Source organism: Anabas testudineus, chromosome 5, assembly GCF_900324465.2.
Source record: "Anabas testudineus chromosome 5, fAnaTes1.2, whole genome shotgun sequence".
Classification (NCBI taxonomy): Eukaryota; Metazoa; Chordata; class Actinopteri; order Anabantiformes; family Anabantidae; genus Anabas; species Anabas testudineus.
In genome coordinates, this window is record NC_046614.1 from 2497118 (window position 1) to 2641296 (window position 144179).

Sequence of the window (144179 nt, forward strand, 5' to 3'; positions counted from 1 at the left end):
AGCTAAAGAACAACTGGATTATGCAGCAAAATAGTAAGAGGAATTTGACCTGTGGATTGCTTTGGAGTTTTGGAGTAGCCAGGCAAAGTCCAGGCCTGAATTACTGTAGCTGTCAAGCTATATGGAATGATTATTTTTTCACACTGATGATTTAGATATTCTGTTTGCTCGGGTTACCTTAGATACTGTCTGAAGAGCTGAAACAGTTGAGGCACAAAACAAAAAGAAATCAGAAGGAGATTGAAATTTTTTCCAGTACTGTAAATGGTCAGAGCTGTTATCCATCTTATTGGCAGAGTTTATAGTAATTATCCTGGTCTGATCTGATTTTATTTTGTTTATGACTAATATGTCTTAAGTTCACACGCTGGTAGGCAATATGTCGAAACACTAGCATTACACTGATTGAGAAAACTCATATATATTGTAACTTGGATGACATGTACTTCTACTACTAACTGGGTTTTGGTAGTGGGATGATACGATAAATCAAAGTTCAGTGTATTAGACTACATGGCATAAAGAGCTCAAGGTTCATTTAATTTATTCATGAAAGCTGATCAAGGTTCATTTTTTCATCAATAAAAGAATGGCTATTGTTGTGTAGAGCCAAATGAGGAACATTGGTGTTTGACTGGATTAGATAATTATTTGTCTAAATATATTTTGATATACAGTATGTAGTGTTTTGTCCCTCAGGTGAGCGCCTCCAAGGTGGTTGGCAGTCATCCACTCGACCTACAATTCATAAAAGAGATTATTTACCTCAATCAGATTCCCTAATTAAACAAAGCTTAACTAAGTTGATCATTTGGCAAGGATAAATTACTAATACTTAAAATCAAAATGTGGAAAATTCATCCCAGCAAGAATCAATTTGTAGTTTGTTTTTTTTTTTTTATCAAATCAAGTCTTGGAAGAATAATCATATTCTACTCAATGCTCCCACCACCTGAACAGAGTTTGTAATGACATGTGAACCTATGGCAGCAAACAAATAACAAAACAATGTAACATCAACAAATTAACTAAAAGTAACTTTGAGAGATGTTTTACCCTGAGTGAAAAATTATATCCTATTAAATTTATATCTGACTACATAAAGATTTAATATGAACAATAATCACAACAGTACTTAAAGTGTAAGTGTACCAGTCAAAGCAAAGTGAACAAGAAAGAGGAAATCCCACATCAATCTTGATAAACAGAATTTCTTCATGCAATGATCAAGAAGACCCTAACTAACAAAATGAAGGAGGTGGAGTGGTGTCAGAGCAATTTGTAGAATGGTGGTAAAGGGCAGTGTTTTAGAGTGGCTTGATGAATCCAAATCAAGCCACAAAAACATCCAATCTTAAGAATATCTACATCAGCAGAGTAGCAAAATCTTCCAGACACATTTAAAAATATATATTAACTACTGTACATTGATTCAATATACCTATCAGCCTACTTATCAGAATGTAGTAACCCACAGATTGTACTTCCCCAATACATTTGTTAAGGAAATGCAGATGCACCAATCAAAACAGTAGACAGTGATAACACATCCGGTTTAATCACATCTGGATAAAAAAGAAATATAATAAGGGGCGAATAATGAAAATCAGGTTATAATGTCTATGCTGCACATTGCATGAATATGATTCCTTAGTACTAGTCAGGCGATTGCTTCACAGCTATAGGAGAATGTGCCAATGACTGTGATGCATAAATGAAGCAGCTGATGCAATAAAGCTATGCTCCTTTCAAAATAGGATTTTAGTAAAGTTTGAAAGTTTCATTTTGGAACGAATGCAAATCACAAAAAAAAATTCAATGAATTTAACTCAATTTTATTTGTATAGTGCCAAAATACAACAGAAGTCACCTCAGGGCACTTTACAGTATAAAGTACAATGTAAGACCTTACAATATATAATTGTATAAAGCATTATATAAAATGCAGGTATGAAATCAATTTTATCATTTGTATAGACCATGTAGAGTAAATGTTCTTCTTCTTCTTCATCTTTTTATAAAACACAAGAAAACTTTGAGGTAATCAGACATATCTGTCATCAAGTCATATAATGATATGATTCTGTTTATTTTATTTAGGAAAGGAAAATACTGCAATGACCTCAACTCTCTCATTGGTTAACTTTTTGTTCGTGGTCTAACCCTCCAACATAAGGTTATTGAGTACATACTGACATTCCAGGAAAATTCAACAGCAACACACTTCAGTTTCCTATACATTAATGAAATTGGTGTACTTCATGTTTATGTCATTCAAGGCCAGTTGCAGCACTTGCAGGAGTCCCAGAAGACAAGACCAGGCTGGCAGTTGTGCAGATAGGTGTTTCCAACGTGGCATTGGAAGAAGGAGGTCTTATCTGCTGGGTTCTCATACAGGCCATCAGGGCGGCCATGGCAGAATCCTGCCAAAGGATCTTTGGTGGTGGTGGGGGCTGGGGTGGTGGTAGGCTTTGGTGGGAAGCCTGCAATATTAGATGTGTAGAAACATATGTTATAAACACAATAAATAGAGGTTAAACAACACATGACTATATACTCACCTCCACCTTTCTACTGTATGTTATCTGAGCTAGAGTACTTACCCATAGACAACCTGAGGTGGTTGATGAGAGGATAGGCTCCAGCAGAGCAGAAAGTTCCACTAAAGTCATCCATGTCTAGAGTCCACACGTGAGCACCTCCAAGGTGGTTGGCAGTCATCCACTGGACCTACAGGATGACCACATTAGAATCAAGAGAACCGAGATGATTAAAACAGATACAGACTTCCAAAACCTACCTAGAAGAACATAGTTTTGCAGCTAATATTGGAACTCTTACATACCTTGGAAGAAAAGCTGCGCTTGTCGTCATAGCCCAACCATGAACTAGCATAAGTGGCATATGGAACTTCCTGTTCAGGGATCCATTCAACAGTAGCACTTGGGAGGAAGTCACAGATCTGGTAACACAATAATAAAGCAACAGCAAAAGTTAAATCAGAATAGATCAGAATATAAATTAAATTAATTAATATATCAGCTTTACTCATATAACCAAACTCATATATCATATCTCATATAAAGTCTTTCCTTGAATTGTTTACATTTAATATTTTTATTTATAAATGTTATATTTTACTGTGTTATTTAACATCTGTAAACACACATGGCCTTCAGACCAGCACCAGCTGAGAATTTAATGAGTGTACTGCACCTCATAGTAAGACCAGAAGCCAGCAGTACGGGTGTAGGGTCCAGCATCTGCGGGGCCATTAGCAGGTGCTCCCAGGCTGGTAGTAGCGCTGGTGAGGCGGAAGGTGCGTCCGAAGGTAGGGAAACCCAGCAACAACTTCTCAGCTGGTGCTCCCAGATCCAGCCAGTGGGATATAGAGGAGTTCTAACAACAGAGCAAATGCAATACAGTGTAAAACTCCATACACTGTACTTGTGTAGTACTAACCACTCTGTAGGATTCTGCTCATTATTTTATTATCTACTAGCTCGATTTCATAGTGACTAAACAAGCGCTAAAATCAAAGTGAATTCTGAATTCTTATAAAAACAAAGTGATGCTGAAAAGCTAAAATATAATGTATGTAAGTAGTCTATTTGCTAAGAAAAAATCTATGTTCAAAATTATAACAGATGTAATTTTAATTTTAATAATTACATTACCAGAATAGGTCAACTTGAGCTGATTCAACCTTAAATGTCTAGATTTTGCTCCCAGCAGTTAAATAAAATATCTTAAACTGCACTTTAAATAAATAGTGAAATAAACATATAGAGTTAGGACAGAAAGTGGGTAGTTTCCAGATGTCTGACTGTTGAGCATCTTACAATATTGTGGTGAATGTGTGAGCCAGAGTCCAAAGAGCTGCGGTGCAGTGGGCTGTTGTGTCCAGTAACTGGCTCCCAGGATCCATGGTAGTCATAGGTCAACACGTTGATGAAGTCAAAGTGACTGTTGAATTTGAAAGGGTTTTTTTAGATCAGCAGTAGGAGTTCTGCCATTGGTGAAGGACAAAGTACACTGAAGTACACAAAACATGCTAGTACTTTAACTGTAAAGGTATAATTCCATCTAAGTCTAAACTACAGGAGACATTTTAGTCTGTTCCATCAATTAACATTTTACGTTTAGTCATTTTGGCAGAAGCTTGAGATACAACGTACAAGGCAAAACACCCTACTGGAGGTAGGCCCACAGGGTAACCCCAGTCTCCCAGTGTCCTTATACTTGAATGTCCTACACAGTTAGTAGTGCTGGTTTATTTAAATTGACCAGTACCTGTACAGGATACTATCTTTGTTTTAAAACTAAATCCAAAAGTATAGTTTTTCAGATACCTTTCTTCACTGAGCATAATCATACACCGAGTCCAGTGAAATCCAACTTACGGTGAAATTTTGTTGACTTCATAGGCTCTGTCAACAGTGGAATACAATGCAGCAACGTTGGTAGACAGCAACAGCTGAGTCCTCCTGTTGTCTCTGGCATCATCCTCAAAGGCTGTGGACAGTTCCTGCAGGCAGGATGAACAAAACACCTCAGATCCCTCTAAAGTTGGATACATCTTAAGTTGTTACATACGTTTGTTTGGTCATTCATTTTCCATATTTCTTTCTTTCTTTCTCTTTATTTGTTTGTCATGAAACATCAAAAAGTGCACATTAGTACATTTAATAATGTTGTTTTTTTTGTATAACACTGGCTGGCTTAATGCTGGACTTAGAAAAAAACAATTCATAAAAAAAAATCATAATGTCATAATGCTAACATGCTAATAGTGTGCAAGCATGCTAACATCATCTGGGGTCGTCTGTACAAAATTTTGTGGTATATAAAGTTATTTCACAAGACAAACAAAAAGGTTCAACAAGATTCATCCAATGGGGACCATGAATGGTTGCTGGAATATTTCAGTCAGATGTTTGTGGTCAGTCTTTACCAAGTCATACTGATAGTGAATCATGTTTAGGTAGAGCTGGACGGTCCAGATAGTCCAGTCCCTTCAAACCCATGTTATATTCAAAAGTGCCTTCAATACCCAATATATTTCATCTTAGCAGCCTGCATAACAGCACTATTATGGGGTTTCAATGTCTTGTCCAAGCAGAACCTTGGCAGGTAGCCAGAAGGAAACAGGAGGCAAACCACTGATCCTGGGTTTTGTAGACAGCTGCCCTACGAATGAGTCACTGCTGGCTAAAGGCAAATTACTAAAATCATCTTTATTACTGTTATACTTTAGTCACTTTTGTCCCTTGATCATTACTATGTCAAATTAACATGACTGGAAGAAGATGAGATGAAGAAGATGATTATACTTCTTATGTGTGTGAAGCCAGTACTATTTTGCAATAACTGATTGACTTCAGCAATGTAGCGTGACAGTTTCATGGCAGAGCTACAGCAAAGTTTAAACTAATATTTAAATCATGTCAAAAACCCCAGAGATTATTTTATGTTCAGCTTCTGAACCTGTGACATTATTCTTAGTGTGAACTCTGTGCTGCTCCGACAGACTGCAGCTCTCCTCTAAAGATTCTAGTAGATACTAAATGCTGTTGCATATGACCCTCTGACTTTGTGGACACAGCTTCATGCAGCAGCTGGTGTGTATATTAATCAAACTCTGTGTGGCAAAACCACCACTGCATGTGTGTTCGTGCCAGTGAAATTGGCATACCAGTAGTTTGCTTGACAATTATTCAAGACACTTGTTAATTCACCTTATAACGTTACATGTTGAGAGAAACACATGACCGATATAGGCTATAAGCCTATATGTATGTTCTTCATTAAAAATGGTGGTGTAGGAAGACAAATTACATGTTTTTACAAGGCAGTTATTAACCTAGTCCCTACAAATTTAAATACAATATTAACTGATGTTACTTGAAATGTTCTGTCTACTGACTGTGCCAAAGGCTTTAGATTTACCACCGATCATCTCAAACTCTACTAACATTAGAGGATTGCAGTCACTCAAGGGTTACCAGACCATATGATTCATCATTCATCATAACAAATGTTCTCCACCTAGCAACTTTTAGCAAGTTGGCATGCGTGATACATATGTTTTTTTTTTTGTGATACACAAGAGAATTCAAACAAATTTTCAAAAACAATTTTTAAAACATGAAAACTTTACTAACGGTGACCAGCAGAGTGAACCGCTCCTTGTCGTCCTGTGGGCTGCCGTTGTGTCCGGGATATTCCCAGGCCAAGTTCAGTCCAGTCAAAGTTATGGGTGCGCAGGTAGCTGATGGCTGATTTGATGAAGGCTGCACGACTCTCAGGCTTGGCAACTACAGCAACGAATCTGCAAGAACAGAGAAAAGAACTGTGGTATTCATTCTGATACTACGGGAGCAGGGTTTATTGTATGATTTTGGAATTGAATATGCACAATGAGAATGTGAGCGGGAGACTGGGGCAACAAACTCACGGACTTATTCCATTGACTGTGCCTCCAACTGTCAGCAGAGTCTTCAGATCAGGATTACTAAAAGATGAGAGAGAGAGAATTAAAAAATTGATAAGTTTAAATGGTAGAATTGGCTGTTTTCTATAGTTGTAAAGCTTAAAAATCTATTTTTTATGTACTGTTTGCATTAGCCGTGCAGTTGAAATGTGTAAGAGCATTATGGCACAAATGTGAAAAATTTCCTTTTGAAGACTTGAAACTATACACCTAGGGGCACAACGCTGGCACTACATCGCTACAGCATCTGAGCGTTGGTGTTGTGACTGAGGCTGACTGTACACACTGTGTGTAAACTCACACATTCTTGAAGCTGTTCAATCTGACAAATTGCTGCTCATCGTTCCATTCAACGGGGCTGATCTGGTTGAAGCTGTTGATAGTGGCCAGAGCGTAGATGACATGGGTGCACAGGAAAGGGTCGATGTTGTCTGGAGTGAATTTACCATTGCTGGGTCTGTACTGGGCCCAGTTGGTCATATGGCACACCAGCTTACTGGATGAAGCTGAAGAAAGACAGAAGCAAAGCAGCAGTGAAACTCTGACTCTATCCATGTTTGTCTGAAACTTTGATGAACAGAAGTCTGTGATACACAGCAAATACTTACCAACGTGCAGAATGAGCAGAACTCCCAGCGCTGAAAAACAACAGAAAAGTTGCAGAAACATTCTGAACAATTTTGGCACACTTTTATTTTTATTTTATATTAAATTGAGTTTTTCTGAATTAGATCTAGATTCTAGGATGTAATAGATCACTGAGAGTACAATAAATTACTGTAAAGGTTATAGTGTATTTTACACTCAACTATATAGTAAGCTGTATATAACATTTTAAAGTTAATATTATCAGTAGTAGAAAATTGTATATATATAATTTATATCTTCTTTAGGATAGCCGAAATTAGGAAAAGAAGCTGAAGATATAAGAAAGACAAAACAGATGAAAAATTAAGTAACTGTATAAAGGTACAAATTATTTAACTTTTCTATAAATTAATTAATAATAATAAAATGTAATTACCTGTGACAAGTCTCGCCATTGTGCTCTCTGGATAATTTTCTGCCGAGTCACTGATGAATAAAATGTGAAGCCATATGAAAATAATTCTTAGCTGAAGGTCCACATGACGTTACTAATGATTACATTACATTGTAAGCATTTCCTTACCTTTCTGCAAGAAGAACAGCAGCAGAGTCCAGAGGTTGATGGAGTTGGGTCAAATTTATATTTTACTCATGAATGACTAATAGCTGGTGGTAAAGTGCAGCAGATAAGAGTTCGGCATGGTGGGGAGTCTGGCTGACGTGCCTAATCACCCCTCTTCCAGCTAAGACTGGGCAAAGCCCTGAAAAACTGCTAGGAAATACTTAGCTACCACCATTAGTTTGTAAGTAAGTAAGGATTAGTGATAAAGGTGGTAATGAGGAGATAGGTGTAAGCAAAGTTAATGTTCTTGAATTGCACATTTCTCCTGTGAATGTGTTTTTGTAAAGTTCAATGCCAAACTTGGGGCCAGAGCCTGAAGATGTGCATGTGTGCTAGTGGGTAAAGGAACCCCACAGTAAACGACTAATGTGCTTGTTTGTGATCTTATGCAAAAGTATCTGGTATTATCCTGGCCTTAGATACCTGGATAAGCCGTCATTCAGCAATATATTGGATGGAGTATTCTAATATTATTATTAAAATACAGAATTCCAGACCAGAATGCACATCTAAGCGCTGTATCCAGGTTTCTGTTAATTATCTGTCCATGTTACAGTCAAGTATTTAACATACGGAAATATATGCAAAATACACTGCCCATGCCAAAAATAAAAAATAAAAATCACCAGATTTAACTAAGCAAATAGGTAAGAGCTTCCCATTGGATAATTACTGCATAGATTATGCTTCAGCTGGCAACAGTTATTTAACCCTAACTGATGCAGTGAGTAGCTTCTCATTTCTTATATACCAAATCTGAAGACACATCTTGTGGTCATGGAAAAGATGTTAATCTGTGTCAGAATGGTCAAATTATTGGTATGAATCAAGCAAAGAAAACATCTAAGAAGATTGTTGAAACTACTAAAATTGATCTGGGATTGCTGCAGTTGGTCAGGTTTGGATTCAGTAACGTTATTTACCCAAAGAAAGAGGCAGACTACCTGAATATATTGAATGAATAGGGTTATTCCATCAATCGATTTTTTCTTCCCTGATGACACGGGCATACTCCAAGATGACAACGCCAGGATTCCTCGGGCTCAAATTGTGAAAGAGTGGTTCAGGAAGTGTGACACTTTATTTTCACACATGGATTGGCCATCACAATGCAGAACTTAACCCTATTGAGAATCTTTGGGATGTGCTGGAGAAGACTTGCGACAATGCCACTGTGGATGCTTGCTGTAATCAAAGCTAAAGCCGAAATATGAGAGTGTTGACAGGCAAGTTAGTTTTGAGAAAATAGTGAATTTGAGGGTGAGAAAGAGATTGTTGGATTTTGAAAAATGGGGAAATTGCATTGTGTTTCTCAGTAATTGGCTAGAGTAGGAGAAAATGGAAAGTTAATGACAGTAGGAAAATCATGATCTCTCTTTCCAATTTCAGTCAACACTCTGGCTGCACCATTTTAGAATTAAAGTAGTTGGATGTTTTTGCAATTTCATCCATACTGAAATATGAAACATGACTCATCTTTCACAATAAAATGTCACCAAAATTTCACACACCATCTACCCAGGTTAGGGTTAGGGTTAGGGTTAGCCTCGGCTATACTGCCTCGGCTCTTTCACACATGGGGTTGGGGCAAATTTTTCCTGCCTCTGATACCACCTCTCGAGACAGCTAACAGGATGGATAGTGGTGAACAAGCAGTAAGAGGTAAAAAAGACAACCTGATCAAAGATAATTCTAAGTCTAAGTCTTTATGTCTTTTAAAAATACTTGAAGTCTGTCTAAATGGTTTGTTATATCTTGTTTTATATATTGCAAATGTACATAAATCTGGATGTTGTCTGCTAATGTATATGTTGAAATGGTAGTGTCTTTTAGATTATTGAATTGCTGTATGATAAAGCTACTCCCAATTTTGATGCAATTTTCTTTACCTTAGAAGTCAGAATGTTTTGCTCTTTATCTATTCTGCTGCTATCCTTGTGGATTATTGCATCAGTAAAGATTAGTGAGCCTGTTCTAGAAGCAGGTATGCATGCCATACCATGACTATACCTTCATCATGCTGCACAGATAAGATTGCATGGTTTGGATCGTTATACTCAATACTGTTGCTACTGTGAAAAAGAAGCCAGTAAATCAAAGGAGGCTAGCTCCATGGTACAGTTAATAAATCTTCAGCTTAAAGTAGGAAAGGAGAAGGCATTCCCCTGATTTAGATAATAATAGATTTAATAATACATTGACCTGCTATAACTTTAAAACTACGTGGTGGTTTTAATGTCATTAACTACTGTATATGTTTCCTCTGTCCAGTAGTTGTACTTCGTCCTCTCTGGGTCCTTGTCTCTGTACTTTTCTGCAGGTATCTCTGGCCTCTGAGCTGTATGTTTCCAGCATGCAGTTACTGGTACTACCAACCTGCCCAGTCATTTTGCTGTTTGTTGTTGTTGTTACTTGTTGCCTGCTGTTCTTTTCTCTCTCCTCTTTCCACTCACCCCAACCAGTTGAGGCAGATGGCCGCCCACCCTGAGCTCGGTTCTGCTGGATTTTTTTCTCAAATAAAATCAAATATCAAATAAAAACAAAATGATTTTGTTCTATATTAATTTTTTAAATGTAAACTCCAGTGTCTTTGGTATACAGCAAAAACTATAATTTTTTAGAGGACTGTGCATGTTCTACAAAGATCAATTTTAAGCACACTGCTTTTTACGAAAATAATGTATTTTTCCTAACTCAGCACTATAATACACATTTAAAACATTAGTTTAAAACTAGCTTATAATTCTCTGAAAATACACAATGTTGCTTAGTGATCAGGATTAGTGTTTGTGTGGGAAGCAAAGAACAATCGACAGCAGTTATCTTCTGATTATCATGTTTTTCCCCTGTAAGCTGGTACAAGGCTTATAAACATGATCTTTGATTTTGTTATTCAACCTTTACTGCTTCTCATATCTCACATAATGAGGGCATTAAGTAAGAAAGTTAAGAATTATGAGGGGAGCTATTAAACGTAAAACATCAGCCAGTAACATATAAAGTAATCAGGGTTGTTTAACCTCTAAACATCATATTCGTACTGCTAAAAGGGCTCAAACAGCTGGACATATCCATACAGTATGTTATATGTTTTTTGTTGGTTTAGGTTTAAGTTTTTTACTCTGGATGGTAGCTTTTAAGACAGTAGAGTCTAATAATTACATTTACATTTAGTTATTTGGCAGATACAAGGTACAAGGGTAGGAACTTGTCTATACCCAACTTTTATTGCTTTGTGCATTACTTCTGCACAGAGACCTGTCTGTTATCAGATTCTGACTTGGTTAGTCTAGAGTCTCTAGGTTAGTCTAGATCATTAAATACCTTTAGTTATATGTGATAAATATCACAGTATGGTTATAAAATAATACAATCAGACATTTTTGTAAATAATTCACTTTACTGTGATCAGGCATAGTACGGAGGTACAACTGTGTGTCATCTGTATTACTATGAAAAGAAATGTCATCTATAGATGACATTACCCAACACATGCCTGGTAAGATATGTGCCAAAGAAAAGCCAGAATTTAGTACTCATAAGTACAATGCACAGGGCTGGGCAAATGTGGACAGTGGCATCAAAGACCAGAGACATAGGTCATAATGCCACAAAATGAGGGGTGGACAAGCTGGTGACTGCCTACAGCTGACAAAGGAGGACCCTACACTGGCTACTGGAAATATTCTGTGACAAAAATTGGCCATCTCAGCTTACAACACCTTTGTCATCTGGATATCACTGAACCCAGAGGGAATCTCCAGAGTAGATGCATCTTTTTCAAGGAACTGGGAAAGGCACTGGTGAGACCTGAAATCTAGAGAAGACAATAATTTTCAAGATCCCAAGGCACTGCAGCCATCATGTGGAGGATTCAGGTGGAGAATGATGGTGCCTTATCTACCCAACCTACAGAACCACCATCTGTAGAGCCTGAAATAAGTGTGTGCTACCGTTGCAGTGTATCTCTAACACTTCTGTCTTGTGATAGAAGCAGGTGTCAAAATCACCATAAAGACCAATTCTATCATACTTACATATGATAGAATATATGTATATATACATACAAATAGCAAAATGTACATTTATCAGGATGATATATATTCAATTTAGTTCAATTAAGTTTTATATGTACAGTATAGAGCCAAATCACAACAGAAGTCCTCTCAAGGGACTTTACAGTGTAAGGTTTAAGACCTTACAAAATATCTATGTAGTGTGTTATATTACTGTGTTACTATTAAAAGTAATAGTGTTACAACAACAATGCTCACGCAGTCATATACTGTAAGAAAAATGTTCACTTTATTTATAAAACACAGTGTGCTCAAGTATATATCTCACCAGGTTGTGTAATGATATGGTTTATTTTGTTTCAGGAAGGAGAGACGTCAATGACAACAGATTTCTCACTCTACTAGTCTACTTTCTGTTCCTCTTGAAACTGTGCACCATAAGGTTATTCAGTGATTTTACAGCAATACAATTCAGTGTATATATTCATTGACTTGTGTTGTACTTCATGTTTGTGTCATTCAGGGCCAGTCGCAGCACTTGCAGGAGTCCCAGAAGATGAGGCCAGACTGGCAGTGATGTAGGTATGTGTTTCCAACGTGGCATTGGAAGTACGTAGTCTTATCAGCTGGGTTCTCATACAGGCCATCAGGACGGCCTCTGCAGATGTCTGCCAAAGGATCTTTGGTGGTGGTGGGGGCTGGGGTGGTGGTAGGCTTTGGTGGGAAGCCTGCAATATTAGATGTGTAGAAACATATGTTATAAACACAATAAATAGAGGTTAAACAAAACATGACTATATACTCACCTCCACCTTTCTACTGTATGTTATCTGAGCTAGAGTACTTACCCATAGACAACCTGAGGTGGTTGATGAGAGGATAGGCTCCAGCAGAGCAGAAAGTTCCACTAAAGTCATCCATGTCTAGAGTCCACACGTGAGCACCTCCAAGGTGGTTGGCAGTCATCCACTGGACCTACAGGATGACCCAAACCAATGAGATGATTAAAACAGATACAGACTTACAAAACCTACCTAGAAGACTTTAATGAAACTCTTACATACCTTGGAAGAAAAGCTGCGCTTGTCGTCATAGCCCAACCATGAACTAGCATAAGTGGCATATGGAACTTCCTGTTCAGGGATCCATTCAACAGTAGCACTTGGGAGGAAGTCACAGATCTGGTAACACAATAATAAAGCAACAGCAAAAGTTAAATCAGAATAGATCAGAATATAAGTTAAATTAAATTTACCAACTTTACTCATATAAGCATGTCTTTCCTTTTTGAAATGATTTAGAATAGTGCATATCATTTTTGCTGTGACTTTAATTTGTAATTTCTGTAAACACAGAAGAGTGTACTGCACCTCATAGTAAGACCAGAAGCCAGCAGTACGGGTGTAGGGTCCAGCATCTGCGGGGCCATTAGCAGGTGCTCCCAGGCTGGTAATACCACTGGTGAGGCGGAAGGTGCGCCCGAAGGTAGGGAAACCCAGCAACAACTTCTCAGCTGGTGCTCCCAGATCCAGCCAGTGCGATATAGAGGAGTTCTAATCACAAAGAAAAAATTAGATAAATAATCAGTAGAAAACTAGAACTATAACTATCATATATATTTTCTATACTTATTATTCCAAAACTGTTGTTAGTATTACCACGCCAACTGCGATGCAGCAATTCATCTAGCAGCTCAGAATTTTTTTTTTATGACTATGTTGTGAGAGCTAAAGTAACAGTCAACAATAAACTTATTCTCAAAAGCATTGTAAGTAAAAAAGGATGATATTTATACTCAACATTATATCAAATCTCATTATCATAAGTTGTTAACATTTAGTTAATGCTTTGAAGGGAATAAGAGTTTCTGAAAAAAATATTTAGTGTATAAATCCTGTTGAATCTTAGCAGTGAGATAAAACATCTTAAACTGAACCCTGGAAAATTGGTCTAACACGTAATGTGAAAAATAAAAAAAAGTAGTTTGCATATTTCTGTTGAGCATCTTACAATATTGTGGTGAATGTGTGAGCCAGAGTCCAAAGAGCTGCGGTGCAGTGGGCTGTTGTGTCCAGTAACTGGCTCCCAGGATCCATGGTAGTCATAGGTCAACACGTTGATGAAGTCAAAGTGACTGTTGATTTTGATAGGATTTTTTTTTTACTAGCAGTAGGAGAAGTTCTACGAGTACACTGAAGTACACAAAACATGCTAGATACCTCATCAGTATCTAGCATGTTATTATACCTTGAGTGATCTGGTTTATCAGTAAAGGTATGATTCCTTCTAAGTGTTAAATTATTTGTATTTTTCATGGCAAGGTGACATTGTTGTTGTTCTCTTATTTCACTGAGTATAAACATACACTGAGTCAAGTGAAGTCAAACTTACGGTGAAATCTTGTCGACTTCATAGGCTCTTTCAATGGTGGGAGCCAATGCAGCAACGTTGGCTGACAGCAGCAGCTGAGTCCTCCTGTTGTCTCTGGCATCATCCTCAAAGGCTGTGGACAGTTCCTGAAGGCAGCATGAGCAAATTGCCTCAGATCCTTCACACGTGTTTACTGTATATCTACTCCCTACTATCACACTGAGTGGGTTTTGAAGACTTTGATGATCCATTCCATTCACTGTATTCACTGACTTAAATTAACATCTGTATAATTTGAGAACATCTTCTCCCATTAGAATATCTAAAAACATACAATCTCATAAAAGTTTTGTACCAGTTGCTAGTATGCATGATATATATTCTAAAATATATCTAATTTTCAAAAACAAAATTTGAAACATGAAAACTTTACTAACGGTGACCAGCAGAGTGAACCGCTCCTTGTCGTCCTGTGGGCTGCCGTTGTGTCCGGGATATTCCCAGGCCAAGTTCAGTCCATCAAAGTTATGGGTGCGCAGGTAGCTGATGGCTGATTTGATGAAGGCTGCACGACTCTCAGGCTTGGCAACTACAGCAACGAATCTGCAAGAACAGAGAAAAGAACTGTGGTATTCATACTACAGGAGCAGGGTTTAGTGTATGACTTTGGAATTGAATATGCACAATGAGAATGTGAGCGGGAGACTGGGGCAACAAACTCACGGACTTATTCCATTGACTGTGCCTCCAACTGTCAGCAGAGTCTTCAGATCAGGATTACTAAAAGATGAGAGAGAGAGAATTACAAATCACAACTGTTTGTAGTGGATAAGAGATGCTAAATCAAAACTTAAAAATGACTGAGTACAGTCACAGTATTACTTGACTGTACATATGAAAGTAAGATAAATGTACAAGTCTAGTCCAGAATGGTTTGACAAATGTTTGAAGGCAAACAATAATGGCAAAAACAACTTGAAGTAGTTTAAAAATATAAAGTCAAAGATCTGTGTTACTATGGAAACTTAATGTGCAACAAAGATAGAAGAGATTCTTTTTGCACTGACAGCTACTCCATCCACTACGATATCAGCAACTATTAGTTGATTACATTGTGTATTAAGAATTTACATATGCAAAGAAGAACTAGTAACTAAAGCTTTCACATAAATGTAGTAAAAAGTACAATATTTCCCTCTGAATTGTAGTGGAGTGAACATAGGTAACAAGTTAATATAAAATGTAAATACTCCAGAAAAGTACCTCAAAAATGTACTTAGGTACAGTAATTGAGTAAATGTAGGCTACATCTTGAACTGAACGCTGTACTTGTTATATTAAATACCCACACTTGTACTTGCTATGCCACCACACAGGTTTCTTCTTGATTTAGTTCATTCATCTCTCTACATTATAAACTATACTGTTGGAACTGTTTAGCTAAGTGCTTTACCTGAAAATACATTATTAAAGTTGCTACAGAATCTTCAACAATTTTCACTTTCAAGTATTCAAGCAACTGAGGCTGCTGGCCTCGGTTGGATCTATCTGATGAAATAACGGACCATAATACTATACAAATACTAATATTGAACACTGGCACTACATCTTGTACATGCAGCATCTGAGCGTTGGTGTTGTGACTGAGGCTGACTGTACACACTGTGTGTAAACTCACACATTCTTGAAGCTGTTCAATCTGACAAATTGCTGCTCATCGTTCCATTCAACGGGGCTGATCTGGTTGAAGCTGTTGATAGTGGCCAGAGCGTAGATGACATGGGTGCACAGGAAAGGGTCGATGTTGTCTGGAGTGAATTTACCATCACTGGGTCTGTACTGGGCCCAGTTGGTCATATGGCACACCAGCTTACTGGATGAAGCTGAAGAAAGACAGAAGCAAAGCAGCAGTGAAACTCTGAGTCTATCCATGTTTGTCTGAAACTTTGATGAACAGAAGTCTATGATACACAGCAAATACTTACCAACGTGCAGAATGAGCAGAACTCCCAGCGCTGAAAAACAACAGAAAAGTTGTAGAAACATTCTGAATGCTGGGTTCTAGGATGTAATAGATCACTGAGAGTACACTAAATTACTGTAAAGGTTAAATTGTATTACACAAAAAGTGAAAAATGCTACATTAGTTTTTTATTATTATCAATAGTTGCATCATTTTAATGATTTTTAATTTAGATTAGAATTCCAGCCATAAATTAACATAACAAGTGTGACATATTTGAAATGAGTAAAAACTTATTCTTAATAATCAAATGTAAATTTGGAAGAGGAATAAATGGAAGTATTTACCGCTTATGAGTCTCATCTTTGTGCTCTCTGGAGATCCAACCAATTCACTGTTGCAACAATAAAGCCTTGAAAGATGATAAAGCATTTTTAATTAATACAGAAAATAAACACATTACATTTTTAACAGTTTTTACTGCATCACATAAGTTACTTTTACATCATATTTACTCACAATTATTCTTATTTTAATGCACCAGTGTGCCAAACTGATTAACAAAATGTGAATCAATCAGAAATTAACTAGTTACTAATCAGTGCATTACATTGTAAGCCTTTCTTTCCTCCTTTAAAAGAACATTAAACTAAATGCTCATATAGTCTATACTGTAGATCCAGGCATGCTGATCATTACCTTTCTGCAAGAAGGACAGCAGCAGAGTCCAGAGGTTGGTGGAGTGGATCAGATTTATATTTTACATATTAATGACTAATACTAAAAATGGTGGCAAAGTGCAGCAGATAAGAGATTAGCATGGTGGGAGTCTGGCTGACGTGCCTAATCACCCCACTTCAAGGAAAGACTAGACAAAGCCCTGTAAAGTTTGTACTGCTGGGAAATGAGCTACCAGTTTAGTTTGTACTATATCATTACAGTTGACTGCTGAGATAACTGTAATCAGTTCACGTCTGCACAAATTAATAAAGGGAAGTAATGATTATTTATGTTGTTGAAAGCTGGCTTACCGCTTCCTGCTGGGAATCTGGTTTTGTGTCCTGCTGAATGCCAAGCCTTGGTCAGGACCTATGGTTGTGTGAGTGCAACTCATACACCTCTAAATGAGTTGACTGATTAAAGTTTATTCATTATGTGAACTAGATTTATGAGATTTTGCGTGAATCAAAAGAGTTAATACACTGACACAAGTATCTTGTGTTTTATGATCATTATGTTGGAGTATTCTGGGTACCCTCCTTTCAGATATTATTCTGGTTTTTAATTCAATGCAATGTGTCACTGTAATTTTTAGGATTTGTGTTAACAACAATAAACTTATATCATGGTTGATTTATAATTTCTTAGATGTTAAAATGAACAGCATCAGGTCATAGATAACTTCTTACAACAAAAAATAATTCACATTAAATGTTTTAGTGACTAAAAATGTTTAGCTGACATACATAATCACATAAAACTTTTGATAAGACCAAATATAGAATTACCACACTGTGGATGCACCTCCAACTTGTGAAGTCATAATTTAGTTGTCCAGACTAATATTCTAATAAGTTTATACATGAGTCCAAGTGTAACTTTTTACCAGATATAATGAAACTCCATCCAGGCATTTCTGAGATAAAGCACTGAAAAAAATGGGACATACATGAGGGCACGTTGACCATGATAACTATGACCTTGACTCTTGACCATCTAAATATATAATTATTTGATCATAATTTTAACAAATTTGGGCCAAATCTGACTCTCTCATGGTATTTCTGTTTTCTCTTCTTTGGAGGTACAGAAATAAGCAGTAGAGATGTGGATGAATCACTGTGATTAGAAATGTGAAAGGATATAAGCTAAGATATAGATATATACGTCCTGGGGGTTGGCTACAGTCCCATGGAACTTACATTTCTGAATTATATGTGCAACTGTAGTCACAGGAACATCAAGCTGCTGGGAGATGGTCTTACAGCCTTTGCCTGTAACATGTTCGTCTATCATTTTCATTTCTAATCTCCTGAGACAACTCTCTCTTTAGTTTTTTGTGGTTCATAGTAAGTGTGGTACACACCGTGAACAGCACTGTGAGCACTTTTCACCCTTTAAATAGACAGACTGACTGATTATAAGTGTGAAGAAACCTGTGATGCTAATTACAGGACACACAGGTTGAACATGTCCCTGTGGTCAAATTTTTTTTCTTGATTGATTTTTCTTTCTTTAAGGGAAGGGTGCCAATAATGTCGTCCACGTCTGTATAAATATGTATATTACAACTATAAATTATATACAAATCCCAACAATCCCAATATAGCACAACTATTCAACAGCAGTGTATCGGTGTTGCACCTTTTGAAGCCTCTGTATTTACATTCATAAAGCATCTTGTGACTGTAACAACATGCATTGACTAGATACATCTTTAGTCATCATCTGTGATCTTTAAGGTCTTTTGCTGTTGTTGAGCTGCCAGTTTTTTACTTCTTTATAAGAACACTGTGATGTTGGCCACTCCCAATATTTTTGCTATCTTTCTGATGGATTCATTTAGTTTTTTCAGCTCCTCCTTTAGGTATCCACAGATACCTCTTTGGACCTCATGTTAAGTTCCAGTGAATACCTATCAAATGCAACAACTCGAACCACCTCCAGGTCTTTTATCTGCTTGATTAGTCATGGAATAATGAGGGAACAGGTCACCCCTGGCCATGTTACTGCATGTCAGTCATGTCAGACTATTGTATAAAAACTACACCCTAAATATAGCACAAGCTAAAAACTTCCACCAAAAGTTACATTTCACATGCATGTCTCTCCATATCTATTTTAATCAGTTGATCACTGAGTGCAGATGGATAAAATGAAGAATGCCTGTGCCATCAGAGAAGAAAAAATCCATTGATTGAATAACCTAGTCATTTAGTATATTCAGGTAGTCAGCTGACCTCATTCTTTCTACACATAACGTTGAACCTCCCCTGACCAACTGCAGCAACACCAGATCACAGCACTGCCCCCACAGGCTGGTATGGTAGGCACTAGGCATAATAGGTGCATTATTCCATTTGCCTCTCTTCTTACCATGATGCACCCATCACTCTGGAGCAGGGTAAATCTGGACTCATCAGACCACATGATCTTCTTCCATTTCTCCAGAGTCCAATCTTCCAATCAGCAAATTGAAGGCTTTTCTTGAAGGTGGTTTTCTTAAGGCTACACAGCTGTTTAGTCCCAATCCCTTGAGTTCCCTTTACATTGTGCATGTGGAAATGCTCTTACTTTCACCATTAAACATAGCTGTGAGTTCTACTATTGCTTTTTTTACATTTCTTTATTGAAGATGATGATTTCCCACTATCCTTCCAGTTTTTAGTAATGTGTCGGACAGTTCTTAACCCAATTTTAGTAGTTTTAGCAATTTCCTTAGATGTTTTCTTTGCTTGATTCATGCCAATAATTTGACCCTGCAGTAATTATCCAATGGGAGGCTCTTACCTGTTTGCTTAGTTAAATCCAGGTGGTGACTTTTTTTTGGACAAGTAGTGTGGTATTCATTGTAACCCAGAGCATGAATCTTCATGATTATGGTGATATAATAAATACAGACATCGCTTAAATACAATTCCAATGTATTTATTTTAAATCATATTTACCAGTATCACTCCTTCCTCACATTTCCATTCAATCACAATTTTGAAAATGCCCAAACGCAACAGTGTCCAACACATTTCGGGCCAGCCAAATTAAACACAGACTCACTGTCACCATCTGAAGAGAGTGATGCAGAACGCTCAGCCTCAACATTCAGTGACTTAGCATTCAGACATGATGAAACAACTTTATGGCTCTTCAGTGAACACTAAAGGCATCAGGAAAACATTTTGTATAAAGCACAAAAACATAAAACCAGGACATTGTTCAACAGTTCTGAAAGCATTCATTGCAGACTAGTGCGAGGAAGCAGCCGTGTGATGCTCAAAATGTCTGAGTGAAAAACAGTGGAAGTGATTCAAATTCAGATTGAGACCAATTTAGCTTTCAAAGACTGGCACTAAAAATACAGCACTACCCAGAGTTTCCACCACTGCAAAACTCTAAACCAAAAGCCACAGTGTTGCACAAATGGACCACAACGCCTGTGTCCAGTACTAAAATCTCCTGACTCCAAATAGCTGTGCACTCACACTCTGGTGGAACCAAAACTTAAAACTGAGTTTTCGTTAATGGAACTATCCTTAAGTTTCCTAATACATCGTTTTTTCTACAACCTAACTATTGTAAGTGAAATCATTACCTAAGAGCAGTGTTTTGGTGTCAGTTGTGAAGCACATGATGAAATGTGACATTTTCTTTTCAAAATAAAGCACAGCATGGTACAATCACTATACAATCATGTGAAAAGATTAATACTGCAAACGCAAACACTGTTTGGTTGTCCAGACTTATAAAATATTTAAATTCAACAAAATACAAAAGAAGACTATAATAACAATAAATAATAATATTGATAACAAAAGAACAAAAGTAAATTTGGATCTACCAAACTTCTAATTTAACTCACGAGCCCACATTGATTTTGGCATCTTTTGAGACATGTATTAAACTTTTGAGTTCAACAACCCATGACACTCTGGCCTCAGACTGATCCATGAAGAAGGTGAACAACAAACATGGCTGTAAGTAAGGAATCACTTCTCAGAAGGCTGGCTGAAAGCTACAACATGAAAAAAGGATGTTTTGTGTGCTTGTGAAATTGTGTGACCAGCTAACTGTCTGGCTAGAAGCCACAGAGCAGGAAGTCACCCACCAGCAGTTTGAGCAAAGCCTGTGGAGACAATACAGGTGGTGGCTCAAGGCAAGTGACAGTTTAGTCTGGAGACTTGACCAATAAGGGACCATGAGGTGGGGCTAATACAACCTGTAGCAATCCATTCAGTAAATTTTAAAAAGTTGAATTAATTATTAATCTTATAATATTTAAAGAGTTAAGATTATATATAGCAAATCTGCAGTGTCAGTGCAGCACAATTCAAATCCTGTCTCAACAAAAAGCTGCAGGTGTTAGCGTCAATCAAAAATTATCCGAAATTATTATTCCTGTAGTGTTGATGGAAATGACAAACATGTCATGTTTTCCATGTATTCCAGTTCTTGGACAAAGACTTTGATCCCTTAAACTGCTGACAGCAAACAGACAGTTCTGAGCAAGTAAAAAAAAAAATTAAGGCAACAGCAGAAACTGCAAGCACATAAACAAGCCAACATTACCTGGATTAAGTAACAGTGAACAAAAGAATACAGCTTCATTTACTGGCTGCCTGACAGAGGTCATGAACATGTTGCACAAGAGCTAATAGATGCTGACAAGATTTATGACACTGTTTGCTGTGATCTCTGATAACTTTGGCGACCAACTCTTTCATCTTTACCACTGATTTATTCCTGCTGCCTCTGGCATTTTCATATCCTTGTAAACGCAGCTGCAATAAAACCCAATAAGCACTAAAAAGAAGCAGGTTTACATTGTTGTTAGAATTATTCAAACAATGCAGGCACAACAAAGGCAGAATCATCCATCCACTCTACAAAATAAAGGTAAATACAGAAAATGTAAACATTCATTTGGACCAGTGACGTAGTTCATTAGTTAGCTATAATTACAGCCGAGGTAAAAACACACACAAGCATACAAACATTTGGGGGAGCTAGGATTAGCGACTCTTACTCTGTATTCACACTGTGAGCAACAAGACCATCAAGCATCACAGCAGGTTTTGTGTCAGTAGTTTGTGGATTAAAAACAATATAACATTTACAGTACCAAATACAGTGGTATTTATGGATTTGAAGGACCAGTACACAGTTTTCAGTTGGAGAAATTCACATTTTAACAATCTGGAGTAAAGAGTGAGAGAACAGTGCTTTTAAAAATGAAGTATCTTTTTCGGTAGAAGTAGTAGTTTCATAGTAAAGACACTAGTGGATTTATTCTAACCCAAGGAGTGAATGTCATGGCTAAATACTGCTCTTCTGGAGAGTTAACAGTGATGTACCCTGACCTGGTGTTTGACATTTCTGGGAACACACTGGTCTATCTTCTTTCCTGGGGCTGTATGGTGAACTTTATAACCCAATTTAGGTTTGTCTGGATGAAACAACACCAAATTGTTCACTCTTGCATCCTATCTCCTTCACCCATTTTTTTCAAACTATTTCACAGATCACTTTCATAGCCATTCAGTGGGGTGTGGAAATTTGGTGCCTTTTATAACAGCAATGTTGTGTCCACATGGAAAGTGTAGCGAGAGCACCACCCGCAGCTTGGGTCCTGTGTGTGCATCAGGAAGCATTTGTGTCCAATAAAAAGGTAGGTCAGCTGCATTTTGCTTTTACACCCATACAGTGTAAGTATGCATATCAAACCCATGGCTGGCACACCATTTTTCACAGTTACCACCTCCGACCAGCTGGGGCATTGTCCCCGAAAGTCTCTTGTTTTTTGTTTCCTAGTTTTGTGGTTTCTTCCTTCCAGGGGCATATCTTAGCTAGTCCAAGTGGTAACAAGTGTGTTGGTTTTAGCAGGTGTTTTGTGTCCAGTCATTTAGTTCTTTGTATTAAGGTTCGTACCGCCTGTTTTTGCTAATTTGTCATCTGTCAGTCTCGTTCGTTCGCCTTGTTCCCATCACTTTCCTTTTCCCTGACCTCTAGCTCTTGTTGCATCATGGTTTTGTAAGTATAGTTATACAGAATAGGAAGTCAGAAGTTAGTTGATAAATTTGCATTCTGTACTTGTGTTCCTGCATCTTGAGTCCACTTTTTAGTACACTTGAAGTAGTGCACTCTTAAGTACACATGGCGTGAGAGCTTTCTTTAACATTCATTAACTACGATTGGATCAAGAATAAACAAGGAATAGTAACAAGGAATTATTTTAATTGTTAAATCCATATTACTAAGCTCAGTATATTTGACCCTTGTGTTGTAATAGCAACAACATTTGACATGTATTGGACAGACTGATGTAACTGATGAGGGGGCCCAACCTGAACTGTGGACGGTATAGTACCATTCTCCTGGTTTCCATCAAAACATACATGTTTTCAGATGTGCTAACATAACTGCAAAAGTTGTCTAATCATCAGCCTTTGCAGTTCATTAACTACAGTAGCATTGGAAAAACACAATGCAACATTGTTTGCAGATGATGGAACTCTGTACGCTTGTGTAGATAAAACAGATTTTTTTCCAGCTGTGAAATTCATTTACAACAATGTCTACATTGGATTTGTGAGGAGTTTGATGTCAAACTAATTTTCTTTCAAAAACATGGAAATTCTTTAGTGACCCCAAACTTCTGAACTGTACTGTACATGCTGCATGGACCTTTGTAACCTGAGCTTTGTGTGAGAGATTAACATAATAAAGTTTTCCTGATATTGTGCTTGCCTTTTTGCCAAAGCACCTGACATACTTTACTACAAAGTTCTGTCCACAACTGTGTGGATTTGAACATTATAGGAACATTGTCATCGTCAAGACTAAGAATGTTTTACTGAGTTTCGTGCAAGAACCAATCTGTTCTTTAGCTCATTATAAAAGTGGTTTAGAACTGCTTGTGGCATTTACCAGTTTTCTGTTGTGCATAGCTGTAATTGAAATTGCCCCAAAACCTGGATGAATCTGAAGAATACATGTAACCCTAAAATAAAAATAAATCGTTCACAAAATGTATGCAATATTAGTATTTTCTAATTGTGGATTCTCCAATAGCACTACTAGCACAAATAAATGCATTATATACAGTTATAGCTGCTGATTTCCAACAGCAGGACTTATAACTGTATGATATTCTACTTTTCACTAACCATTGTCACAAGATTGAGACTTGAAAGTCAAGTTGCACTCAGTGTGAAAAGGCCAACCATCACATGTAAAACTGGACTGTATGTACACAGGTTATACAAACTGTTATTACATAAATAATGTACACCTGAAGTCTGTCTCACCAGCTACAGGTTGGAGGATGCAAGTATGAGCTGTCAGCCACAGATATGCTGGTCCCCATAAGGTGTGTTTTTTTGTCTGTTTCCAGACATTTCTTTAAAAAAAAAAGGCCCTCTTTTCTTTTATTATAAAAAATGAAAACTGAATCCCCACATTCCTACCCCACCCTTTCAATCCCTGTAGTGCTACCACCCCACCCTGACACACAATACAGGCTGAGACACAGAAGAGCTTTACTTTCAAAGTCCAAAGACCACAGGCTGAGATTACAGGCCTGACAAAGACACAAGGGTGAGCAGAACCAAGCTTGTGAGGAGGTACACAGGGTGAATGGACAGTGTGGAGGAGGCCTCATTCTGCACCATCATACCAGTTCCTGTGGGACAGAGAGAGAGCATGGCATTATGTAACAACATCATGTGTTTTACAAGGTGAAAATATAGTCTTGTATCATTCTACGAACCAGTACACTTCCAGATTCAGTGTGCTGAATTTACCAATTCATGTGTACAAACCCCAATGTGGCTCAATAGGTAGAGCAGTTGACTACCAATCACAGGATTGGTGGTTTGATTCCTGGCTCCCATGTCACATGCCAAAGTGTCCTTGGGCAAGATACTGAACCCCTAGTTGCCCCCAGTGAATCAGGTCAGCTGCATAGCAGCTCTGCCATCGGGGTGTGAATGCGTGTGTGCTTGTGCGTGTGAATGGGTGAATGAGACACAGTGTAAAGCGCTTTGAGTACCAGCTAGGTAGAAAAGTGCTATATAAGTGCAGACCATTTACCATTTCCAGAAAAGTCAATTTAGAATGAAATTCTGAAAACCATTAAAAAAAATGGATAGACTCATGTTTACTACTGTTACATCACCTAAACAAAACCACCAAACATATACACTTATCAGTGAAACAAAGTGGAGGTGATGTCATGGCTTGGGCTGAATGGCTTCTTTTGGGACACGCTCAATAATCACACGTGATGCAACACACGATATCTTCTCCTCTTCTTCTTCTTTCGGCTTTTCCCATCAGGGGTCGCCACAGCGAATCATCCTTTTCCACCTAAATCTATCATGAACATCTTCTACCCTAACATTAGCCAACTTCATGTCCTCTGTTAAGACATCCATATATCTCCTCCTTGGTCGTCCTCTTGCCCCCCTGCCTGGCAGCTCCATCTCCAACATCCTTCTACCAATATACTCACTATCCCTCCTCTGAACATGTCCGAACCATCTCAGTCTGGCCTCTCTGACTTTGTCGCTAACACAGGCAACGTGAGCCGTCCCTCTGATGTACTCGTTCCTTATTCTGTCTAACCTGGTCACTCCTAAGGAGAACCTCAACATCTTCATCTCTGCTACCTCCATCTCAGCCTCTTGTCTCTTTCTTACTGCTACCGTCTCTAACCCATAGAGCAGAGCTGGTCTCACCACTGTCTTGTAGACCTTTCCTTTGAGTCTTGCTGACACTCTTCTGTCACAACGCTCCTGACACTTTCCTCCACCCGCTCCAACCTGCCTGCACTCTCCTCTTCACCTCTTTTCCACACTCTCCATCACACTGAACTGTTGACACCAAGTACTTAAACTCCTGCACCTTCTTCACCTCAGCCCCCTGTAACCTAACATTTCTACCTTGATCCCTCTCGTTCAGACACATGTATTCTGTCTTACTACGACTGACCTTCATGCCTCTTCTTTCCAGAGCAAACCTCCACCTCTCCAGCTGTTCCTCCACCTGCTCTCTACTCTCACTGCAAATCACAATATCATCCGCAAACATCATTGTCCAGGGTGATTCCTGTCTGACCTCATCTGTCAGCCTGTCCATCAACATAGCAAACAAGAAGGGACTCAAAGCTGATCCTTGGTGTAGTCCCACCTCCACCTTGAACTCCTCTGTCTGACCTACAGCACATCTCACCACCGTCATACTTCTCTCATACATGTCCTGACCTACTCTGACGTACTTCTCTGCCAATCCCGACGACCTCATACAGTACCACAGCTCCTCCCTCGGCACCCTGTCATACGCCTTCTCTAAATCCACAAAGACACAATGCAGCTCCTTCTGACCATCTCTGTACTTTTCCATCAACATTCTCAAAGCAAAAATGGCATCAGTGGTGCTCTTACGGGGCATGAAACCATACTGCTGCTCACAAATCTCCACCTTCTTCCTAAGCCTGGCTTCCACTACTCTTTCCCACAGCTTCATTGTGTGGCTCATCAACTTTATTCCTCTATAGTTGCTGCAGTTCTGCGTGTCACCCTTGTTCTTAAAGATCGGAACCAGAACGCTTCTCCTCCATTCCTCAGGCATCTTCTCACTCTCTAGAATCCTATTGAACAAACTGGTTAGAAACTCCACTGCTGCCTCCTAAGCACTTCCACACTTCCACAGGTACGTCATCAGGACCAACAGCCTTTCCACTCTTCATCCTTTTCAAAGCCTTCCTAACCTCATCCTTTCCAATCTCTGCTATTTCCTGCTCCACAACATCCACATCTTCCTCCCTTCTTTCCCTGTCATTTTCCTCGTTCATCAGCTCCTCAAAATACTCCTTCCATCTTTTCTGCACACTCTCCTGGGTTGTTAGTACCTCTCCATCTCTGTCCTTAATCACCCTTACCTGTTGCACATCCTTCCCATCTCTATCTCTCTGTCTGGCTAGCCTGTACAAGTCCTTCTCTCCTTCCTTTGTGTCTAACCTGTCATACAGCTCATCGTAAGCTTTCTGTTTGGCCTTTGCCACCTCCCTCTTCACTCTACGCTGCGCTTCCTTGTACTCCTGTCTACTTTCCTCAGTCCTTTCTACATCCCACTTCCTTCTAGCTAACCTCTTCCTCTGGATGCATTCCTGTACTTCCTCATTCCACCACCAAGTGTCTTTACCTTCTTTCCTCTTTCCAGATGACACACCTAGCGCCTTCCTACCTGTTTCCCTGATAATCTCTGCTGTGGTTTCCCAGTCATCTGGAAGCTCATCCTGACCACCAAGAACCTGTCTCAACTTCTGTCTGAATTCCTCACAAGTTTCTTCATTCTTTAACTTCCATCACTTGGTCTTCTTTTCTGTCTTCCCTCTCTTCTTCTTCCTGACCTCCAGAGTCATCTTACACACCACCATGCGGTGCTGTCTGGCTACACTCTCTCCTACCACCACTTTGCAGTCACTAACCTCTCTCAAATGACCTCGTCTACATAGGATGTAGTCCACCTGTGTACTCCTACCTCCACTTCTGTATGTCACTCTATGTTCCTCTCGCTTCTGGAAGTAAGTGTTGACTACAGCCATTTCCATCCTCTTAGCAAAGTCCAGATTCCTTTCTTTCACACCAAACCTGCCCATCACCTCCTCATCACCTCTGTTGCCCTCACCAACATGCCCATTGAAGTCTGCTCCAACAACAACTCTCTCTCCTCTGGGGATACTCTCTATGACCTCATCAAACTCACTCCAGAATCTCTCCTTCTCTTCTAACTCACAGCCAACCTGTGGCGCATACCCACTGACTACATTCACCATCACCCCTTCAATTTCTAGCTTTAGGCTCATCACCCTGTCTGAGACTCTTTTCACCTCTAGAACACTGTTTACAAACTCCCCCTTCAGGATCACTCCTACCCCGTTTCTCTTCCTATCCACACCATGGTAGAACAGTTTGTATCCTCCTCCAATGCTACGTGCCTTGCTGCCCTTCCGCCTTGTCTCCTGCACACACAGAACATCTACCTTCCTTCTCTCCATCATGTCTGCCAGCTCTCTGCCTTTCCCTGTCATTGTGCCAACGTTAAGAGTCCCTATTCTCAGATCTATGTCCCTGCCTTTCCCCTTCTCTCTCTGACCACGAACCCTTCTGCCTCCCCTCTTTCTTCGACACACGATATCAGCAGCAAAATTCAGATTTCTATGAAAACATTTTGTCTCCCAATTTAAAGAATGATCCAAACAAGCTGATTGGGAGATCCTTCATCATGCAGCAAGATAATGACCAAAAAGCCAAAGACAAAGGAGTTCATCAGGGGCAAGAAGTGGAAGGTTTTAGACTGGCCAAGTCAGTCTCCAGATTTAAACCCTATAGAGCATTTTACCTGCTAAAGAGGTGACTGAAGGGAGTAAGCACCAAAACAAACAACAGCTGAAAGAGGTTGAAGTGAAAGCCTGGAAAAGCATCACAAAATAAGAATGCAATGAACATGACATGAAAAATGGTAGGTTTCAAAAGGTGCCATTCTTTTAAAACCTAAAAATTAAAAGCTGAAATGTTGATCTTTTCTCTCGTATTCATCTCTTGATGTCAAACCCAAATGTTTTCAGTCTAAATTAAAGAAACTGGCCTGACCTTTCCAATGGAAAATGTTTTTGATGATGTATGTACAGTATTTGAACACTGAACTGCTTTTCATTTTATTGTTTTCTGATCTTAACTAAAGTCACACATAGAAACAAACAATATTTTTAAGCTGACAAAAAAAACAAGCAGCCCTGTTCACATTTCATGAACAAAAAATGCAAATAGTTTACTTACTGTTTATTGACACTGTACAATAATTACAGAAGTATGGCAGATTCTCACAGACATTAAATAGTTGTTTCTGGCCTTGGGCCTTAACACACTTAGAGTCCCTGAATATTTCTATGATTCTATATTATGAATCATAAAAAGATTCATAATATGAATATTATGAACTTTAGAGGGAGAAAGACCATGACTCACTGCTGCTTGCACTTAGCTTTTGGTGGTGCTCTTTTTATACCCAATCATGATAGCCTAACCTGTCATCAATTAACTTGCTAAATGTGGAGTAAGACAGAGTAGTGTTACTTGCATATTTGATCAATGTTTTTATTGTTATTTTGCCTCTGTTTAAACATTTTTGAGTGTATTGCAGAACCCAACTCTAAATTTTTTGGATTTTAAATTTTTTTAACCTTGAGTCTTGAAATTTGCTTGTATCTACAATAATACAACAAATTTCAAATAGCTTTTCCTATCACTAAGTATCTAAGCTTCCTAGTACCAAACATTAAAAGTCCTCTTAGTCTTTTAATGCAATTAAAGTCAGTTGCAGTCAGATGCTAATTATATTTATTTTGTTTAGGGAAGATTCTGCACAGCTGCTTGTGTTCAGCCAAATTGTGTTAAAGTTTTTCTTTTGTTAAAGAAAATTTTCTTTATAAAGTAATATAAACAATTTGACTTTTCTCTGTGATGAATAAATACATAATAAATCACTTGTAAACTATTTAATTTCACATATTTTGTTAACCAAAGATGTGGAAAATATTACCTTAATGTAGGCAACAGTCTGGTAAAGCTATCAGGATTGTCATACAGTATGTTAAATCAGTGTCATAAATGCTGTATTACCATTCTAATCTAAATTATAGATAAACTCATATCTTTTTAACATTTTATACATATATTAGAATTTGATAGCAAATACAAATAAACTATATGAGCCCCAGGAAGACCTTGTGGTTCATGGTTGGTGCTTACAGGCAGGCAGGATGTGTCTGTGACATAGGATTTTATTCACATTAACCACTATGATTGGACAGTATGACCATAATCGTTGAAGTATACATGGCTGAAGACTTTGAATAACACTGACAGAGCACAAAGCTCTGCTGCTACTTCTTGGTTTCTCACCTGAGTCCTGGGATACAATGATCTCGTGAGCTGGGCCATCTCCGCCCTCGCCCCAGGACCGAATTTCCAAAACGACATAACCGTTATCTTTTGGCAGCGGCAGGTTCACTGATGTCTTTGCCTTGTCCAGAACTTTCAGAGCTGATTGACCTTCATGTTTATACAAAACCTGACACACAAAACACAGCAGGTTCAGGGTTTAGTTCAGACATTACCAGATAAATATATTTTCAGTAAGAATCAATTGATGAAAAAATTATTCTCAGTATTATGCAGTGTTTCTCAATGCCCGAGTGTACAGCACTCAACTGAAAGCACTGTTGCTAGAGTAATTATCTTTTGATGCATGTTTTCTCCATGTAAGCTAGTGCAAGAATTATAAACATAAGCTTTGATTTTGTTATACAGCCTTTTTACTGCTTCTCATAGCTCATATACAGAAGAGATCAAAAGTATTTAAGTATCAAAAGAAATCATCAGTCAGCAACACGTGTCCTTAAGTGAAATTTAATCAGCATTGTTTACCTCCAAACACAATCATTACATGCTATAGAGGTGACTTACCTTACTTACAGTTAAGTCAGCACATTGTTAAAGTTGTTAAATGGCTTCTTGTACTTACAGTAAAGCCCTAAATCTGTCAAATAACATAGATGATGTGTTTGTAGTTTAGAGCTGACTTCATACATATTCAATTCACATATTCATATTCATATTCACAAGTTTTACATGCCTGAGGGCAAGTCCTTTAATGCAAAAGTCACTCTTTAAAAAGCTTCTCTTAGCATGTGTTACTTAATATTTTCCTGACAATAACCTAATAACCTAACTAGTTTACAAATGCTATCAGATTCCTTTGCGATACTGTACATTCCTTGTTGTCCCAAAAAAAGTGTGTGATGGACAATACAGTGTAGAAGCTGACTGAGAAAACGTATTTCAGGGTGACTGAGTTAAACACTTTTGTAAACTAGCACTTTTACAATAGAAGCATGGTGCCTTTAATGTAATGGAAAACAGGAAAACATTTATTTTACATTACTCACTTTGTAGCCCAGTATAGCAGACTCGTTGTGCATGGCCTTCACGTTGTCCCACCTCACCTTTACCCATGAGCCTTCAGCTTTCCATGACACATTGCCAGGGGGACGATTAGGAGCTGAAACAAAACCACATTTTAAAAGAAACTGAAATGACAAAGGCAATAAATAAACAGTAAGCATGATGATTATTGTGTGTATATTACTAATGATACATGATGATGTGACTCCAGAAAAAAAGAAAGACTGCTGCTCTGAAACAGTGATCATGTCTAGTCCTCTGTGATTGAATTAAATTCATTGACAGCCACCGGTCCAGGAAGTGCTACCATAAGTATGTACTCTCCTATGTGAAAACCAAGACCTACTGGCTTATGTGGGAGAGGTGGATAATGCATCTCTACCAGGAGAATGGAATTACATGGGTCATTTAACCAAGTTGCATTACCCATAGGATCATAAAGACAGGATGTGTTTAAGGAGATGACTTCTCTGGGTGTGTCTCTTGTCTGGGTGTATTTGCCAATTGCAAATGTAGTCAGGAACTGTGTTTTAGGATTAAAATGATTTAAGCTTTTATCTTCAAAGCATCTTGCATTTAGTTTCAGTAGTTTGGCCCCTAACATGCAAATCCCAACGGAGAGCAGTGTAATCTCCATCAGATGGCACTGATACCACCCACTGTGCTCCAACAGTTTTGTTTGCTCAATATTTTTAGTTATCCCATCTGTAGTTCACCTAACTTGAGCTAGACTGAAAAAAAAACAACAGCCCTTCAAACCTTGGAGCACTGATGACCCACAGTAAAAATAAATTTTAGTAATTTTGTTTTTGATTTTAAAGGATTCATAAACTTTCATGCACTACTATCCAATAGATTGTTTTGTGTTTCTGTTACTATCTGCAAGTCATCTTTTTCTCCTGTAATGTACGGAGTCCCTCAAGTTTCAGTGTTGGGGCCAATCTTGTTCTCTTTGTACATGCTTCCTTTAGGACATATTATTTGTAAAAATTGTTTCTTTCCATTGCTATCCTGATAACACTCAGCTGTACTGTCTCTTAAAGATTTCAGACTACGGAGGACTCAGTTCCTTATATGAGTGTATACAGTAAGTTAGATAAAAACGTTGGATGGCTCAAAATTTCTTGCAACTGAATTCCGACAAAACTGAAATAATTGTTATCAGTCCACAACATATAGCCAAACACATCTTGCCCTGCAATGATCCCCTTTTAAATAATTCTAAGCCCACTGCAAAAAGTCTTGGCGTTTGGTCTGATAGTAAACTAAACTTTGAGCATCATGTCACAAAGCTTGTTCAGGCATGTTTTTATCATCTTAGAAATATCTCCAAAATACGTTAAATTCTATCATTTCATAACACAGAAGTAATCTTACATGCTTTTATTTCCTCACGCCTTGACTATTGCAATAGTCTTTTCACCTGTCTCAGCCATAAATCTATTAATCAGCTCCAGATTGTTCAGAACTCAGCTGGAAGACTCTTAACTAGAAAAAGAAAATATGAACACATCACTCCTGTCTTTAGCTTCCTTAGACTGGCTGCCAATATGTTTTGAGATAGATTTTAAGATTTTATTAATAACGTTTAAAGCCCTGCATGGCCTTTCCCCCAGCTATATATCCCAGCTTTTAAAGCCTTATGAGCCTGCACGTAGCCTAAGATCCTCTGGTAGAGATCTTCTGTATGTCCCTGATGTTAGAATGACAACTAGAGGTGACAGAGCTTTTTAAGTTGGATCCCCCAAACTCTGGAACAACTTACCTGAAGAAATAAGCTGACTCAGTAACATCTTTTTTGACCTTTTCTGATAATCTTTAAACAGAGACAACTCCTCACTCTTCGCTGTAACTTAAGCCTGGTTCTGCTGGAGTTTTCTTCCTCTAGGGGGAGTTTTTCCTCTCCACTGTTTGCCTAGTGCTTGCTCAAGTTGGTCTTGTTGGGCTACATATATTGTTTTTGTCTCCTTTGTGAAGCACTTTGTAACATGTTTAGAAATGTGCTCTATAAATAAATGTATTATTATTATCATTATTACTATTGTAGATCACTGTAGAATGTGAGAGAGTTAGTTTGAGTTAATTCGACAGAATCACCCCAGTGGAAAAAAATGTGTTATGTGTTCACATTTACTGCTTGGGTTCATGTTGTGTGTGTGTGTGTGTGTGTGTGTGTGTTGTTTGAATGCAGCCGTACGTGGTTTCCTGGTTGTGACAGTGGTGCGTGGCGAGGGCGGCCCCGTGCCAGCACTGTTATATGCCAGTACGGCGACATGGTATCGAGTGCTGGGTCGAAGCCCAGACACCCTGGCTGTTGTCTCTAGTCCAGCTGTCCTCACTCGGTCAGCTGCTGCTTCCCGTTCATGTTGCCGCCAGTATCGGATCTGATGACACAGGTGAAAACACATTTACAAACCTAACCCGAGACACTGCATGTGAGTTTCTCAAAATCAACAGGGGAAAAGGAAATGCATTAATCATGCATACAGATATCAGCCATCAGAGCCCTATTGAATTTATGCATTTGTTAACAATGATAATAACATATTTTATTTATCCTCTTGAGGAAATTGTTGTTTAGACAGCTAGATGATGGCGCTACTGTGGGGGTGTCAGTGTCTTGTCCAATGACACATCAACATGTAAACAGGAGTTAAATCACTGGCCCTGGTGTTTATAGATGACTGCTCTACCAACTGAGCTACATGTCGCCCCCATTAGATTGTTGTTAGGTTGGTGTTAAAACACAGTCCAAACTGATAGTGAGCTTGAACTGTGGCAGCTAATAAAAAGACTAGCTAAGAATTTTAATAGCAGGTTGGAGGACTGTGTGCCAATAAACTGGACTTTAACAAGGTTAAGGTTTTCTACAAGGCCAGTGTTTTTCTTTTACCTAATCTGACCTAAGAGTAAACAACACTGTTGCTCATTAATACAATTAATGATCAGGTTTGATGAGATACCTCAACTGTCACAAAAAGAGGAGCCATTTATTTTAAAGTTGAAAAAAACAAAAACAAAAAAAAAGCTTTAGTAAAGTTATAGGCCATTGTGCTAGACAAGCATTCAGATTCGTATTTCTGCAGCCCTTCACCTCGTAACCTCTGAGGATCCCATTGGTGCTGAATTGCTGGATGGGCTCCCATGAAACCTGGATCTCAAAGGCAGTCAGGGCTGTGGCATTAATGCTTGATGGTCCAACTGTTGGCTCTGTGAAGAGACAGCAATCAGGAGATCAGAATATGTAGACTTCAAATGTGGTACTATTTCTTTTTTGTGAATTCAGTGTTGGTTTGCAAGATCAAAAACTGATCCTTGATTGTCAACCACTGCAAATAAATTCTCAACTTGATTTTGTTGTGCTACACAATCCTAGTAACTTATGAGCACAGTAATAACAGTGAAAATAGTAAGTTGCTTGTAGCGTAAAGTTTACTAGGGGTATAGTAATAGACATAACGATGGAGCAGTGTGAACTTTAATTAAAACTGGGAGTGTCTCACTGGGATGTGTGGTTAAATAGACTTACCTTCTTCTGCAGAGTGGACCACAGCGATCTGGCTAAAAGGTCCCTCTCCTCTACGGTTGTAAGCTTTGATCTTCACCTCAAAGGGACTGTATGGTGTCAGGCTGTCATTGTAGTAAACATATCGTGATGACTCTACATGAGGAACGCGAACTACTGTCCATGATGTTGTCTCTTTCTTCCGGAATGCTAGGATGTAGCCAAAACTGTCCCCATTCTGGTACTCTCTGGCCATGGGCTGGAAGAATTCAGGAGGATAGAAAGACGTGAACCGCTAACAAATGTTCTAACATATGATGCAGTGTTCCAGTGCGTGTGTGCACTTGTGTACCTAATACAATCTCCATATCATTACACATTGACCAAGAGGAAAATGATGAGCGAACAAGGGACATTAAGTGTTCGTGAAGACATGTTTTAAATCACGTGTAAAAGCCTCTGTTGAAACAAACTGTCAAGTTGCATTAGGGGAAGTGTAGAATCCCAGGATTTTAGAGTTTGATCCATATTAGGAATTCAAAGTCTACCTTGGCTTGATAAGTTGTTTCAAATGCTCAGTCAATTTCTACTTACTGTAGTGTCAATTTAAATGAATAAGCAACAACAATACAGATACTTAAAGTTTAAATACATACTAGATGTTGTTATGTACATTAAAGTAGCTTTTTATTATGCTGCATTACTGTACAGTATGCATGTACATCCAATATGAAAACTTACTGTCCAGGTAACTATGAGTTCATTACGGTCTCCTCCTCCTCCTCCAAGTCCACTGGGGGCCACCGTGGGAGCTAGGACCAAATATACAAATATAGAATAATATACATGGTAAATCCATAACATGTACATCACAAGTAAGTAGAAAGCTTGAAAACAAACAATTACTCACCCACAGGTCACATCAGATAATGCTGTGTGTGTTTATTAGTGAGTGTAGAAACCTAGTTATTGTAAATCTGTGTATACACCGTGGCCCCTCACCTGCTTGCTGTGTGCGGATGGTGTGCGAGGGCATACTGGGCTCTCCACTGCCCAGGATGTTACTGGCAATGACCTGGAATTCATAATCCATCCACGGCATCAGTCCCATTACACGAGTGGACTCTGCATTCCCCTCAATGTTCTCTGGGTCTGATGTACAGTGCAGTACAGGAGAAACTATGACTCATCAAAATCAGATTGTGTTTTTTTCTAAGCAATTTCTAAAATTATACAAATAATGACCCATATCCATCACAAGTTCCCAAAGTGACATTTCCAAAGAAGTTAAGAATCAAAATCTAAGTAGTCATATTTGAAAAGTTCTAACTGATAAATCTGGAAGTTGAGTCATGGCAACTGGACTTCCTTTAGTTAGTTGAAACGTTTCGCTACTCATCCAAGTAGCTTCTTCAGTCTGAAGAAGAAGTTTTTTTTATATCCTAAAATAACTCATATATGATATATTTTTAATTCTTTCAGTTCTACACACACACACACACACACACACACACAAACCTGTCCTCATCTTCTTCCACTCTGTCGACAGCGAGGATCGCCCCATAATAATATATTTGCCGATGGGACTGTGATTATCGTAGCCTCTGCTCCACCTAAGCTCCACTGATGTCTCAGCAACATTCTTAACCAATAAACCTCCAGGAGGTCCTGGGGGTCCTGGGGAAAAAATAGGAAAAGGAGCTGTTTGCAAGAAATACTAAATCAAAGCCCATTTCAGAGTAGCAACACTTTGATTACTTAGCAGGGAACACATTCCTGGTAATCAATACTACTAAGAGCAGTAGAAACAGTACAATCCACACAGGCTGAGTCACTGTACAGTATCTGTATAATATATATATATAACAGTGTACTCACTAGAATGCTTTTTGGAGCTTTTAAAAACAGAGTACGGAGCACGTAGTTTTACATGACACAAAACAATTAAATTCAGGGCCAGTGTTTGCCCGCTACTGCATAAAGTACAATGTGACTTTCTTTCTATCTTCTTGTCTAATACATTAAATTTAGCAGAAAGCCTGTCATGCATAGGTTAGTACCTGACAGGCTGAATTAAGGGTAATCTACCCCTATAGACAAACAGCCAAACATTTCTGTACCAAAGTCCTGCATGTATTCAAATAAAATGATAAAGTTGTTCAGAATCTGTTTGTCTGAAAACTATTTGGGAAATTGTTGTGAGGTTTGAGGATTTTCTTCTCATGTTTCTGTCATGAGATGATATGAGCTCTGAGTCATCTTACCTCGAACCACCAATTTTGCTGAAGCTGAGGCGCTGTCCACCACAGTCTGAGCCATGCAGGTGTATATCCCCGCCTGACTCAGCTGAGCATTCACAATCAACAGATCACCTATGTTTTCTTTCTGAATAGGCATGGGCAGAGCAATGGAGAGAACCTTGTCAATGAGTTAAACCGTCAAAGTCAATCAGTATCAGTATCAGAAGAAAACACAAGACAAATGTCAGCTCCTTCAGCTGACATTGAACAGCTTTCATCACTAAATAAATTTTCAATATACCGATACACAAGCTACATAAAATAATTGACAGAAATTAACAGTTAATCTCACTTAGTACTGTTTTTCTCTCTGGTCCTGTGCTCAGGTCCTATAAGATGTTAAGACATTACAGCTGGAAAGTATCTGGAATATACAGAGTGATGTGGTCCATTTTGTCTTGCTGTTTAAGAAAATGCTGTTGTCGTTTTGGTAATACTCCTCCAAGCTCTGGTGACAGTGTAACAGATCTCAAGCAAATAAATACAGTACAATACAATACAAATAAATAAACTATCATACACAGAATTTAGTTTGGACATGGAGAGAATTATAATTATTTACTTGATCACTTAAATTACTGTTTAGGAATTATAGAGCTTGTTTAAGATAATGGATAAATGGTCCATTATTATCACAATAAACTGAAGGGAAGACAGGTAAAAGCTGTAAGTGAATGACTGAGGATAGTAGCAAGAAAAAACAAGTTAACTATTTGCAATTTCCTAGGTTTTTTGCATAAACTGCCATAAAAAGATATCTTTAATTGTGCTAAAAAGTATTGTTTATTTCAAAGCTCATTAACTTAGACCTATATAAATTGTCCTTCTGCCACAAATACCCATTTGAAGTCCAAATGTGTGCTAATCTAGAGCTGAAAACAGTCCCCAACAAAGTCATCCTTTTTCTTCCTGTGGAAGTAATGTTAAAAACTGCAGATGCTAGCTAATAAGCTTTAACTTTTATGACACAGAGTTATGAACACTGTTAGTTCTGAAAGACATATATTGTTATTGATGATGTATCAAAATAAACAAATTATCAAATTTAAAAAACAACTAAAAAGTTATTTGCAATATCCAATTTTAGGGAGAACTACAAAATCACAACTTAAGTATTCAGAATTTGTTGGATGAGAAAAGGTCAATAGAAACATGAAATTTCTGTCTCCACTATGTTTATCTTCTCTAGTAAAGTTCCTAATGCTCAATCAAGGTCTTGTTGTTTAATGTTCTAAAGCCTTAACATAGCTCCTGACGCCTTAGCCACAGGAGATAAATGCCCTTTAACTTTTATTTTACATTAGCTTTCATGCAGTATGTCCTTTCTGCAGGATCTTCCAGTCCTAAAAATAAACCATTGTTCCACAGGACTCACCCCTTCCACCCGGTGGTATGGCCCAACAGAACCTTCCAGGTCGAGCAGAACTCCGTTAAGGGTCCAGGTAAAAGTCAGGTCCATGGTTGGGTCGTGTGAGGCATGACACTGAAGACTCACATTCTCCCCCTGATTGATGTCAGCATTAGAAGGAGCTAACATGATCTTAGTGGCATCTGCAAGAACGTATGTGATTCAAATGAAAAATAGCACAAGATATTTTTCGATAGTGATACCAGTTTCCAGAGTAGCATCTCCCGCATGAATGATTGTTCTGGTATAAAGGCAAGCTGCTTTATACCAGACTTTCACATTGCAACATTCAGAGAGGAAATCCTCATGCAAACCATTACATTTTACAATGATGACTTGGTTTAAGGTTAGGGTATTTTGGTACATTTATATGACTCTATGGTGCAAGAAGAGACACACCAAGTTTGTAAAAGGGCACTCTACCGTTTTCTACATTTTCTGGTTTTGTAAAAAAACAGTCCCTGAGTGGTCCATTCAAAGTTTGTGCTTGAAATGACATATTGTTGAGTCTCAGTGACCCAATCCCTGAAGGTTTTAAAACTAATTACACAGAAGGATAGTTAGGATGTCCTATAGACGTTGTGTAGTATTTTTATGGCAGTGGTTATAACTTGAGCATGTGTAGCTCAGCTTTGTCTACTGCTACCACAGTATCTCTTCCATCCTGCTGCTATGTCTTAATAACTTGCAGTGCCTCCGTAGGGTCTGTTCGCGCACATTTCAGACTCCAGACATTTAAGAGACTTCAAGGTCCTGTTTTATAAGCCTCCAAAGGGGCATAATATGAAAATATGATATATATGATATATGAAAAGAATATTATGTGGCATATGAAAGAAACCAAATGACCCATGTGGAACACATTTCCTAAAGTCGTGCTGAAGCCCAAGCAAGAGTTGCCTGCTGCGCTTCCAGACAGGACACGCTTTTAAATAAAACATAAATAAAAATTTTAACTAAACAAAAAGTGGGTTCTTACGTGTGAGGATTAGGTATGGAAATGTAAATGTGAAGTCATGGACATATGACTGTGTGTCTGTGTGTATGTGCATGTGTGTACCTCTCACAGACAGGTGTCCGGTACTGTTGGCTTTGCCCAGGTAGTTTTCAGCAAAACAGGTGTATTTCCCTTCATCTGCTCTGCTGATATTGTGAAGCCACAAGATTCCATCTGGAGTTACTGTGACTCTGAGAAGACATGTGTACAGTGGGTCATGAGCGCCTGTAGCTGGCTAATTACAGTATTGCTAGCAAGTCAACATGTGCTTGGAGATGGACAAAAGACAATTCTCAAGTACAAGAGTCTAACATAACATCACAGACTATAGAGATATATATTTGTGGTCCTTTACTGAAAGGTGTTGCACTGTGATGTCCTAGTATTGTCTAAGTCAGTTCCCATCTTAGTTAGTATACAATGATACAGTAATTAAGCATTATGAAGCACAATTTCAAGGTACTGCTTGAACCTTCAATACAGTGCATCCATTCCAGCTAGATCCTGCTGCACATTTATTCCACTCCACACTGAAAAGTGAATATTATAGATTTGACTTTCTCACACACATATTGCCAGTTTGTGTGTTAATTTTAACCATCAGACTGCTGCTGTAATAATCATTTTAGATGACGAGGAGGTTTTAAAATGGTTAGGCAAGGCTGTGCATCTTTACTTGGCAGTTTCTACGGCCTAAGGTGACCAACTCTTGCTCAAGAGTATGGGTTGGAACAGGTTAAGAATGTCCAAGATAGGGACTTCTAAATACAGACTGACAAACTGGTAATGACTAGCCAACCAGAAATAGTAGTTGTGGACAAACAGAGGAAGAAGGCAATAGTGATAGATGTAGCAATCCCAAGTCATGGCAAGATCACGAAGAAGGAACATACTCAAGACAGGGCTAAGAAAACAACTAGAGAAGATGTGGAAGGTGAAGGCAACAGTGGTCCCTGTGCTAAGGTTTATACACACACACACACACACACACACACACACACACACACACACACACACACACACACACACACACACACACACACACACACAGTGTCTATTTTAATGCACAACACATCCTCTTCAGTAAATACATAACAATACATGTATCAATATCAATATACTAATATCAATATTAGTCTGATATTAATGTTCTCTGCATAATCCTAAATGCTGACAAGCAAAGGTGTTTTAATAAAGAACCCATAATTCCACTTTAGATCTCTCTGCCATCAATACACTTAATGTTGCTGAAACTAAAATTGTCCAGTGCTATAAATACCTGTAATTTAGCTGGACAATGATGTGGATTTCAAGCAGAATATATATGGCAAATGTCACAAAAACTAAGGATAAATGTAAAATGCAAATTTATGTGGGGAAAAAAGCTGGTTTGTGTCTCGAGGACAGGGCTGTACAGTAAACTTTCCTTTGTGCGTGATTATAGAGACAATCTCATGCTGCTCCAGTTGAAAATAAAATGCAATTTGATTCATTACATAAGATAAGTACTGTATCTTCATCTCATCACTGTAAACTATATAAAATAGAAGGTTGTTCCTCACTAGCAACAAGAAGACAAATATACTTTACTTTATATGCAGTGCCTATAAAAAGTATTCACCCACTTGGATGTTTCATACTTTCATTGACATTATAAATCAATCATAGTCAAAAAAAAGCTGGTGACTTTGACAAAAAATAATTCAGAAAAAATACCTCATCAATGTCAAAGTGAAAACAGGTTTCTACAAAGTAATGTCAAATAAATACAAACATGTAAGGTGAAATCAGTGTGTGCATTAATATTCACCCCTTCAGGTCAGTATTTAGTTGATGCACCTTTGGCAATCACAGCATGGAGTCTGTGTGGATAGGTCTCAATTAGGCTTGCACATCTGGGCACTGGAATTGTTTGCCAAGCTCAAGCTCTGTCAGGTTGTGTGGGGATCAGGTGAGAACACCCCTTTTCAAGTCCATCCACAAATGCTCTATTTGATTGAGGTCTGGCTTTGACTCGGCCACTTCAGAACATTCACCTTGATATCGGTAAAGCATTTCTGTGTAGCTTTAACTGTGTCATTGTCTCTCCCTTCTCCCAAGCCGTAGTTGTCTTGCCAACTAAATAAGATTGTCCTCCAGTACTGTCCTTAACAAGCCTTCTAGGGCCGGCTGCCAAGAAGCATCCCCACAGCATGACGCTGCCACCACCATGTTTCACATTGAAGTGATGCACCCATCATGCCTAGTGCAAGCCTGTGGGGGCAGTGCTATGATCTGGGTTTGCTGCACTTGGTCAGGTCTAGGTTCAGCTTAACAACTGAATATACTGAATGACCAGGTTATTCAATCAATGGATTTTTTCTTCCCTGATGGCACAGGCATATTCCAGGATGACAATGCCAGGATTCATCAGTCTGAATTGTGAAAGAGTGGTTCAGGAAGCATTATAGTAAATAAGTGAGTAAATACACCTCACTCGCTATAAAAACTAGTGACTGGACTACCTGCTGCTGTTGGTGAGCAGCTCTGTTCCACGACTCCAGAACAGGCTGGGCTTTGGGGCGGCTCGAGGGCGACACTCAATCATCACCTGCCCTCCTCTAGCCGCTGGGATCAGCTTCCGTACAGGATTTAGCCTGAAGTCTGGGGCCTGAACTGGAAGAACAGAATGAAGGAACATAGTTAGAATAACAGAACAGAGAGCAAAAAACAGTGTAGTGGATAGCTGAAACACAAATAGGAAGATAGACAGATTAAAGAATGGAGAAACTCTGATTATGGAAGAGAAGATTTCAGTTCAATCAGGTGTTAATGTTAAATAATCAGATTAGGTACGAAAAGACACTTTAATTATAACATGAAATGATAAACATTTTTATAGTTAGAAAACAATAAAAATGTAGTATGTTGATGAGGTATCAACCTAAAAGGTAATGTTACTACATGGTAATTTCGGAACAGTAACAAAGACAGCATCCTTGCAGCAGGCAGTACTGCATGGTCTCTGAGGGTCCCCTCCTACCTTGGACTCTGAGCTCTGCGGTGGAGTAGATGGTGCCATGTTTATTTTCAGCCACACACTGGTACATCCCAGAATCCTCCAGGGCTAGGTTACTGATTTTTAGACGAGCTCCATTTACCTCCACCCGATCCTGGGAGGGGGTCAGAGGGAGAGGCAACGTGTGAGGTGGAAAAACAGAGGGAGAACGAAGGGAGTGGAGAGAACTGAAATGAAACCTGTACATGTATTACTGTAGTATGTGGAAATTTATCCAGGATGTGTGTAGCAACACACAACATTTATGGTCAAGTTCAATGTGATAACAACTTTGACATATTTCTCAGTAACATGTAAAAAACCTGAATTACAGATTTACCCCAAAGGCATTCCATTATTTTCTTCTACTACTGCAGTGAAGATGGACACTGCTAGAAAAGCTGAGCTGCGCTGAGTCAATTTTGTTTTGATTTGATGGAGCAAATGAAAAATGAGAACTTTTCTCATCAGCACAATTTGCTACCCACTGCTTCATGCCAGGAACAATTCTATTATTTCCTCTGCTGTAATGAAAAACTAAGATGAATTTGATTCCCTCAGAAATGCAGGCATTTCTGGGTTTAATGTATTCTCTAATTTACTTTCTGTGGGTAGAAGAAATCCCACAGGTTTCACATTGGACACTAACACTGCTGGCATTACCGATCCATTAGCACAGACAGAATGACGAAAGAGAACGTTTATTGGTATATAGACCAGTCAAGCAGTGCTTAACCAAATTTTGTGTTTGAATGTTCTATATATACACGTATGTCTGCTTGTCTTACCTGTGTGCTGAGTGGCTGTGCATTTCGTAGCCAGCGTATGGAGGGTCGTGGTTTACCAGCAGCAAGGCAAGTCCATTGCAGCTCAGAACTGATCTCCACCTCTGAGTCACTCATCACCTGTAGCCACTCTGGCTGAGCTAGAGGGCAAGAAAGAGGGAGAGAGAGGAGAGAGCTGTAGCTTTTCTTTTATGAAGAATTAAACCACATTTAAAAAAAATGTACTTACTTTTTTATTTTCCATCTTTCTCTTACTTAAAGTAATCTCAAAATCAAAGTGCTTAAGGTTACTGGACAGTACAAACAGAAGTGTAAAGTGCAGTCTACTCTTCCCGATATAAACAGGTGCAACAGGTAATAGAAACAGGTGAATACATTAAGGCATTGAATGTTTTTATGGTTGTTTCTCCACAGCCTTACAGGTATTGTAAATTGCGAGGTTTGTGCCTTCACAGTAAAGACGTTTCACACTAATGACGTGTGTTTATATTTTTGTGTGTGAGGTTAGAAGTGCAAAGATGAGAGCTGCTTCAGAGGCTGCAGCACAAAGTTAGAATCACTGCTGACTACAGTGGCAGCAATCAGTTGTGCCGACTGTGTCGGAGCTGGAATGTGTCACAGCAAGTTTCAGTGACATGACCCATGATGTGGTGTGTAAAAATGTAATCGTCACAGAATTACACTGTTTGGCTGGTCACCGATCATGGACGGATAGATAGATCAATGCCAAAAGTAGAGTGTGTAAAAACACATGATGAAAAAATAACACTGCAGGTTTTAACATGTTGCACATACTGTAAATATCCCACTAGAGAGTGCAAATGTGACACTTATGAGCAGAATATAGAGTTGTGTGTACGTTAATCTTAACATTGTGCTCAAACTGTCTTTTTCCCCTCTCAAATGTCCTTTTCCCTCTGGATTTTTACACTCAGCTGTTCTCTGTGCAGGACTGACAGTTTTAGCTTGCAGTTAAACAGAGGTTATGGCAGTGTGGGAGGTGGGGGATCGGGGGCCTGTAGCAGCCAGTTCTATTGCTGATGTCTTTGTGTGGGGGTCTGCATGGATGGAAGCTTCTCTCTGAGGACCAACACGATCTGTGTGACGATAGGAAATGACATGGAGACTATGGAAGAAGACCTGTTACTGGTCTAATAGTGGTAAGTGTTCAGTTTGCATGATATGAAACAGATGTTTCCTACTAGCTGTGCTGCTAAACTAGCTAATGTGTACTGTACAGTTTGTCTCACTTAACAATTTAACTGTTTGCAATGTCAATTAAATGACGGTATCAAAACAACGCTAACTTAATTAGCTCGCGTTAGACCTGTAACTGACTGCAGCTTATCAGTATCCGCTCGGATCACCCTCTACAGTTCGACTCACATGTGAACTACGCAATTCAATTCAATTCAGTTTTATTTGTAGAGCGCCACTATATGTTACTATATGTAGCATATAGTTTTACTACCACTGTTGCTGAGGTCATGTGAACGGTCCTTATTTGCTACACATTTAAAAACTGAGCAGGTTCTGGTGACACACTCCCATCAGCCCCTCCTTCTACCAGGTGGAGGAGGATCAAAGAACAATAATAAGTGATTTTCTCTATTCTCCATTCTCTTTAACGTTACCCAATTCTTAATGTCAGGACTATTATGGATTTTACTTAAGTGAGGATTTATTAGGCTGGATTTTTTTAGTTATGTGAACCTAATAAATAGTCAACAGAGTGTACTTAAAAATATAGCATCGTATTTTTACTATTGTATCCTTGTTGTCTACAAAATATATTTTTAAATTGATCTGGTGGTCCTGCTCTCTGTAAATCAGCATTGGCCATGTCAGTCAACTATTAATGATGAAAGAAAGATTGGTGGATGAAACAAGGAAGCCATGGAGAATGGTAATACATTGAGCATGACCACACCCCAGACATGAGGCCAAAATCCACTGGGGAAAACTTAAATTGAAATTTTATTGGTGGTGGACTGATGCAAAAAATGATCTGATTTGTGACTTAAAATCTGTCATATGATATCAACCGTAATCCATTACACCCCGAACTGATGTTAGCTTGACTACCTAGTAACTTAGGTAGTCAACAATTGACAATAAACACTCGCTACACAGGAAAGCTGTGCATATGTTTTAGTTTTAGCAAATGAAATGCAATCTGCCCAGATGTTCCAGGTGGACTGCGTCCCATGCTACTGTTACAGTAGCATGGGACGCTACTAGCTACTGTTACAGTAGCAGGGGACATGGGACACAGTCCATGCTACTGGCCCCATGCATGGGGCCCACACATGGGAGAGGCTGAGAATATAACTGCAAATCCTGGTCTCTGACCTGCCTGGTGTTCTTCAGCCTATTAGTGACCATGTTACATACAAGTGTATCGATGTGGCAAGCACAGCAAATCAGACCCTGAAACTGTCTGTATTAAAGTCAGTTATAGTTCCATGAAAAATAGATGCTTCTTGGAGACTGTGCAGCTTGTTACTATATCTTTTCTTTTGTGACTTCAGTGAGTTATGTAGTCTCACCCAACACAGCTTAAGGGCAAGAATTTTATTTGGCCAACTTGTTAACCTACTTTCTAATCAATCACAGTACGTTTTCCACTTCCTTTGATAATATGTACAGTAGAATTTAAATCAAGTAGCTGACTCATTGTAGGATGTTCTGAAGAGCAGGCCATACAGTGGTAATTGGTCAGTGAACGGGCTACATTGATTTTTCTTGTTTGTTTTCTGACATCCACAAACACAATGTCTCCACGCAGCTTGTATAACTTTGCCTTTTTAAATAATTGCAGAATGCATACAAATATGTGATGCATGTGCAGCATTTTCTGTCTTACAGCAGGTGAAACTCCTCAGTTCAAGGAGGACACCTGCATCCACCACTAAAGCATCTCATCTCACAGCAAACTGAAATTGCCATTATTGCAAGATGTGTATGTGTGACATATGTTGTATGATTTTCCCTTTTTATATTTTACATCTATAAAAGCACCTTCATTAATTCAGGTTTACAGACATTGTTTTCATTTGGTCCCATGATTTCCTTATCTTTGTCTTAAATCTCCACAGTGGTGACAAAAGGCAAATCAAATTCTAGTTCCATTTTGAGATTATGTTTCACCACCAGCTTAGTGGTCATGATCGATTATTCAGTAATTAAGAAAAGGTATTCCCTGTGGTGTTTTCACAGTTGTGTTGGAGAACGCTGTCATAAAAGGTAGGTTTTCAGCTGGATAATTGTTTATCAGAGCTTTAAAGCATTTAAAAGCAAATGTTGAAAGCATTAGCTAGTTTAGCAGCATTTTTTTTGTATAGTGTCATATCAAAACAGAAGTCATCTCAAGGTACTTTATAGTGTTTAAGACCTTACAGAGTATAATTGTATTTAAAAAAGTATATAGAAAACCCAACAATTCATTCAATTTAACCGTGAGCGTAAGACTGTCAGCCGAGCGCAGAGCACAGCTAAGCACATGGAGCAAGAGAAAAACGATCAAATCCAGAGGGAAAAGGACATTTGATAGGGGAAAAAGACAGTTTGAGCACAATGTTAAGATTAACGTATACACAACTCTATATTCTGCTCACAAGTGTCACATTTGCGCTCTCTAGTGGGATATTTACAGTATAAACCTGCAGTGTTATTTTTTTTACCATGTGCTTTTAAGTACTCTACTTTTGGCATTGATCATATGATCCATTCTAATCGGCAACTGACCGATCAGTGCATCTTTAATGGCCACAAACCAATTTAAACAATATATGCGGTGCTTCTTTTCTATACCTTGCACAGTGATGCGTCCCTGGTACTTATCACTTCCTTCTGAGTTGTAGGCTTCACACTCGTAAACACCTTCATCGTCAAAGGTGAGATCTGGCAGGATGAGAGTGGGACCATCTAAAGAGGAACCCGCTTTAGATGGCATCAGTCCATCCACCTTTCTCCACCTCAGTTTTGGAACTGGACTGTTATAATAAACATTACAGAGAAGATGGATAGAAGTGGAAGATGAGGAAAAGGCAGATGATGTTTTCAAATGAGTCAGCACAGGGACAGCAGAGGGAGAAAATCAAAGACGAGTAAAAGGTTATAAGACATAGCTGAATATGGTTAAAAACTCTGGGAAGAACATAGGTAAGAAAACAAGCATCCCCAAAGTTAAACAGAACGCATGCTTCTAAACCCAAAATAGCCTGCAGACACATCATGCAACCCTTTCAGAGGTGGAAACATACTTTCCATAGGCAAAGCACTCTAACTGGGCGGTGTGTCCTGCCAGGGCATAGGTCTCTGCTGGGAAACGCACTTTGATGGTCGGAGTTGACTTCCTGGGATTGGCTGAAATAAAATAAAAGCATAAATATCCAGAATAATAACAGTAATGTTTTCAGTGTTTGCACATTATCTGCAAAAGTTACACAAAATTAAAAGCGAAAGAAATGGAAATCTACACACTACCCAAAGCCATCAAATCATGCGACTCATAGCGTTTGGTCCCGTTTTGGTTCAGTACACTTTCTCTTCTGGAGGACCGCACCAGAGTTTACTAGATGATGCGGATCGAGACTGCCTTTTATTGGAAGTCTGGAAGTTGTTTTGGTGCACACTCAAGTGAGATTACCGTGTTCACACCAGACAAAACAAACCACACTGAGAAAACTGAAAAACTTACTTGACTTTGATTTAAACGAACTAAAGCCTTTAGCTATAAAAGCACCCTCAGCAGCCTTGTGGACCTCCACAGAGAAATTACACATAACTGTAAGTTAGTAACTAAGTAAATTATGCTACAGCAAAGCCTTCATACCATCAGGCAGTACAGTGAGCATGTTGGCCTTGCTGAAGGTGCTCTTGGTGCTGATGTCCATGTTGATGGTGGTGAAGCAGAAGTAGTTCCCTGTGTCATTCGTCTCTGCTTTAGCCACGTACAGGTTCCCTGTTACCTGTGACACAAACCAGCGGCCATCATCTGTCTTGATGAAGTTGGGAAACTCATTGATGAGCCAGCGATAGGACAGAGCTGGAGAGAGGGAATCGTGTTATTCAGTAACCCAGTCCAAAATCTTAGAATTACAGTCAGTCCAATGTAATACTGAATTACATCATCTTTATTGTGTCAATTTAAAAGCCTCTGACTAGTTAACAACCCAGAGCCACTTGTCAGCTGCGATCGGTTCTCAATAAAGGAAGTCAAAAATATATATCCAGCTGACAGCACATCATTATCACATAATTTTCTGTGGCATTTGACTTTTTCGCTTGTCTAAAAGAACAAGAGTAGGCATTGTTGCTTTTCAGCAGTTATAAAAACTTTGAAGTAAAGAGGCTACCTGGGTAATGTGGAGGTGGCTGGCAGGCCAGAAAAGATCCAACACCCTCATATGCTGTCTGAGGACTCCTGCTGTCTGGAGGGAAGTCATGTAGATCTGGACAAAGTGCAAAGGTAGAGAAAGGGAGGAGAATCCAAAAAGATTTACACACAAACGTAGCAAAAGAGCAATAACATGTAGCTGGCAGTAATAAAAGTCAGTTTGCGGAGAGTAAATAACTACACATATCAGCAGTGTTGTTATTAATTATTTTATTATGCACATTTTTCAGTTTTGCTGCTAAAACTTAAAAGCCCCTTATACTGCCTCTTCCATGTGGATTTACTGCACCAATACACTGTGGTGTATAAAAGGTACCAAGCTCTCACTCTCAACTGCAACACGACATTGTATCTCTAGCTATGGTTCACCATCCAATGTCTTTTTAATATCCTTCCATGCAGGGACTGTAAGCCACACAGTTCTGCATCTTCTTCTGTCTAAGCAATGTATGTAGCTCCCTGAATAAATAGAACCAATGGTGCAGTTACACAAGAATGCTTGGAAAGTAAGACTTTGGCACCTCGATGTGGCAATGTACATAACATCTGCATTGGTTTTCATGCTTACATGCTGTAGGAAAGAATGATTGTCATATTCTGCCGCTGTGTGTTGCCTCCAAGTGCAGTGAACCACTCTCTGTCTTATGTCTTTTATCTCTCTGACACAGTGACCCGCTCAACCAGCCTGAAGATTAAAGGCCATTTTCTTACTCACAGCCAAATTTAAGGTTAGCTGCTCTGCTAATGATGGTTCCACAGCGGTTGATGGCCAGACACTGGTATGAGCCTGTGTCTCGACCAGAGTCGGGGCTGCCAATCACCAGGTTGCCGGCCACCAGCGTGTAACGGAGGTCCAAGCCAAGTGGTACTTCAGTGCCATTCACAAGCCATCTGCAAATCAGAATGTAATAAAAAAACTAAGATGAGGCTGCAGACAGAAGCTGAGCTCACATATTACTTTAACAAAATGTCACCTTGTAGTTACAATATAATTGTAACTATGTCCTGGAGTGTGTGGTAAATGTACTACACATGCTGTAGTCACAGTCTAAGTGAACTATGTGATTGTGTGTGTGTGAAGAGTGGATAATCTACTGAAATCAGACATAACCTCTTAAAATCATCATAACATAACATTATAAAAAGCATGCAAAGTAGGCTGCCCAAGCTTAAAGGTTCAATATTAATTCTTTGTGAGATGTGAAGATATCGGTAAGGTTAATTAAATCTGACAATTTCGACTGTGCTTACTGTCTTTATGTCTTCTGCAATAGACCATTGCATTTGTTATTTGATATTACTGTGTCTCCGTTTCTTTGTTGTAAGGCATAATACTAGAGAATGAGGACACAATGAACAAGAAAAGCCTAATGTTATAAACAAATGAGAAATTACATTTGAAATAAAACACACATCAGTGGTATTCGTTTCTTATTATGTCGCTCTCTATATGTAGTCTTTCGAGTTCCTTTTTTATAAAAATCTTTTCTGACAGGCCAACAGAAAACAAAAAAATTTTACTTCAATCTTTCACCTATTAACAGTCCATGCCATCAACGTCTGGGGTTAGGCTCTGAGCTGAGGAAATACTCAAGATTGAGTGAAGGTGATCATCAGTGAGATGACTCCTTAGTGGTGTTTTGTTCATCTTCATCAACATAGATGTGTGCTGCCGAACACAGAGAGCATTTGAGCAGCTTGGGCACGGAGTTGGGGCAGTGTGTCAGGGAGGAAACTGTGCAGCACCCACAGAGTCATACTTTGACTTGAGCGTGTTACTACAGTAGAGTTCAATCCGTTCCATTTGGAAGATGGTTGTTACACTTTCCATGTCAACCCAAACGAATTACTGAGATGCCTTTACAGGCTTAGTTTTTTGAAAGATGTGATTCTTCAGATTCAGCAAGAGAGAGTAAGAGTCAGTGTGTTTACATTCACAAAGCAACCAGATTACTCAGAGACTATCAAATTACAAAGGTAGTCGGGGAGTTAACATGCACTGTAGTAACCTGGTTATTGTAAATCTGTTTATACTTGCAGGTTATTCTCCATCTACCTGAGAAAATCCAGACTCCTGACCCCAATTATTGCAACTAGGTTCTTTGTTTGTATGACAGTTAAAAAATCAGATACTGAAGAAAGATAGCTGAAATTGGATTACCTTTGTGCATATTAATACAATTTGTGGAAGTGTGTGTGTTACCCACCTGTAAGATGCAGTTGGACTAGCTCTGGCCTGACAGCTGAGAGTTACCTTTCCTTCACTCAGACCTTCTGGGTAAATTAAACTGCTTGGCTGTTCTTCAAACACTGGCCCACTGTCATGACCCGACACACACACATCTCCACCTTGAAAATTATTACCAACACACAAATACAAACAACAACAAAAAATCACACATCAACGAGGGCAGAAAGTAAGGGGAGAATATATCTGTACTTCAGGTAAAAAAATTCATCCCCCAAACACAGCTCCGTGAGTTGGGTATCTGCTGTACACACATTAAAGCCAGAGCTTCATGACCTAATAACGTCTGTCTATAACCAGATTTCAGGGACCTTTTGTCATGACATTACATTCTGAAAATCTTTCCCTTCAGCACAGTTGAAAACACTCCTTCTTTGTTTGTGTAGGAGTCACAGCTCGGTTTTCCAAACTCTCTCAAAGTAAGCAATGTTTTCTCTGGCATGCATAACCATTACAGAAATATATGTTTATTCATAAGTAGCAGACATTTTACAAGATGTTTTAAAAAAGGTGGCAAAATAAAATGTGATTTGGTCTGCAAATACATCAATTAAAAGTATCAAGGATATATCAAAATAGCAGCCTTTTAAACAGCCGCCATATTGGTGAGAAAGCGCCCCCTTCTTCAAGGACCCTTTGTCTATTTACACTGTACTATAAACTACCACCACCATAAAAACATTCCAGTTTGTGTTTTACACAGCGACCCTAGTACCCCAGCTTTAGCAGGGTGAAGTTTAATGTGACATATAACACGTGTGTTGTATATATGTGTGTATGTTGTCTTTAAAACATTACTGTTGAATGAACCATAATGAGCTTTTGCTATTTTTGCACATTTTGGAAATGAATTGCTCTCTAAACAAGGTAGCTGCGCTAGAGTAAACATAATCATAAAACATTTTGGTCACAGATTCAGTTTCCTACAGCAACGTGTGGATGATGAGTAGCTGGAGAAAAACGCCATTTGGACCGCTTCTATGTGCAGCAAGAAGAAATTACTGGATAAAATTCAAATTTGAGTAAGATTGGGCTCTGGTTAATCATAACAATACATGACTGATTGGGTTATGTCACCAAATAACTGATTATGTTTTCCTGTTGTCATCCAACATCGTAGTGGTGCTTTGACTCTCCAAATTCCCCAGCGTAGCATTATGTCTGGTCGCTTTAACACAATGCTTTAAAAGACCCGAATGTAACGGTAAACATTAACTTACTGAACACAACGTGTCACAGCTCTGCGTGAGTTCAAATCATGCCAAAACAACTGTTTCTCCTCCACTACATCAACTGTAGTATGTGGTCTCACAATAAAATGTTACCTAAATTTCACACCCCCGCTACAACCGACGTTGCCATGGCCCTTTTACACAGGCTGTGGGGCGAACTCGTCTCTGACATTCTTGAGGCGACTTAAAGGAGGGTCCATGCAGACCCCCCACGCTTGCTTGGTACCTTTCATACAGCACAGGTGGCATAATGGTGCTGTAAAGCTGCCTGGAAGAGGCAGTGTGAAAGAGGCTTTAGTCCAGGGGTCTCAAACCCGCGGCGGGACGATAATTTGTGGCCCCCGCCTTCATATGAAAGTTTAATGTTAATGCGGCGCGCAAGTTTTATATGTTTCACACTTTACAGTGTTGTGTGCGGAGCTGATCTAACCAACCAATCACGGTGGGGTATATAGCTCTTGGGGGCGCGACATCGGCCGGGCTTAATGCAAGAAGAGAAACATTTCTCAGTGAGTGACAGCAGCGTTGCCATGGAGAATTTTCAGCCTGACTGCGGCCTCGTTTCTATGAAGCACACGCGGACATTCGTCCCAGCGCGCTGCCTTCACACAAGTTTTTTTAAGTTGCTGATCAGCAGGACATTATAAATCAAAGTGATGCATTCGCGGCGGGTTAAAAGAAAAGTAAGGAACTCAATGCAGCCTAAAGTAGTCTGCAGTCACATAGCGACACCTGTCCATCGGTAATAACAGTTCCTGGTAACCTGGACCAATTATAGGGTTGCACCGTTTTTTGTGGATCATTGTTTTTATTTGCATTGTGCTACTTGCAGTTTTTGAGCGAATTGACCCCCAGCTTCCCTGAGCTTTCCCGAATGTTCAAGAGGACCATCTGCCTTTTTGGGAGCACATCCTTGTGTGAAAAGCTCTTCTCCACCTTGAACTTCAATAAGTGCGCTGCCAGGTCTGTAGCAGCAAAGAGTAGGCAAGAGAAACCATGTTCAGAAGAACAGTTCATGTTCTTCAATGTTCAATTCATGTTCAGAAGAAGGTTAAAGGTTAAAAAATACAGGCATTTGAATCTGAATACAGCAGATATAAATGACTGAAGAAACTATAGTCGCAGACTACAAGAATCAAATTATTATTATTTCATTATTATTATTATTATATTTATTTATTACTGATTTATTTTCTTATAAATTTTTGATGTTTTTATTTATTACTGTTTTTACTTAAAAATAAAGAGATTTGAGAAGATAGAATTTTTTTTTTTAACTAAACTTTTCTTATGGAAAACCAGCCTCACCCAGATTCTGCTTCCCGCGGCCCACGGGTAAATTGAGTTTGAAACCCCTGCTTTAGTGTAAACAGCCTAAATAACTCCATCAGATTTGACTGCACGCTTAACTGTGATACAGTTGTAGTTATATATAGTGTATACGGATGTACTGTTTTGGTTATTCAAAACAGTACAGCCCAAATCTTCCTGAATTTCAACATAAGCCCCCCTTCCACCCCCAGTCTGCTGCCAGCGTATTAGAGACATCCTACTTCTCTTGGTGGAGTCTCATGTTAACTTCCTGACGTCCCCGAATCCAATACAATAGTTTGGAAATCTGATATTGTTGTACTGACTTATTATAAGAGATCTATCACTTGCCTTTTTGTGTGGAGGGTACACAAAAAAATAACACTGTCTCTGAAGAAGCATTGTTCCAGTGTGAGGCACTGAGGCACAGTACAGAATGTAGGTCATCCATGTTTAGACAAAAAACAATAAATAGAAACAAAACAAAAACAATGTCTAAACGTAATCATAGTTTTGGAGAATCCTTGTGAGGTACCTGGGCAAATTACTTTCTACAGCATTAACATATTACTTACAATACATAACACAGTAGAATGTACAAATCTCCTAAAATTAACTTTTCATATGTTAGTACATTTTGCTGATATTACCTCAGTAATTTTATGTGAGTTAGAAACTTTGAACGTTGTTTTACTATTTCTATTTCTTGACAGACAGCTACAGTCTAAAAGAAATGTCTTTCTTCCCTCAAATATTTTATCTGTTTTTTGCCTGCAGGAGAAAAATAGCTTTCAAGACCTTAGACGTGTGTGTGTAGACTGCTGTCTTTTCTCCAGCCACGTTGAAATGTCTGTAATAGAACTGTGACTAGCTTCAATGACAGCTCACTTTTCTAGTAGAACTCTAAGTTACCTCAACAATGCAGCTTGACAGAAGAATTTAAATCCAACATTTAAATGTAAAAACTGGAAAAAAAAGTCTACAGCTGCATAAAGAATTGATTTAATTGGCATCTAATTATATACATGTACAAATATTCAATTAAACAAGTTTTCACTTCTGTGTGTGGGTTGCTTGCTTGTTTGGCCATCTGCTGTGAAGATCGGTTTGAGTTTGTATCAGAGTGAGGGGTGTGAAGACTTGCTTTTAATGTATGTATATGTGTGTTTGTATTTGTTTGTGCAAATGTCATTATTTGCTTGTGTGGACAATATTTTTTTAAAACTATTCTGAGGAAATTTTAACTGATCCTCAAAGTTCAAAGAGCTTTTTGGGGACAAGGTTTTAGGGTTAGGTTTTGTTTAGGTTTAGGATATGCATTCAGTTGTCATGTTTAGGTCAGCTGGAGTGGGGAAAATGGTCTTTTTTGGGTAACCCCTCTTCCTGCTGTTATACAATAATATAATAATATAATAATACAATAATTATAAGAATAATCAAGATATCGCACTTTAAGAAACAATCCAACCATTTCATCATTATATTTCTCATTCACACATCCTTGCTTTCCATAATTGCTGTTGTGCTATCATGCTTTATCAATAACCATGTTTTCAAAGGAACATGTAAATCCTAAACCCAATTTTCAATCCCATATTTGTTTTACCTCAACATTTCCGTGGACTGCAAACCAAACTTAGTTGTAATGTTCAGTATAAAAACCAAGACTATACATTCAGTATGAAAACAAGCAGGTTAACTTACCAAGAGCCGCCCTTAGAGCCACTGAGCTGAGGACTAGCAGATAGAGCAAGCAATCCATTTTTTGGATCCAGCTGAACTACAATGGGATCACGAGCAGATCAGTAGCAGATGGGTTCAAAAACTGACCACCTTATCTCAAAGGATGAAGAGACGTCCAGTCAGGGCCTGTACAGAAAATAAACAAAACATGACATTCATGAGAAACACTTGTTACTATGTGGAGAATTTTAATTCACTAAGTACTCATTGCCTAAAGCAGTACTGTAATAAGTATGTGTTCTGAGTAGGAGTGAGCTGATTTAATAATCAGTATCTGTATTAGCCAAAATCTGTAAATTGGATATTGTAAGAGGATGGAAAGTATCTGATCTGATACATAACAGACAATTGGTCTAATCTATACTTTAATAATAATAAATAATAATGTTATTATATAACTGCTCAATGGCACCTGAGCAACATGTCATACAGAGAGATGAGCAACATGTGTTACATGGACAATAGCTAGAAAGTGTTTACGAGTGACATGTAAAAGTAAGACCAGCCTATCATGTTGGCTGTGTGGAGTTAATTTAAGTTATTACTCAAGAAAGAGTGACAATTTACTGTGTGCAGCATGAGTGTTTTGAGACATGGCATCAGTGTTGGAAATGTGGTTTAAATGTTTTGGTAACACTGGTGCGCAAAGTTAGCATTTAGGGGAGCTGTCATTGTTTTGGTTCCACCATGCAAGTGGGCCAGAGTGGACTTTTGATGTGTCTCTCAGACAGGCTCAAATATGCTATCGTTCCATTTCCATTCATGCTAATTGAGACATGCAAGTATACCACTTAGCTTTTGTCTTGTCATGACTAGTGTTTCCACTGCAGTGAGAGGGAGGGATAGAAGATAGTTGAGATACAGCCTATGTGTGCTTTTTCAAAAGGTTAAGTAAACACACAGTTCGCAGATCCCAGTTGTTTAAGTAAGGGAAAAAGATGGTATTGGATCAGTATTGCTATCAGCAGATACTTAAGATTATGGTATCAGGATTGTTACCAGACATGAAAAAGTGGTATTGAGTTTGTTGCACCGCGCGAAATGTGTTATTAGCCACCCAGCTAAATTTTAATGATTAAATAAATCCACAAGTGTATAAAATTAAGTTTCAAAATCATGACACAACAAGCAGTGGGTATTTAAAGTGACATGGTTACATCCAAAGACATGAAACTCGCCAATGCTCTAAAGTTTAAAAACTTCTGCAGCATTTAGACCCTTCTATCCTGATGTTATTCCAGACACATCTGAGCTCTCTGCCACACGTCAGCTGTCTGTGGAGAACACGCTTCACAAAACCCGCCAGGGGCAAATCAAGACTTAAAGTGAAAAAAAAAAAAAAAAGTGGAGCTGCAAGAGGTGACACACGTCTCTGAGTAAGTTTGGATTAATACATTTAATAAAATGGAAATGTATCTGCTCTGTGAGATGCATGAGTGTTGGATGTAAAAAACTAAGGGTGGGCAATAGAGCCTCAAAGTTATATCACAATATTTTAAGGAAATTTGCAAAAATGCCATTTATTAAGATACAGCAAAATTACTGGTTATTACCAGGCTTCATTTCCAAAGGTTTAGAAAGTAGAGTTACATTTAGAATTAATATTTAATATTTTATTTCCTCAATTTAATCAAGTTTATAAATATCAATATTTTTCAGAGTACCATATTAAAGTTACGAATTTCAGTATTGTGAAATCCTTAGTCCTAAGTAAATAAGTAATAGAGAGGTATCAGTATCGTGGTCAATCTGGGCATAATTAATGAATATGGACTGGCTCAAATAGAGTTGGTGACCTTTTTTTCCTCCTGCATGACTGTCATGCTTCATCTGCTTTACATCAGCCTACTGAGAAAATTTCACTCCATATGTAAGTGAATGAAATTATTCTAATTAAAATTATAAAATTATATAATGGCATCAGTGTTTCACCCGTTTCTTACATCCTCTTTACTCCAACACCTTTCCTACTCTTTTATAACTTCTCCTTTCTAAATAGCATGGACATAAAACAACAAAACATTTAGCATCTCTAGCAAGTCATACCAGTAGTAACTAATTATAATTTATTCTTTACGGAAGTTGATAGCTGGCCACAATGAAACCTGTCTCTTTTTGTTTGTGTCCTGTTGTTAAAATTAGGAGCATTCGGTCTCAAAGTGATGCTGAAAAACTAGTCATTGCATTTGTTACTTCTAGACTGGAATACTATAATTTACTATTAATTATTAGGTATCCTAATAACTATTAGGATAACCAATAACTCCAAACCTAAAAATCCAAAATGCTGCAGCCAGAGTTCTGACAGGAATTAGCAAGAGAGATCATATTTCTCCTACATTAGCTTTTCTCCACTGGCTCCCTGTAAAATCCAGACTACAACTTAAACTACAATCTTCTCCTCACATATAAAGCATTAATACACAGAATACTTCACTCTCTGAGTGCAGGTCTATTGTGGTTCCTAGAGTTTCCAAATGTAGAATCTGCACTTCTCCTCTATCCAATTATATGCCTTTGTGTTTTCTCTCCCCCATAGTTGAACCTCTGCCTCTCTGTCTCCCGCCCTCTTTACTTTTCTGCAGGTATCCCCGGCGTCAGATCTGTTTATTTCCAGAGTACAGTTACTGGTCCTACCAACCTGCCCTGTGTTTTCCTGCTTGTTGTTGTTGTTTTTTGTTACGTGTTGTTCTTTTCTCTCTCCTCTTTCGCCTCAACCGAATCAGTCGAGACGACCACCCACCCTGACCCTGGTTCTGCTGGAGATTTCTTCAGTTAAAGGGAGTTTTTCCTCTCTACTGCTGCAAAAGTGGGATTGTTTGTTTTCTATATGATTCCATACATAGTTATGTTCTGTAAGGTCTTACAATGTAAAGTGAGTTCAGGTGGCTCTTCTTATGGTCTGGTACTATATAAATAAACTGAAACAAAGTTGTTAGACTGTCAAAGATTGGATATAGATTAAAAGATGCATAACTGTATACAAGTGTCACCACATTTGGACTGAGTGCTTCTGTAGTTTAAACATCACTTTATTTTTGTCTTTGACCTTTAAATTGCACTGCAGTTCCAACTCTACTTGTCCTGTCATTCATTCACAGTGAGTCACTGCACAAAAGGTAAACCAAGGTAACTATTGACAAAACAAATTTTTAAAAAGAAAACTGCAGATTGACACCTTGCTGGTAATAGTGTTGGTGCTAGTTGCTACGCAACACAAAACTCTGTCATTTTGTATGTTTGGTAAGTCTCAGAGATTGCAAAGATGTTTAAACACATACCGTATGTGCCTTATGATGATATACAGCACTCTAGTGTAGTTTCATCACAAATTGTAATTGTTTTCTCTTGTACCGTCATCCCTTCTCTGCTCACAGCCAAACTTCATTGTCCATCCCTGGAGACAACCCCACTTTATAAGCTTTGATTCACTGAATATAAAGATTTTGAGTTGTTTTTTTTTTAATGCAAGGCCCAAATGATTTACTTTGAGTCAAACACAGGACAGGTACAAACAAATCACTGTCAGTCTGCACTCACACAAGCTGCTGAGATTGAAGGGAAGGGTACAGCAGTGGAAGAATAAATGACAGAGAAACTGGGGAATCAAGAATACAAGCAGAAAATTGGAAAAGGAAGAGAAAAAGTGCACAAGTGGAAGAGCAAAAGCAGGAATGACAGACTCATAACACAAGAGGAGGCAGTATGATGAAGATATAGATGAGCCATGAAATCGGCTTAGAGGGTAATAGAGTAGCAAGAAGACGGCAGTGTATCATGTAACTCCAAATAACCTCTCACTGTCTATGCATCACAGAGTACAGAAGGTTATACTCAGCTCAGAGCTTATCACAGGCAGGAAGTACAGACACTTTGTTGAAGTAAAGGTCTGACACTTATCTGCTCAGTGAAGTACTGAAACACAGGTCTGCTACAAATCAGCTAAAAATGTTTTTTTTAAAGTCAGGTGCATCTATTAACAAGAGTTGGCAAAATCGAACAAATCATCACATCTACGTCCCTTCGCTAGTGAAATGTTTCAAGCTAACAAGAAAGAAGTCAATTTTAATTGTGGTCTGTTGTGCACAGCCAACAAGTGAACTAGTGATGTTAACTTGCTGGCTGATCTATAGCAACCACCACATCCTCACTTCGTACTTAGCATAATGAATGCAGTGCCATTTTGTTGACACCAGTATCCACTGTGTGTGGAAGTCTGTTATAGTGATGTGTCTATCCACCAGGAGGAGCAAGGATTTGGTTTAGTTGACTAGAGGAGGCTGACAATCAATATGTTTTAGTCTAAGTCCAGAAAAACTGGTGGACACCAAAAAGTAATGGGTGATTCTGACAAAATAAGTTGTCTACAACTTCTCTATCTCGTATTTGAATAAACATGAAAGTATTCTGTTCATTAATTCCCTGCAGTCATCTGAAGTCATCAGTACGGATCTGTTCACTGATTACTCATTCACTGATTTGGTCATTGACACAGCACAGGGCACCTACACAAGACCATCAACCATGCTTACTTTGAATAAATTACATGCAAATAATAACTAGCTACTACAAAATAACCACACACACCTCTACACACAGTCCAATATGCACAGACAGCAGGGGCAGCACTCAGCTTACCCTTCAATCTTGACATCATTGCATGTTATTTGATTCAGATTGATGTACTATTTGTGTGCATAGGCAATGCCCACTAATAGGAAAACAGCTCCACAACGGTAAGTCAACTGGCGAGCTTTACTGTACATATGCTGTCAGTGAATCAATGAATTAATCTGAGGTTTTTCAGAATCAGTCAATATCAACATTCTGTCATAAGCTTAGGCTGCCAAACCCATGTACACTGAGCATGACTAATGAAGACATGTACTAAAATAAACAGCAATAAATGTGACAACATAATTTATTTGTAAGAAAACTGAATGTTAAACTGTGTTGATAAACAACTGGAGGATAATAAATCACTTTTCAACTCAATGTCCAGATAACAGTGATAATAGCCCACATCTGAAACCTAATTATTGGCATCTTTTTTTCCAAAAATCACTTTCAAACGATGTTTGAAATTGACACGCAATCATTCAAATTAATTCGGCAAAGATCAGATGCCTTATTCAACTACGATAACAAGCCCACGGACGTGCCTGCAATCTAAATCAGAGGAGTTGATGTTACCACAGACAAATTGTAAACAGCCACATATTTCTTGATAATTTTGCCATCTACAGTGTGAAACCCTAAATACTGCTATATACTGCTTCTGAGATGTGTTTTTGTTGTTATTGTCTGATAAGCACTTTCCTCTGCTGGAGAAAGCAGAATCTTAATATCTTAAAAAATCACAGCACAACATCCTAAACCTAGCTACAGTTAATATGGATGATGAGCCAGTGACTAATTTTGATGTCTTCCTTTTGCAGCTATTTGAGTGTTAGTTTAATCTGCCACAAATATTTTGTAGTTCAAATCGTTACAATGGAGGCTTTTTTTAATCATCTGATGTAGCTGCTAACTTCCTTTCCCCTTTTTTTTGCTCATTGAGGTTGCCTGAAGAAAGCAGCAGAACCAGTTCCAGTGCCTCCTCACATTCACAATTAAACAGTGGGACACTATTGTCTATTGGGCCTTCAATGCAATGCATCTCTCTCCCACACCCTCATCTTCACACTCCATAAAAGGGCAACTGAGGGCTTTTACACTTTGTCATTTAGCAGACACTTTTATCAAAAGCAACTTGCAAGTAGGGTACAAGGGTAGGCAGGGTAAGCATGAGGAAGTCTTGCCTAAGGACCCCTACTGGTGGTAGCCACAGCTGTGATTTGAACCCCAGTCTCCCACATGGGAGGAAGTGATGTTACCACTACACTAACCAGCCACCGCTTTGAGCACGGTGTAGACATCTTCTGACAATGAACACACTCTCATATGGACCATGCACACTCACACACAGATTAGAGCAACACAATGTCACTTAAATGGAGGTAAATATAGTTTTAGAAACTAGCTGATAAAGAGATGAGTGAACATGGTTTGAAGGTCCACTTTAAAAATTCACACAAGAAAGATAAATCGAAATGGCTGCAATTATTTGTAAATGATAATACAATGAATACACTATAGCTAACATTTGGCAGATAAAACTAATTTACACAAAGATTGACCCTTCTTCTGCATGACTGCAGCCATTTGCTCTGACATGTTGAATATTATGTTAGATGTCTGTGGGCCAAATCCTGATTGTATCCAACATGACAACAACAGCTGAAGAAAACAAAGGGAAACCACAGACCATCTTTACATTAAAGGTGATGCAATTTTGGGCTGTTCCAGACAAAATATCACCATACACAACAAAATCTTTGGTCATAGCTCCAAAGCATTGGTCCCTGAGAAATTCAAAGTAGATTTTGTGTGACCCGAGATACAATTCTGAAATGGGGTATTTTTTGTAGAATTTTGAGAAAAATAATAAATTTAATCTAGTTAGGAATAATATAATAACATAATATGTATAACAAAATGTGAAACAAATTAAGCACTGGTAATACTTTCTGGATGCACTGTACAATACTCACAACACTTGAATATGGTTTATGTTTAAACACCGTAGTTTAGTTAATGACCACATGTTATTTATGTGTTTAGAAGAAGATGACTTAAAATAGTTCACATTTTCTTTTGGTACTTCACAGTGTAAAATAAAAACCACACTTTTTACAATACTTTCTTTAACAGATTCGATAACATTCATTCATTCAAAAAGATTTAGGTTGGATAAATAGATCAAACCTACATTCAATAAAATGCTACTGAGTGTTGTCCTTGGAAACACTAAGTTATTAATCCAAGAAAACCTTTCACACTATCTCACAGTTGTCACTTTAACAGAGTCCTGGTACCAGTATCTGGCAGGACACTTAATTTTTATGGACAGATCCTCAAATTCTAAACCAGAGGAGGTCGTTTTTCTGACTTTTAAATGAAACAAAACAGCAAAATGGTTTAATTTAGTGTGGGTCCAAAGTACCAAATTATTATTTTAATTATAAAGTAACGAGATGATACAATTGGCTTTAAAAATTGTGACTCAATAGTTATGAGTATCAAGACAGCTCTGCACAACACATGACATGAAACTACATGCTCATTAAAAGAGCCATGTCTGTTTGCTAAATGTGAAGTGTGAGTACAGAACCTGTGACTTCTGTGCTCAGTGGGCCATGATGAGGAGCAAGTTAAACTAGAATAATTCAGGTGCAATTGAATAAAGTCTAAATTCAGGCTGAGCACAGTGTTGCAGCTTACCATGTTTGTCTCAGAGTCAGTGTCAGGCGCTGACTGGTAGTGTGGCTGCACCTACTGAATAAGCATCTCATTACATAGTCTCTATAAATGCAGCCGGAATATTTAGATAAAAAAGAAAGCTGCAAGAGCAATACGAACCTAATGTTAGTAATACATAACAAATCAGATCAATACATAATATCAATAATAATGCTGCTTCCATTGGGGGAATTCAGATCTCTAGATGGACCTAGAAGACCCAGCATCAGAGGGAGCCAGGTCTACCTTGTCATTTGTTACATTGGCATTATACAGATTTTTATTGTACGTGTTTTTATGACATCACAAAAGCTATCATTTGATGTTTGTACTGTAAGGTTGTCATACTGATTGTATTTGTTATCATAGACCTGCACTCTGTCTAATGAAGTCAGTTCAGTGTGGTCAAGACAAACACTGATAATTATGATAATGTGCTCACCCAGCAGATCTCATTAATTATTGATGGCTAGACGATGCCTACGTATTAATGGCCACATTGTGGCTGGTGCCAGGTCTAGATACACATGATGTAGTGGCATAGTGTCTCACTAAATAAAATGTGTTCTTTTACTGTCATTTTCTGTTTTCTCTGCTGTCTGGTTTTAACAAATGCTCACAGAAAATATAAAGGTCTGAATCATTTCATCATGTTAATTGTGAAGTGTGATTGATACTGTCATTTTTAAACTGATTTTAAAGTTGAGTGGGTGTGGCTCAATAGGTAGAGCAGTTGTCTACCAATCACAGGATTGGTGGTTCGATTTCTGGCTACCACATGATATGCCAAAGTGTCCTTGGGCAAGATACTGAACCCCAAGTTGTCCCTGGTGAGTCAGGTAAGGTCACCAATGGCAGAGCTGCCCCTGGTGAGTCAGGTCACCAGGGGCAGCTCTGCCATTGGTGTGTTTGTTTGTGCAAATTGGTGAATGAGACACAGTGTAAAGTGCTTTGAGTACCAGCTAGGTAGAAAAGCGCTATATAAGTGCAGACCATTTACCATTTGTCTACTACCTATGATTTACTTGTTTACCTATTTACAATAAAATTCATATGCAGTTGTGCATACCTTGCCCTTTCCCTACCAGTATTTGACACACTGATCTTATGAATTCACAGTGGAGAATGTGCAGTAATATGTGTGTTTGTGTGTCTTTAGAATAGTAAAATGAGGTCTCCCCAGTAAAGCACAGTTGTGTTAAGTCATCCTGTTAAGAAAAGGAGAAAAGAAAGAAAAGAGACACTCGACCGTTTAAAAAAAAATTCTTCTGCATCACAATAAATGCCTGTGACTTCAACTGCACTTTCTACCTCCGTGAATACTTTAATTCTCCATCAGAAATAATAAGCAGGGATTCATGTACCTATCTCGAGAATCAAAATGTCAGAGAGCTCACTGACTTTGAACTTTTGCTACATCTGTAAGTGTCTATGTGAATGTCAATCTTGTTTTTAGTGGTTTATTCATGTATATTTATCTGACTGTTGAGGTGAGGTTGACCTTTAACAGAATGAACCTCTGTGGACATTCATAAAAGTAGTTCTTCTGTGCGACGCTTCAGCTTTAACTGTTTTGTATCCTTTAGTCTGGGCATTGCAAAATCATTCCAGGTGAAAGCAGCCTGGAGGTTTGAGTACAAACAGCCTTCTGTTACAAAAAGCAGTTTATGTCAGCTGCTTGGTGGACTGCTTGCGTGTGGAACTGATTCCATATTTAAGGATTAAACCTGTGTCCTGGATCAGGACTGAAATACTGCACTTTTACAGTTTGCTTTGGTCTCTTTTATCTTCCTGCAGAATTTGGCTGAGTGATTTCAATCTTTTATGATTTTGTGTTCCAAGACTACACTGCAGCTTCAATCACAGCACGCTTAGTGGCAGACTAAAGATTTCATGTTGCCTTCCCAGTCTCTGTTCTGTCTGCTTTATTTAATAATAATTACAGTGGGAAGACAAAGTATGTGAACCCTTTGGGATTACGTGGAGTTTTGCATGAATTGGTCATAAAATGTGCTCCGATCTTCATCTAAGTCACAACAATACAAAAACACAGTCTGCTGAAAATAATAGTACACAAACATTATATGTTTTCATGTTTTTATTGAACATAACATGTAAACATTCACATTGCAGGGTGGAAAAAGTATGTGAACCTCTGGACTTAATAACTGGTTGACCCTCCTTTGGCAGCAATAACCTCAACCAAACGTTTCCTGTAGTTTCAGATCAGACCTGCACAACGATCTGGAGTAATTTTAGACCACTCCTCTTCACAAAACTGTTTCAGTGTAGCAATATTCTTGGGATGTCTGGTGTGAATGGCTCTTTTAAGGTCATGCCAAAGCATGGTCACTCCAGAAGGTGTATTTTGTTCTGTTGAAGCTATTCTTTTGTTGAATTACTTGTATGCTTTGGATCATTGTCCTGTTGCATCATCCATCCTCTGTGGAGCTTCAGTTGGCGGACAGATGGTCTTACGTTTTCCTGCAAAATGTCTTGATAAACTCTGGAATTCATTTTTCCATCAATGACAACAATCCATCCAGGCCCTGAGGCACACATAGTGTTGTGTGTTTTTTCCAAACTCAATTTTGGTTTCATCTTTGGAACTTTCAGGTGTTCTTTTGCAAACTTCAAACGTGCTGCAATATTTTTCTTGGGCAGCAATGGCTTCCTCCATGGTGTCCTCCCATGTACTTCATTCTTGTTTGATGTTTTCCTTATTGTAGACGTGTCAACTAAAATGTTAGCATGTGCCAGAGATTTTTGTAAGTCTTTAGCTGACACTCTAGGATGCTTCTTTACCTAATTCAGCATTCTGCGCTGTGCTCTTGCAGTCATTTTTACAGTACAACCACGCCTAGGGAGAGTAGCAACAGTGGGCAGGACACTGGGGCAGGACAGCTTTCAGCAACACGTCCAATATCATCATAGTGATTGGACTCAAGGTTGGCTCACTCCAACCTTGAGTTGGTTGGAGTTGAATACTATTATTTTTAGCAGACTGTGTTTTTGTATTGTTGTGACTTAGATGAAGATCAGAGCACATTTTATGACCAATTCATGCAAACCCCCACGTAATCCCAAAGGGTTCACATACTTTTTCTTTGCCACTGTACATACTTTATCAATTCCCTTGGAAGGAAATTATTCTGTGCCTTTTGAACATGAATACTATATTGTGAATGAAAACATGTCAGAACTAACATCTGTCATCTGAGCTGTTCTAAGCTGCTATAAAAGGACATAGCTGTGCTCTCTCAGTGTGGTTTTGTTGTAATTGCATGGCACTAAGCCATCCTTCTTCAGGTTCGATCCCCAGATGTGTTATGGATGGCTACAGAGTCAAGAGAGTTCTGTTTGTTTATCAGTGCAGTGCTGCTTGACCTTTATCTGGCCTTTAACACTATTGAATATGCTTTCTGAGTGATCCACTTATAATACTGTTTTTGACTGGTTCTACAGTATTTGTCAAAAGAAGGTTTTTTGAGATTAGTGATTGATTTATCTTCAGTAGGTCAGTGTCAGGAAGTCTAAATTCCCAAAAGTCCAACTGTAATGTATGTCTGTAATGTAACATACATAAAATGAAAATGGTTAAAACATAGAGTTAGAGGCTAGAAATCATGCTTCTAAAGCAAAGGTACATGGGATGACCATAACTGAGATATTAGAGTAGAGCTAATGTTACACTGTCAGCTGTAAAACAGAGGATAACACTGAACAAATCCAGGGCAGGAGCACCAACTTTCTTTCAGACTAAAAGCTGGTGTGACCACCAAAAAAATACAGATTGTGGCTGTTAAAAAATTGTGAAAAGATGCAGGGACTCGTGAATGAGTATGAAAGTGATAGTGAAAGTGAGTATGAGCTGTTGAGTAAATTAAGTCTTATATCCAGCAAAAATTGACTGCTGGACAACAATGTAACAATTAGTGTCCTGTGATGTGATGAAGACATACAATCAACCAAATATGTTTTCCCGTTGGACCACTCGAGAATTTTGTTGCATAAGAAAAAAGTCTAAGTACATATGTATTCGCAGACAATCGATATGTATATTTGAACACATTATGGGTACCAGTAGGTCATGTAGAGTTGAAAGAAGTTGAAAAAAGGCAGATAAGACCTTCTAGTTAGGAGGTAGGTTCTAAGAAAAGTAAACAAAAGAATAAACTAAGATTTATATATATCTCAGACTCACACACATATTTTGACTTCCTACTCTCACAGTCTTAATCATCTCATCATTATGGTGAAATTAATTGGTTGTAATCACTAACACATTTTATATAATGAACACCTAAATCCTTTAAAGCTGATCTGGGAATATAGTTAATTAAATAGAAGCCAATTTTCTCAGCGTATAACAAACATCTTGTTCTGATCCACTAACAAAAGGTACCATAGAGTGTGCAGAGTAAATTGAGGCTAGCAAGCCCATCAAGCACCTTACTGGCCCTCCATCATAACTTCTACACTTTAGCATACACCATATAACTGCCACTACGTGGGCATTACAAAGGCATTAACTGAAAGACCACATGCTGAGAAAACAAAATTAGTGAAAGATTAAATGGATGGTGAACAATGAGACAAACTGAACTGTTCTCTAAGAAAAAGGGGGCAGTAAGTGCATTGTAAGAAGTCAGAACCCATGCATCCTACAAGGGTCCAAGTTACAAATCTCTAGGCTGCTCCCTCAACTCAGTATGGGGAATGTGGCATCTGAGAGCAGGATGACTTCATGCAAACTGTGACTGACTGAGAGGCACAACTATTATCTGTGAGAGTATGTGATCATAAGAGAACAATAATGGGTCTATGAGGCCCTTTTGCCACTTTTTGCCCTAAACAGAGAACCAATTTTTTAGGTGCAATCCAGCATGTAACCAGTCAGTATTAAAATAGATAAGTTCCCACATACAAGATTTCCATCTGGAAGCTCGAGGCTCTCCTGAGACCCCAACCTGACCTACGAAGTCAGGCATCAGCGCCGCCAGATTTCCTGCAGAGAACAAGCTCTATCTGTCCCAGCTCATCTGCTACACTGCACATAACCACTACAGTCATAGATGGCGCGAGAAGAAAAGTGGACAAAGGCAGAGAAGTAAAAGCTGAAGTTAACACTGGTGTATATTAGCCTTTCAGTCAGTGAGTGGAAGAGCAAAGTGCAACATTTAAAGACAGCAAGACCCATACTGAAATAAATAGACAACAAGCTCTAATGTCAGACCTGCTGCGCCAGGACACAAAGCCATCACGCACAGCTACCCATCACTTTTCCACTAATTCAGTCATTTGGAAATGACACCTGCCTGCAACAAAATCACTTTTTTTTTTTTCAGATGAGTTTTTTCAGCATTTCAAGTTTTAGGCTTGCACCTAACAAGCACCAAACTAGGACATGAGATCTACTGAATAAGTAAGGGTTGTTTGAAATTTATTTGTTAGTTTCAGAGGTAGCAGAGTTTGTGTCATTTCTCTCTAGTCTGCTGATTTAGCCTGTTTGTCAGTCTGTTTCAATAAGTATTAAGAACTATAGTTAGAGAGTTTTGGTCTATTGTTGGTGGTAGTTTCAGCTTAGTAATCACCGAGCATTCACACCTTTGACCTAACAAAGGCACACAAATTAGATTGGTTTATACCAGGGGGCTGTATTTTAAGAGAAGTGACCATATATAATCAAGTTCAAAGCTCTGTCTCTTGCCTACAGAGTGGTTAACTCCACAGCTCCATCTTATCTCAATTCAATTGTTCAGGTCTACATCCCCTTCCGTCCACTGCGCTCAACCAGGGAACGTCGCCTGGTGGTACCAGCACCACACAGACGACACCAAGGAAAACTGTTCCTCAGTGATCCCACGATGGTGGAATGAGCTGCCTATCTCTGCACGCTCAGCCACCTCACTAGCAATCTTTAAAAAAACTGCTGAAAACAGAACTCTTCTGCATCTACCTATTCTCACTTCTCTTGAAACAGAAACACTTTTTCGATAGCACTTTGCTTTGATGTTGTTTCTTCTCGACTTAGATTTTGTTTGCTTGCCTTGTTCCTCACTTGTAAGTCGCTTTGGATAAAAGCGTCTGCTAAATGACTAAATGTAAATGTAAATGTAGGCTGCAAATGCCTTACAGTGTCAGTTTTTCTATCATAAATTTACTGACTGCTGTTAGTCTGTGCAAAAATGGACAACCTCTCTGTCAATATGCCTTCACATACTCAAAGCTGATGAGTGAACATGTTTCACTCTACTTCTCCATGATGACATGCACCTGAATGTTTGTGGAGACACATCCGGAGGTGAACTAAAAGTGTTTGAAAGGCAATTAAAAACCCAGCTAAGAGTTTTTGGCTGGAGCTATGATGTGGGAAGTGGAGACAAAGAAACTTGAAATACTCAATCACAGACTAGTGTATCTATTTGTTGTGTGGCTGTGCCATGTCCAGCGTTCAAACTGTAGAGGTTGGCACTGAAAACTCACACACACACACTCATGTTGCTATTATCCTATTTTGTTTCAATCTAGCCCAGTGGCTGTGTGGAGTAGCTCAGCGTTCCCAGAGTGTGGGCAGCTATATTTACATAAAATGGAGTTATTAAAGAATTGAGGTCAGACAGTTTCGGTGTTCAAAAAGAGTAATTCTGTTTATCACTACAATCTCAGTAAATGCTAAAACTCTAAATGTCAGCTTTAGCTAGAAAATGTAAGTGTAACAATACTGAAATAAACAAGGCCCACCTGTAGGCTGTTTGAACCACCCATATGTAATGTGTATTTATTGTGAGAACTTCAGTTATAGAGTTCAGTTACTATAGTCATAGTCACTCTAACATGTCTCTGAATACAATCTTTGGTCCAAAAAGCCCAGAACCAAAGGAGAGAAGAGAGATCTTACAACTATGAACTCTAGATCTCAGGCCTCACACTACATAAAGCATATGTGTCAAACTCACGGCCCGCGGGCCACATCCGCGAGATAATTTCTATATTATTGTTATTAATGGCCCGGCGATATGAAGCGCTGGTAACACAATAAACTACAGATCCCATAATGCAGCGCTTCAGCTGCCTTGCCGAACACATTCCGCGTTAATCAAGTTTAGTTTATGATGCTGCTAGTTATTATGAAGCTGGTCCTCAGGATGCCAAGTAATGTTGAACCATATCGTTACAACAGTGTTCAGAAATACACACTTTGCTGATAAACTGAGTTCTCACGGCGCTTTGGCGACTTTGACGAACAAGACAATAATTTAGAGTTGCTTCGCAACCCATTTACCGTCAATGTGGAAACTTCACCTGTGCAGATTCAAATGGAGCTGATTGAGCTGCAGTGTAATGACTGAAGGTAAAGTAGGACACTGCAGGACCCGCACAGTTTATTCACTCCATTCCCGTAGAAATGTCCCAGCTCTGTCCACATGCGGCTCGAACCTTGTTTATGTTTGGTAGAACAAATCTTAGTGAGAAGCTGTTCTCAGTGATGAAGACTAACAAAACAGCACACAGGAGTCAACTCACTGGTGAGAACCTGCAGTCCATCCTGAGAATCTCCACAACACAGAACCTCACAACAAATATAAACAAACCTGTTGACAAAAAAAGATGCAGCTCTGATAAAATGACATAAGAGCAAAGACAAAGACTGAATGATTATGCTGAAAAGCACAAATTTTATTTATATTCCCAGGTTTTGTTATGCAGCATGTTCACATTTTGAATTTGTATAATTTTGACAGGATATATTTTTATGGAGAGCAAAATCTTTTGGGATATTTAAAATTTAAGTTATTTTTTTTATATAAAATGACATAAGATTAAAGAAATTTTAATGTTTGTACTTTTAATGTTTACTTTATTTCTAACTTGTATAATTTAGACATGATATATTTTTAAGGAGAGCAAAACAAGTTTTAGTGTGTTAATGATAAATGTTTATCCTGTTCGGCCCGCGACCTAAAGTGTGTTTTGGATTTTGGCCCCCTGTGCAATTGAGTTTGACACCCCTGACATAAAGGCTACTGATCAACTCTCTGACTGGTAAAGCTCAATGCTGACTCAGTTCTCAATAATTAGTGAAGTCCTACTATACTCACTTCTTTCTCTGTGAAGCAGTTCACAGAGAAAGTTCATCAGATTTGTGGTTAAATGTTAAATGTGGCACTGATTGTCATTCTAGTATTATCCTGCTCAAATGCACTTAGTAAACAAAGATAGGTCACCGCTTCCCAGAGTCAGAGAGAACAGGTACTGTTATGTTGCTACAAAAGAACTAAGTGGAAGAACATGAGTTCTAATAGAGTAGAAGAGTGACAAGAGAACCAGTGTGTAAATAGAGAGGTAGTGTAGATATTAGACATATCTACTGAGAAAGATTCAGGGAATCACAGTGTGATGATGTGATTCAGACTGTAGAGACAGAGCTGCTGTAACTTTTGTGAAAGGACTGAAAGTGATAGTAATATTGCTACAATTAGGAGCATCCTGTCTCAAAGTGATGGTGAAAAACTAGTCCATGCATTTGTAACTTCTAAACTGGACTATTGTAATTCACTATTAATAGGATTTCCCTATAAAAAAAAAACTCCAGTTAATCTAAAACACTGCAGCTAGAGTTCTGACTGGAGTAAGCACGAGAGATCATATTTCTCCTACATTCAAAATCCTCACATAAAGCACTTAATCGACCTCATACTTCCATATTTTTCCAGCAGAACTCTGCGTTCTTTCTCCTCTCTGTCTCCCTCTCTCTTCTCTTTTCTGCAGGTATCCTCTGCCTGGGAGCTGATTATTTCCAGAGTGCAGTTAATGGTCCTACCAACCTGCCCAGCTTGTTGGGGTTTTTTTGTTGCCTGCTGTTCTTTTCTCTCTCCTCTTTCCACTCACCCCACCCAGTTGTGGCAAAAGGCCGCCCACCGTGAGCCTGGTTCTGCTGGAGGTTTTTTCCTCTCCACTGTCTCCTGGTGCTGCTTAAGTGGGGCTGTTGGGTTTTCTAAATAATTATAATGGACAGTAATAGTAACAGTAAAATTTTTTGCCTTGAGATATCTGTTGTGATTTGGCACTATATAATAAAATTGGACTTAACTGAACCTACCTACACTCAAATTACACTAACTCTGTGGTAAACTGAGACACAAGACAAGGTCATTGTCAAAATTCTCAAACTGTAGCCAGAAATGGCTCTGATGTTAGTGAGCACTTGGAAATCTTAAGTTTACAGTAAGTTAAAATAAAAGAAGAATAAATAATTTGTCTTATTCCACCTTTACTTTTATTCTACCACATCATAAAGCCCAACCGACATATCTTCAAAACATTAGCAGCCTATTGGAACACAATCACAGTGCATTAGAAAATGTCCAAGATTTGTTTCAGATGGTTAGGTTAGAAACATAGTTTTACAACCAGAGAGCACTAACAATTTGATTGTTACTTTACTTTAGGTATTTTTCCATCCAACCATCTATTATCTGTAGTGATTATCCTGTGAAATGTCACAGAGGTGCTGGAGCAGATCCAATCTGACACAAGGGTTAAATTACTATTCATGTTTATGTTTACACCTATAGGCTATTTCTAAAGTAGCAAATAGGATTGTGGAAGGAAACTAAACCACCTGGAGGACATTCACAAAGGCACGGGAGCATGCAACAAGAAGGGCCCAGCCTGCCAGTTGGTCCAAAACAAGACCTTATTGATGTACTGTACTGTACATTTCCAAGTAAGAACTGCATATTTCCTGTGGGTTTACTGACAACATGAAGATATGGAGTTTTGTCATCATATGCCAGACATTTTACAGCACCAGTGTATACTAAATTAATATCTCCATATACAAATAAAAAAAAAAGAAAATAGACCATAGATGTTCCAGGTATAGACTAGGCACACAGTCTGTTACAGCAGGCATGATCATAATAATATGGACATTGGGTAACACAGTCCTGTCTTCTGGAATCTCGATACCATGTTATGGATGTTTGCATTGCGGTTTCAGAACTGTCACACCTGTAATACACAATTGCCTGCTAAACATTCAATAGTTGTTCATCTATGTCAGGGGTCTCAAACTCAATTTCCCCGGGGGCCGCGGGAAGCAGAGTCTGGGTGAGGCTGGGCCGCATCAGGTTTTTCCACAAGAAAAGTTTTGTTTAAAAAAATACTATGTTCTCAAATCTCTATTATTTTTTTTCTTTTTAATACAAAAAAAATAAAAACATCAAAAATTTATAAGAAAATAAATCAGTAATAAAATAAATAAAATAATAATAATTAGATTCCTCTTGTCGGCGACTATGTGTGGTTTCTTCAGTCTTTTATATCTGCTGTATTCAGATTCAAATGCCTGTATTAACAGTTCTTTAACCTTTAACCTTCTTCTGAACATGAATTGAACATTGAAGAACATGAACTGTTCTTCTGAACATGGCTTCTCTTGTCTACTCTTTGCTGCTACAGACCTGGCAGCGCTTTCTCTCGCATAGTCGAGTCACATTTGGCTTTAGGGAGGAAGCAGCTGAGACCCTCAGTATAGCTTGAAGATGGTCATCAGTAAGTCTGGAACTGTACTTGGACTTATTGAAGTTCAAGGTGGAGAAGAGCTTTTCGCACAAGGATGTGCTCCCAAAAAGGCAGATGGTCCGCTTGAACATTTGGGAAAGCTCAGGGAAGCTGGGGGTCAATTCTCTCAAAAACTGCAAAGAGCGCGATGCAAATAAAAACAATGACCTACAAAAAACGGTGCAACACTATAATTGGTCCGGGTTACCAGGAACTGTTATTGCCGATGGACAGGTGTCGCTATGTGACTGCAGACTACATTAGGCTGCATTGACTTCCTTCCTTTCCTTTTAACCTGCCCCGCCTCCCGCTGGGCAGCAACTTAAAGTGTTGTGAACGCAGCACTGGGACGAATGTCCACGTGTGCTTCATAGAAACGAGGCCGCAGTCAGGCTGAAAACTCTCCATGGCAACGCTGCTGTCACTCATTGAGAAATGTTTCTTTGCTTGCATTAATCCCGGCCAATTTGTCCCACCCCGAGAGCCATATAAGCACTTTGTAACATATGTTTAGAAAAGTGCTCTATAAATAAATGTATTATTATTTATTATATACCCCACCGCTCCGCACACAACACTGTAAAGTGTCAAACATATAAAACTCACAGGCCCCACTAACATTAAACTTTCATATGAAGGCGGGGGCCAGAAATTTCCGTCCCGCGGGCTGCAATTGGCCCACGGGCCGCGGGTTTGAGACCCCTGATCTATGTAAAGAACAAAATGTTTTCTGTTATATTGGTTTGGTGGCACTTTGTAAAACCCCCTCTGAACTGTTTGGCCTCCTAATGTGATATGTTCAATTAACACTGTAACATTTGCAAAAACCAGGACTGGCACATTTTTACACAACAGAAAGACACTATTTAGCTTCATAATCCCCCCAGATGTGACAGAATGTGGCAGTTTGAAGGCATATATCCTCATGACACAATTTGAAAATGGTTTTAGCAGATGTTAGGCAAAGACAACTGATGTTTATTGCCCAGACACATTAGGGGAATCCCTGCCAACTTATCTGTTACGATCCTGCCCCTCTAAGTTAATTTTTCTGTCCATGCCCTTATTTGGTTCATTTTCATTTCCCTCTGTCTGTGTCTCTCACTCAGATCTAAACATTATGATCAGCTCCACCTCTGTCTTACTCTGGCCACTTACTTTGATTACGTCCGGTTCACCTGTGCACGAGCCTTCCCATATAAACACTCGCTGCCAGTCAGTTTTTGTACAGCTTTCCAGCCAGTTACTCTTTAGTTTGTTCATTGTCATGTTATTTTGTTACTTTGTGTCTCTGTATTTAGCCTTCAGTCCCCTGTTTTGCTTGCTCAGTTCCTGTTTTCATCATATTGTCACCCTTTTTTAATAAACCAACTCCTTATTTACTTGTGCCTTACATTTTTTGGTCCTCCTAATAACCCTATCCGTAACATTAATCAGGTTTCTCAGCTATACAGATTACTGTAAATATCCAGCACTGGATGATTCATTATATTGAATATTATAGGGCTTCAAAGTAAAAGCAGCCAAAGCTTCTGTCAACATAAGCTTCAAGCTGCCTTTTCTTCAGTGTCCATAATAGAAAATTTGCAGGTGGTAGATTGTAATTGCAACCCCTCCCTGTTCCAATCAACTTGATAAGAACGGCTTTGTGTTTTTTTGTTTTTTCTTCTTTGGAAAAATGTAAAATCTCCATTCAACAGCTGTTCTTTAAAAAGACTCCTTAGCACTGGTAGAAATGTGAGTCATTTTCCCGATTGGTCTCACTCTCTACAAACCTTTTTTACTCACAAACTGTCCCACAAGTAGCTTAAAAACTCTGTTGTTCTCTACCTTGTAGATTCCACTTAGTTCATTGTAAAATGTATATCTTCTAACATCCTTATATTTTGGTTTCTTAGTCCTCTGTGATAGTAAGCTAAATATTATTGGCAGTTTGAAGACATCATTGTGGAAAATAATTCATTAATAGTCATTACAAATTCCTGACTTCTTTATTTACTTATTTTATTAAAAATAGCTGACTGCTGCAGCCCTAGTAAGTGTTATTAGTCATTAAATTTACCATTAAGATTGCATGTATTAAGACCAGTAACTATACTCATCTTATTATTACCAAATTTCTCTTATTACAACAGCTTACATGTTCATTCTTCCATCCTTATTGATCAATTAATTTTGACCACTTCTACTTAGCTAATGTTTAATCACTGTTAAAGAACTCATCCATCCATCCAGTTTCTTAACCACTTGTCTCCTTTGAGGTAGTGGGTGTGCTGGAGCCAATCCCAACTGTCATCGAGCGAAAAGGTTGCGTACATCCTGTACAGGTTGCCAGTCCTTCACAAAGCTGACATCTAGTGACAAACAACCATACACACTCACATTCACACCTACTGGCAAGTTAGGTTAGGGTTAAAGTGACCAACTTGCCAATAGGTTTATTAGGTTACTATGACCAACTAAAGGCTTACCTAAAATACATGCCTTTCAATGGTGGGAGAAAGCCAGAGTAACCTGGATTCCCACGTAGACCTGGATTCAAACCCAGGTCCTTATTGCTAGGCGTTAGTGCTAACCAACTAAACCACTGTCAATTATGCACAATACCTACTGCGAATGTGAAACTTGGCAAATGTTAAGCCTGTTTCCTATACAAGGTACTTGAAGTAACTGTACCATTTGAAATTTATCGTAATAACAGTAGAAGTTAGTATATTTTTTATATTTTAGTATAAGAGAGTAGCTAATGATCTACAGAGCAAATTTTTCATACTATCTATTTGTGTGAGACATACAGTAGCTTCTGCAGTAAGTATTCCCTAATTTGGTATTGTGTAGAAGCCACTTTGGCAGCAGCTGCAGCTTTGACTCTTCTTGAGTTGGACTGAAGAACAAGATTTGTACACTTGCATTTTAGTTATTGTGGTTTCAAAAATCTTCACTTTAAAATGGACGAAACATCCTTAATTATTATATTAATTATCATTCATCATCAACTGTTTCTCACCACAAAATACTAATGTGGATGTCTGCAGCTAGTTTCTTGGACTTCAAATGTCGGTTAATTACCTGATATAGTGTGCCTGTGCCTAAACTGTGTTAATTTCATTTGTCACAGGTGGGCTTTAGTCATGTTCTAGATACATTTTAAGGACAATTAATGCAAACAGAACACATCTGCCTATATATTGTGAAGGTCAAAGGAAAGGGTCCGAATAGTTCTGTAAAAGAAGTATTTTAGATTTTTAATACATTTGCAAAAATATCTAATAATGGTATTCCTTTTATATCATTTTGGTTATTGTGTGTTGAAAAGAAAAGATTTCAAATTCAATTAGCAATGACGAGTGTAATGGAGCTGTTGTTTTTGGTTGTAGCCCCATACAGCAGATGTTAAGAAGTTCAAACCAGAAGCATATGTACCAGGGCAAAAGGGCAGATTAGCCATAGCTGTAGACAATGCCGTGTTCGTGTGTATTTGTCGACCACAACAGAGACAGAAGTAATAAACAGGAGATGAAGTTTTCAAGCAGTCATCCAATCAAAAATAAATCTCATCTAAAATGTAGGCAGAGGAGAAGAATTTGCCATAATCATTTTACTTACACCATATTTACTTTTCCAGGGAAAAACTGGACTGTTCACCCAGCCAAAATCTTCGTCTTGACTTTTATGAAGAAAATGAATCTCCGTGCTCAAAAAGCATCACTGACAAGGCTGTGGAATTTCAAATTTCACTTTGCAGATATAGTCATAGATCAGCCATTAGGGTCATTCGTCACACCATAACAAAGACTACTCTTCTTGTTAGCCTCTTATCTGCACATCTCTCTGAGCATCAGCAGTCACACCAGGGCGCTGAGGGTAACTGCTTTCTGAGATGGAGGGACTGACCTCTCTGATGTCACCCCTTATTAGAGCACAAAGAGCTGTTGAGCTATCCTGGCACGCTGACATGAATCTTCTATGAGTGAGAATGGTTTGAGTGAAAGCTTTACTGTTCCACTCCAGCTCAAAGCACAAAGCATAGACCGTGCCTAGTCCATTCAACTGGTGCATCGATAGTAGTCTTCATATGAAGACATTGAGAATCAGCAGAGGAGCAGACTGCGTGAATGTAAGGATGAGCCACGTAGGGAATAAAACACTCAGAAGTTGAGACACACCATGTAGCTCATATTTCTTTGTCCTAGTCGGTTAACTCCACTACTTTTGAATATTATTTGTTAAAATGTGCTCTGCCTTAATGTGGAGTGGTATTGTTAAATGCTTCACTGAAATCTAAGCTGCACTATGAATCATTTAGAAACACTGAGCAATGAACAAATTAAAGAAATGCATCTATGGCTGAATCACAAGCCTGTGATTTCTGGGAAGTAATAGTAAATGACTAAAAGCGGCATAAAAACAACTCTCAGTTGTTTTCCTTTAAACCTAGCCTGGATAACTGACTTTCTTTATGAGACCTTACAGCACATTTTTTAAATGAGCAAAACACAGGACCTGCTCCTATCAGCGATCAAACCACAAATGCTAGGACATAATAGGCACAAAATGAATTCTCCCTTACACTAAATCTGTCTGATAAAATACGAGTTGCTGCCTTCTTCGTGCCTGCTAGAGATTTTTTTTATTTTTGTGTAATTTACTAAAGTCAATACATCCACAAGTCTAATTTTAAAATTTGAAAGACTGATTCTTCTGTTCTGCCCAGACTACGTGAACCACTAAAACCACAGACACAGCATGAAGAATCCCGCACAAAAGGAAGCTGAGTACTGTCACATTTTAGTACCAGGAGTTTTTTCCCAGTTTTTTGCATTAGTGGAATAAAAGTAGAAACGTCTCAGCAGCTTCCATATGATCTTTTATGAAGTTCTGCTTTAAATACACATTTCAAGTTCCTCCTTCAGGCAAAACTTTAGATATGATGACAAATGTGGTCAACACTACAATGATAATAATAGCTCATTATTATGCAGCTTCTAAAAAGCACCTTTTCAGTGCTGTACACACAATGAGAAAATTTTTCTCTTACAAAGAATAAAATACAAGTATTCATCTGATTTAAATTTTAATACAAAAATTATAATTACATTCCTTATTGACTGTATTATATTAAGAACAAATAGGGTGATATTGTCACTAAATTGTAAATATACTATACTGCCACACTCCAGAGCACTATTTTAGGTATACTTTTATGCAATTGTTAGATTTGCAATAAACTAGCACACTCCACTACTGTTCAAGTATTGGGAGTCACTTAAGCTGCCTTCAGATGTGCATTCGTAGCCTGAATATATCTTGACATTGCCCAGGTAAGCTGCATGTACAGTACGTACGTAAAATGTCAAAATCAGAAATGCAAATTCATCAATACAGTGTTTACACTGTATTGATGAATTTGAAGAAAATCTTTCAAAAACAAGGACATTTCTAAATTGGCCCAAACTTCTCAATAGTTTCACAGCTCACCACCACCACTTGAACACCAACACATTAACTTTACTGAACAAATGAGATGGATAAACCACCCTAGGACTGAATAATAAGTTTACTTTGTATCTGAGAATGCCAGTGATGTTTTCACTTCATGTAAGTAAGACTTCAATCTTCCAATGAAAATGCTGGAAATATATAATATCAAAAATGTTGAATTCAGCTATTGTGAAATGAATGAACAGTTTTGCTGTGGTTCCTCTGTCCGGACCAAGCCGAGCCCACCTCTCCATACATGAAGATGAAAACACTGATCCTATGATATGATAGGATCCAGAAATATTGGCATGGAGCTGAAACACGTGGCTACACAGGAATTCCCGTTTACAAATAGAAACACCTAATTCTAACAAGGACGCATTTTGTCATATCACTGCTGCCTGCAGTTAGCCTCAGTGATTCTTCTACAGACATAGAATAAGCACATTCCCACTAAGCTAACAGAAGGTTTTAAAGGCAACGTCCAGACACTCATCACAGAGACTAAGTCACGTCATGAGGCTCGGGTGTGTTGGGGCGCATTAAATTAGCAGATTTTGAATGAAGTCTGGTTTAACGGTCTCTTGAACGGCGCATCTTCTAACGTTAAGTGCTGATACCGGAGCGCACTGGATGCTGCGTCAAACACAGTAGCAGGACACCGTTCATTCAGTAACAGCCCGGTGACCGACAGCAGCCCGACACCCCCACCCCACCCCGCCCCGCCTGCCGCCTTATGTCATAGAAGTATGAAAATATGTTTCCTAAAGCGAAGGGAAAACGTGTCGGTGTTTGGTGAGAGGTGCGGGTTTGTTTACCTGGCTCAAACGCGGACAGTCTTCTCGCCGGGCAGCGGCAATGCGGAGCCGCGGAGGGTGCGCAGGTGGCGAGCTGGTGCTGCCCGCTCCGTCGGTTGAGATGACAGAGGAGAGCCGGGCTCGTTCCCACAGCTTCGTCACTTCGTTACCGTCCTCCTGCTGTGTGTGGTAGCAGATTTTAGTGGAGCCGCAGTGAGGGACGCAGCAGCCTCTCTCGCTCCCTCTCGCCGTCTCTCTCTGATGGATTTGGATCCCTCCTTTCTTTCGACCACCTTCTGGTCCCTTTCACTAGTGTAAAGCCCGCGAACACACAAGAGAAGTGTTTCCGGTGTCCGCTTTACAAAATAAATCACATTTCACTCTCGCCTGTTTGTAAGCGCTTAAACGTCCGCCGCACATAACATGTTTAATGAGGCAAAAACAGTTACACGAAGTTTTTAAAAAATGCAAAGCGAGTTAAATCCCCATATGTAGACGTGGAGGTGGCGAGAAACAGCAGCAGTGGAGTGAAGCTGCTGCTCCACTGCTGCTTAGAAAAGCCATGAAGGAACATCAGAACCTGACCTAACGTGTGAAGGCTGTTACCTCGGAGGTTGTTCACATTTTTTGTAGTAAATAAATGAATAGCAAGTGTCAATCAATCAATTATTTGTCTTCCTTTGGGCCATTGTCATGTCAAAGTATCTTATTTTGAATAAAGTCGACAATGTTCCGGTGAGTTTCTCGCTTCCACCGGTGAACTTGACGGCAGCTGTTTGCGCCTCCTTTTGTTGTGTGCGCTCTGCTGAGTGCGGCAGGTGCTGCGTCCCTGCCTCCTCCACAGCCCTGCTCCCTGGGAGGAAGGCACAGGCCCTCAGTTAAACACTGCACATAGACACACTGGGATTAAACCACATAAGGGCTGTTTAGCCTGTAACCTGACGAGCGTAGACTAGACTACTATAGACTACTTTATTTTATTTTTTATTTAAGCTTTGATACCGTCTTTATCCTGTACAAACAAAAGGCAAAGCAATATTAACATGCAAAAATAAATTGAGACTGAAGTGGTGATAAAATGATATAATAGCATAATTATAACAAAAGAGTCGCATGTGGTATTATTATTATTATTATTATTATTATTATTATTATTATTATTATTATTATTATTATTATTATTATTATTATTATTATTATACACTTTATTAATCAGGGTTCAGTCAGTGTTTTCAAATATAACCAGGGCCAATCCACTGACCCTTTGACCTTTATTCATCTTTAATGCAAAAATGCTCTTGGACTTTTACCACATTTTATTTAAGATATGGCTACTACTGAATGTTGTTAGGAAAAGAAATGTTCCTGTAATAAATTAAGCAAATCATCAGAATAAAATCTATTGTGAGAAAGGCTGTGATTCCCTTATGAGGAATTGTCTAAAAGTTAATATGGAAAACGAAAAATGTGGGGAAACAAACACGTTTGATGGTGATTCTGTGACATATTGACACTGTTTTGTGAAGAATTTGCTTTAAGAACAAAGGAGTGAGGACAATTTGAGTGAACTTCCATCCATAGGAGAGCGTACAGTGAAAGCAGAAAACAGTCTGTGTGTTGTGACAGTAATGGAATAGCTTGTGAGTAATGAGCACTGATCCCGGTTTAGAATTTCATATTTCACCCCTTGTGCCTATTAGAGCAGAACAGGCAACGGCAAAGTGCCACAAATTAGACAGACAGGGTCATCTCATGACAGCCGACAGCAGCAGACAGCAAGCTGAGGCGCCACGGTCAGGTCCCGGCTAATTACTCAAGTCACAGTGCCTAAAGGAAGACTGATATGTGTTTAATTAATCAACTATAATTTACACTCACTTTTGCTCTGTATATAATGAGTCTGTGCGATACTTCCTCCATCCATCCAGAGCTCTGGGCTGATGTGCACTAAACTTCACATAAAAGAGGTGAAAAAGTGAAGGAAAGCCATAAAAATGCAGATTTGTTTTCAACTCAAACAAAACTTTTCTTTGGTTTAATTTTTTAATGCCAACCACAGCCCACTCTAGCATTTCCTTTGTTACATTTTTAATATTATGTTTTTTACAAAATAGAAGGTGCAATAATCCTAGAGTTACTGTTCTGTTATATAATAGACTGATTGCAAGTCATTGTTACCTCACAGATAGTGACCGTATGGTCAGTTAAGTTTGAGAAAAACAAAGGTAAAAAAAAAGTCCTACAAATGATCAATTAATCTGCAAAATGATGATGAGATCCATGATACTGGAGGTTCCAGTTTTAAATGTCAAGAAAACCTTTGACATTGAAACTGGCATGATTTTTAAAGTGAAACTATTGGTGACATCAACATTGCACGTAATAACATAAAAATATCAGCAATATATATATGGCAAAATGCATTACACAAAATAATGGACATTCACTTTAGAAATCAAATGAAGCTGATTTTGATGACCTTTTGTTTAAAGAACAGTCAGTTGTTACTGTTCTAATTTAAACCCGTTCCAATAAATGTTTGCATTATGTCAATACTTAACGGTTTGCTGTTGCTCTCTGGAACAGGACTTTTCACAGTTTTTGTATAAATATCGTATAAATTATAAATAATCGTTAACTCAGACTGTCTTCATGAGTTACACATGGAGTTACATGGAGAATCTGACTGCAGACACAAAGATGGGCAACTGTCAACTTCAATAGGAAGGTGTCCACCTTTTCTTAGAAGTTGCCAACCTCAACAGGAAGTTTCCAGATTTCTCTCCCTGCTTTTGCTTAGGCTACACTATGACATCATTACTGAAGAAAATGTGATAAAAAACAGGTCTTAACCAGCTCCAGTGCACTTGTTATAAAACATCTGTTCAAGTGAGCTTGAAGTAATCTTAGGAATATCACATATCAGTATCAAACCTCAGCATGTACTAAACATTGACTTCAGAAAACAAGTGAAGCTGATTTAAAAGCCAGTGTTCCTTGTTCTAAATGAATTAATTGTAATATTTCACCACATACATAGCAAGTGCATACATTGCTGGCAGAAGGTTCCTAGCTATCGGACTGTGTAGAATATGTGTTCCCCCTCATACAGTTGAAATCCAGAGTCACAGTCATGTTCCAAATGCCTTCAGTCTGTAGTATTTAGAACCAGGCATCTGAAGTAAATTAGATTACAAGATGACATCAAATACACTTAGTGGTTGCCAGGAAGGAGCTTCACATAATTAAACCAGTCATACACGTATACCCTGGCAGAAGTGTTGCTATTATTATTTCACAAACTTGTATGTGCAGTTGACAAAACAATAGAAATATCATTCAAAATAATGTAATACAGTACAACAGCAACACAGTACATCCTTGAGTCTGATCATACAGCTGAATCAACACCTGTCTAAAACAGTTTGAAAGTAAATGGAACACTGTCTCCTCCATGATGGATTTATTGCAGGATTGTTGCTTTAGCTTGGTGTACCTAATAAAACCACAACTGAATATCTATTTTTATACTGAAAAACATACTAGTGACTACAATCCAGGCAGCAATTCTGTTTTCTCTGAAAGCAGTTACTGAGCAAATTAGTACATGTTTTCATGTTCTGTGTTCCAGATGTTATTTAATATGTCCAGTGCCTGCTCAAAATGACCAATAACTAAAAATCAAATAGTAGTTGTGTACTCCAATTAAATGTGAGATAGGAGTTATCCTGCCTTCTGGTTTTCTCTCCTTTGGGTATTTGATTACCCAAGACAGACTCACCAGCTCTACTCATCACCCCAGTCTGTGTTTTAGTTCCCCACCACCATCCAGCCCCACCCTAACACCACTCCACTCTCTGCCCTCTGTGCTCCCTGCAGTCCTATTAATTTTCATTTGGGCTTTCTGTGCACACGTCTGGATGCTGCAAGTCAGCCATCAGCGTCCAGAAATCATCCACCAACTGTGACGTCATCTTCCTCAGGCTGGTTTTAGAGAGAGAGTGGGAGAGTGTGTGGTGTCAGATTTATCAAATGAATTTCATGAAGAGTGATGCACCAGGAGCAAATGAATTGAATATGTTGCCTAATAACAACGCTGCTTGTGTGTGTGTGTGCCAGTATTCACAAATGTAATTTGTATTTTGTGTACTCCAGTTCTATACTAAAAAACATATACAGTGCATCCAAAAACTATTCACAGTGCTTAATTTTTTTCATATTTTGTATTATTATTCCAAATTAATTCAATATTTTATACAAGATTCTACAAAAAAATCCCATAATGTCAAAAGTTGAAGAAGTTTGTTTTATTAAAAAAATAATACATTTTTAAATTAAAATAACACATGTATATAAGTAAAAGATGATACTATAAACTTGGCACACCTATTCCTGGGTAGTTTTACATCTCTCCAGAGTTGTTTAATCGTGCTCTGGCTGGAGCACGACTGAAGGACATTCACAGAGTTGCCTTCGTTATTTTGGTTGTGTCTGTATGGCAGTACAGACACAGCTGGACTAATCCCACAGTAAAAAGGCTCCCAAGGGTTCAGGGTGTCGTCCTCAATAAGTAGCCAGGAGAGACACGGAATCGAACCACTAACCCTGGGGTTCGTAGTCGGCTACTCTACTACACCACTTGAGCTACTGGCACCCCAAAATGTCTTCTTCAAACCAGATTAAAAGCTGTGACCTAAGGATACCAGCTGTAATGCCTCTACAGTCCTCCACTCTACCAACTGAGCTATCAAAGGGACGTCCCAGAACACTTCTGCATTCATCTTTCCCTCAATCCTGACTTGTCTTCCAGGTCCTGCTGCTGAAAATCTGGTTGGATGGTATTGGCCAGGTGCTGAGAGGAGCCTGGTTTTCTCTAGACATGACACTTGGCATTCAGGCCAAGAGTTCAATCTTTCATTCATCAGGCCATCCTGTCTCAGAGGTCTACAGACATTTACTTGAACATCATGGCCTAGTTTATACTCTGGCATGCACTATTAACTGTGGGACCTTATATAGACAGGTGTATGCCTTTCCCAATCAAGTCCAATCAACTGAATTCACCACAGATGGACTCAAATCAAGTTATATAAATATAAATTAATTATATGTAAATATAATTATATAAACCAGAGCTCAGTTTTGAGTATCATTGTAAAGACTATTTATGTACATGTGATTTTTTCTGCCAATCAGGATAGGTTGGACAAGATACTGAACCCCAAGTTGCCCCCGGTGAGTCAGATCAGATTCTGTCTGGTCACGCTATCATACAGGCCTGATTGGTGGAGTGCTGCAGAGATAGTTGTTCTTCTGAAATGTTTTCTCTCTGCAGAGAAATGCTGGAGCTCCTTCAGTGACCATCGAGTTTAAGCCCACTTTAATCTCACACACTCAACCATCGGTGTGAATGTGTGTGTAAATGGGTGAATGAGATGCAGTGTAAAGCACTTTGAGTACCAGTTAGGTAGAAAAGTGCAGACTACTTAATTATGTGCTGTGTCTGTGGTAGGACAACTGTTTACTCATTACAGACCCTGTCCATAGTAAATAACAACATTCATGGTGTTTCTATGTCACTGAGCCATCAGCTTGAACTGCACCAGACATCACCATAAACTTAACAAGTTACTTGTAAATATCTCTTTTTGCCTGTACAGCAACAAAAGTGTCTTATCTTTACTAATGTAAATGTCAGATTTACATTAGTAAAAGTAGTGATACCTCAGTAAAGACTGTCTCTGCAACAAGTCCTGTTAAATGCCACCTTGGTAAATGTACAAAGGTGTTACCTCACTTAAAAAGTAAAGATACACCTGATAAATATGATATTATTGTATCATGCTGTATTTAGTACTGCTTGTATAAATATATGCTGTTTGGTGGTCATATATTTTGAAACAAATAACTATAATTTCAGCTCCTTCACTTACTGCTGGGTAGCTTGTGAATTTCACCCAAAAATTATACTGTATTAATCAGATTTTTTAAAAAGTACCTGGCAACTTTAGTGATAAACGTAATGGAGATAAATACTTGTCTTGAAATGTAGTAAATTTATGTAATGAATTAAACAAATGTAAATGTAGAAATGTAAATACTCAAGCCGTAAAATATATGCAGTTACTTTACACCACTCTTCCTTTCTGTTAGCTTATTCTCACATTTAAGGGAGACCCCCATCACCATCACTGGTACCTGCATTGATTAGTCGACCACTGGGCATGTTTTACAGTATATCAAACTCCCGAGTGTTGAATGACAGACAGGTCAGTCTCTGCTCTCCCCCAAGGCCACCTCCATCTGTTGCTTGGAGCGACACGATCAATAGTGCTCATGTTAATGATGGCTAAAAGCCTGCTAAGAAACCTGAGAGCCATTTTTAGTCCAGGGCCAGAGCAGTCACCCTGGTGGGCTATCAGTCCTCACGCTGGTTCACTGAAGACAGATTCGGCTAACCCAAAGAGGGTTTGTGATGGGATATCAGTGTTTCCTGACATTCAGCGCCAAGGTGTTCCTCTCATGTAATCAACATTTTTACATTTGAATCTTTTACATGATTGCAGTGATAGCATTCAAATTTATATTTTCTTTTGCTTGTGTTAAAAACAGCAGTTCATTTCAGTGATTTGGATGTTAAATAAACATAAACACACGTCATCCTGCTCCTCCACACTGTCTTTGACTTTCAAGCAGAGTGGCACATACAGTGAAGGTGATGGAAAACACAGGTTCACATCACCTTCAAGAAAACAAAGAAAACAACAGTAATGTGACATCGGTAACACAGGGGGCGAAGACAACTCATCTTTGACACATCCATTCAGTATATCAGATGCACTGTGTGTATCCTGGGGGTTTTTAAATTTGTTAGAAACATTTCCTTCCTCAACAAACATCTGCAAGTCTTTTTGTTTCCATTCATATTAACCTAATGGCAGACTCCTATTTCCTGCCTCCAGCAGACGTGTGGCTACATTTCTTGGTATTGGTGTCAGCACCTTTCAGTTAGTGGAATAGGATGACACCATCAGCAGGGATGTGTGACATCAATGAGTGAGTTTAGCAAGCTGAATATTTTATTGCCATCCTCCCCCTGCGCAATGTAACACCATCACAAGTAGGGTCTGTGAGGCATTCTAAAGGGCGCGGACAAACAAACTGTTGTGTTGTTTATTTTAACACAAAAAGAAAAGAGAGAGAGGAAAAGGAAAACTGCTTGGCTGTGATTATGCTGATGGCTGTTTGTGTGTGCATGAGTAGACCTTGATATCTGAGTCAGAAATGTAACTAACAAAGTGCTAATTTAACAATCACCAAAATGTAATAAATAGAATTTGCTTTATGGTATTTTTTTAGGACTATTTTACAAAGTTAATTCATTCATTTATTCATGTTAATTGGCAGTATTTCAATGTTAAAAACATGCTCAGCACTTAAAGAGTGACAGTGGCATTTAAAATGTTGGGTCAAAGTGTCTTTCACAGTAAAAGCTCAACCATAAAGCAACATTTAGGATCTGACTTAATGTTAAGATTACTTTTGTTACCTACACTTTAACTTTTTGAGGGAATGAAAAGCTGTACTCTGTACTAAACTGGATTCTCTTAGATTTATTCTCTTCTGTTAAAGTATAAACTGTTCCACAACAAAGTAATGGTTTGAACACAGCTATAAGATAAGGTTCTTTATGCTCCTAAACGTCTTTTGAATAAACTATGAATGAATGTATGAATAGCTTAATCTTATGTTTTAATTAGTGTGTAAAATGTAGAAACAGTAGAGTGCTGAGCTCTGAACAGATCTACCTGCCACTAGTCATTGTGTCATACACACACTGGCCACAGTGCTGAACCATAAGCTCTGTCTTCTCCTTTCAGAGGTACAATAGTGTAAATATAATATTTAGCACAGGTTGCAATCCACTGCCATCCATTCAGAAAGCAGAATGCTGACACAGCTGGAAAGCAGACAGAGCAGTATTGGAACTGAATAGGCTGCTCTTTCTTGCTATTTTACATTGCAATACTAACAACAATAGAAGATTTTGCTTGAGAAACCTTTGTTGAAGTGGGGACTGTTAACCTGTGTGACACTGAAGATTTTTTATTTTTTATTTTTGTGTTTTTATGTTTTTATTGTTTGTTTTTTTTTATGTGATTTAATTTTTGTCATTAATCCAATTAATCAATCACATTTTATAACTCAAATTGTATTATGATGTTTATTCAGTATAAATAAAATAACACGTTATCAGTTTTATCAGAATTTAATATTATGAAATTAAATCTACTAGCTAATAAAATGCAGACAGGCAGACATCCCATATATTAAGGCCGCCCCACCCCCCACCTTTCCTCAAGCGGGCAAGGAAAAATTCCACCCCAAAATCATGTTAACTGGACGAGCTACATGTGGGCACATGTGAGAAGTATATGTGATCTCCCCCAAATCCAGACTGTTTAAACCGTATGGTCCATAACCCTGTCTACTAAAGGCAAAAGTGTGGCTAAAGTCAAAACCCCTATTTACTATAGGTCGGGCCCTAGCCCTCTCGGACCACAGAACCCTTGATGATTTGGTTTTACCTGGTGAAGAATCCCATTCAACGCCCTTCTCCTGTCCCTGGGCCTTAGCTGTTGTGGACTGTGTCTTGGTCTTCTTTGTTTGTGGGATCTTAGATGTTGTAGGTCGTGTTTTTGTCTTGTCTGGTTTCAGGACCCTTGGTGTTGAAGGTCGTGTCTTTGTTCCTTCTGCTTCTTTGTCCTGAGGTGTTGTCGTGTGAGTCCTGGTTTTCTGAGGTCCTGGCACGGTGGTGGTGCTGGTCCTCTTTACTTCCCTGTCCTTGGATGATTTTAGCTGTGTCCTGGTTTTCTCTTGTTTCTTGTCCTTAAATGTTTTAGTCTTTTTAATCCTGGTCTCCTCTGGTCCTGTTGCCCTAGTTGATGTAGAGTGAGCTCTAGTCTTCTCTGGTTCTTCTTTCTTATGTGTTCTAACCTGTGCCCTGCTGCTCTTTGGTCTCTGTGCTCTAGGTTCAGAAGTGTGGTCTGGCCCAGATGCAGAGGATGCAGTAGGTTTTGGTCTTGATGTTGCTGGTTCAGTGCTTGTCCTTTCTGACACATCTCTTTTTCTTGTTGATTCTTTTGTGGATTTAGGGCGCACAGCCAATTTCTTCACTGGAGCTGCTGGGGGAACGGGCTTCGGTGGTATTGGTGCAGGTGGTTTCTTGCTCACTCTGGATTCTGGTGCTGGAACGTGTTTGATGATGATGTGGGTTGGTGTGTTTCAGATGTCTCAGTCGTTGTTTTGCTGTCCTGAGGCCTAGCAAACCTCACTGTGGATACTCTACGTGTCTTCTTGCTTTCATCACAGGGAGGTGGTGCAGGCTTTGCATCTAATTTCACTACAAGGGAAGGTGGTGGTGCCATCTGTCCTGATTGTCTTACCACATGGGGAGGTTGTGTTGGCTTTGGAAAGGGCTTCTGGTCTTTTGATGTTTTAGCTGTAAGATTCTCCTTGCGAATGGAAATTCTGACAGTGGACACCCTACAAGTCTCCACTGTCATAGGAGGTTTTGCATCAGCTGGTTTTAAGTCAGTTGAGGGCACAGTGGCTACACTTGAACTGTCAAAGGATTCAGGTGCAACAGATTTCTCTCCCGCGTGTTCTTCCTTGAAAGATGCAAAATAAGAAGAAAGCTTCTTTAACACATCCTTCAGCACTGCCTGGGTTGGAAGATTTACAGGTGCTGAAGATATCAATGGGATCTCCGATTTTCTCAAAATCGTTCTGAAGAATTTCTTTTCTTGAAAAAAGCATTAATAGGAAGATTTATGAGATGATTGCAGGTGTAGTTACATGTTTGAGCTTTGTTTGTTTGTTTGTTTTTAAGGAAACAAAATTTAAAACAAGCCTTGAACAAAATTACCTTAAAGGGATACAACACATTTTTATCACTAATTTAAAAGTTTTGTTGGGCTGAATCATTAATAGTGTCCTCACTATGTTGATAGCAAATATAATCCAGTTGCATTCCCCACAAAAGCATATTTGTGATTATCATCATTATTTTATTATTATCAATGTTTTGTCTGCAACACATTTAAAAAGGTTGAGACAGAGTCATGTTTACCACAGTGTTACAGGAGACAGGTCTTGAGTGCAGATTCAGTACAAATACTGAAAGTATTTTCTTTGTACTTATTATAAGATAAATAAAACTCAGATCAGAGATTTTAATCGTTATTGCATTTTATAAAGAGTCACAACTTTTCTGGAAAAGTAATGGTGAACAACGTAGCCTAAGAAACAAAATATCTGATGCTTCAATTTGTCTCACTAATTATTGTAAAATGGCAATTAAATAATATTTGATCACATTCCATTTTCTTCTGTTGACTGACTTTTATTCTAATCACTGAGTTGTCCTCCTTATCTATATTTATTAGTCTTTTGCAGTATATACTAACAGATAACTTATAGATACTATCTTTACTGTCCAGTATCTGTTGTCTTACAGTAACAGGGCATGTTAAGTATGTTTATTAGGAATCGGATTTCTCATGGATCTCAGTTTACCTACAGAACCAATAACTGTGACAAGAAGACATGTGGAGATGCAATAAAAAAAATCCTGAAATATGATTTGATCTTCACCAAAGTCACAAACATCAACAATGGCAATATTTCTTAGCTGATAAAAGAGAACCACAAACAATCATGAAATATTATACTAGTGACATGAGTCTGCCATCACATAGAAATTGCATGCAGAGTAGTTATGTTGCAACATCTTCAGGCAACTATGAAACAAAAGGTTTTTTTTTTAGTGGCAGTAAATAGGTGAGCTAAGACACTATGACTTGTGAGCTGTGGTCACACATGACGGACACATGCTAATAACACTTGTTGTGGTATTAATAGTTGTTGGACAACAGTGGAGCTCTGCAAAACTGAAATAATAAGTCTCTTAAGCTGACCTATGTTGATATTTGGTGCTTTACAAATAAACTGAATTCTCTTTTGATTGTGTTTTTAACAGTGTTGAACAAAGTGTGTTAGCATTTGAAAAATGCATCTATAATGTTTTGCAGGGAATGGTCTATGACTGAGAAAGGAGTTTATGAATTTTAGTAACTGTGGTCACTAAATGCATTTTGTATGTTTTCTCCACATGGACTTCTGTTTTGCTGTGTAAAGAGTTTTGAAGATGTGACATCAGCTTAAAGCAACGCTTGTTGGCAATTGAAATAAACTGTAATATTCATCTGAAACATGCTCTGATTGTGGTAATAAATTCTGGTGTGCATGGTGAAGGAAAGCTCAGTTCATGAGGTCATCAAAGAATGTTCAACACTTTTGTTGCATTAAATGCAGTTTTTGAAAAAATAAGAAAAGAAAATCTAATTTCAATTACAGTTAACTGCAGTGAACAGTGAACACTGAGAGCAAAAGAAGCTCCAGGTACTGGTTAGCATGTTTACTGCTACACGCTTTCCAAGCTCAGGAGACCATCAGCTGCTGTGAGGCTGATGGTCACCATCTGCCCGCAAAGCACGTGTGTGTGTGTGTGTGTGTGTGTCTGTGTGTGCGCGCGCGTGTGTGTGTGTGTGTGTGTGTGTGTGCGCATGTGTGTCTGTATGTGTGTGCGTCTGTGCCTGTTTCAAGGGCATATGAGAGTTGGAGTCAGCACACACCTGGACAAAGTGAGATGCAGCAACAAACTCCATCTGCAGTAGCTCTTTGTTTCTTGTACAAGTCACGAAAGCAAGTAATTTCATTAATAATTTACGTAAAGAAGAGAGAGATAGAACATTCAATTCAATTCAATTCAATTTTATTTGTAGAGCGCTTTTTACAATTGACATTGTCACAAAGCAGCTTTACACAACCAAAGAACAGAACATGAACAGTGAATGTGTATGAATCATGAAATGAGATTGTCCCTGATGAGCAAGCCGAGGGCGACGGTGGCAAGGAAAAACTCCCTGAGAAGGCAACAGGAAGAAACCTTGAGAGGAACCAGACTCAACAGGGAACCCATCCTCATATGGGTGATTACATGCTGTGTAGGCAGCAGGCAGTCCAATATAATAGTTAATGCCAAATGTGAAACATGACAAATATACAACAGTGATAGTGAAATATATGAACTTTACAACACATTGTTCACCACTGAGGAAGAGGCATCACCAGCTGTGTCCACTGTATCGTCTTTTGTCTCTTTTTCATTTAGCTAATGCTCTCTGACCCTTTGTAGCTCATCTCTTCTCTCACCTTTTGGCTAGACAACTGTGTAATCCATTTTGGCTCTTTGTTTCTGCCTTCCCTTCCTCCAAGTAGGCTTTTAGCTCTGCTTTTCAATTAGGATAAGTGTAGTTTGCCTTTCTCTATGTTTTTAGGTTTAAAGAGATCTACAGTACAGCTGAGGCTGCTTTGGACTGAGACACCAGTTTGCCAAGACTTCAGCTGAGCTTCTGGACTGACACAAGGTACTGATCTTCAGAAGCAACTCGTGCCCACTTTACATTTATTCTGATGATGACTCACCTGGGAAAAACTATGTCTATCATACAGTTCTTAAGTGTTAAGTCATAAAGTTCAATGATAATCATGGTGAAGGAGACAAAAACGATGGGAGACTAAAAGTAGATAAAATGATGTAATAAGAAAAATTGACAATGCACACAAACGAATTATATGTGCACATGATATGAGAGACAAGTGGAGATTTACATTTAGTAGACGCTTTTATCCAAAGCGACTTACAAGGGTAGGCAGGGTAAGGAGGTCTTGCCTAAAGACTCCTACTGGAGGTAGGTCACAGCTGGGATTCGAACCCCAGTCTCCTACATGGAAGGTGGGGATCTCTTGATGTGGATGTTGATATTGGATACTGGATGAACATGATGATGATGATGATAATTCTTTGTCCATTATTTGTTTCTGATACAATAATCAGAGATTATGTTAATCATTATTTTAATTTGTTTCATTGTTTATTGTCCCAGACATTTGTAAATGTATAGACTACATTTTGATTTCTGCCACCACTGTCTTCCTTGTGCCTTTTGAGAATCCCATCTGTATACCCTTCTCTCCTCAAAAAATAATTTTTAAAACTAGTCAGCACCTCACCTTACCTGCAGTCTCCATCTCCATCTGTCTGCTGTGTCTGGCTTATTTCCTTTGTTCTTTTCCAGTGCACTGGCCTTTCCTTTCCATGAGGGTCTATATAAATAATAACAGCAGTAATAATAGCATCCAACAATATCTTAGTGATGCTGTCACATAATGTTATCATCTTATTTATGTTGCTGTTGATGTAGACAGAAGAAAGTGAAGAAATCATCTCTTACCAAACCCACTACATTGCTGAAAACAGTGTCTCACAGTGAGAGGGCCAGTTTGATAATACACAGCGTGGGTTTCAGCAAATCTAGTGACATGTCACATCTACGCCTGAATAAAAGGCACAAAAGCTGCAGTGAATCTGGCCAAGAGCATGTTTTCCCTTTTCTATTTCTATTCCTCTAATTTACTGCTGGAGCCAAGCACTCTATCAACCAAATGTTTCTGTATTACGTTAGCACAGAAACAGTGGCGTGCTCCCCAGTGAACAGTGAATTCAACAAGGGTTCAGTCAAACTGCTGGAGTCAATTGTGACTCAACTGATTTAGTGAGGAGAGAGATGCAAATGAGGTGACCTGACAATGTAGAGTAGCATTTGAAGTGGAGCTGTGAACAATAAAGAGACTGTACAGGTTGTGTAATCACTCATCATTCACCAGCTGTTCAACCCTCTTACAGCCTATGATGTTAATCCTGGAATGTCTTTTAACATTGGAAGTTTTCACAATAGTCAGTTCAGGGACAAGCACGAACTATGGTACATCTACTTACATCATCATCATCATCATCATTGTTATCATTTGGATTTAAAATAGTAGTAGAAATACCATCTCCTGGAATAATCCTACACTGTCAGGATTCCTCTCCTACATTTTGGTGAACTGAATAAAGTTAGTAATGTTAAAACATTCAGGTGCTAGAGTGGTGTAGTGGTTAGCACTGGTACCTCACAGCTAGAAGGACCCTGGTTTGAATTCACAGGTTAACCAGATGTCTTTTTGTGTGACTGGAGTGCGTGTTCATTCATCTACACAGTGACAGAGATGGAGATCTCAGTCTGCCTCAGTCCATGTGCAGATGGTCTCCAGTGTGACCTTACCCTAAATAATACTGCTGCATGCTGCTGTCAATCAAATATGCTGAATAAATTATGACAGAGTTTCTGTCATAGCACTAACACATGGCAGATACCCCACCTCCCTCCCAGAACACCCCCTCCGCACATCTCATCACATCTAAACCTGAGTGTGTCTCAGGGGGCAGTCCCATTGAACCTCATTATGTGGACAGAGAGAGTCGAATGAGGGAGAGAGGCATTGATCCATTAGACTGTATACATCATCTGATTACTCTAAAACTTTCAAAACACACTTTATTCACTGGAAATCTATGAAGAACCATTTAATGTTTTGTAGTTAGGTATGCATCAGGGTATCACATACTATTATATATTTTTCTTATTCATATCTTTTGGGTTTATATTATTTTCACGTACTTTAGTTTATTTACTTTTTAACAGACCTACGTATATTCTCAGACATGTTCTCAGGACTTCTCTCAACAGTTAATTCTACAACATCTCCTGAACCTCTGGTTCAGGTCTTGGCTCTGGCTCAAAAAGGTCGACTATCATTTTTTTAAGCCATTCTGAAGTAGATTTACTTGCATTGACTTGGATGTTTAGTGTCACTGTCCTACATCATCATCATCATCAGCTAGAGGACAACCATCCTGACATTACCCTGTAGATGTCTTGATAAATTGATTTCAAACTGTCCAGGGACAGCAAAGCAGTCCCAAACCATGATGCTCCCTCCACTGTACTTTGGAATGATGCTTTAATGTTGGTACTGGATGCAGTTGCCTTTTTTACACCATTCACAATTTCAAAATTCAATAAAGACATGAAAGATTATAACAATTTGTGCTTAAACCTTTAGTGTTAGTGACTTAGTGAATTAAAATCAGATCTCTTATGACACATATGACCATAAATAAATGCTCATTCCAAAGGTTTTCATTACGTTTTCTTGCCAGTGTAAATAGTGATTGGAGATCATCTAAGGTATTCTCAAATTTAACACATATTAAGACACATATTAAGACAGATATTAGGAGATCTGTGCTAGTGTGATGTGTTGATCAAATCTTACCTGTGTGATGAGGAAAAATCCTCTTATTGTAAATCTGCTGGTCCACTAAAGAAATGAGGCTTAGTTCAAAATGTTGCAAAATGTTTTATGTTTACTTCCTTTTTTGTTATTTATTATCTCTTAGTCAAGTAGACACTTTATTGATCCCCCTGAAGTAAAAATGTATGTGTCAGGTTAAAAACAGCAGAACAGAATAAATCTAGCATATAGCACAAAAATACAGAATAGATCAAAAGTGTAATAGGAAGATTAACGATATACAATTAAGGAACAGATATAGTATGTAAAGTTTTCTCAGCACCTCTCCCCTGCTCTACATTTCCAGCTCCTTGGTGAATTTCAGGTCTTCTAGAGCATTTGTGAAGGATTTCACGTCTCTCACCTGAGCTCAGGCCTGTGTTTTGCAGGGATAATAGCTAGTAGCTAATGGCAGGCTAGTTGTGGCCATGTGCAAAAAAACAATGCTGTATCAATGGTAACATGTGCCTCGTGAAAACAAAAGCCCTCTAACAAACACAGATCCCAAACATCCAGGTAAATTAAATTCTGTCCGTTGTCACAGAAAAACATAACATGAGTTGGAGGAAGAAATTCCACATAAACTCAACAAAACTAACAAAAGCAAAGAGAGGAGCTGCTCTGACTGGCTGCCACCTCACAGGCTCCACTCATACACATATGATCATAGTACGGATATAACCTGCCACTCTGAAACTCTTTAATGCACACCAATACCCCATGCTCAGTCACACTACCTGACTTCACTTCACTTCCTCAAACTGTGAGAGTACAGCATCTCAACTCCCAAATGAACCATGGAGCTTCTGAGAGCTTCACATCATGAGCTCCGAGGGGATGAAAGAAAGACAGAGCAGAGGCAGCAAATCATTTGTGAAGGAGTCGAGAAAAGAGTGGGAGAAGTCATCTATGATGGGAAGTCTGATGTGTGATGAAAGAGAAAGTCATACGAAGGTGATGATATTGGAGGCTGAGTGGTGTTAGTTCGCTGCTTTCTTTATGAAGGAAGACATGTCTTTGTACTCTGAGCTGTTCAAAAAAGTAATGACGGCGGGTAATGAATATGTCATTGTTATAACAAGACCCTGTTTGACTGTACGACTCCCTGTGGATGAGGTGCTGAAAAAAATGAAGCTTGGATCTAAATCTGTATAGAGACCTTTTCTGGTTAACTAATGGTCTGCACGCCTCACTTGGATGCTGGGCATGCAACAATTCATGTGATTTATTTGCCAGTGACTCCTGACCACCTTGACACAAACTCATACAATTTGATGACACATCAAATGTCACCTGAATCTGGAGGGGTGCTAGAATGTTTAAAAAGTTAGTTAAAAGGAATATAATAAACTGCATATTCAGTTGTTATAAGAAAGTGTTCAGTGTAAGAAATGTCAGATACATTTGCACCGGTTATTTTTTATAAAATAATAAAAAAACAAACAAACTATCATTTACCCCTATTAAAAATAAAATGTTTGGGGAAAGGATAAAAGTCATCCCTTGCAGAGATAATCTGCCTGGCTGCAACTGCTACTACAGTGTAGTGTGACAAAATTATGAATACACCTTATATTTAAATAATAAATTTATAAATAACACATGTTTGATTTTATTATGTACAGTGATAATGATTTCAGTTCTCTTTGTGCTTGAACAGGACACAGCTTGTTCATCTTTGTTTCTTTAAAGTCAGTCTCTACTGAATTAAGAATCAGTCAATATAAGCCATCTTTATTAGGAATTAAAGAGGTACTTCAATACTAAGGGCCACAATCAATCACCTGTCTCTTGTCAGGTACGAGTCCATCCACTCCACATTAGCAGAATGACAGTTTCTAATTGGAAGCTAATGCTGTTAGCCTCTTGACCCCTGCAGAGGATACATCCCCAGGGAGACTGGATTAACAAGATCCCCTCTTTTACTTTAAACACAATAAAAATAAAAGCGTAACACCCTGCCTCCAACAGATTCACAACAAGGGCTTGCAGATTTGTTTTGACTAAGTCAGAACCAGAACTGTGGCAGACAAAGGCAACATACAGGCAAAAACATCACAACAAAATTATTCAATGACACTATCCAAAAAGAGGTAGGAAGTTTTGAGTATGAGATACTACAACACTAAGGAGGGGGGAAAGGGACACTAAATGTCTTTGTTCTTTTTTTCTTATTACAAATCTTTTCATCATCTCATTGTCATACTATAACCTAACCCAAGATAAAGGTCCAAGTCACCACATAATGAAGAAAGCCACAGGCCCACTGCTCTACCATGTTCACTGTCCACTGACTCAGTCCACTGTCATGTTGTAATAATTACTGAACCACTCCTACCAGACTGGCATGGTTCAGCCTTTACAGAGAAGCAACTAACCTTAAAGGAAACAGCACTGGTCATGGACCTGGACACAGAAGATTCTAACTGAAGTAGCATACATAATAGCATATGTATTGTATATACATTGCTAGTCCAAAAAAAAAAAAAAGTCACCACCTAGATTTAACTAAGTAAATAGGTAAGAGCCTCCTATTGGACAATTACTGCATGTATGATTATTTTTCAGTTGGCAACAAGTTATTTACCCTAACTTATTGACCACAGTGACACATCCTGTGGTCGTAAAAAAGATGTTAATCTGTTTCAGAAGGGTCAAATTATTGGCATGAATCCAGCAACGAATACATCTAGGGAGATTAATGAAACTACTAGAACTGTCCAGTAGAAGAAGGTCATGTGGTCTGATGAGTCCAGATTTACCCTGTTCCAGAGTGATGGGCCCATTGGTATAAAAAGAGAGGCGGGTGAAGTGATGCACCCATCATGCCTAGTGTTTACTGTACCAGTCTGTGGGGGCAGTGCTATGATCTGGGGTTTCTGCAGTTGGTCAGGTCTAGGTTCAGCAACATTATGTGTACAAAGAATGAGGTCAGCTGATGACCTGAATATACTGAATGACCAGGTTATTCCATCAATGGATTTTTTTCTTTCCTGATGGGCAAATTCCAAGATGACCATGACAGGATTCATCTCGCTCAAATTGTGACAGAGTGGTTCAGGGAGTATTAGACATCATTTTCACACATGGATTGGCCACCATAGAGTCCAGCCCAAATCCCTATTGAGAATCTTTGGGATGTGCTGAAGATAAAAATCTAAAATTAATGCAACTCTGGACAGGAATAAATGTTGTGACATTGCAGAAGCTTATCAAAATGATGCGTACCGTAATCAAAGCTAAAGGCGGTGTGTGATTTGTTTTTTTGGACAGGCAGTGTTTTAGGCTAGAAAAAAACCCTTCTATTCACTGGGTATATTGGATCTGTTTTTCTGCAGTGCAGTATGACAGGAAGATGCAGCCTTCACAAATCATGAGCATGGAAGCATGTGTGGATTCATTTGATATGGGAACAACCTCACTCTAAGCTGGTCTCCTAGTTCATATTTATGTGTCTCCTTACATAAATTTACAGAGGTTTATAACTTCTGTTCTGTGAGGAGTTCATGAGATGCAGTTAAAGGGGCATGATGTAAGTTCATTTAAAGAGCTCTGGTCAAATCTTAAATAGTGTTAAAGAATGGAAACGTGACGGAAGTACACGTTTGTCAGGGGGGACATTGAGGTCCCATATCTCGTTTGTCATGATATATTCACAAGACACTGTATGATGACTTATAAATGATGCTGGAGGCCCTTACTGTACACACAAAAGAGCAGGTGGATGGAAATGCACTCATTGTCATCAAAGTTATGTAAATTGAAATTACTTAACTTGCTCTGTGGGTTTTTGTGGCAAACTCCAAACAAAGCTTTTAATGGTCAGAGTCACGGATGTTAATTAACACGGCCCGTCTACCCTGACCTGACATTCAAACCAAACCCAAAGTGACAGTGGCTGTTATGAAACGTAGGCTATTAATGATTAATTAAGATCACTTAATGGCTTCTCCCAATTAATAAAAGATGAGCTTGTCTTAACCTCCACCTCCTGCTGTGCTCCGCCATGTCCCAGCTAGACAGCCAGTACATGGTGAAACTTCCCGCTGGGACTCAGCGTTTGGGCTGAGTGTCTGCTTGGTGAGGCACTGCTAGCCATGCGGCACCAAGGAGCTTGACAGAGAAAGGCTGGAGAAGGTGGGAGTGGAGGGACTGGAGTGGAGTGGGAGGAGAAGAGGGGAGGAGGAATGGGGGTGTGATTTAATCAAGGGGCAAGGCCAAAACCAAATGCAAAACAAATGTTCAAGCTTTAATAATAGTAATTATCAGCCCCAAAGTCCCTATAGTGAGTTAGAAAACTGGCCAGAAACACACATTTTAACTAGAATATATTAGAAAACTATTTTCAGCTGCACATTTAGATCAAGTGTGTCGCTACTACTACAAAACTACAGTGTGTGTTCATACAAACAATTGGATGAAATAGCAATCTGTTGATTCCTGCATTACCTGAGACAGTGAAGACGATTAGGGTGTAGGTGAGTGGAGTGTAACAAAGCAGGATTTCCAACACACGTTGGAGCAACATGCTCACATGTCCACCTTGGCGGAGGAGTCAGGGCCTGAACTACCAAACCCAGAATTACAGGCGGACCGGCTCTCTGGTTCTTCTTTATCTTTAGTTTTGTTGCTTTTTTATTGGAAAACAGAAAAACAGTTTATTTATTCATGAGTTGCTAAAGGTAAATACTGAACACTGTAAATGCAGAGTTCTAATGTGACACTGTTCTGCCACATGTCAGCAAGTTGTGCATTAAGAATAGAGGAAGCAGCTGTGGAGGGGAAATCATAAAACGTGTATACTGAATATCAATTAGATTTGTAATTTTGTTCATAATGCAGTGTGTCCAGTTCTACACTATATCTAAAGGCAGTTCCCATGGGATGATACAGTATTTTATCTGTTCTACCATTTCTGATCAGACATTTCCCCATCAGATATAGTCTCAAGTAGTTTAGATTAAACCATTTCCTATTCTAATATAAAATCGTCAATTTACTGTATAAATATCTAAACTATCATTGGAGTGAGGTTGATTAGAATCTAGTCCAGCTGGGATCATTTCAACTGAAGGAAAGTAGAGTAAAACTTAATTATTTATCATTTATTGACTTATTCATCAGGCCCTCCTCCAGGGCCCCTGAAGGTAAACTGAGGCCACTTTCTGTCTCACTGTCAGTTTGTTTTAGGCTGAATAGATTCCATTTATAGCTGCATTTCAATTAAATGTTGCCTTTTATTGAAATTTCACTTCAATCATCAGCAGGAATCAAGAAAGGTTTTGTTGAACAGAATCTTCAGCAGCACACTGAAATTTTTTCACTGCTCAGACAAATAAAATCACATTTAAGCAAACCCTGGTCCCACACACAGCAGGAGATAGAAGGGAATAGGAGGGGATAGTGGGTCTTATGTGTGGGTGGGGAGGGGCTGTGATATGAGCTAATGGAAGTCCGCTGGCATCTGGCTACTGTGAATACACGCAGGTCATTAAAGAGTCAGTTTGTGAGCCCCAAGAGACAGCCAAGGGAGGGAGGAGGGGGAGGCGTCATAAGACGATGGCAGCAGTATCAAATTAGCTCAATTTCCCTCCACGCTGCGACATTGCCCCACAGTGATTTTTGTCACGCATCATGCGTTTTTGTTAAATGCCAGAGTTCCCTCCCGTGGAAACCATTGAGGCTGTTTGTTGTTCTGTTGCTAGAGATTCACAGAGACAGATGTGTTCAAGCTGCACTCAGCAGTAAATTGTAATCACTTACTGAGACTCAGCTGTACTTACCGTCTAGCTGGAGAGAGGAGACTATCCTGTTTGCACACATGGTGGCTCAACAATAAGAGTGATAGGGCTACAGTGTATCCTTGGTTCTCTGATAGAAGAGACTATCTCTTCACTCCGTTACATATTGCATATGTATGAGAAAATGACCACCTGTGGTCAGGGTGCTTGGACATGTCTTTAAGACACACCCGTTGACCACCACCATGCCCAGCACAGCACTGCTGCACTCAACTGAAGGTAAGTCTGCTGGATGGCTTCCACCACTGGAGCTACCAGGTACGCCAGATGTATTCAGCCAGGGCCCAAACTTGACACAAGGTAGACTAAGGTGAGGTAGGAATCGAGGCATCCAACTCCAAGGGCAGAGCAAGGAATGGAATAGACTGACCCAGGTGTTAACCCAACAGCACCTTGGGGAGGAGAGCAGGATTGGGACGGAGGATGACACCAGAACCATTGGGGAGGAACCTGCAGCAGTCCAGATGCACAGACAAGGCGTGAAGCTCACCCACTTGTTTGGCACGTAGCAGCCAGCAAGAAGGCCATCTTAAGGGAGAGCCACCGATAGGACCAAATGTCCTATCACATGTGGGTGGAGATGCCACTCCTATGGCTATGCTGAACAGCAGGACCCGAAACTGGTAAAGCTGCCCCCCAAGGCGTCTTTGAGATCGATGGTGGTGGACCAATCGTACTTGTTCAGCACCAAGTGTCCAGGAGGCCACCATCAATGAGAGCTGAATAGCCCCGTTCTGCAGGAGGATTTAAATCTCTGCCCTGAGGACTCAGAGACCAATGTGAAGCGGGGGATCATCGTGACAGGGAGCACACAAATTGTAACTGTTAACCCTGGGTCATGCTAGTAACGACCCAAAGATCTGCTCCCAGAGCCAGCCACGTCTGTCTGCCAGCAACCACGGGTGGGGATGCGTCAGGAAAGAGGAGGGTCCCTAGACAAGGATGGGGCCCTCCTGCTGCGTTCGAGCATTATGGCGCAGCAGAGCCTCCAGCTGGTGCCTCAAACATAGCTAAAGGAGTCAGGAGCAGCTTCAGCAGGCAGGCCAAATCAGCTTGCTGAAAGTGGGACTGAGACAGCCAGAGAGGACGTTGTGCCAACCAAAATGAAGCCAAGAAATCAACTCTAGATGGGAAGCAGCCGGAAGAACCAGTACCCAGTTGGCTGGAAAGGTGACGCAGGTAGAGGGACAGGATCGTCCCTGAGTTCACCAGGTGTGTTTGCTGTTACTATTCTACACAAACACAAATTAAACAAACTAACAGACTGAATTCAGGCATGGGCAAGAGCAGATGTAGCTTTCTTTGGTGCACACTTTATTGGGGATTTTAAGAACCACCAAAACCACCATCCAATTTGTCTCACTATTTTTAATTATATGTGAAATGTTTAACACACCAACCCAACCAGTCAAGACAGACGGTCGTCCGCTCTGAACCTGGTTCTGCTGGAGTTTTTCTCCGTCAAAGGGAATTTTTCCTCTCCGATGTTGCCCAATGCTGCTCAAGGGGGATTTGTTGGGTTTTCTTTATGATTCTTCTTTTTATTTTTCGACAAAATTCTGTAAAGTCTAAACCTTTCTATGTAAAGTGTTTTGAGAGAACTTGCATTGTGATTTAGCATTATCTAAATAAACTCTATTCATCAGTTCACTTTAGATCTCTAAACATCCATCAGACTAAATTGTCTGAAAACTATGAAACTCAAATGACTCTTATGAATTGAAATATTCTATGAAGATTACTTTCTAAACCAAATTAATGCCATAGTTTGTCCTGTTTTGAATGAACTATAAACATTTAAAGAAAACGTAGTAGTAGTAGTAGATTAAGGCATTTAATGAATAAAGAATGAATGAATATAATTAGTTCATTAGCTTAATGAATCAGTGCATTAGAGGACAAAAGGAAGTGATATCTTTTTATATTTAATTTACAACCAAAAGACAAAGGGTTAAACAGTTCTACCCTTCTGAACTTCTGTTCACACATATTCTCAATTAAAAGTAGTTATAGCCTGTCTATGGTGAGCAGAAGTGATGTAAAGATCATGAGCAAACGCTTTGGTTTGCAGATCAGCAGGCCTACGTTTTCCACTTTCCTTTATTGGATGACAAATATAGACGACTGCCACCTGCTGGTATGTACATGCTAGCTGAGAGTTTTCTGCAGTGTTTGCAGTATGTTTAAGTCCTGGCCCAGACAAAGACTGGGCCAAACTTATATGGTTCATTTCCTGTTCCTGTTTCCTGCTCTGTCTGTGGCTCTCCATGCTCCTTCCACTTCGATTGATCATCTGTTTAACCTGCTAATCACTCGCACATTTAAGCAGGTTCCTGCCAGATCGTGCCACTTTCTGTCTAAGCCATGTTCCAGCACTCTAATTCTCTGCCTGACCTTCTGTGATTGACCTGATCTGTTCTGTTGTCTGCCTCCGCACTCACCTCCTCTCCACCAACTCCTGGAAACCCTCCTCACACATATAGTAAAATGTAGACTGCTGGAATATACTTGGTATCAGTCTGGGTTAGAGGCAAATTCAGCTCCATGGTCTGTTGAATTGTTATAATTGACAAAAGTTAACCTGCCTGTATTGTGCATGTTAATTATAATATGTATGAGGTACAGAATATGTAAATGCAGAGGATGCATAAGGATGAAGGATGGCAAAAAGGAAACAGATGGACAATGGACGGGACAACACAATCTCAACAGAAAGAGTGAAGAGGTAGATTTTTTTTAAGTGTGGCATTAAATGAGGAAAGATTGAAGCCAAAGTGTAGAGGAGACAGTGAAAGAGATGTTGAAAGAGAGATGGATGAGAAGCAAACGAGTTGGAGATGATGGATGAGACAGAACTACAAACTGTTGCCCAAAATAAAGTGTTAAGATGGCCCATGATGCATTGGGTGTCATTAGAGGCCGAGAATCACCATGAGCGCTCTGTTCACTTAACCCTTCTGCTTAAGTGAACAGAACACTCATGGTGACAGAAAGATGAAGTGCTTTACACTTAGCATACAGCACAGGGTTCTGACTGAACTACATCTTCATCAACATACATAAACCAACTGGTACATAGAAACAGTTGGCTGGAATAGCATTCACAGTACAATAGAGCAGCCTACACAGCTGAAAGCAGGCGGCTCTGCTCCAACAAAAGTATTATATAGCTTTGTCTGCAAAGTGCTTGGGTGTTGTCCATCTGATTCTCATATAATCCTTAAAGACTTTAGTAAGTTGCTATGGTGCCAAACTGCAGGAGAATTAAAACATTTATCTCCATATTGAGAGAAGATCACTGTATATTTATTCAATGTATAGCATCTTACTATCAGGGGTGAACAAATTCTCCACATCCATGGTTCAGTTCAGACAGAGTTTTAGGGTGCTTTCACACCTACAGGATTTAGTTCAAATAAAACGGACACAAATTCGTTTTCCCTCTTGGTGCGGTTCGTTTTGTCTGGTGTTAACACTGCAATCGCACTCGAGTTCGCACAAAAACAACCGCACCGAGACCACCACAATGAGGTGGTCTCGATCCAAATCACTTTGGAAACTCTGGTGCGGTGGGACCAATTGCTATGAATCGCATAATTTGAGGACTTTGGGCAGTGTGTAGATTTTCCTATTTTTTGTTTGTCCACCAAAAATATGCTGATTAATCAAGGACAAACGTGGAGACGTGAGGAGGTGAAGTGTCTCACAGACACCAGGTCTGATGACACTGCAGGCGAAGTAAAAAACAATAATCAACAGGATGACCAACCTGTGTTAACAACATAGTGAAAGTCTCCCTACTGTCACACAAACGTACAGTAGTCCACAACACTTCACCTTCTTCCGGAGAGGACGTTCTCGCGTAGTTTGAAGTGAAGTGTTTTGGTTCACTTGGATTTTTCTGTGTGTGAAGCGAAACCGAACCGAAGGAGAAATTGCTCCGAGTATAAAAACTGATTCGGACCAAAGCAAACGAATTAAGGTGTGAAAGCAACCTTAAACTATGGGCTGTTTACTAGTGTTGGAGCGTTTTAAAACATGGACGACAGTACGAGAAGAAATATCTGATTTTGATACCGTATCTAATTTGAAGGTGTGAGGGAGCAAGGGGAAGTGGGATGTCTCCACCAGGCTGGCAGAGGTTTAGGTGGGGATTACTATAGAATGTACTATATAACATTACCATAGTATGTTACTATATTAATAATGTCAATAGGCTAATTTAGACCAACAGGCTGTGAGGTCTTTCATCTCTCTGAATAAAAATGACTCTTTGGGACGCCATACACTGAGCTGACTGGCACCACTGAACACATCAAAATATCATACAAAATAATACTATTTAGCTTAAAGCTCTGTGATACACTTAGCCATCAATGTGATGTAAAAATCACCTTTTATCATTTTATCTGTGAGTGATGACCCAAAATGTTTGCGATAAGGATGACAAGAGATGATGAGGCGTCAACCTATGTATAACACAAACATTATGTGTAGGCATCAGCTTACTGTAGTTAACATGCTACTGAATGTTTAGTATACGAGGGGAAATGTAACACCTTCATTATATTACGCAGACATCACTTAAACTGCGCTATAGCTACAAAAACCAGCAGGCAATTAGCCCGAGAGCCTTTTCTTTTTTTTTTTTTTAGCTTTCAGCCTTGTAAGAAGTCTGCAAACTCACCAGGGATCAGAATTATATATGCTAATGAATGCTACAGACATTATAATCACAATTACAGCAGCTCTGCCAGTTAAAATGAGGCAGCCTGAATATAGTTAGTAAAGGAATGAAGTTGCATGTTTGATTTAAATGTGTGCTCGGCCTATATTTCTGATTATTTCTTACTTGTCTTTTGACATACTGCATATACAACTAGACACAGACAACACATGCAGTCCTTCGTATGTGAAAACCAATATGGTAATAAACTTATTTCTTATTCCCATCCCCCTGTCTAATCAACCCAGCTTTGTTTAAAAGCGTAAAAGTTTGTCTCCCAGTCAAGCTCATCTCTGTTTCTCCTGAATACAGCCATTCTCTATTCTTTTAATACAGCTTGCATTCAAATGTTAGAGTGCTACTACATTCACATATAAACTCACAAAAATCCATACAGTGTATATGGACTTTTGAATGCACATTACATGCACATGGATTACGTTTTTTGTTTGTTTGTTTTTTATTTGTTTATTTACTGTTCATATAAACTTCCATAGTTTCTTTGGTTGTGTAAAGCTGCTTTGCGACAAAGACAATTGTTAAAAGCGCTATACAAATAAAATTGAATTGAATTGAATTGAAGTAACAACTACATTTAACCCTATTACAAGTCTTAGGTTTTCCATGTGTTTTGTCTTTGTTGTAATCAGAAAGGTTCAGATTAGTTGAAGCAACAAAAGAAAAATGATGTTTCTTTATCTTGCCTAAATAATAATTATAATAATAATAATTGCATCCAGAGATAATATTGTTGTACTGACTGGAACTGTATCATGATAGGTGAGTCCAACTGAACACGTTTCGAAGACACACGTCAGCCACAGAAGCAACAGTTTCCACTTGTGCTTCACACATAGTTTACAGCAGCTTTCCTGTGCAGACTTACAGGCCCCAAACACTATTTTCACAATAATGACTGACTGAAATGTTCAAATCTAACTGTCTAATAAAATAATAATAAAATAATAGGAAAATATAATAAAAATGTATTTTTATGGCATCACTGTTCTGTCTAACATAACATCACAAAGTCTGTGAACATTTCTTGGATATACTGGGAAAATGTGGACGTCAGCTACAGCTGAAAATACAGTTGTGTACGTTGGGGCAGAAGATCTCCATCTGAGTTTCTGTTGACAATTATTCTTCATTTTCTGAAAGTCTCAACCCCAAATGCAAATCAGCAGACATACATGTACAATTAATTTTTCCCGTCTGCTCTGTCTCACCCTGCTCCGTCTGTCTGTGACCAGACGTCTTAAGCAACATGAATAATTCAGTCGTGACAGATTGAGTCTGCAGTGACTTAGTGCCTTTTAAGCCAGCAAAAGCTCCCACCACAGCACCTTGAAATAGTTCCCCCAAGTAACAAATGAACATTAATAGCTTCACATACTGTGCTGTGAGACGTTTGATTATTCTCCCTGTGACTAATGAACATCACAAGACAAATAACACAGATTGATGTCTAACAGGAGGGCAGACACATTCATAACCAGTACCACACTCAAGTCTGTCTAATCAGGTTTCCTAACGCTGGATGAGGTGTCTCACTAAAGGAGGATGGACAGGGATGTAGTGGACTTTGGGAAAATGGATGACATGAGCCAGTTAATTGACTGATGGAAATGAAACACAGATAAATGTTCTGTGTGTACTCAGATAAATAGATTGCATTTACAAAGACTAAATTTGAACAATGAAAAGAGGACATGGCAGAAGTAAACAGGAACGGGGGACAGCTCCACACACCAAGAAAGGACTTTTTCTAAATCCAAATACAGACAGAGACTGGGTTGTACTGAAAGCTAAATACAGATAAAACTAGAGACGTAAACATGTTTTATATTGTCATCACAGTGCTGTTTTAGCAGCACAGCACTATTTTTTACCTGTTTTCATCAATCAGCATTGTGCGCAAAGCTAGAATGATGGAGACATCAGAGTGTAATAGAACAGCCTACACAGCTAAAAGCAGGCTCCAACAAAAGTATTATGTAGCTTTATCTGCAAAGTGCTTGGGTGTTGTCCATCTGATTCTCATATAATCCTTAATGACTTTAGGAAGTTGCTATGGTGCCAGACTGCAGGAGAATTAAAACATTTGTCTCCATATTGAGAGAAGATCACTGTATTTTTATTCAAAGTGTAGTATCTTACTATCAGGGGTGAACAAATTCTTCACATCCATGGTTTAGTTCAGACAGAGTTTTAGGGTGCTTTCACACCTACCTCATCAATCAGCATTGTGCACAAAGCTAGAATGATGGAGACATCAGAGTATAGATCAACTCTATAAGCAAACCTCACCATAGTATCTGGGGAAAATGTCCAAGTACTCTAGATGACCTTTCTGTTCTATCTAGTGCAACAGTAAAAGACCTTGGTGAGATTCTAGAGTCTTTCATTAAAAGCTCATGTAGATAATATCACCAGGACAGCTTTCTTTCACCTCAGAAATATTGCCAAGATAAGAAATATTTCGTCACTAAATGACGCAGAAAAATTAGTCTTGCTTTCATCACCTCTAGGTTGGACTACTGTAATGCCTTACTGTCTGGCTGTTCAACCAGGTGAATAAACAAGCTTCAGTTAGTTCAGAATGCAGCAGCGAAAGTCCTCACTAGAAACAGAAGATATGAGCACATCACCCCTATCTTATTTACACTTCATTGGCTCTCTTTGAAATTTCGCATTGATTTTAAAATACTACTTTTGACGTATAAATCATTTAATGGTCTCGCGCTGCAGTATCTGAGTGAACTGCTAGTGTCTTATGATCCACCACGCCTACTTCGCTCAGAGGATGCTGGCTGCCTGTCAGTACCTCGTATCATGAAAACTACAGCTGGGGGCAGAGCTTTTTCTTACAAAGCCCCAAAGTTATGGAATACCCTTCCAAATAGCGTTCGGGACTCAGACACAGTCTCAGTGTTTAAGTCTAGGCTGAAAACCTATTTATTTAGTCAAGCATTTTTGTAAATAGATTTGCCTTAGGGAAATACTCATGGACGTAGAGCATTATGGTGAACTGGTTTGTTTAGCTGCTGTCTCCCCCAGTCTCATTGATCACTCAGGTTTGTTAACGGTGAAGTTATTGGTTGCTCTACATCCCAGGGAGCCCTCATGTCTGTGTTTTCTTCTGGCCCACCCTTTTAGTTAGGCTGTCATAGTTAGTCCTGCCAGAGTCCCTGCTGCACTCTATACTAAATATACATTCACCTCATACATTATCTGACTGTGACCATACCTAACTGTTATCTCTCCTCTTCTCTCTCTTTCTCTCTCCCTCTCTCTCTTTCCCTCTTCCTGTCTCTCTGTCCAGCTACACATGTCTTTCCACCCTCTGCCCTCTGGACCTGTCTCACTCGTCCTGGTGCCCCGCTTCTGGTTGAAGATCTCATCGCTTGGATGTCTCTGTCGAATGGGTGTTGTGACTGGGGTTCCACTCTACCATGAACATGGTCCTGGCCTCGGCTGATGTTGACAGCTGTTTCTCTGAGGTCTTGACTCAACAGCAGACACTCAACAGTCCAGGTCTGGAATTTCCTACCTGTACCTCCAATAACTAACTCGACTCCATATTAACTTAAAGAAATCAACTGTTATACTGGACTGCCTGCTGCCTACACAGCATGTTATCACCCCTATGAGGATGGGTTCCCTGTTGAGTCTGGTTCCTCTCAAGGTTGTTGCCTTCTCAGGGTTTTTCCTTGCCACTGTCGCCCTCGGCTTGCTCATAAGGGACAATCTGATTCATACACATTCACTGTTCATATAAACTTCCATAGTTTTTAGTTTCATAATTTCAGTCAGATAGCTCTCCACAAAACAGCCCTACAAGTTGATTCATTTCATTTCTGTCCATGGCCAGTAAACAGCAAACAACTGACTGCTCATTACTGCACAGTGGTTTTTCTCCACTGTTGCTCAAAACATTACACTAGAACCCAGTACATTTACAATATATTGCATTTCCCAGTCCGTCCTGAGCAGCTGGACACCATCCACTTGAATTAGTGAATTAGAGCTGAGTTCATTCAACCACTATCTGGTTGAATGAACTGAAACTATCTCACATTCCGGATATTGATAGATGGCAGACATGGTTTAAACCATCTTTCTCACTGCTTCACACGCAAACAATATGACTTTATATAATGACAGAAGCTGTGTGTGAGTGAAGACCACAGTTTGGTTAGATTTTTTTTTTTTTTTTATTATCATCTCACGATCCCCCTCAGAATTCTAGCTGGGTAAAATCAGTGCTTCTTCCTTCTGAAGCAGGGACTGAAAACCATAGTAAATAGCCACCTTTATCTTTTAATCACATCTTGATTGTTTTATTTTAAATCATAGTCATGGTGTGCAGACCCAAAAATATACAGTATATATATGGGATTGACGGTATTATCTGCATTGACTGACAGCTTCTCAGCCAGAATCTGTATATAGAGCAGCTTCCTAATAAATCAAGGCTCAGGCATGTTTTTTTGGCAAAGCCCTGTGAAGAAACGGCCTAAATGTGATTTTGGACTCCCCACGGAAAGCCCATTCAATCCAATGACAATGGATGGTGTGAGCCCATTTATTATTGTCAATATAGTCCTCTGTAAGGAGAAATGTTTGCCAGGCAGAGGCATTTGCAGAATTAGCAGGTCAAGGAATTAATAACACTTTCGGGACAGCGAGATGGAGAACAGGAGGACATTTTTGGCAATGACCTCACCTCCCAACTCAATGACTCAAATAAGATTCTGTCTTAAAGAGATTCATATCTGGAAGGCAATGGGGGAGCCGACCTTAGCACTTCACCAGATTAAATCAGAGGTCCCACTGGGTGTGTGTGTGTGTGTGCGTGTGTGTGAGGATGTGTGTGAGGATGTGTGTGTGTGGTCCCTGGACCAGGTAGATGATCTGATTGGGTAACTGGTGCTGCAGCTTACGCTTACTGCAGATCATCTGTCAGTTTTATGATGACATTTCCCAGCAGCATCTGTGACCACAAGGAGAAAAGACAAACTGGACGTCCAACCACCTTTCATAACACACTTCATGTTAAATCTCAGTGCACAGCAAGTCCATCCATTCTGATGAGGATGTTATTCAGACTGCAGGATAACTCTAAAGTAAAGTAAAGAGAGAAACAGGAAGCACGGGCACAGAGACGAATATCTTGAGTGGGATACATCAACTGTCAAAACAAACAAACAAACAAAAAAGAACAAGAAGCAAAGCAACAATAAATATTTCTGTCTAACATGTTGTGTGTGTGTGTGTGTGTGTGTGTGTGTCTGTGTGCTGACATGTTCCCTCATCACCATGAACACACTAATTTGCATTTAGAGTCAGATTCGTTCATATCATCAAAAATACAGACATGCTTGTGACTTCTTTGTCATCACTCTATTCCTTCAATCTTTTAACTGACTGGGTTTGTACCACTGTGTCCCTGATCACCCTTAGACCAAAATCCACATTTGATCATGTGCCATGCACTGCTTTTAGTCACAACGCTGCATGAAGACAAAACAAACTTCCCAATGATCTAAAATGTTCCTAAACTTCAGTTACTTTCACTCTCTGTTCTCCTGTGTTCTTAACTCTTTCTCTACTGCACATTTAAAGTACTTCCCTTTTTGAAATGGAGCATGTTACTGCACTATAGTATAACTGCTGTATGTCTGTGGTTTGTTACACATGTTACACATGTTGTGTTATCCAACTTTGTAAGAAATCAAAAGATGCGTTATGAATGGCCTCACTAGAGCATGTAGTAGTAGTAGCAGTGTAGTATTTAACTTTTATTGTGACTTTCCCTGAAGAAATGAATATGTACCATTTTAATTACTCACCTTGGAAACCTGAAGGACACACACACAACAAATCTGATTAATTTACTCTCCAACCTTTGGATTGGCCAAAGAAACTCAAGTCTGTTAGATTATTAGATGTAATAATTACCCAATGCTTCCTCTGAGATGCTAGACCGTGACTGCTTCAGTGCACTCCTTTCTCCTCTCCACATATTGGGTTGCTAATGGCTTTTTATCCACAGATGTACAGGGAGACAGGTCATCTAACTAGGGCTCACACATTGGGGGGGTCCAGACAAAATGGATCAGGCTATCTTCAATAAAACATGTCATCACAAAGCAACCACTCCTTCGTACGCTCTCTCTACCCACAACTAGATTTACAGTCCAGCTGCATTTTATTAATGTCTAGCTGGTTTTTGTGCATGTTGTCTGTGTAAAATGATCTCAGCGATTGTGGCGGTTTAATAGCAATGGCGTAATCCACTTTATCCCAGGGTCCAAAGCATAAATCAATAGACTATATAGTCCTGGTTAGTTTGAAACATGGCTGTAAAAATGACCAGTAAAGTGTTTGATGGTGTAAATGCTTTTACCTGTGCAACATATCAAAGTTTAATAGTGCTGGCTTTTAGACATTATACGGTAGTAGTGGAGTTGTAGATGAACCTGGCAGAAGACAGATGAAAGTGCTCACCATTATCTAAATGTGATGCCCAGGGACCTGATGTACTCAAGGCAGTTCATGAATAATGTAACAGTACAGTATGTGAGAGGATGAGCCACACACAGCGAGCCACTGCAGTAGTTATGACACCACTGAAGTTTTTAAAGGGGTGTTTTGTCTGCACATCCTAATTTCCACAAAGAGAGTCTGGGTGGGGCTGGGGAGGGATTAGCAACATGCAACACCATATTAACGAGCTGAGACTCCTGTCAATTAAAGGGAAACTCCAACCTCCGCCCTGCCCTCGAGTGATGTCGCTTGATTCAAGGTACATGCTTGAAGCTGAAGTGCATTGTAGGTAATGTTGGCATACGGTTTAGATTTTAGCCATTGAAAAGGACGGACTTTGTAGAATAGAAGAGGTGAAATCTCTGATTCTGCTACAATATGTTTGAGACTAACTTTAAACCACATAGTGTGTTAGACAAGTGCAATGCTGAACATGCTACAAGTCAAATCAAATCAAACAGGAGAGACAGATGGCCTACTTCATACGATCGTCCAGCTTAGAGGACTTCAAGTAGGTGTTTTCTGGCATCTATATATGCTGCATATTTTGACTAAATGCATTGCTATAAAATTAAAATGATTGGTAGTCTGTGTGAAACAAAGAAAGAGAACTTGACAGTCAGCTGCCTCTATGAGATTAGACAGAACAAGTTCACACTGTGCTGGGCGGCTTCAAATTCACAGTCACCTGAATTCAAGACACAGTTGTTCACCCTGCAATAGACGAACATTTTTGTGATGCATCACATCTCTCGCCCAGTGTAAGCTGGAATAATGGTCCGTCTGTGGAAACATAATAGGATACAATTTGTCCCCACCATTTGGTGTTTTTTATATTTTTAATCAAGTTTAATATCACGAGCCAGCACCTGCACAGTCTAATCCAATCAGTGCCATGAATCTTACTATTAAAAGGTTATCATTTCTCAGTTGCAACTGTCAGAAAGGTGATAAATCTACTGTATGTTTATTTACTGAGCTTGCAGTGGGTGGTGGGATCGTACTGGTGTGCTTTATGTTAAGAGGTGTTTCTAATGTCTTGGCTACCTTATCTATGTATACAGTGTGGCTGATGAGTGTATTTGCTTTAATGGTAACATAATCTCAGTGCACTCAAAAACAAGTGATGAAAAAATAACACTGCAGCTTTTACCATGTTACATGCAAAAATATCCCACTAGAGTTGTGTGTACATTAATCTTAACATTGTGCTGAAACTGTCTTTTTCCCCCCTCAAATGTCCGTTTCCCTCTGGATTTGATAATTTTTCTCTTGCACCATGTGCTGAGCTGTGCTCTGTGCTGGACTGACAGTCTTACGCTCACCGTTAAACAGAGGGGGGGGAGGAGGGGGGGGGGGGGCACTCTAAAAAGTGGCTGTTATTAACAAGGCAGCAAACTTTGTGAAAATTAATATATGTTTCATTCTCAAAACCACAGTTGTACTTCTGGTGGTTCCCAGTGAGTTGTCAGTGTCTGATTTGATAAGTCCAGGTGGCATCCTCATCATCTACTGTATCTACACTGGACAAGAGCTTCACCTGCTGTAAGACAGAAAATGCTTTAATGCACATTTAAAAAGGAAATGAAGCAATCTGAAAGGGACACAAATATCTAAACTGAATAATATGGAGTTCTCTGAATTTCTACCCTTATAAATATAATGTTTGTCACAAATATGTGATGCATGAATGTGGGATTTCTATCCTGTAATGAATTTATTTTTTTATTTTTTTAAGACAAAGTTATATAAGCTGAGTGGTGGGATTATGTTTGTGGATGTCAGAAAACATCTACAAGATAGAAAAATGAATGTGGCAGTCCATTCACTGACCAATTACCACTGTATGACCTGCTTATCACACACACGTTTCATGAGGCAGCTACTTGATTTTAATTTTACTGTACGTATTAGCAAAGGAAGTGGAAAACATGCTGTACTTGATTACAAAGTAGGTCAACAAGTTGGCCAAAAAAAGTTCCTGCCCTTAAGCTGTGTTGGGTGAGACTACATAACTCACTGAAGTCACAAAAGGATCCGTTTTTCATGGCAATGTAACTGACTAGAATACAGACAGTTTCAGGGTCTGATCTGCTGTGCTTACTACACATGATGATTCTAGATCAAATTGTCACAATCAGGATGACCAAAGGACGTGGTTGCCTTGTATGGATGAAGCACCCTGTAAAAAAAACTGGCAGCTGTAGTTGTCAGAATAATTCTGTAAAAATACAGTGAAAATGCAAACAACTTTAGTGATTAATCTATAAAGTAGTAGTAGTTAGTTATACAAAAACAATTAAGCTGGTTAATCTAACTGTCTTTTTCTGTGGATTGAGCATGATTATGGTATTAAGGGTTTTTTTTATGTAAAATTTACATTCGATTTTTGGTTATCATACATTAAATCTAATTTAAATTCACTGAAAAATACCAAAGAACACTAATTTATAATATCAAAATAGTTTCTGAAAATGTATCTGTGAAGATTATCAGCCATTCAGGTCACATTATCTAGAAGTTGAGCCATGGCAATTGGTCTTCTTGTTAGGTTGAAATGTTTCGCTACTCATGTAGCTTCTTCAGTCAGGGATAGGCAGAGGTGTGACAATTACATCCTTCACATAATACAATAGAAGTGTAAATTTAACATTGCTTCTTTGTTTTTCTATTTACATTATTTATGTCATGATATTACAGCACTTTACTGTTAATTCCACTGACATTTTTTACAGTGCAGCTCTAAGATGGTCACTGGGTCGCCAGGCAGACCAGATTCACACACACTCAGTTTTGTTTTCATTTCATCTGCTATTTTGAATGTTATTTTATTAATTTTATATATAATGTTTATAATGCTGTGCTGACCAAATGTTTTTAAACAGGTTTAAACCATGCCAACCACATTTGGTCGTCATGTTGATAATCCTGTCTAATTTGCACACTGTCTCTTGCAAACAGAAATGCAGTAACCCTAAGCCCTAGTAACTCAAGTTATTAGGTAGTCAAGTTAACATCATATGGTTGATATCATATCACAGTTTTTAAGTTACGATCATCAGTCCACCACCAAAAAAATTTGAATTTAAGTTTTCTCCAGTGGATTTTGGCCTCATGTCTGGAGTGTGGTCATGCTCAATGTATTACCAGCCTAATAAATCCTCACTTAAGTAAAATCCATAATAGTCCTGACATTAAGAATTGGGTAACGTTAAAGAGAATGGAGAATAGAGAAAATCACTTATTATTGTTCTTTGATCCTCCTCTCTACTGCTGAGCAGGTAGCCTCCACCTGGTAGAAGGAGGGGCTGATGGGAGTGTGTCACCAGAACCTGCTCAGTTTTTAAATGTGTAGCAAATAAGGACCGTTCACATGACCTCAGCAACAGTGGTAGTAAAACTATATGTTACATTACGGTGGCTGAACTCGGCAACTTCTGTGTAGTTCACATGTGAGTCGAACTGTAGAGGGTGATCCGAGCGGATACTGATCAGCTGCAGTCAGTTACAGGTCTAACGCGAGCTAATTAAGTTAGCGTCGTTTTGATACCGTCATTTCATTGACATTACAAACAGTTAAGTTATTAAGTGAGACAAACTGTACAGTTCACTCAAACATGTGGCGAGAGGGTTGTAAGACACACAAGTGTGTGTGTGGTTCTAAATTCAATGTTACCGCATCTGAAACTACCTGACCAGCTGTGTGACAAGCCGCAACAAGGCCACATCATCAAAATGTCATTAAATAAATCAGTAAGAAAAAAAACATTATCTAACATTATGTGCCTGTTATATTCATAAGATACAAACATGTTGCCATCTCCTAATCTCCACTGCTTGAAGGGGAAACACATCTAAAACTAACTAGGTTATATGGGTCAATTGACTCAGAGAGCTTCCGTCCATGCAGACCCCCACACAAAGCCATCAGCAATAAAACATGCTGCTACAGGCCCCCGATCCCCCACCTCCCACACTGCCATAAGCACCTCTCTGTTTAACTGCGAGCTAAAACTGTCAGTCCAGCATCAAAGAGGGAAAAGGACATTTGAGAGGGAAAAAGATAGTTTGGGCACAATGTTAAGATTTACATACACACAACTCTATATTCTGTGGTCACGAATGTCACATTTGCGCTCTCTAGTGGGATATTTATGTGCCACATGTTAAAACCTGCAGTGTTATTTTTTACCATGCTCTAGTTTTGACAAACCATGGTTGGCTTTCAGGAAAGTTACTGGACTCTTGATCACTTGCTACTTGAAGCTCTTGATTGGTGCAAATCAAACTAATCCCATTCACATCAAGATATTTATGGCTGGCTGCCTCGGTCATTAGCTAAAGCTGATGTTAATTTTCAGTTCTTAGCCCAAACTGTATAAATTATATGTTATGATATAACTACATTATATATTTGAAACCACAATAATAAACATCTGAGATAAACAGAAAGACCAGAAGTCAGGAGGTAGAGAAAAGGAGATAGCTTTACTATAAAGAAGGCGTCGCTAGCAGAAGTTGCAACATCTCATCATACACGCATACATGGTGATTATATTTATGCTTATGTTTTCTGCTGAGTAGATCCTAACAAAAGCTGTTATTTTGCATGTTGAAGCAAGACTTTGACGAGCTGCTCTGATACACATGGTAAAAACAAGGAGATGCTAGTATGAGAACTCATTTAAAAAAAAAAGCCCAACAGCATGTGATCATTTAAAAAGAACCAGTGCATCGGTCTAATCTTTGCAGCATTTTAAAATAAAGAAAAACACAAAGCTATAAATCTACACACTGACATTTTTTTTGCCATTAAAGGTCAGCTGAGGTGATGCAGACAGAAAAAAACAGATGCTTGGCTCAACACCTTGAATCAGCGAGCGCAAAGAAAAAAGCACTGTGTATTAGCAGAGGATTCTCTTTTCATTGTTATACAGCCAGTTTACAACATCTCCCCCATTTTGATCCACCTGGGAGAAAAGGCCATGTGGGAAGAGGGGTTCAAGTGTCCGAACCAGATCTTGGAACAAACACTTGTCAATGAGTCCAGGGAGAAGGTTCAGACCCATGTTTTAACCTTAAGATGTCTGAGTGCTTCTGTTTCAGCACGAGACTCCTGCTTGCCAAGATGTCTGTCCTCTGTGCTCAAACCAACACCCCCCTGTGGTTAGAGTGAACAAACTGTAAAGCAACGGCATCAGAGAAAACGCCTAGCTGATTAAAACTCAGAGGATATTGCTTTGAGGTTCTGCAGAAAGACAGATGGGAACAGTTTAGGCAGCAAGGGATTTTGGAAGAGGTAATAAGTGACACAAAGATTATGTTTTTGGACAATGAGACATTTCTTTTTGTTTTGGAAGGAGCAAGGAATACCAGGCCGCTTCCAACTGTTTGTGTTTCAATATGAGAGCCTGTCAGTGGGACAAATGCTGTGTTCCATTTCAGGGTCTCCCTACTTGCAAATTAAAAATGCTGTAAGGGTTTCACAGGGTCTTTGCTAACTCCTCCAAGAGAACCTAATCATTTTCCAATGATGTAACGCAACACACAGTCAAAAGTTCTGGTTTTGTTACCACTGTTTTCCATCTGCTTTGGTTTGGGGACGAGTTTCTGGAAGTAATTTTTGGCATGGTTTAGCAGGTGATACTAAATTCCCAATTCAGGATTCTCTCAGGGTTCACAGCTTCTAGCATCTAGCAAAAATGGGTATACAGACAGCCAAAAAGGATTAGGGAAAAAGGTTACCACTGAAAATTTGAGGGCACAGAAACTACAATACATACTGGTTTGATGGACTAGATGTTTTTTAGGTCATTGATTGTCACAGATCTGAATGATGCCACTAACTAGTCTTTACTCACCAAAGAGCACAGAAAAATGACATAGCTCGCCCTACAGTGAAAATGCAAGATCTTAGTACCAAAGCCTTACCAGATTCTTAAAGGTTCTGGTTATAGGAAGCCTCTGATTGCGTACTGTTAAGGTCCTGCAGTGAAAAAGACCAACTGTATTTCATCTGCAAATCACTTCCTGGTAATCATGTAATTTATAAAATGGTTACAAATGTGGACAGCAGGACTTACTGTGGTCATGCACAGACATATTTACATGTGCCATGTCATTATGTATGGATGAAATTAATAGTCAGCTGCACACAGAATCCACAGAATTGTCCCTTGTGGTTACACAGACGAAGGAAGAATAATCTGCCATGTGGTTGTTGCTGTTGTGTACATACGGCCCGGATCTCTCAGTTGTGGAGGAGCAGACTTGACAATTAGTCGGTTAAATTGACTGCTGAAATGGGACACAGCAGTGCAACAATAGGTGTGTTAGGGGAACGGTAATAGAGGAGGGGATGCAGTCTCAGAGAGAACCATGTTATGTTCCAACACCTCAGTATGTGAATACATATTTTTTAGGCCTACTAGCAGTTTGTGTTCGACAAATGCTACAAACAGTATATTGCAGGAGCACTTATTTACATCATAGATAATCTAACATATTCCTCTTCCACAATGTAGAATCCAAACCATCAAACAAGTGACTGATAGACTTGCCACAGCCAGTACCATATATAACAATGTCAAAGCAAAGGGCAACATAGAGTGAAGGATTATTATTGACACTTTTCAGAGTGCAAATGTTAGTCAAAGCTACATTACAAAGGTGCATGACAAACTAAAGGTGCACCTATTGCATTTGCTTTGTGGTTACAGATTTGTTTTCTTTGTTTCCTTATTAGATAAAACATTTCTTGGGGAAATTAACTATGAAGTATTTACAAAGATGAGGACCTACATGTAGAGAATATATGCCAAATAAATAATAAGCAACAATAATATTTTTTCTGTGTGGTGGCAATGTTATGTTACATAAATCTGAAGAACAACACAGAGTAACAGTAAAACAACATGAGTACAAGAAGAGCAGCACAGTGGACAAACAAACTTTTTTTTTCATGTATGACAGGTATATTTTCATTGTTGTCTGGTTTACAGCAGAAAAGCCAGCTGCTACAAAAATATCTCACTGTGGTGTTTAACACCTCTCATGATGAGATCCTAGAGTCATCATTGTCTTGGCTAATTTCTGGTGTGAAATAACAAAAGAAGTTTGTCGAAAAAGTGTATATAACAATTATAGAACTAATATGAATACTATCCACATAATGTAATAAATAGAAATAGAAATATAAAATAAATATTTAATACAATGTCAACTCCACTTGCTAACTGTAGTTATGATCTGCGTGATTTAGAAGTGGAGGGTTTAATATAGTGGTGTTGGTAGGTAGCTACAGTACGAGTGCTGAACTGATGTGGAACCAGTGAGCACTCAGTGAACATGTACTGCAGCATTGATTAAAAGAACATAGAGATCAGTGTGCTCAGAGAATGACTATGTCAGACAAGCAAAATACTGAGCATAAAAGTACATATTCTGTTTCTCTTACTATTTTGTTTTTTTCTTTTTCATCTGCAAAAATTAAACATTAAGCTGTTTCATTTGAAAGGTGGCTGTGAATTAAATGTATTTATCTTCATGCTGTAACTCTTGTCAAAGTATTCTACATGTGTTCTTTTTCTTTTGTAATGATTAGCAAATTGATATAAATACAGATATGTGGTTCCCTCTGCAAAGGTGGGTTCAGACTACAAATAAAAAACGTTTGAATTTAAATTGAAATAATGTGGTCAAGACAAATAATAAAAAAACACAAAGCAACCCAAACAACAAAGTGTGGATGAAAACAGCAAGTAGTCTGAACACACGTTAAGGATTCCAGCTTCTCATGCTGCATTCATGTACCAGAGTAGGAAATACAGGTGTAATACATTTAAGAAGCTAAAAACTAATTAGGAACTTTGAGACTTCATTGGACAAAAACTTCAGGTGTCCCCACTGAGAAAATATATGTAGTCTAGGTGGTGAAAGAACCTTTTGTTTAAACATCTTGAAGTCATTCTTAACAAATGGGGAGCAAAAGTAATGAAATGGAGTCAGGCTATCTCATTGGACAGGAATGCAGCATTAGCCAACATGCTAACTAGGGAATTCACTGGGTTGTGGTCTACTGGTGTTTCTCAAGCAAGACTAACTTTCCTCGTGGCTGTCTCAGATACTACCATGCTCCAAAATGATATTCATTATCTTTTTTTGAATTAACAGCACACCGTAGCACAGCTGGCTGCTAGTGGCAGAAATGGCTTTTCTCGTGGCGGCCATTGTGTAATTCTGCACTACATTACATTAGAGGTAATAAAAATATATCGACCACATTTTACAAGGCTAAATTAATAAAAACCTGTGAGTGGTAAAGCAGAAACTCAACATGTGTACTTCTACTAACCAGATTAAAGCCAAAATGGTATGGTGGAGGTGATAGTGCATAGTTTTGCAGGGCACTAAACTGTGTGCCAGGACTGTATACAGCATTAATTAAGTTTCAATGACTCATCTACCAGCTGTGAAAAAACTTAAATCTTTCATTGTGTAAATATCAATATGATAAACATATCTGCCAGCATCCTGTTGAGATTGATGGTTAGAAGCTTATATGTTTCAGGACGGGGCAAGTAGGTTTGTATAGCTTCTGTGTGAACTTCACTGGGACTCTACAGAAAAGCATATATGCAGGGCGTATCTGGAAGGAGAGCAAGGACACTGAAACTGTTCAGAGCTTAAACAAACTGAAGAAAAAAAATCTAAAGAATGCTTGTTGATGCCTCCAAATGCCGAGAGCTGCCATGAAGGCACACTTCAAGTTTGTGTTGGTAAAGGGCAGGCAGAGTGCAGAGGATAACAAGCACTGTCCGCTTTGTCCAAACATCACCTCCAAAGGGCCACGTTCTAAAGCTGGAAAAAGTTTTCTTCCACTTTATCAGAGGGAAGCCTAAACAGTCTCCAGAGAGGCCCTGCTGCACTCATTCTGTGGTTAATGTGTTTCATATATTCATGTGTGGTGTATCTAGAGTATGGTGCTGTGTTTTGTCATAATGCTCTCAAGTCAGAGGGTGCCACTAAATCTCGTGTGCTGCTACAAGGCTATGCCAGCGAGTAGATGGCGTTGACAGGCGAAGTGGCCTCGGAGCTCTCGTTTCCCTCCGTCTCGTCCTTGTCTTTCTTCACCGTGTACTGGCCAATGAACGAACCGTCCTCATTAAACTGGCCATCGCCACCCTCGCCGTAGTCCACCAGGCTGTCGTCACTTTCCTTCACATTGCCATCCAGTGAAGTCTGACTGCCCTGTAGAGGCTTGTTGTCCTCATCGCTGCTGCAAGGGTACATGAAGAGGAGACTTAAAATGGCAGCATGCTGTTGTTACACAGTGTCAGCAGGAGCTGTGGACCCTATCATCAACACAGGTCAAACAAAGGGGAAATTGAAAGGTAAAGAAATGATGATTAATTCCATGTTTTTAGCTTTTTTGGTGGTAACTTTTTGTCAAGGGACTGAATGTTAAGGTTACTCGTGCCTCGTCAAGTTTTCATTTTAATAATGAATTTCTTGTCCAATCTTTTCTTAAAACTTAGGTTTGAATATTTTCAGTTCTAATAATAGTTCTAATTAATATCAGTTTTGGTCTTCCTAATAACTCCTCTTAAACATACCAACCATGAAGCATTTCTTTTGTTGTACTCGGAAAGCAAAGAGGTCATAATTCTATTTATTATATTAATATATATATATATATATATATATATATACATTTTAATGTGGTTTAACTTTGCCAGTTATCAATGTGCCAGCACACTGAGCTCGGGCTCCTGGCTGCGGTCTCAGCACATTTTTTAAATTATTGCCATCCTGCACAGCATCTATTTATGCTAGTGTTCATAAACAAACACCGAAATAAACAGCAGTCAGCAGTGCCGTGCCAGAGTGCTCTGTAGCTTCTGTGTTTATTTCACTAGGATGCTATAGAAAACTATATATGCGAGCAAGGACACAAACTGTTCAGAGCAGAAACAAACTGAAGAAAAATCTAAAGTACAGATACAGTAAAGGTATATACGTATATAGATACAGTTCTCATGCTGTGGAAAAAGCTAATAAGAGGTTTCAGGCTATCCAATCAAGTATTTGTATATATATGTGTGTGTGTATATATATGTGTGTGTGTATATATATGTATGTGTATATATATATATATATATATATATATATATATATATATATATATATATATATATATATATATATATATATATATATATATATATATATATATATATATATATATATATAGATAGATAGATAGATAGATAGATATATAAACATATATGGATACACAGTGGCAAAAAAAAGTATCTGAACATTTTGGAATTTCATGGTTTTCTGCAATAATTTGTCTTAAAACATGATCTGATCTTCATCTATGTCAAGAGAATTGACAAATATAATGTGCCTAAAATAACAACACATTATATAATACATCTTGATTTAGATGAAGATCAGATCACATTTTATAAAAGTTTCACATACTTTTTCTTGCCTCTGTATTATACTTGTTTCTTTTCTTAGCTAAGTAAGTTCAAAAGAAAATTTACGTTCCTTCTGAATTAAACTGAGCAATGAAAATGAATGTAGTCAGGCTTATAAACACTGAATTTGAAATTAAACACTCGAGATGTGAGAGAAGTCATAATTTTCAAACCCATATTTAAGGGCTCATAAGTAATAGGGAAAATGGCTGAGAAGCACCTGCATGGCCAATAGTCGCCTGGTTCCTTGCTACTCCATGATTAATCAAGCAGATAAAATACCTGGAGGTGCTTCATAATTAGGCTGAAAAAAACACAATAAACCTAGCAGAGAGTTAGCAAAACTAGTAGGAGTGGCCCACATGACAGTTTGGAATATTCTTATAAAGAAGGAATTAACTGGCAGCTCCTCAGCAGTAAAAGGTGTGGGAGACTGAAGAGTTCTGCCCATGGTAAAGAAGAACTTTTCTAATGAACGACTTGACTTTGTTCACATCTTGATTGTTGCATATAAAAAAACATTATCATTGCTCCAACATTTGTTGACCTAACCTTAACCTAAAGTGTAAACCTACAGTATTTTGTAGGAGACAGAGATGATTATTTCTCGTTCAATTAAATTAAACGAGAAATACTGTCCTCAAAAATTCAAATTAGACATTAGCATACACATGCTAGATGGCGACCATATTCTGAAATGAGATCAAAGCCTGGTCCTCCTTATTCATGGAATGGTGATTGATCTCAGTTCAGAATAGGGCTGCATGTCTCCGAATTCTGGTGTCAGAGAAAAGAGAATTTGTACATGCACACAGACGAGGAGCTGTATACCAGCTTTTTTATGTTTCATATCAGACCAGTAACATAAGATAAGGAAATGCATTTGAAGGGTGACATTCTGCTATTTTTCTGTGGGCTTTCTCTTCTCTGCTCATGTCTGTGCATTTACTTTCAAGGTTATCAAATGTTATAAATTCATATCCCTAGAAGAGGACAGAGTCATGCTCCATGCTGCAACACTTTAGGACCCACACACATCACTTAAAGCAGTTTAGAGAGCAGACTTAATATTCAAGAGTGCTAAAAGACCAAGGACCATGTGCAATCCATAAAAGGTCTTTCTGAGTAAAGCAAGAGACAGTGAAAGAGGGGGAAACTGTGGAACAAAGGACACTTTTAAATGCACAGGCTGACATGGGACAAGGTGAACAGATGGAGAAATGAAGTGGGAAGGAATTTTAAAACAAGGGAAAGGTTGCCATCTTTTAATCGATTAACATGGCACCTGAGAAAGTTCACAATTATATTGCAAATTCCTACAGTGTGTGAGGACAATGAGTTTTCTTAATGTTGACTCTGTTCTCCAGCTTGTTTAATACCTGGTGTGAAATTCTTCATAGTTAATAATGGTCTTATGGGGGGTTAGATTAATGTCAATGACAAGTTTCAAATACTCTACAACATCCTGCTTCTCTTCTAAAATATCCAATCTTACAGTGCACTCTTACCTGCAGTCTGAGAACGGAGAGTCCAAGCAGAACTCTACGTTCTCAGACTGCAGGTTTACTTGTGGTTCCTAGAGTTTCCAAATGTAGATTGGGAGGCAGAGCCTTTAGCTATCAAGCCCCTCTCCTGTGGAACCAGCTCCCAGTTCAGGTTCGGGAGGCAGACACCCTCTCCACATTTAAGACTAGACTTAAAACTTTCCTTTTTTATAAAGCTTATAGTTAGAGATGGATCAGGTGACTCTGAACCATCTCTTAGTTATGCTGCTATACGTTAGTCTGCTGGGGGAACTCTACTGATAAACTGAGCTCCTCTCCTCTCTCATTTCTCCTGTATCAATGCAAATGCCACCATTGCATGTCATTAACTTTGTGTCTTCTCTCTCCTGTAGTTGTGTTTCCTCCTCTCTGTCTCCCTCTCTCTCTGTTCTTTTCTGCAGGTATCCTCGGCCTGGAGCTGTACATCTCCAGAATCCAGTTGACCTGCCCAATGTTTTTGCTGCTTGTTGCTGTCTTTGTTGCCTGCTGTTCTTTTTACTGTTCTCTTTCCACTCACCCCAGCTGGTCGAGGCAGATTGCCACCCACCATGAGCCTGGTTCTGTTGGAGGTTTCTTCCTCTAAAGGGAGTTTTACCTCTCCATTGTTGCCTAAAGCTTGCTTCTTTCTCTAACCAAAGTGCTTTTCTTGCACAAACCTAACGACACATAGGACTATGAATACAAACTCTGGTCTGCAGGTATAATTTTCCTATGAATTGTATGCCTACCATCCACACCAACCACCTCCCTCTTCATGCAATACATTACATCAGAACATCATTATATAAAAAGCTTAGCTACAAAAACATTTTTACAGTCTATTTACATAGAATATATGCATGAATGTACTTTTTAGGTGTCAGGGTTCACTGTGCTCACTATTAAAATTACAGAATTTGACATTTTTTAACACTTAACAAAACTTCTTCCTTGTGGCTGTGCAAATAATAGCTTTAGAACTCCTCTAAGGAGCAGTGCATTTGTCCTGTTAAAGATGATTTCTTTAAAGCATGACAAAAATCTTACCCAAACATTAACCATGTAGGTTTTGTTGTATCGACCTAAACATAATTTAATGACAATTTCTGTAAATTTTTTAACTCTAAAACAAAAAGTTGTCTTGCTTATGAGTTTACTGGGTTGTTTAAATGCATCATAGGAGTACTTAGTGAAACACAGTGAAATAAAGAGTCACTGAACCTGCAATTAATTGGCGACCTTCTCTGAGCCATATAATGTGCTGGTGTACAGAGCAGACACAGTAAAATGTGTTACTACAGACTGCAGCATATGTGTAGCTGCAAAGAAGGAATAGTGTTGTTCTCAAAGTTTCCAGAAGCCTGTTAATTGTTGACTCAGGTGTCATCATAACTTATGAGTGTATCAGGAGCAGTAAGCTGAGCACAGTGGTCAGATCAGAAGGGCATGTCTTTATACACCAGTGCCACTTCAAGATTACATCTCTCACAAATAATTAAATAAATCTGGCCAAAAGGCAGAGCCTTTTTTAGAACGCCTGCCCCGGTCACATATTCCAAGCTTGTTTTGATTTGTTCACCGTACTGCACCAGCAAGTTCAGTGAGTCAGAGGGTTTTAAGAGGCAGCCTTTTATTTCACTGACTTCAAAATGTCTTGGAATGATTCAATTAACTGATTAGGTGATATTTTCTAGTCGATGAGCAAAGGTAGGTAAGTTACTTAGAGGATGGGAGTGAGTTTCTGATAACCTACACTGAATAAAAAAATATAACCTCAGCCAAGTGTAACAGTCACATGAAAATGACACAGATCATCTCAGTGTCCTATTGTGTTTTCATTTTACATTGTATGAAGTTGTTATCCACTCAATTAATCTAAAGCTTTTTTAAAGTTTCAGTTGCTTTAAATGAATAAAATTAATGTGGATCAAGCAGGAATGGCTCTAACAGATATTATCCTATTACAATGCAACTGAGAGATAGAAATGTCTTCTTCTTCCGTACCTTTCAAGAGACCTTTGGATGAATGAGGAAAATTAAGAGACAAAGAACACAGGTAGGGTTGGGTAGAACAGAAAGACAGTCATGAAACAGATGAATAGCGAGACACACTAAATAAACAGATATAAGAAGGTCTAACAATGTAGGGAGATTAAAAACAAAATTAACATTTATACATCTTTGCTAAGGGTGGAGATCAATACCTTTCAGTCAACAGAGTCCACTCACATAAAACAAGCAGACTAAAGGTTTGAGGTTAGAATTAGCAAATGATCATTCTTAGCACGTGTCATGTCCATCTAATTTCAGTTTGTTAGAACTTGGATCTCGTTTAGATTTTCTGTCAGTTATAACAGAACCCTCACTCTAGAAAAGTAGTAACACAGTGTAAAATATAAATGACAACAGAATCCAATGAGTCACAAACACTTTGAAACCAGTATTTAAAATTCTGTAAAAAACATTTAATAAAAAAGAACCTGGAACAGAGCAACATTGCAAACTGACAAGACTAGTTGTTTCAGTTTTGATATAAGATCGGTTTCAGCCTTCTTTGTCCTGTTTTTAACATACTGTAACCCACCAAATATTTTCAGTGGTTGTTGGATCTGGACTGCAGACAGGCCAGTCTAGCGTCTGCACTCTTTTACTACTGAGCCATGCTGTTGTAAAATGTGCTTATCGTACATTTGTTTTGCTAAAATAATAATAAGCCCCTAAAAAGATGTTCTCTCCAACCCTGTTTACTGTGTATCGTTCAGCATTAATGAAGCCTTCACAGATGTGCAGGCTGTGTACACTAATGCACCTCCATATCATTATACAGTACATGCTACCTTTTGAACTGTGTGCTGACAACAAGTCGTTTTTAAAAGAATTTCCAAATCTTAAACAAGCTCGGGCTACGAGGAGGCAGCATGTCTAGACCATGTTTCTATGTGATTCTTTTTTTGCATGGTAGAGTTTTGACTTAATTTTGTGTATTTAGGGATAACCCATGTTCACTGACAGTGGTTTCTGAGCCCATGCAGTGATTTCCACTATAGAATCATGTCTGTTTTTAATGCAGTGCTGTTAAGTATTGGTTTTGGGCTATGTCCTTTGAGATTTCCTTGTAATTTCCGAATCTTTCATTGATATTATGAATCGCAAATGATACAATTTGCAATTTTATGTCGGATAGATGTTATTTCTAAGTTCCCTTGATTAATTTTTAATCATGGTTTTAATTGATTTTGAAATCATTGCTTTCTGTTTTTATTTACGTTTTACACAGTGTTCCAATTTTAAAGAAAACACCATTGTAACACATCAAGATAAGAAACACAAGCAGTCAGAAAAGTTGCTACAGGCCAGTATTCTAACCTGTTCACACTGGACAAGGAGCACCCTTCATGATTAATGTTGTCCAGTTGTCCAATATCAATGTTATTGTCTAGCAAAATGTTGTGCTGTGGATCACTTTATTTAGAGGTTAAAATTAAGGTTGGTTCAATTGAAATGTCACTAATAATCTTCCATTATACATTAAAAGAAAACTACAGTAAGTAGGCCAGTTTAAAGGGGAAGCAGAAATTGTGGCTCAGTGCTTGTGTTTCTTGAACAATATGACTTCTTCTAAGCAATACTGCATTCACAGAATTCAGAAATTAACTTTGTTTCTACAATGTTGATCGCCAACAATAAAAAAAGACCCAAGCTGTAATAGTGGATTTATCAGTTAACAGTTACACTATATAATCCCCTGTGATTTGCATGCATAATTGTTTTTATTATAGAGACGTATAATGTTGAATTCTTGTCCTTCACATTTAAACTACCAAGGTTCCTGGTGAAAACAGCAAACAAGCTGGAGATAAAAGGAGAAGCTGTGCACAGAACAAACCCTTCTGGTGTTTTCAAGATTCATAGAGGTCATTAAATGTTTTGGTTGGGTCTCTGAAGTGTTTTTCCTGTCTTTTGTTCTCCAAACGTTCTCCAGTTGTTTGTAGCCTAAATCAGTTTCTTCAGGGTGTCAAACTGTGCCAAACAGAGACGGTCCTGCCCACTTTCACCAGCCCTCACTACAACCCAAATGGATTTACCTCACCATCTCTCGCTCTGTGCGCCTGGCGGCAGGTGCTTTTTAAATGTCAGCTGGTGGAAGAAAAACAATACAATTAACCTCTATGAGAAACATGTTAGTGGCTTAGGTGGAACAAAAAGGTACAAGACCCCCCACTGACATCTCCTGCTGTCTGGGATCACTACGTCTCCTCATCCCGTTGGAACAGCTGATCTGGGAAGATCCTGACATGGTTGTGAGTTTGAGTTGCCATTTTAAAATTAATGGCGCTACTACTGCTAACTGCAACTTTGAGCCCCACAGAAAGGAATAACTGAGAGATTTACTGAGTGACCTGACAGTATTTGTTCCATGCTGACCTATCACTAATTTTTTATCTAATATATTAAAAGCCTGCCTGAAGAGACTGACGAAGAAGAGACTGATTTAATTCACTCTGACCAATCTGAATAAAAACAGCCCTTGTCAAGAAATACTTCAATACGTAAGCAACTATGCTTTCTTACCAACACTAGGATGAGAGAGCATTATCCACCTTATGACATATAAAGCCGAGCTTAGCCTAGGTCTAGCCTAACTGGAAGCTAGAAGAAGTGGTTTTGCCAATCAATGCCTACAAACAAATCTAAACTGGACTTATGAATTGATTGTTTAAGTCTGATCATACAAAAAGGAAATGTGGCTTTAGGGAAAGCTAATAGCTGGAAGCCTTGATTGATGAACAGCAGCGACTATGTGAGGCTTCCCAGAATTTTGTCACCGAGAGTGGTCACCAGGTTGACAATGTCTGAGCATAAAAGTTGTGGTCTCTGGTTGTGCTAGGTGCTCTTGAATATATTTCCTGTGTGCATCGCTTGCATCTCATGTGACCAGCATGGAACAAAATGTCTGGCTTGGTTAGATGACCAGGTTGATGACATTGAGGCCGTTTTGATTTTAAGCATTGGACTGACAGTTTGACACCCATAAAGAAGCAAAGCCTTACACTCAGCTGCATTCTGGCCATCTTTCTGGTAATCATACAGTATACAGTACAGTATCTATAGTATGGTGTCAGCCACTTCTCTATCACACTGTTAAACTTAAGCAGGCTGCCTAGACTGACATCATAAACTGCTCTTTGGCCAAAGAGCCAAAAATGCAGGCTGTTTGTCCTGTTTGGGCTCCCCAAACAACCCAAACCCAAACAAGCTACACTTGCCCCGACATGCGCAGGCCAAGAGAGATGCCGTAACCGTGCCATAACCAAAGTACCTGTTCTCGTTTTCATTCCTGTCAGGGACAGATGACCCATTTCAGCGTGGGGAGAGAGAGGGACGAGACGTGAGGAAACAGGGAAGACGGCAAGAGAGGGTGGAGTGCCGAGGAGGACAGAGAGGCTCTACATGGTACATGCATGTAAATCCCTCCAGTCACACAAACAGACACAGACACGGAGCTGAGTGGACTCGATGGATTAGCACTAGAGAATCAGTCAGAATCTGAGAAAAGCAGTGATCCTTATTGTAAGAAAGGGGCTGTGAATTAATGTTCATTACTGATTAAAAAACAAAACAGGATCTTACACACTGGAAATGGATGAATCACACAGCATTAAGCACAACTCTTGTGATAAAAAAAGGTGCTCGCACCTCTTCTGAAATGACCCTGTACGCTTATATTGAGTCATCTTTTGAATTTTAATGCCATCAGAGGCACCACTGTTGCAACTTCTTATTTTTAACCGTTCTACACCAAAGCAGAGCTACATCATCACAGGATACATGATGTAGGTAGATTGCTTATTTACATATGTATACCAGGGGTGTAGCTATTAATAACTGAGACAAGGGGTCCAGAATCAGGTGGAACTGTGATACCTCATTTTCCAATCATGAGCCAGTGCTTATGCACACATGCTTTAAAAGTACAACTGTTTTTCACAAATCAAGGTATGAAATGAGCCATGGCTCTGTAGAATCATTACCCTTTGAATTTATAACATAGAGAAGACATTCTGAAGATTACAAAAGAAAGGATCCTTGCTGTTACTGTATTATTGGGTTTGTTTTGTTTTGCTCTGTATTGTTGGTGGGTGACTATCTGATCATGATCGGAAAATTGGGTATCACATGTCCATTTTCCGGAACCTCAACACGAGACTGTGGCTTGTATCGTGGTCTCAGTTTCAGAATCATTACACCTCCTTTGTATCACTGTTACTGTATTAATATGTAAGCATTTAAAGTATAATAATAGGCTGCACTGTCAGTGTTACACAGCTGAGTTAGAACAGGACAGACTTTGAAAGCAAGTTAAATTTAGCTTGTTTAAGTTTTAGTAAAAAAGATTCTTTCTCCATCAATGGGACCTGGAAAGAGCAAAACATATGTGACTTACCAACCATTCTCAGTATATCCAGAACAGTACCTATTAATTCTGGCTCCAGCTGCATTAGGACCTTTATGTTAGGTCTGGTATTACACTCAAATGATTGCTGATAACTCATTAATCTGTACAAGGTTATATTTTAAATATCCAGTTTGGTTCCTAAGTCTTCTAATAATAAATAACCAGATCTGCTGGACATGAACATAATTTCTAATCCGTTTTTGATGTGGTACAACCTCTGAACATCTGGTTTATTCAGAAAAATCACCAGTAGCAGTCTAATGCGGTCAAGTGAGCTGGTCAACTCTACAACCAGTAGGTCAGATGATTTTATTACAGTATGCTGCAGTAAAAGGAGTCTTTGGGGATTCAGAGTTTGAGTAAGTGTTGTCAAGCTGCCTTACAGATTTAGACATTTTGCTGTGTATTGATCTCTTTTGGTTTGCCATCTCTTTGGCTCCAATGTGAGGTGATAGAGGAACAAGCTGGAGCTACAGATCTGTAACACAGTCAATTCTGGCTGTTTCCACATTTTTTCAAAGACCTGCAATACAGGGGTACTGTAAGGTTCAGGAGTGTGTGAACTATTGAATTTTGTTACATAGATTTAAGTGTATTTGTAATTAAAGTGCACTGATGATGTTTCTTCCAACAGGCAGAAAACAGAAATAGTCAGTTGGTGTCTGGAGCCTTTCTAAAGACCTTTGCCCAAGAGAAAAAGCTGTGTTTTCACATGTATCCACTTGGTGGAAAGGTCCCTTTTCGTCATTCATTTCAATTCAATTTATTATCAATTGTAAGCACACCTGTTGGGCTTTATCAAATCAAGGTAATGTCCTTCATAATTGAAGTGCTTTTCTCATTTGCTGTAGGGCAAAAACATGACAAAGCTGACAAAGCAGCCCCTGGCACTAATGATAGAGAGCTTTCTAAATGCACAAAATATCTCTGCCACCTTTCAAAAGAACTCATACCTGCAAGAATAAGCAGAAAATGCTAGAAGTGGACATCCCACAATGAATATACTTCTCACAGAGGTCTTCTGCAGTTTTATTAACAGCAGGTTGTTGTGTGGTGATTGGGTTAATTTGAGGATTTAATTAGTCTTTTTCTTTAGTCTTTTTCAGTTTCTCTGGGTAAGTCAAACTGTGCAATAAAACCACATACTTTGAACTAACTGAGATTTATTTCACCAATTAAACAGGTCCTGTGCTGTAACTTTACAGACTTGTTGTTGGTACTTTTCCGTTAAAGAATGAAAAACCCACAAAGGTCACTAAAATAACTTGAAACGGACAAAAGTAATAATAAATAAAAATGTATATAAAAATTAATCAATGAAAATCTGACATAGCTTTTCGAGTTGTGATTCAACAGAGGTTTTTTTTTTTAAAACAAACTAATGGAACTGGCCTGGAGAAAAATGATGGTACAATATTTTGTTGCACAACCGTTTGAACCAATGACTGCAAGCAACCGATCTTTCTAACTCTGCACCTGTCGACAGGCATTTTGGCCCACTACTCTTGAGTAAACTGCTCCAGCTGTCTCAGGTTTACAGGCTGTCTTCTCAGCTCTCAGCTGTCTCTTCAATTTGTCATCACTTTTCCTCTTGTGGCCAGGGAGGTTGGCTACAGTCCCATGGACCTTGAACTTCTGAATAATATGTGCAACTGTAGTCACAGGAACATCAAGCTGCTTGGAGATGTCTTATAACTCTGATATGGTTATAGGTTTTATAAGATTGTCTATAATTTCTAATCTTCTGAGACAACTCTCTCTTCAGTTTAGTTTCATGTCCAGTGTGGTACACACTATGACACCAAACAGCACAGTGACGACTTTTCACCCTTTGAATACACAGACTGACTGATCACAAGTTTGAAGACACCTGTAATGCAAATTACAGGACACACTTCAGTTTGACATGTCCCTATGGTCAAATGACTTCTTATGTCTTCATTTTTCATTTATTATTTTTTTTTTAACACACATTAGGTTAAACACAACCTAATTTTAGTACATTTACTTTTGTCAATTTCTAGTTATTTCAGTGACCATTGTGGGTTTTTCTTTCTTCGGGTGAAGGGTACCAACAATTTTGTCCACGTCTGTAAATGTCTATTAGTATTCATATAGATACAAGACACAGCAATGCTACATTATCCAAATTCATGTACCATCAATTCATCAAATTTTACTTACTGGTAATCAAAGGATCCATCCTGGTCTTTATGATCCACTGGGTCCAAAGGGAGGTCTTTTTTATCGCGCACTTAGGAGAGAAGAAATAAAAATAATAAAAATACTTGTCATCATTTTGCTGAGAGCTCTACTGATGTCCCTGTTAGAACGGATACACAAAACCATCCACATGTTTCTGGAGTTCCAAAGTTATGAGTTAGCTTCATACAATATGTGTCAGCAGCATTCATTTATCAAACTGTCAGCACTGAGTCCCAGTTCCATACACTGTACTGTATCGTAATTCAGACAACACACTAATATACTGTGCTGAAAGTATTCCAGTTGGTCCTAATTTAAAATGTGAAAACTTCCTGAATCCATTTCCATTCATTTACAGTAGGGTTATCTTTACTATGTTCTAAACTGCTGCCAGTTTAATTCCTGTGTACTGTAGTATGCATTTGGAACACAGTGTGCGTTTAAGAGACCTTGCAGCCTGTTTTATTAGCAGTTGTTTGACTTTGAGCTGGGTTTGTAAGGTGTGTCAGTGCCTGTCACATTAGTTTTCTGTCACTGCTCTGTTATAATCTTTATTGGACTTCACTGGGTGTTAGTTCTGAACCTATCAAAGTTCAGCACCTACCTAGATATTTTGCCAAGCCAGTCAGACCACCACCTAGACATTATAGACACTGTAAAACATGAACATGATTTTCTATTGTTCTAAGCCATGATATTACCACACATTGTATTTTTTTGCATTAGGAAAATGAAAATACACTTGTTTTTTAATTAAAAGTGCATATCAGTTATTGTTTGGGGTCATAAAATACCTTAGTATTAGATCAAATATTCAATAAATGCACTGTTCTGAGTCTAATATGTCTATCTAATTGTCATGTAACTGCATCTAGGCCTGGTAAACATTGGTAATAGTATACAATACATACCTTCACCTGTGACAATCTGACCAAATGTGACACATTAAGATCACGGAGTGCATACAGACATTTAGCAGAACAGTCCATTGTGTGTGAATCCCTCCCTGTTTGCTACTGAACTTTTAATGTCCATTTAACCATCAACTACTCAGTGTAGTAAGAAATATCCAATCAAAAACATCTGGGCTTTGAAGAACTTTAGATAAAACCATTACCTTAAATCCATTTGCTTTTTGAATTTTGCAACAATTAACAATTCACTTAATGCAGTGGGATGTTTTAATCCTGATCACTGTGACACAGCATTCTGAATATGTTACTCTAGTACCAAACTGTCTAAAGCATGAATTCACAGAAACAAATTAAGATAGTATTTACATCCAACAGCACATAACTACAGTATTTTATTCTGTTAAAAGATCCTAGAGACTCCTGTGTTTTTTGGCTCCATGCTACTAATGCTGTACTAATCCAAGAAAACACCAGTTTTCACAGCTTCAGCCAGATGGCTGAGCGCTGTTAACACTGCTCCTCTAACAGATGCTGTATCTTACCTGGGTATTTTCCCCCACGACTCCTCTTGATGAAGCAGACGATGAGCAGGATCAGTATGATGAGGGCAATGGCACACATCAAGCCAATAAACCAGCCCTGAGTGGCTATGTCTACCTGGTCTATGTAGGCTGGAGACACATACAAAACACACACGGGGGGGGGGGGGGGGCAAAAGTAGAGAGAGAAGAGTGGGAACACAGTGAGCATTTTAGTGGACCATGATGAGTCACAGCTAACACACCAGACTGACATGTATTCACATCTCATAGCGCTCAAAAGTCAAAAACCCAGAACCAACAGCTTATTATTTCTCAAAGCTCATATCCAAGACGATGTTCTACAAAGCCTCCCATCAATAACAATAAGGTGTTTGTCTCCTTTTCCATTACACAGTGTGTGAACTTTAGCCACAAATGCATGGGACAGAGAGCAAGAAGTGTAGTATAAAAGTAATAAAGGAGGTTTCAGTACAACCTGATATAACAGTCTTTGACAGCAGTCTTTCCAGAAATTCTACCTCTATGCTTTAATAAAGCATTTTTCTGAATTTAAGCAAAATAAACACTGACATATGATCATATGGCCAGATCACAAAAACCCAGCTAGTAGCACTATCCTTCACCAGCGTGATGGTGTCCAACTACAGAGGGGTGAAGTGTCTTATTCTATTCGGCTTGAGGTGACGGTTGGAATAACATGCAAATTATTAAAACACAAACCGCAATAACTCACCCAGCTTTGACTGAGTTACTGTAAATACTAGTACTGACAGACTTGCACCCAGAGTAGCCCACCTGACTGGAACGCTGGTTCCACCTAGCCAGGTGAGGTCTCACCTGGTTTGGTCTTAAAGGTGACATATTTGCTGCTGACGCTGTTGAGCTCATGGGAGTAAACCCTCAGATGGTACTTGGCGCCTGCGATCAGATCTGCCACGGTAATGGGAGGATGTTGTTTTACCGGTACAATTTTCACCGTCTTGTTGCCTTGGAGACACAAGAAGAGGGCCAATCACACTCTAGGGGGTGCGGCCTTCACGCCACACTAACAGTTGTGCTCACTAGCAGAAATCACAGCATCACCATGCTTTGCAGGGAGACTGTTTTTTTCTGAGTGAAAGCAGGGTTACTGAAGTAAATTGAGACTGATAACAATGCAGTGTCCAACAATATGATAAAATTCATACACCTCTTTACACAGGAATACACTCCTCAGCGCTTTGCTCGTAGACTACATTTTCTCTGAAGGGAAAATTTTCCCAAAAAATCTCATCCAAAAATGGGGCATGAAGGAAGAAGAGGATACGATAAAACACCAGACTTCGTTGGTCAGAGTCTCAAAAACAAGAAACTGTGCATCATTTTGACCATAGCAGAACTCTCTCATATAACATCAGAGGCTAAGGTGGCAAAGCATTGTTGGTCTCAATTATTCACAGGCCCATGCTTATCTCCATGAGGTCAAAACAAAAAACAGCCAGAACAACCTGTGTCTTTCCAGTGGAAATCTGTGTTGGAAATGACATGGCCTAGCTATGAGCATGACTCTTAGGTAGAAGTGAGAAGAGAAGGCAGTACATGGTGGTGACAGCATGCACCATGCTATCAACAACTGGACAACGCTGATGTCATTCAACAGAACTCATTCCAAAGCCATGCTTTTAATACCAGTCTTCAAACCAGCCAAACAAAGTGTCTGCTGCAGAAACAAGAGAAGACATGCCAGTCCTTACATAATGAGTCAGTGAGGTGATGATAAGAGTGACCTACTAGGAGGCCACTCTTCCTTCTTCTTTTTAATGTTCACATTAAGAGTACAATATGTAATAAGTAATCTTTATGTTTTGAGGTTCATGTGATAAAGAGAGACATTTTTATTTTTAGACCACAGAAGTTTACTTGATATGGTCTTAATGTGCAATAGAACATGTCATATTGCTACAGCAGATCCATCTACTGCTTCTGTATGTAGAATCTATCTTTGCACACCAATTTATAATTGCAGTATTTTTCAGCTTGACCTTGACAAAGCTGGATTTCTGGATTTATGTACATGGAAAACCAGACAAGTTCTCCAATAAATGGCAGTGTTCAAATAATGTTTCATTCAGCATATTGTACATTTCATCAGCTTTGATTCTACCGATGCAAACATCAGAGTCATGTCATGCTCACTACTGCTCATCTTAAAGCACAAATAGTTTCCATAAACTATCTTAACCCTCAAGTTACGCTTGAGATTAAATTCAACAAGCTCATGTTTACACTTCCAATGTAAAGTGAGTTTTTAAAGACATCAAACTATTGCATAAGAATTCTGTGAGAGCAGGTTGAAGTATTAACTTAATGCCCATGCCCAGTTATTTCCATTTTCTTCCTTTTTCCCAGTTTCCCTCTTTCATACCACCAAACCACCATCTTTCACCTAAACCCTCCTCTCACAGACATGCAGAAGCTCCTGAGTCACAGTCAGGGAGACAGGGGGAGGATAGAGGGATGATAATAGAAGGGGGGGGGGAGTGTCAGGGGCCCCCTGCCACTCTTTCTGAGTGTGTTAAGCTTTCAGATGTGGCTTTGGACTAAAGGGGCTGGGCGCTGTGGTGGACACCATTAGATCAGTCTCATCAACCCCCTCTCCTCCTTCTATTCACATTCAGACACATTATAAAAAATTAAAACCCCTGCCCCATTACATGAAATATACATTCTCCCTTCTTTCCGTCTTCGATTGAAGATCACAGACTGTAGAATTGTTAAAAAGCTGTAACAAAGAGTCTATAAGCCGTGGGCTATCCAATCTCAATCAGCTCGAGGATTCAGGAAAGGAAAGAGAATGTGTTTTATGAAATCAGGCTTCAAGAGTCTCTCCCAGTCCAAAGCAAAAGCATGTGATTATGGAAGCGTGGGTGACAAAAACAAATTGATAAATTCAAACAATTCAGGGAAAAAACACTGAGCAGCCCATTCACAGTGCTGGTCAACAAGAGCCATTCAAAGCCAAGCATGATGGTGCCCTGCACAGGAGGTTAGTATAGACACAATGATGATCAACATATTCCATCATGTAACAACCATGTGCAATACAGTAAATACAAGAGAGAGTCAGACATAACGATTGTGATATGTTGCGCCTTCTGCTTTAAAAAAATAAGATACTGACCTTTAAAAAACCTTAAAAAAAGGGTGATAAAAATAAAACAACAGATGGAGGACTATTTCTGTCACACATTTACACAATTTTAGCCTTGCTTTGTTTAAACGCCACACTATTTTTTCACTACCTGCTTTGTCCTACCTAAAACAGCTCTCCATTGAGATTCTTTCTGGAATGAGTTAGGGAGGCACAAGGACACATTTCATCAAAACCCTTAAGCAAAGAATTTTACAGTAACATAAACCATCCACTGAGGTGTAACTGAAGTCCGTATGAACAAATAAGTCATTAATTATTTAATGAGGAGGACAGTGAATGACTCGGCAATATTTCCATTATAGGGGGCTTTGGTAATCTCATTTCTGCAGCTAAAATGAATTAAGTTTCCTTGGAGATGCAGGAAAAACATAGTTTAGCCAGAATATTACATTTCTAACTGGATCAGTTCACAAATATTAACTCTTTAAAGCTGCAGTATTCGTTTTTGTATCTTTTTGTGTGTGTTGTGATTTTGCACTTGTGGCAAAACATAATAAAAAAACTCCACTCTGGAAACAGCAGTGAGCTGAAAGATGCTGAATACTACACAGCTAAGAGAAATTACAAAATTGGAGATAAATCTCTGAGGGTTTGTCACGTCAACCAAAGAAAAAATAACAAAAACCTACTATCCACTATCATCATGTTATTGCTCATATAAAAGATGCAACTTTAAAATGAAGTCTTAAACCTTAAGAGAGCAGGACTAAATTGATTTTCTACATTTGCATGCAGCATCCCAAATTAATTCAGAATTGTTTTGTCTGCTCTCTAAAATAACCCCCATTATCATCTATCTAACTATCTTCATTAAAATCTCACCACTCATGCTTTTTTTCACTAGCTTTAGGTTTTGATAGCTTGAGTTTGGGCTTGATCTGGTTTCTTACTGTCCAGTGTGAACTCTAGCACAAACTCGCTGCTGCCGGCCGGGAAGTTGTGTCTCCAGCTGACGTTAGCGTAGTTACTGTTAGGCTCCACCGTCAGATTCCAGATCTCCCGCCCAGGGGGCACTACACAAGGGAGGGTTGAGGGTAAGGGGTTAAAGGTCAGGGGCAAGGGGCAGAGAGGGCACAGTTACAACAATCACACAAAGGGCTCCATTTAGACCAATGCAAGGTGCTATCACTAAGGACATCTTCCTACAAGAACGATGGCTTTAATCTGATTTGATTTTTGTCATAGTCAGCTCAAACCAGAAGTAAATTGAATATGTTTGTGGACAGATCATTCACCAATATGTTCCAGCTGATTTTTAATTCATGAAACATTTAGTTCCAACGCTTACTTCTGGTTTAGAGTAAATGACAAAGCTGACAAAGCTAAAAAACAAAGAAAATGTTGAACTCTGCCACAATACCCTCACCAATTCATCACCAAAGTGTAAACCGTACTCTCATTTGAGAACTTCTAATTATCAATGTCCATTAAATAAAAGAAATATGAATTCTCACTTCCTGACCAGGATATTTGCCAGCTGCATCCCAATATTCTGAAGTAAACCCCTACTTTTTGTAAAGCAGGTACAGCACAGCTTATTGGAATGTAGCCCTGATATAGTTTCCTGTTTCGTCAGGTGGGAGAAGGTGACTGTCCTTTGATATTCATGAATTTGACATTCATGTCCAACTAAAGAACTATAAAGACAGTAAAAGCCAAAATGGGACAACAGGATGTACCCAACACATTTTGATCGATACGCTTGGTGGTGACCAGCACAGGAGATGTGGTGGTAGTAGGCGCCTCAGTTGTGGTGGTAGTGGTAGTAGAAGGAGTAGTAGTAGTAGTGGTAGTAGTTGTAGTTGTAGGAGTGGTAGTAGTTGAGGTACTAATAGTTGTAGGAGCGATGGTAGTAGGAGCAAGAGAAGCGGGAGGAGAAGTAGGAGTGACAGCCACAAAGGTGTCGGTAAGTTCAACTACAAGGAAGGAGGTAGGAGAGAGCAGAGGGTTAAAGACAAAGCAACGAAAACATCAAACAGATACAGACACACACTGACACAGGAGAAAGTCGATGCTCAAACACACATGTAATTCTCCACAAGTAGCACATATCGACATGCACCTCACACGCCTGAGTCAATAAATGATCCTAGTGCTGCTTTAGTTGTTCTCCACTTCATCCCTGTTTGGATGCAAACACACATTTCACCATCACTGTGCTGTAAAGTGCTTAGATGCCACTGCCACCAAGAGGACACATTCTCACATTACATCTGTCACACTTATTGACAGATCACGTTTCTTTTTCATGTTGTTGTACTTTAAGCACCCTTTTTTGTCTCTCACTGTATATTTAGTTTGGTACTAAATTGCCAGAGTGCTCCTTACAAAATTTTACTTTTCTGATACTTAGCAAGAGGTGTTTATTCATTCTTCTTTTCTAAAGGACCTCATGTACATATACTAAATACACAGCTTTACAAACACCTCTTTTACACACGGACCACATGCCATTCATGCAACATAATATCTGTTTGTCTACAGTAAAACTGAACTGACAGTTCTAAAAAATAACCTGTTACCCATTTTCTTTTTGACAAAAAGAGTCCTCTCTTCTTCTTGAAGCTTAACCATCAATTGGAAGTTACTCATTAGCTAGCTGTGTTTAAACAACATTAAACATTATATATGTAGTTAAGATATAAGTGTTAAGCTTCTACTGGAAAATGAACCAAAAGGTATTGAGAGAAAACATGTTTATATACCTTAAAGTTGACATTGGCTTATATTTTAATGTAGTTACACTGGTATTAGTATTAAAAAATACAGTAGAAAGTAGTAGCATAAAAAATACCTCTCTATCTATCTATTACATCATGACAGTGTCTCCCTCCTCAGGTTGGAAACTAGTACATCCTCTTACAGTGATTTAGACTTCCAGTATTCACTCTTACTGTACCTTGACTCAGTGAAGCGTCCTTCACCCCAAACATTTCCCTCAAACCCCAAACCCCAGGCATCATGTTTGTATCGCCCATACAGTATACTTTACAGTTTGTGGAGGTAGGGAGGATGACAAGCATGACCTCAAAGCACTGAGCAAGGGAAAGGACGGGATGATGTCATTTCAGCTCTGTGAGTGAGGCCAAAGCAGCCGAGAGCTTTAGGCCAGCTTACCTGTAATGCCCAGTATGTTCTACTGAGCCAGAGAGCAAAGTGATGGATAGAAATGGCAGATTGACATGAATTGTGAAAACGCTCAGAAGCAAGGTGAGAAAGGCAGCGAGTGAGTGAGCAATTCGGCAGGCATGTTGTTTCTTTGTTCTCTGCAGCACACTCCACAAGTCGCATCATGCATCAAAATGTTCTCAATAAACCGACTCTCTGATGCAAGCATGTGTATCTCTTTGCATCCCACACACACTCCAAAAACAGCAGCGTCATCACAAAGTTATATCCAATGACTGAGTAAAAAACTAATTAAAACACATCAGTCGCAACACAAGACATAACTTGTGTCTTGTAGCAGACAAGAAGAGGCAGTGATGCTGTGAGAGTGCAGTGTAAAGGTGGGCCATCAGGGATTGGTTTAGAATCAAAGGTTAAAGATCAAAACAAAACACAAACGGCTGGATGGAACATTTGACACCATTTGTCGGGGAAGTAGCAGATAATGATCCCAAAATGTGGGACTTTGTCTGATGATTTATTTTGTCATATGGAGGTGATTAGGCTGTGCAGTAACATGTGACTTAAAGAGAACACTTCAGAATTGAAAGCCTTGATGACCGAAGAAGTTCTTCTGAATAGTCTTATTCAATCCCTGACAGCACACAGCAGCAGACTAACAGAGGCAGAGATGAGCAGATGGACAGATGAGAAAAGAAAGAAAACAGTACATGCAGCAGTTCAGTTCAACAGTAAAAACACAGCCAGCTTTGGATCTTTTACACCTTTTACAACTATTTAAAAAATTCACACTCTTAAAGTGCTTGTTAACATAAGAGGTCTATTATAGCTTTGTGTCTCTAAGATTGTCTGATCAGGGGAGTCAAAACTAAAGCAGACTGTACTACTACAATCCTGGCTCCTAATCATTCACTCTCATTGGACTTAAGACCTGTGAACTCTGTGTGGACACTTGCCTTTGACCACTGACTGTGTGTTTTTCATATCTGTATTGTTTTGTCTCTGTCTATCTTTTTTGTAAATCACTTAGTGATGCCTTATCTAAGACAAATAAACATATTTGTCTTTTGTTATATTGACTGCAATGAACTGGGCATACTGACAGTTGCAAAAACATGCTAGCTACCAGGTAATGGACATCAATAACAGCGTTTGATAATTAAAGACTGCTAAACAAGAAACAATGCATTAATAAATCACGAAAATAGCTATTAGTTAAATCTGTATGCCATCAATCCTTGTTAAATAGGTTAGTTCTTGGGATTTGCATATAGAGCCTCCCAAATGGAGAATGCCAACTTGCTTCATCATGTTAACCATCCAGGCATAGAATAGCTTCCTTTGCTATAACACAAGTAAAACAGTATGTTTTCAGTATATAAACATTTAATAATATAGTGTACACTATGTAAAAATACTGTAATTCCTAAGGTTCATGTGACTTACATACTAAATACAAGGAGCAAATTTCCCCAACTACTTGATCTGAAAGCCCTCACTCTCTGCTTGGACCCACTGGAGTTAAAACTAATGCAGCGGCTCCCTCTGTTGCTTACTGGTATGAGCTGCAGGGGGTTATTTGCAGGGGGCAAATGAAAGTGGACTGCACTGCTGCTGCTTTTTTAAATGAACAGATAAACAGACAGACATAGTTGGGGAAGGTGGGGGAAGGTGACAGGCAGAAAAATTGTGCTTCTCATTCCCCATTACCTAGACCAGTGGCATCAGTAAAGTTTTCTGCCAACAAAAACAACAGAGAAGACAAGAGAGAAGAGAAAGGTATAAGAGAGACAGAGATGGACAACAGGAATGCCTGGATGCTCAGTTCAACACATCCTCTCACATACCACTGTATAACTGGACTACCACTTAGTACAAATATATCAGGTGGGAAATGATGCATAATCCAAAACACATTTGCTGATTTTCAAATGTTGTGGGCTCCACAAATGAACTTTATTCCCCTCCAGTGTCTTGACATGAACACTGGAAAATCTCAGAGGTAGGGATCTGTAAACCCCATGAGAGAAAGATCTGATACCCCAACAAAGAGTCTTCTGTCTTTCTTTGCTCAGTGCAGTGTGTCCATTCTGTATTACTCTGAGTGTCTCTCTGTATGTCTTGACTTCCCTGCTCAGTCTGTGGCACATTTTTCAAAATGGCTCAGAAATATTCAGTATAAGTCAACAAACACTCAAGAGTAACAAGACAAGAAGAAATAGCGCATTTGTTGGGAAAAATTGTAGGTGGCAGGGTGGTGTACAGTATGTGGGGTTGGAATGTAAAAACACTCACCCTCATTGGCAAAATGTGGGGACTCCTCAGCGTAGACCTCCCCTGCTCCCACCTGTGTTAGCGCTGACAAGTAGAACTTGTAGCGGGTAGAGCGGTCTGGCAATCGCAGTGTGAAGTCTGTCATGTTAGGAAGGAACGTTTCCAGCTGGGTTCGACCCAACCTGGTGCCATTCACTACACACATACACACATTCACAGATAAGGACACAGATAGTTCCATCACATTTTCATGGAGGTCTATTACATCATACTGCTTCTACTACTTAACATACTGTAGCTGTGCACACATGGGCTCTACTTTAACTGTGCCTTAAATGGTTGACCCTTCAGCTTCAGTGTCACCTCCAAACAAAGTATTACAGCAACATTTGATTTGGTAAAGCATTCCCAGACAAATAAAAATGATATGATAATGATAGGATTTACTCTTTATAAATTTGAAACCAGGTTCACACTGACTAGCAGTACACCACAAAGCAGAGAGACCTTCAAATATAAAGTAAAAACATCTTTTTGAAGGTCTAAAAATGTGTATGTGTGTGCATATGTGTGAAAGTTTCTATGGGGGACAAATCAGATAAGCTCACCTGTTTGGTACTTGAGCTGGTATCCTATTAGAATGCCATTTGGCTCCAGAGGTTTGTCCCACTCCAAGTAGATGGTGTCCAAGTTTCTCCGATTAATCCTGAAGAACCTTGGAGCATCAGGAACTATACACAAACAAGCAGGAGGCCTTATAAAGCAGTACCATTAATGACCACTACAGGCTGACTGAACAATTTGCACTACAAAAAACATCAAGTTCAACTGTGATCTCAAAACCTAAAGTCTGTGCTTTAACATTAGAGACATTATGGTCTCATAAGCAAACTTTATGTTTTATAGTGTGTCCTGGTGACAATTTTAAAAATAGTTTAAATTTTACTAATTGATGAAGAGACACTAAGTGTTTGCTTGATTGGCAGGTTCTCAGCCTTCACACACCCATACTGAATTCTTTCCACTCTCCGGCACTCCTGCCTTTAACTGGCTCCAGAAACAAAGTCACAATGAGAGCAGCAAAAAAAAAACAAAAAACAGATCCTGTCCTCACCTCCCTCCTTGGTGGTGAATTCCACTGTATTGCTGGGTGGGCCCTCAAAGCGGCTGTTGGCCACAACCATGAACATCTTGTATTTAGAGTAGGGCACCAGGTCGCTGAGGATGCCAGACGGCTCGGCCATGGTGCTGTAGAAACCCTTGGTTTTCTTCTCTTTACTGACTAACAGACTCGGGACCAGACTGGACTCACGCCAGTAGTAGAGCTGGGGTGGAGGTGAAGAAAGGGATTAACGGAATGGGAGTAGAGAGGAGGAGATACAGTGCCTATAGAAAGTATTCAGCCCCTTGGATGTTTCATACTTTTATTGACATTATAAATCAGTCAATAAAAATAAAATAAAAGTCAATAAAAGCTGGTGACTTTGACAAAAAGAATTCAGAAAAATACCTCATTAATGTCAAAGTGAAAACAGGTGTCTACAACGTAATGTCAATTAAATTAGAATATATAAGGTGAAATCAGTGTTTGCATTAATACTCAACCCCTTCAGGTTAGTAGTTAGTAGATGCACCTTCAGGATCAGGTGTGAACAGCTCTTTTTAAGTCCGTCCACAAATTGTCTATTGGATTAAGGTCTGGACTTTGACTCTGCCACTCCAGAACATTCACCTTGTTGTCTGTAAACCATTTCTGTGTAGCTTTCGCTGTATGCTTCAGGTCATTGTCTTGCTGGAAAACAAATCTTCCTCTAAGCCACAGTTGCCTAGATGACTGAATAAGATTGTCCTCCAGGATTGTCCTATATTTTGTCGCATTCATCTAACCCTCTACCTTAACAAGCATCCCCACAGCATGATGCTGCCACCACCGTGTTTCACAGTGGGGATCGTGTGTCTGTGGTGATGTGCAGTGTTTGGTGTCAAACATAGAATCTTGTCTGATGGCCAAAAAGCTCAATTTTGAACCCTTGTACACTTTTACATGCCTATTGGCGAACTCAAGTCGTGATTTAACATAAGTTTTCTTCAACAGTGTCTTTCTCCTTGCCACTGTCCCATAAAG

At 38.9% G+C, this 144179-nt stretch overlaps 3 protein-coding genes and 1 pseudogene across 3 annotated transcripts in view; all 4 read right to left on the bottom strand.

Moving 5' to 3' along the window:
- Positions 1-2274: 2274 nt before the first annotated feature.
- On the bottom strand, positions 2275-7536 carry LOC113151708 (annotated as a pseudogene).
- Positions 7537-12238: 4702 nt separating this feature from the next.
- Positions 12239-16021, bottom strand: LOC113151707 (acidic mammalian chitinase-like). The gene is made up of 9 exons (XM_026344595.1): positions 15768-16021; positions 14813-14869; positions 14527-14692; positions 14111-14235; positions 13730-13853; positions 13090-13272; positions 12784-12900; positions 12568-12694; positions 12239-12447 (listed from the first exon to the last, which is right to left on the bottom strand). The coding sequence occupies exons 1-9, from the start codon at positions 16019-16021 to the stop codon at positions 12239-12241; spliced, it is 1362 nt and encodes a 453-aa protein (XP_026200380.1).
- An 8231-nt stretch (positions 16022-24252) lies between these two features.
- On the bottom strand, positions 24253-79179 carry cntn2 (contactin 2). Its single transcript, XM_026344596.1, has 23 exons — positions 78970-79179; positions 54722-54886; positions 50434-50575; positions 48942-49117; positions 48186-48281; positions 47663-47875; positions 47091-47193; positions 46639-46820; positions 42829-42965; positions 42026-42155; positions 41508-41658; positions 39067-39194; positions 37974-38149; positions 36563-36683; positions 35817-35975; positions 35301-35450; positions 35040-35110; positions 34323-34557; positions 33888-34003; positions 32991-33177; positions 30778-30890; positions 29732-29900; positions 24253-24447 (listed from the first exon to the last, which is right to left on the bottom strand). Exons 2-23 carry the CDS (start codon positions 54777-54779, stop codon positions 24338-24340), a joined length of 3123 nt encoding a protein of 1040 aa, XP_026200381.1. The 5' UTR covers positions 54780-54886; positions 78970-79179; the 3' UTR covers positions 24253-24337.
- Positions 79180-115822: 36643 nt separating this feature from the next.
- Positions 115823-144179, bottom strand: part of nfasca (neurofascin homolog (chicken) a) — a 121622-nt gene continuing 93265 nt past the window's right edge. The window contains exons 24-34 of the mRNA XM_026344668.1: positions 143169-143379; positions 142663-142785; positions 142076-142249; positions 141491-141517; positions 138331-138567; positions 137542-137664; positions 134296-134445; positions 133459-133587; positions 132607-132639; positions 131982-132051; positions 115823-120607 (exon numbers count right to left, since the gene is read on the bottom strand). Of these exons, the coding sequence (XP_026200453.1) occupies positions 120379-120607; positions 131982-132051; positions 132607-132639; positions 133459-133587; positions 134296-134445; positions 137542-137664; positions 138331-138567; positions 141491-141517; positions 142076-142249; positions 142663-142785; positions 143169-143379 (1506 nt within the window). The 3' untranslated portion in view covers positions 115823-120378. The remainder of the gene's footprint in view (positions 120608-131981; positions 132052-132606; positions 132640-133458; positions 133588-134295; positions 134446-137541; positions 137665-138330; positions 138568-141490; positions 141518-142075; positions 142250-142662; positions 142786-143168; positions 143380-144179) is intronic.

Bases quoted from the DNA above. Each gene is read 5' to 3' on its own strand.
- LOC113151707 (XM_026344595.1), bottom strand. From the start codon at position 16,021: ATGGATAGACTCAGAGTTTCACTGCTGCTTTGCTTCTGTCTTTCTTCA. The intron at 13,854-14,110 runs GTAAGTTTGACT...CAAAATCAACAG, and splicing joins GAAGTCGACAAGATTTCACC to TCACTTTGACTTCATCAACG. The intron at 12,695-12,783 runs GTATGTAAGAGT...GTCATCCTGTAG, and splicing joins AGCGCAGCTTTTCTTCCAAG to GTCCAGTGGATGACTGCCAA.
- cntn2 (XM_026344596.1), bottom strand. From the start codon at position 54,779: ATGGATTGCTTGCTCTATCTGCTAGTCCTCAGCTCAGTGGCTCTAAGG. The intron at 49,118-50,433 runs GTGGGTAACACA...TCTGATTTGCAG, and splicing joins AGTCCAACTGCATCTTACAG to ATGGCTTGTGAATGGCACTG. The intron at 34,558-35,039 runs GTAAGTTTTCAT...GAATTCTTCCAG, and splicing joins AACTCATAGTTACCTGGACA to CCCATGGCCAGAGAGTACCA.